Source organism: Polyodon spathula, chromosome 6 (assembly GCF_017654505.1).
Source record: "Polyodon spathula isolate WHYD16114869_AA chromosome 6, ASM1765450v1, whole genome shotgun sequence".
Lineage (NCBI taxonomy): Eukaryota > Metazoa > Chordata > Actinopteri > Acipenseriformes > Polyodontidae > Polyodon > Polyodon spathula.
Genome location: NC_054539.1, coordinates 21,105,120 through 21,246,933, shown reverse-complemented (window position 1 = coordinate 21,246,933; position 141,814 = coordinate 21,105,120). Strand labels below are relative to the sequence as shown.

General features: G+C 37.0%; 5 protein-coding genes across 6 annotated transcripts in view; 2 read left to right on the top strand and 3 right to left on the bottom strand.

The window, feature by feature from the left end:
- The window catches only part of fuca2 (alpha-L-fucosidase 2), a 5,619-nt gene extending 2,907 nt beyond the window's left edge, over window positions 1-2,712 (bottom strand). Inside the window, exons 1-3 of the mRNA XM_041252506.1 lie at window positions 2,444-2,712; window positions 590-777; window positions 33-372 (exon numbers count right to left, since the gene is read on the bottom strand). Of these exons, the coding sequence (XP_041108440.1) occupies window positions 33-372; window positions 590-777; window positions 2,444-2,655 (740 nt within the window). The 5' untranslated portion in view covers window positions 2,656-2,712. The remainder of the gene's footprint in view (window positions 1-32; window positions 373-589; window positions 778-2,443) is intronic.
- Window positions 2,713-5,073: 2,361 nt separating this feature from the next.
- Window positions 5,074-11,819, bottom strand: LOC121317007 (zinc finger protein OZF-like). Of its 2 annotated transcripts, none has more exons than XM_041252504.1 (2): window positions 11,582-11,819; window positions 5,074-7,538 (listed from the first exon to the last, which is right to left on the bottom strand). In XM_041252504.1, exon 2 carries the CDS (start codon window positions 7,488-7,490, stop codon window positions 6,294-6,296), a length of 1,197 nt encoding a protein of 398 aa, XP_041108438.1. In that variant the 5' UTR covers window positions 7,491-7,538; window positions 11,582-11,819; the 3' UTR covers window positions 5,074-6,293. The 2 variants fall into 2 exon arrangements, with proteins under 2 accessions (XP_041108438.1, XP_041108439.1); XM_041252505.1 differs by having other exon boundaries at window positions 11,733-11,819.
- A 10,106-nt stretch (window positions 11,820-21,925) lies between these two features.
- LOC121317006 (venom phosphodiesterase 2-like) lies at window positions 21,926-65,421 on the top strand. The gene is made up of 24 exons (XM_041252502.1): window positions 21,926-22,162; window positions 36,393-36,465; window positions 42,876-43,001; window positions 45,254-45,314; window positions 48,284-48,381; window positions 51,241-51,320; window positions 51,443-51,562; window positions 54,021-54,130; window positions 54,516-54,581; window positions 55,010-55,082; window positions 56,255-56,363; window positions 57,026-57,157; window positions 57,937-57,968; window positions 58,056-58,183; window positions 59,530-59,599; window positions 60,560-60,647; window positions 61,112-61,296; window positions 61,619-61,661; window positions 62,043-62,197; window positions 62,774-62,909; window positions 63,669-63,743; window positions 64,003-64,135; window positions 64,467-64,623; window positions 64,985-65,421. Exons 1-24 carry the CDS (start codon window positions 21,995-21,997, stop codon window positions 65,150-65,152), a joined length of 2,586 nt encoding a protein of 861 aa, XP_041108436.1. The 5' UTR covers window positions 21,926-21,994; the 3' UTR covers window positions 65,153-65,421.
- A 2,713-nt stretch (window positions 65,422-68,134) lies between these two features.
- On the top strand, window positions 68,135-93,049 carry LOC121317005 (synaptotagmin-like protein 3). The gene is made up of 16 exons (XM_041252501.1): window positions 68,135-68,220; window positions 71,360-71,891; window positions 74,093-74,308; window positions 76,251-76,309; window positions 78,430-78,481; window positions 81,002-81,068; window positions 81,545-81,617; window positions 81,996-82,117; window positions 83,110-83,241; window positions 85,051-85,229; window positions 85,442-85,544; window positions 86,390-86,560; window positions 87,446-87,563; window positions 88,131-88,239; window positions 91,608-91,813; window positions 92,212-93,049. The coding sequence occupies exons 2-16, from the start codon at window positions 71,782-71,784 to the stop codon at window positions 92,346-92,348; spliced, it is 1,854 nt and encodes a 617-aa protein (XP_041108435.1). The 5' UTR covers window positions 68,135-68,220; window positions 71,360-71,781; the 3' UTR covers window positions 92,349-93,049.
- Window positions 93,050-95,269: 2,220 nt separating this feature from the next.
- On the bottom strand, window positions 95,270-140,411 carry LOC121317004 (ezrin-like). Its single transcript, XM_041252500.1, has 14 exons — window positions 140,306-140,411; window positions 139,070-139,177; window positions 126,625-126,708; window positions 123,008-123,103; window positions 112,186-112,460; window positions 111,557-111,640; window positions 111,248-111,394; window positions 104,725-104,821; window positions 99,346-99,509; window positions 98,208-98,338; window positions 97,815-97,975; window positions 97,426-97,518; window positions 96,149-96,394; window positions 95,270-95,696 (listed from the first exon to the last, which is right to left on the bottom strand). Exons 2-14 carry the CDS (start codon window positions 139,079-139,081, stop codon window positions 95,532-95,534), a joined length of 1,755 nt encoding a protein of 584 aa, XP_041108434.1. The 5' UTR covers window positions 139,082-139,177; window positions 140,306-140,411; the 3' UTR covers window positions 95,270-95,531.
- Between the last annotated feature and the right edge of the window lie 1,403 nt (window positions 140,412-141,814).

Below are 141,814 nucleotides of genomic sequence, written 5' to 3'. Positions count from 1 at the left end.
TATTTATCTAAACATGCACAGAATAGAAGTACCTTTCATTGTAGAGCCAGGCTAGGAATCCTGTGCTGTTCCAATAGGTATCGGGTGCATCTCCATCCCCATCTGACCACAACACCTCTGGGTGATACCTGTTCACAATTTCATACAATTCAGGCAGTGACTTTGTGGTAGGGAACTTATTGGTTCTGAAGACATTGGCAGCGTCTTCCAGGAACAACGGGTTAAACCACTCGAAGAGCGAATGGTACAGCCCAAATCGCAAGTCTGTCTGATTCCTTATGGCATCCCCCAGCTCTGCCACTAGATCCCGCTTTGGCCCCAAATCCACAGCATTCCAGTTCCAAGAGTACTTCGAACCCCACAATGTGAAACCTAATGGAACACATTGTAAAACATGTCGATCTCAACTTGATTAGAACCATTGTTTCACAATAAATAAATTATCTGACTATATAGGACTATTTAAATGTTCTTTCCATTTAACCTGTACTGCAAGTACTACTTAAAAAGCAAGTTGTCTGTAAATGTTAATTCAAGCATTTGGTAATTATAGCCTTGTGGAAAAACAGAAAACATGTTCCTTATTTACCTTCATGGTGCTTCGTGGTTAGAACAACATATTTGGCTCCAGATGCAGAAAGAATCTCAGCCCATTGTTTTGCATTGAAGAACTCGGCTGTAAAATCTTGGGCAAAGTTCTCATACTTGAAACCAGGACGATAGTTCTTTTGCATAAAATCAACATAGGGCTTCAGTTTTTGCTTCTGCCAGTACCACCTAAAAAGTATAATTTATTTATTGGAGATGCCGCAAACAGATGGCCATTCTAAGTGTTGTTCTGACAGAAACGTCACACACTAAGAAACTTTAAATGCTGAAGTCTTGCAATCTAGCTGGTTTTCTAAATGGTTTGTGTATGGAAATCTGCAGTACAACTACAATAATACTGGACAGTGTCACGTGTGTTGTAACAACACAAGACATATCTCGGAATATTAGAAGCCTGTTTCAAAAAGAGCCTTAGTTTTCGAATTGATCACACCCAAATTATAGAAAAGATTTCTTAATTGTATCTGATACATGCTATGATGGGTGATGATTATTTTTAGCTTCGGTGTCGCTCTATATTCAATCGCCAAGTGTTCTTTTTCAGCAGGGAAACTTGAATATTTTTGTAAATCAGCTGCTGCAGCTGTTTCTTCAACAGATCATAAACAAAACAATGTGTGATAGTCTTTGTATTTTAACTGTCTGATACTCCCCTTGGAAAATCGAACTGTATCTTTCACTTCAACCTGTGACCTAACATGGCTTTAATATTTGGATCATGTGACTTTTTTATTACTGGATAATACAGACCAGAAGATTTCAGATATTAACTTAATATTCGATCAAATTCAACGATGGGTGTCATGCAAGAAAAAAAAAAGTGTGTTTGCTTTATACATTGGTAAAACAGTATAAGAGACAGTCAGAGGGATTTTTTTTTTTTTTTTAGCCCACCTTTATTTATTTATTTATTTATTTAAGAAATATGTAAATTAATGCAATTGACAATGGAAATGTCAAAGCTACTTAAATTGTGATTTGTTTAACATCATCAACAACAAATCCAAAAACTCAGTGAGCCAAATGCATGATTGCTTTTACCTGCAGCAATATCAGGTTATACATTGCATGTTATAATAAAAATTTAAATGGGGGGGGGGGGTTGTGATCAGAAAACGCCAATCAAGAGTCATACAAAATCCAATATTTATATTTTTATATCAAATCAGAATTGTGTTTTTTTTATAGAACAAAAAATGCGTTTGGGTTCCCCTCTAACAACAGATTTGTCTCATAGTAACCCCCAAAATAACAGGTGACATTAACCCACTGTAACCACTAGGTGGCAATCATTAGCAATTATTGGCCTATATTGTATTATTTATTTTTAAAACACTTTGTACCAAACAGTACTTTACAGTCAAGAGAATTTATCAATATCGAAAAGAGGTAACAACATGAAGAAACAATGTTTATTGCTAACCTTTTAATACAGTAAGCATGTGAACACTACAATACTGTTAAATTCAGGTTCTTCTTGTACAATTGTGAGTGAACTGCACTACAATTTTTTATCTAAAATACCAGCTCATTATTCAGGAAATAATGCGCAAATATGGCGGCATGCACAGAAAAAAAAAATGCATCCTATAATACAGGACGCAACATTTGTATTATAAACGCCATTATTAAATTGATACTTTGTGGATTTTTACCCTTTTAAATATATTTTATTATTTTATTATTTTTAGGTTGTCAAAGCAGGAGAACCATTTATATATTAAATCATTTTTTATTATTTGCTCTTGAGTTTCTCGATAAAATGTACCGATAAAAAAACAAGGTATTTAAATATGTGTTATTCATTTAGTGCATGCAGTCTTTCAGAACTTACCAGAACCATTCGCTGCCAAAGCTGGGGACAGAGAAGACTCCCCAGTGTATGAAGATGCCAAATTTTACTTGATCGTACCAGGCTGGCAAAGGTCTCGAATCAATCGACTCCCAGGTGGGTTCATACTTACACCTGCAATTCTTGACAAGACACAAAAGAACACACGCAAAAATAAGCAAATAAAAAGGAATACATTTTAAAAATACCGCCATCAGGTTGCATTACAGTGCACCATACCAATATGTAGTTATTATGAAGAGATTTTTTTTTTTTTGATCACATGACTGCTTCCTGTTTTGAGTCATGTGACCTGTCATTTGCTGCAGAAAGTACGGGGTGGGGGTTCCGGTTTGTTTTTAACAAAGCTACATTTGAAACAGTATTTTATTCCACAGGTTACTGTTATGAGACAAGTGTATTTCTATTAAGGGAGAAACCTCAGGTTGTATAACAATACCAACATGTCCATATATGGTGGATGTTGCCATTGGCCAGTTAACGTATCAGACTGTGGCTAACAAATTGAGTACCATATTTTCTGTTTTTAACAAACACGGATATTCGTGAGCCTTGAGGTACAGCCGATTGGAAACCACAACACTGACGTAGTATATGTTTTTGTATAAGGTCTGAGAGTAATGTTGTAGGGGACTAAGCAGGTCTTGAAAACACTACTTAAAAGGTTACTCCAATCTAAGTAATGACTCAGCCAGTATATCTGCCAGCAAAACGACTTGCAATATAATTTAGGTGATAATTAACAGAGTTCAAAAGACACAAAGATTACAAGGTTTCTTCAGTCTGAATTTGCTTGTGTGTTTAAAGTTGAACTAACTGAATGAAACTCTTCCCATAAACAAAATGATAGGGTATCACTCCTGCCTGAATGCAATGGTGTGTTTGAAGGTGAACTAATGGAATAGAAATATACACAACATCACCCGTCAATAAATATATAATTACATGTTAATAATCGCTCAATTGATATGCAGTAGGGAAATGTAACCGTAGAAAAAAAAGATACCATTATTTAAAAACTCAAAAAGTAATGTTTTACATAAGGTTAGTTGTTTTTGTCTCATATTTATTGGAGAACAAAACTAACAATATAAGTTTAAATAAACACACTCAACAAACTGGTGCAAACTAAGCACAAAAATTTTAATGGTACCCCCAGTCCCTACTGTATCTAAAATAAAGTGTTACAAAAGATGTTTGTAAACTGAAATATCGGGGTTCATTGTGTGAGTTACATTTAGTTTACATTTTTTAAGCATCTGTGTGACAATACACATTGCGAAATCTGACTTTCATTTTGATCATTAAATGAGTTATAACTTGATGTTGTAACAACAGGTTCTATGAACACTCTTTCAGATCAATACAAGAGCATATAATTATACATGCACTGCAGTATATGTGAGACTTTCAAAAATTGTGAAAATGTGAAACCAATAAACTGAACAAAAGTTTCTTTAATAAATAAACTGACTTGAAACTTATTTGATTAAAAAGCAAAAAAAAAAATACTTTTGCAAAATCAGGAAGAATGTGTTCCCTATTACACACAATAGGCAATATGCTTTCCATTTGCATACGTTATCAGGTCATTAACAAGAAACCTAGAATTACACAGTGGAACCACAAGATGGAGTAAACCTAGTTTAGTTTACTTGAAACCCTTTGCTATGTTAGTCAGAAATGCAATTTCTAGCCATGCACATTACTCTCCTTTCAGCACAACTCCTGTTCCATGTGAGTTTACTTAGAAGTTGGAATCTAACTGACAAAAACTCTTCCTGTGTTATATTGTAGATTGATATTGTGTCTTTACAAGTGTGTATCTTTTTAAGTTTCTAACTGATAAAACTCATCCCATGTTCAGTACAATGACATAGGGTTTCTCCTGCATGAATTTGCAGGTGCAATTTAAAGCTTCCAAACTGATGGAAACTCTTGCTATATTCATTACACTGATAAAGGGCTCTCTCATGTGTGCATCTTCTGGCCTTGAAGGTTGAAGGGGTCAGAATGGCTGGCAAAACTACCAGTTCATTACAGAGAAGACAGAGCACTTGCTTGATATTTCAAGCAAATACCATTCATTTCTGAAAGGCATGAAATTATTTTAATTAGCAACAAACAACTGAACACAGCTGCTCATACTTGATTTTTTCCCTAGAAGAAAAAGAATGGATTGAAAACAGGACCCTTTATGTAAGCTTCAATATACAGAATCAACTGCTGTATCAATTTTATTTTTTGTAACTGGATTGAGAGTGGGCAAATAAGATATAAACAACTCCTACTGAACATCAATGAGAAATGTTGGCCTCAATGGGAAATCTTATCTAAATAAATATAGCATTATTATCAAAATCCAAGAATGCAACTTGCAAGAGCGGTGCAGGGGGGTGGGGTTAGTCCACGTTGTCACCCCTGATCCCACAATTGCAATGAACAAACAAAGAATAAACCCTAAATAACAGACAATATGATTATATCAGAAAATCCTAAAAAAAAAATACAGTACAGGCAAGATGAAACTGGCCACTCTACCATTATATTTGAAAAGATGGAGCAAGTAAGTGGAGCCATCGGCAGGTTTTAAGCATCACAATACCCAGTTCTTCAATTTGGCCACAAAACCTGTTATTTTTATTGGACAAAATTAAAGACAGCTTGTTACATTTTCACAGCTCATTATTCAAGGTCGTTATTAACACAATATTTTCAGAAAGGAAAAGTGTTCATGAACCAGAAATAAACAAATCTAATATAATGAATATTTGCAAGAGACTGCATTGAGAAAACAAAAACAAAGCAAAAGTATACAGGCCTACAGCTATATTGATTAGGGCTGTAACAATACACTAATGTCACATGACCATGCACTCAGCAACATGCAGGTCGTGATACAATATTAGGGGTGTGCACGTAATTGCCTTTAAGAAGGAATTATTGGCAGCTATTAAATAAATCCATTCATTTTCAGTTTACAGCCTTGGTGCATCAGTAAAAATGTCAGATCACAATTCGCTTATATAAAATGAATTGTTACACCGCTAGTATTGATACCTAATTGCATTTATTTATATGTGTGTGGGCCAAATACATAAACACTACATGATAACAGTTTAGAGGGTTTCAAGCAAATAAACACAGCACTCCATGTAAGTTCATATAGTATTCTGGAAGTATACAACATATGGAAAATCAAAGTATTGTTAAACCTATATTAAAACAGCAGGGCTCTGGGAATTACTATCCTTATATCAAATGCATATATTTAACAACAATGCATAGTTTGCATCAACGTGATTTGCCCAATCAATCATTCATTCTATTGTTGGGTAAGTATCACTGGTGTAGTTCAATGTACGTCATTTTGTCCACATGCATTGAAAAAAATGTTGCATCGCTCATTCAACAGACTGATGTACTGTGGGCACAAAGTGAATAAAAAAATTCAAAAGCAGTAGTTTGTTTTTGGTTTTTTACTTAATTGACAGAGAATCATTATGATTAGAATGACTTGAAAATGTTGGTTGTCAAATTGAGGCATTGTCTATTCTCTCTACATACAGAGCATCAGTGGAGGGTGTTTTCAGTGTAAATACGCTGATATTATTTCAGAAGTGTATTGTTTTTTAAACTCTTCAAACATACAGTGCAGCTGTAAGGGAGTGCTCTTGTATGGATTTTATGGTGGGATTTAGGATTTCCTAAGTAACTGAAGCTTTTTCCACACACAGTACATTCATGTGCAGTCTGTCCTGTTGAGTTTTCAGGTGTGAGTTTACCGATATTATTTCGCTGCCATTTCTGAAATGGTCCCAATGCAGCACAGTCATAGGGAGTCCCTCGAGTGGATTCTCCTGTGCTTTTTCATACAGTCCAACCTTTTGAATCTCTTCCCACATTCAGTACAGGGATAGGGAGTTTCTCCTGTGTGAATCCGCCTGTGTATGGTTAGGGAGCTTTTGCTTTTGAACCTGTTCCCACATTCAGTGCACAAATAGGGGGCCTCGCCTGTGTGTATTCGCATGTGTTTGGTCAAAAAGTCAATTCTTCTGAAACGCCTCCCACATTCTGTGCAGCAATAGGGCATCTCTCCTGTGTGAATTCGCATGTGTTTTGTTTGGCAGTCTGCCCATTTAAACCTCTTCTCACATATTTTGCAGTAAAAAGTGGGTGTTTCTTTTGCTTCTTCAGCATGAATCCGCTGGTGTTTTCTCAGAGAACCCAAACTTTTGTAAATCCTTCCACATTCAGTGCAGCAAAATGGTCTCTCTTGGGAGTGAACTCGCTGATGATTTTTAAGTGTCCCTGCATGATTAAAATCCTTGCCACATACTTTGCAGTGATATGAGATTTCCTTAATGTGTTCAGGAATCTCCTCATTAATGTGAGAAGATTCAATTTCAGGGATCTCCTCTTTAATGTGATCAGGATTAAATTCATGGTCCTCCTGTTTAATGTGGTCAGAGTCCAGGTCATGAACCTCCTGTTTCGTTTGAGAATACTCCATATCAGGAACCTCCTGTTTAATGTGGGAATGTTCCAGGTCATGGTCCTCTCGTTTAAAGTGGGAATGTTCCAGGTCCTGGTCCTCCTGTTTAATGCGGGAATGTTCCAGGTCCTGGTCCTCCTGTTTAATGTGTGAATATTCCAGGTCCTGGTCCTCCTGTTTAATGTGGGAATTTTCCAGGTCCTGGTCCTCCTGTTTAATGTGGGAATTTTCCAGGTCCTGGTCCTCCTGTTTAATGTGGGAATTTTCCAGATCCTGGTCTGGGTCCTCCTGTTTAATGTGGGAATATTCCAGATCCTGGTCCTGGTCCTCCTGTTTAATGTGGGAATAGTCCAGATCATAGTCCTTTTGTTTAATGTGGGAATATTCCAGGTCCTGGTCCTCCTGTTTAATGTGGGAATAGTCCAATTCAGGAAACTCTTGTTTAATGTGGATGAAGCCAATTTCAGGGACCTCTTTTTTAATTTGGACACATTCTATGTCAGGAACCTCCTCTTTACTATAGACACATTCCATTATCCACACTTTCACTGGCTACACTTTGATCTGTTTTCTCATACACCCCTGTGTAAAGAAATAGATACAGAGTTTCATTAGATAAATCCATGACAATCCAATTTGCAAGGATTAAACGCTTTGCATGCTAGAGTTCTAAAATACATTTCGATTTTCATGATCTTTCCAATTAGAGTGTAGCTGAATGTTTTTTTGTTTTGTTTTGTTTTTAAATATGCATTTCAACTTTCTTGTTGTTTCTGGGTGAAAGAAATCCAGAGTAGATGTTGTAAATAGAAAACTAAGAAACAAAATTATTTTTATTTTAGTGATGTGCTCTTATACACAAACCTTTTTGTTTGGTTATCATCCCTAAGGATCAGTAGGTGGCAATAAAAGCAAGATTAAGCAGCAATACATCACAGGATACTGTGTGAACAATTTTAAATTCACTTCCCTTTCATGAGCCCACCAGTCCTTAAAATGTAATTATGACTATTTAATATGGAGTTTAGCAATTAATATTAATACAGTAGTCAACTATCCAATCTTTGATCAACCTTACTGTCTAATCAACCGAACGCAACTGTAATCACGAGATGAATTGCGTGTGGTGTATTACACATACAGCTTCTGCTGCTAAAACGGCTACGAGATTTAGCTGCCACAAAAAAGGACCAGCAGACTGAAGCAAATGAAAGTTACAGAATTATTCAGACCACCAAAACCTTACATGAACCTTACATGTGCTTTAAATTGTTGCAGTTAAGCAATTTAAAACAGTCACCTCGTTCTTGATTTTTCTTCTATTTCGTCAGTAAGGGCTGGGTAGCCTGTGTATGTTATTAAGCAGCTAAGAACTTGTATTTTGTTCATTTAAATTGCACTTTATTACAATGCCTTAACAGTGAGGATCGAAATATAGAAACATTTTAATGAATTTTTGGAGTTCTGTACTGAATTGCATTCTCTGATGACTTTCACAGTTTGGTATATGGTACCTTTAATTACAGTATTTCTTTACCTTAACTGTAGGCATTAAAGTTTTACTGAATTGCATTAATTTAATGATTTGTAAAGCTTTGTAATTGTGTATGCTTAATATGATAGAATCGGTTACTAGCTATATAGCATCAGTAGGTACTTGTCTACAAAGTACTTGTGTATGTTAACTTTATTCCCTACATTACTAAAGGTACAGTAAATTTTATTAATACATGTTCGATTATCCATACAAATTGATTAAATTGATGCAAACTAGTATCAGTCCCAATTACTTTGGATAATTGACTCTACTGTGTGTGTGTGTGTGTGTATATATATATATATACACATACACACACACACACACACACAGTGCTCGCCCTTTATAATGCTATAGTGGGCAGCCATAGTTACAAGACTATGCTATTTGTGTTCTGCCTTATAACGAGTATAAAAGGGCTACTGTAATGGCATTATGGAGCAAATGGGAGCCACAACCCTACCATGTTACAACTGATTCACTGGGTGCGCATATATATATATATATATATATATATATATATATATATATATATATATATATATATATATATATATATATATATATATATATATATACGCAACTGGAATGTTTATGTTTATGTATGTTGATTTAAACGATTGCCAAACATGTGTCTGCAAAGTTACTCTTGTGAGTACTTTTTTTTTAGATTCTATTTAAATTACACTGTAGATAGCTACAGTACAACGTTTTCAAATTGCTTGAATTTGTTTTATGTCCTGGATTGTCTAGTAACTGTGTTTTTGTATAGAACATTACATGTTCTTTTTAAAATTTAGAACATCTCTTCATATGATGCTGAAGTTGGCTTCTTATTCAGCCAGCTTCTTATTTGCATTCCAGCTTCTTATTCGCATTCTGCAAATGCAACACAAATTGAATAAGTAATTGGGGTATTCAAGGGTAAAATCACTTTTGGCTACTTACTTCAAAGTTACTTACTGTAATGTAAGTACTGTACTAACTTTGTAAGTTAGTTACAAAAACAGGGCAAACACGGCACAGATTGCAAGTTGGCATGTTATCCAATAACACATAATGAATAAGTAACCAGGGTTTCAAGGGTAAAATTGTTTTTGGCCACTTATTTCAAAGTTGACTCTCACAGAGGGGGTACCCCTCTATGTCACTCATATGTATTTTGGATTTTCATACAAAAACAAAAAAAAATCATTAACAAAATCTGGGATGTCGTAATTTGCAAAGACAGTAACTCAGCAAGAGTTTCATCCAGTCTTCGGTAACAAGGTGTAAACTCAAAACCTGTCACACAGTAAGAAAACAAATCAAAAACCTCAAGTGTACTTTTATTTAATATATACCACATTCTAAAAACAATGACCTTCCGAACACAAGTTCTTCTTCAGATTAAGTTGAAGTTAAAGAGTTTTGAGTTTTCTTTCAATTAAAATTTTCCTCACCTCAGTTTCATAATATTTTATGCACAGTGAGTGTCTGTACCCAGCTACCTCCAGACTCCCATCTCTCCCAACACCCCCACCTGACCTCTCCACTCCGCCTGCACTAGAAGACTGGCTGTACCTCCTCTACGCTCCCCTGCCTCCAGAGCCCGCTCCTTCTCCACCCTCGACCCGCAGTGGTGGAATGACCTTTATGGAAGTCAGGACTGCCAAGTCCCTGATCACCTTCCGGCGCCTCCTCATGACACACCTCTTCAGACAACACCTGTAAAACTCAGCTCTTCCCTTCTGGACAGTATAGCACTCTGCCTTTAATGCAATTGAACTTGCACTTATCTGCTCCCTATTTTCCTGTATTTAATCCTGCACTGAACCCAATCTGTAGTATTTTGTATTTCACCTGCACTCGTTTCTAACCCTGATGTAACTATCAACACTGTTACCTGCTCTTGAACTGCCCCAATATCAAATTGTACTGTGTTTTGTATTTGCTCTTATTAGTACTGAAGTCATTGTATTTGGTATCTTGCGCTTAATTGTACTGTAATTATTGGTATGTATTTTTTTTGTATACAACTGTAAGTCTCCCTGTGTAAGGGTGTCTTAAGAAATTATTTATTATTATTATTATTATTATCATTATTATTATTATTAATATTAATAATAATAATAATAATAATAATAATAATAATAATAATAATAGAAGAGCCACTGTGAGCTCTAGTTGTTCTGCATTTTATTCTATATGTCTGATCTCCCATATAAAATACCTAATGTAAATAAAAAGATTAAATGTGCATTGTACCATGTATCGTCACCCTGCCTCGTGGTAATTAAGCAACAATATCAATTTAGCAAAGGTTTAAAACTTCATTTACTGATTATTTTTTTAAATGTAGGGTCAATTTTACAAACTTGTCCCCTCAAACTGGATTATGGGGCAGGTTGGCTTTAGATTTACCTCAGTCCAGCAAACTGCTGTTTAATTACAGTTGAGCCTATGAAAGCGATTTAAGGCCCAAAGCGATTTAACCCCTGAAATACCCCAGTTACTTATTCAATGTGCGTTATTAGCCAACTTGCAATCTGTGCCATGTTTGCCTGCTGTTCTTGTACCAAAATCCGTTTTGGGCCTGGACAAATAGTGACATAGTGGTTCCCCCTGTGTGACAATCAAATGAAATAAGTTGCCCAAACCGATTTTACCCTTGAATATCCCAGTTACTTACTCAATGTGTGTTACATTTGCAAATACGAATAAAAATAAGAATTTTGGAATATCAAAGTTGACCATAACTTAAAAAAATTAATTATATATAATTTGTTCTTAGAAATGTGTGCACTGTATATGTCCGTGGAAGGCAGCATATCCAAGTACTGTATCATGTAAAACATACAAATAAAACCGCTGGGAGTCTGCAAAACACATAATTACTATCCCCAGCAATCGACCAAAACAAATAATGGAAATCGCATATGTAAACATTAAGGTCATATAAACATTATTAATAGCGAATGAACAAAAATCGCGCTACATGTTTATATCGACCACCAAAATATAAAGCTAAAATACACATTTCAACTTGATAAATAAAAAATAAAGTACTTAGTATTTTCTGTCATAAATCCTTGTCCGTATCTCTTACCTGTGTACCTGACAGTGTGTCGCTTTGTTTGTAGCCACACTGAGTCAGTTTGTAAATTTAAAAATATTTTGCTTTCGTATTCCTTCTTTAGAAATGTTCTTTAAAAAAACAACAACAACAACTACAGTACAACAAAATGTTTATACATTACCGAGCAAATAATCTAGGCAATATATATCACAATCTGTCCTGAATTCTAAGCACAACTGTGGAAGCAGCGTGTTGGTGATTATTTCCTCAAAACAAGAACAGTAAAAAGGACAAAGGTGTCATAGACGGGCGGAGCAAAACAGGGGCGAGTGTCTGGAGCCCAGAAATGATATTCTTGCTCAGATTGCATGTGAGAATACAATGAATACATTTTGCAGGTATTTTGCTATGACTACTCAAAGTTAGAAGAAAGCTGCTGTGACTCTCGAAATCAATGTCAAATACCTGCAAAATTAATTATTATACACTTTCAAAAAATGATTGTAATTGATTAAGCTAAATATGCAGGCAAGAAGTGGTTTAAAAAAAAAAAACGCAACTTCTTGCAGTAGTTTTATTAGTTTATTGCTGCTTCACTGGTCTTCTTCAGAGCATAGAAAAGAAACCCTTGAATAGTAATTATTCATGTAAGGGTTAGGTACTCACCTTTCTTTCCTATGCTCTGAAGAAGACTTATGGGTAGAAAATTTCAACTGTCACATAATCATACATTGGTTCTTACATTTTCTTACAAATTTAGAAATTGTAGAAAATTCAGTTTCTTCTGCCAATGCTTTGTATTACCCCCTCCACCTCTGAGTGGGCTCCAATAATGGCGCCTTTAGTGATTGACGCATTGAATCATGGGATTCATTGTCCTATCCTACTTTTTACCATCGTTGTTGTAAAACAGAAAGATTGTAAACTACGAATTTGCATACAATAGGCTCCCAGTGCTTCAGAATCTAGTATTTGCTTTAATGCATTCCAGACATCGTTCTCTTTCTTTAACCATCCTCTGAGGCTTGGGGAACCAACGAATGATATCCTTATTAATAACTAACATTTTAAGCCAATTAAACACTGGCAACTTTATGCTGAAAGCTTATTGGCTGGGTCATAAGACAATCAGGCTGCTAAAGCCCAACTAAGGAGTACTTCACATGTCACAAAAAGAAATGGAGGGCTTCTGTGGAATGCAGTTACTCATTGAGTTTAATGTAAAAACTCATAAGCTTTTCTTTGAGTATAGTGGTCCACAACTGAACATAACTGTAAATGTGTGTGAAACTAAGTGCTTTATTGATAAGATCAAATATTGATTACTACACATCCACATCATAATTTATGATAGTAACAACAGCAATATAACAAATTGAAATTAGGTTATGCATTTACATATTAGTTTTTATTTTTCAGTTTTATTATCTTAGTTTACTAGGTTGTGTATAATAATCGTCTTGAATTTTCCCTTATCATCAGCAAGGGGAGTATGTAGGCACATGGGTTTTATGAAACAAACCACACAAGCAATCATTAAGAGTTAAATATCTTCCACTTTTGGTTCAACATTTCCATTTCCATGTATAACTAATTGTAAAATATTTATCAGATAATTAGCAATAAGGCATCAAAATTAATGTTGATTTTTATTTTCATGTGCATAAAAAAAGAGATACTGTAGGGATAACAAAAGCTAGCACAGGACGAACACTTTTTGCTACTAATACTGATCAGAAGCAACCCTTTTGAGAAATCCTCAGACAGGGACAATTACAGTGTTAATGTGGCTCCTGGCTATAGATAAAACAGTACATTGTAAGTCGCTTGCTGGAGGTTGTATTTTTATGCATAAGCCAAACCTGTTCATGAAATACCCTATTTGTAAAATACGTTACCACATCAACTCTATTTTTGTGTTGGTATAGTTAAGTTATATATAATAATTGAATGCTGGTACTATGTGACAAAGATGGCTTGTGGTGATGTCAGACCAGGAGGAGAGACAATGTACTGCGACGTATGAAGCGCTGAGCGCATTTATTGCAAATAAAAGGTTTCAACAAACAGAAACACTTCATATACAAAAACATCACAATGGCCAAAACTGATAAAACACAAAACCCTGAACCAAACAATTATCGCCCTGACTTTAATGCCATCATGAGTAGCAATTGTTATTGTATGATTCTTTAGTTCAACTCTAAACACCCAATCCCTGTCAGCAAAAGCTGATGGTTTTATATTGTGGTCGAGAGGACAGCAAGATTATTTTTAACATTAACATTTTCAACCTTTGTCTTGCAATTAATTCACAAGGGTAAAGTCCAGGCCTTTCTTACTTTTGGGATACTTTCCAACTTTAATAGTGTTACATTCAATGACTCTAATAACGTTTTGCAAATTAACAAATATTAAAATACATGTCTGAATCCTGAACCGATATCTGAACATGAACATATCAAGTTTGTTCCAGCAGTAAAATAAATATGTTACATGGATAGAATCAGTGAGTACAGTAGCTAGCATGTCTTATGATATTACTATAATATATTTTATACATTTCATTTACCGGTCTGTCTGTCACACACTACATTGTGAACATGATGACTGCTTTGATTTTGTACCAGTCTTCACCAAGCTTTTATTTTATTATTCAATCCTAGCCTCCTTTGTACGTTTCAGATTGCATTTGCCTATAATCTTTCACTTACTGTCCTCTTGCTGCGTGATTATGAGGACCCTCTCTATATGCCTGCATTGGGTTTCATAACAGGCAATGGCGGCAGATACCAGAATACATGGTTCTAGTTGATCATTTTGGGCTCCTTATATCAATGGAAATATTACGCAAATGAAAGTACTTCTGTATTTATAGTGTTATTTTATATACTTATGTATTTTCTTCATTCAAATGTTTCAACTGAATAATTCAGGAAAGATTTTTTAAATGTGAAAGACAGGAAATAGGGGAGCTGCTTAAACCTCAACTCCGGCTCCATGTTCCAGAGCGCTCCAGTGACCCAGCTCCATCAGCTGGCAAGCTCTGTCCCGGCTCCAGGAGACTTAGCTGGCTCCAGGGCTCCAGAGCCGGACCATAGTAAACGCTACAATGAAGGTTAACAATTCTATCCTATGGTTTTTTGCTTATTAACAACTTTCAGATAATGGCAACTTTTTGATAGCTACCAAAACAGCATCTACTGTATGTAAATAAAAAGCTGGATTCAGAAGTTGTACAACTTCAAACAAACAAAACAAACCACGCCCCAGGCTTGACTGCTCATGAATTTGCATGTAAATGGCAATTTCTGACAGCACTTCGGGGATGAAGAGCTCTTGTCAGGCCAGTTGAAAACATCCACCATAGAAATAATAACATGTATGTGTTAAGGAGGGTTGACTTTAAATAAATCTAGGTGACTCGTGTTTAAAAATGCAACTGTCAATTTACAGTATGAAGCTGTTTGTATTATCTGCAAAATAAAAACCAAACACCCACGCACTATTTATTTATGTATTTATTAGAAGTCTAAAGTAGGAATGTATAAATTATTCTTCTGATGAATGAACATAAATTTCAGCATTCCTTTTTGTAGCCTTTTCCTCAAGCTCCTCTAGAAACACGTGTCTTAATGCAGACACCTCCAGTGTACTCCTGAAAACAAAAACAGTAGTTGTCATATGTATAGTGCAGTGATATGTCTTATTGTGTTGTAATAAATATCGCTTTGCTATACCCCAAAAATTGTTATTCTATCAATTACATTTATTACAAATTAATAGAGGCCCTGTATTTCAAACAGCATCAAAACTATCCTGTGTTGTCAGAAGAACCAGACGAGCCCTTTGTTATTAGTACAGCCCCCTGGGCCCTGTAGTAGTAATACAGCCCCCTGGGCCCTGTAATGGTAATACAGCCCCCGCGGGGCCCCGTAGTGGTAATACAGCCCCCAGGGTCCTATACTTTTTATAGCCTCTGGATCTTCATTACTAACTATTGTGCTACATTTAACATAAAGCTTTCAAAGCCTTGCAATTTATAATCTACACCCTCAGACTGAGTTTGGGCAAAATATATATATTTTTTGCATCTTTTCTTTTTCAGAAATGTACAAAGCATTTATTTATGGAAAAGAGTAAGATGGATTTTTAAATGATCTCTATTATATTATAAATTAAACCAGACTGGTATGGTTTATTTTTTCAAAGGTAAAGGTGAAAATACATTGCCTTAGAATAAACTATAACTACTTATTAAATACTAAATGTCAAAAATTACTTATCAAGGCATTGACATGGTGAATTATCTGTATTCAAATTCATTGTTTTTGAATGGGACTAAGGGTGGTACTTACACCAAGAGAGGCGGGGCCAGCGCCCCGGGGGATTATCTGAGAGTATTTTAGCATCCTGCCAACGCACGCAGCGCCTGCCTCTGCGTCCTCGCAACCTCACACTGTTATGAAACGGGCACCTGATCATGAGCTCTGAAAAATGTTGGTTCCCTGTCAGTGTAACGCTCATTGTGGCCCATAATGGCACAAGGAAGTACGGTTCCTTTCGATACTGGTTGATGACAGTAACACTATGTGTAGTCCGCACTGGACAAAAAGGAACGTACATTTTTCTGAGAATTAGCTGCGCTGAAGGATAGCCTATTGGTAAAAGTACATAAATAAATATTGAAATACATTAATACATAAATCAATACATAGACATTTCTTTATCTATCTTGATATTATATTTTTTCTCATTATTATATAAACACTGCCATTTAATACTGTATGAAACGAAAAAAAATACAGTTCTTGTTCAATTGTATATTAGTGATTAATTTTTGTACAGGTCGTCTTGCTTTCATATATTTTTACTTTCAAATAAAAAAAAATCTAGACTTGTCTGTTCAGTTTGTCTCATCTATATTTTATGTATTATAAGCTGAAAAGATCACGCCGTTGCTTAGCATGGGATGGGGGAGTGAGTGAATGAGTGGGGAGAATGTGTGTTCTTGTTTTCGGCGGTTGCAGAGCATGGGTGTGACTGCTTGATGAGCCGAACAGCGGCGGGAAATGATGGGAGGTTACAATAAGGGAGTGCATGAGCCTGGGAACTGGAGACAGTCCAGTGCTGAACTTGAATGAGAAACATTGGGTGCAACTGAGTATATATATATAAATATATATATATATATATATATATATATATATATATATAATATATATATATATAAATATATATATATGTGTAAAGAACATAAGAACATAATAAAGTTTACAAATGAGAGGAGTCCATTTGGCCCATCTTGCTCTTTTGGTTGTTAGTAGCTTATTGATCCCAGAATCTCATCAAGCAGCGTCTTGAAGGATCCCAGGGTGTCAGCTTCAACAACATTACTGGGGAGTTGGTTCCAGACCCTCACAATTCTCTGTGTAAAAAAGTGCCTCCTATTTTCTGCTCTGAATGCTCCTTTGTCTAATCTCCATTTATGACCCTGGTCCTTGTTTCTTTTACCAGGTTGAAAAAGTCCCTTGGGTTGACATTGACAATACCTTTTAGAATTTTGAATGCTTGAATCAGGTCGCCGCATAGTCTTCTTTGTTCAAGACTGAATAGATTCAATTCTTTTAGCCTGTCTGCATATGACATGCCTTTCAAACCTGGAATAATTCTGGTTGCTCTTCTCTGCACTCTTTCTAGAGCAGCAATATCCTTTTTGTAGCAAGGTGACCAGAATTGAACACAGTATTCTAGATGAGGTCTTACTAATGCCTTTTACAGTTTTAACATTACTTCCCTTGATTTAAATTCCACACCTTTCACAATATAACACCTTTCACAATATATCTGAGCATCTTGTTGGTCTTTTTTATAGCTTCCCCACATTGTCTAGATGAAGACATTTCTGAATCAACATAAACTCCTTGGTCTTTTTCATAGATTCCTTCTTTAATTTCAGTATCTCCCATATGATATTTATAATGCTTATTTTTTTATAATGCATATTTTTTTATTGCCAGTGTGCAGTACCTTACACTTTTTAAATGTCATTTGCCATGTGTCTGCCCAATTCTGAATCTTGTCTAGATTATTTTGAATGACCTTTGCTGCTGCAACAGTGTTTGCTGCCACTTCTATTTCTGTGCCAACTGTAAATTTAACAAGTTTGCTTACTATACCAAAATCTAAGTCATTAATGTAGATTAGGAATAGCAGAGGACCTAATACTGATCCGTGTGGTACACCACTGGTTACCTCACTCCATTTTGACGTTTCTCCCCTAATCATTACTTTCTGTTTTCTACATGTTAACCACTCTCTAATGCATGTGCAAGCATTTCCTTGAAACCCTACTGTGTTCAGTTTGAGAATTAATCTTTTATGCGGGACTTTGCCAAAAGCTTTTTGGAAATCTCAATAAACCATGTCATATGCTTTGCAATTATCCATTGTCGATGTTGCATCCTCAAAAAAATCAAGCAGGTTAGACACAATCTCCCTTTCCTACAACCATGCTGACTGTCTCCCAAGATACTGTTACCATATAGGTAATTTTCCATTTTAAATCTTATTATAGTTTCCATAAGTTTACATATAATAGAAGTCAGGCTTACTGGTCTGTAGTTACCTGGTTCAGTTTTGTTTCCCTTTTTGTGGATCAGTATTATGTTTGCAATTCTCCAGTCTGTCGGTACAACACTTGTATGATCTTAGTTAGTGCGGTTGGGGTCAGTTATTTAGCTCTATCTTCCCCTGTTGTATGGAAAAGCAGATGGTAAAAAAAACAGCTGCATTTTATTATAAATTACACTGACAGTGCTTCTTGTTTGTCGGATAATCATGTGGCTGGCACTGGAACATCAATACTGTATCATACAAGAAGAGTAGAGCGTTTGTATTTAGTTTTTTTTTTTCAGCAATCAGCACATTCTCAAACAACTATGTTATTTTGTTAGTAAAGGGGCAGCTGTTGCCAGTTTTTTTTGGCTGATTAAAAAATGATGAGGAAAGACCTTTACTTGATTCTGAATCATCTTCTAGCAGGAAAAATAAAACCCACAATCGTGAGCTATTTTTTAGTAATGTTTAGCATAAACTACAGCGTACATAAACAATCCGTTGCTTAATTTGTATATTCCAGATTTTTGTTCGCTATACTTTCCTTTTTATGTTTTTCTTCCAGCCTTCCATTAACATACATTAAAAGTCGACTTTGTTTAGACTACTGATATTGGACTGGGTGATTCACCACCATTATTTTTGTTTTAATGAGGTTATATCTCAGTTCTATAACATAGTTAAACTGTTACTTAAATCGTTTTCATCACAGTATATTACATTTTGAATGAACTTACAGTATTTATTGTTCATCCTTTGTCTGCAGGCATGGTTTAGCCCTTTATGAGCCCTTTATGAGGGGCTAAACAAGCAGGCATGGTTTAGCCCCTCATAAAATTGTATTCCTCAAATGAGGACTGATACTAGTCAGTCAAATTTATCCTGGGTAAAGAAAGGCATATAGGGAATTCTAACTTGGGAAATTATATTTTAACACAATGACAATGTTAGTTGAATCTTTAGAAATGTTGCTTTATTAAATCAATGCGTTATGTACTTACAGTAATAGGAATACTAATCTAAGTATAATTTTATGAAAATATAAATTTTCTGCATCAGGGACTTTTCTCGTGCTGTGGGGGCAGGAAAGTTAACGGGCAGAGAAATAATCATTTATACAATAAAACAGATGCTACAGGAGCTTCTCATCGAACAATGCAGGGGACAGCAGTCATTTATTCGTTGTACTGTTTTAATGTTAGTGTCAGTACCCTAGCGACAAAGCATTTTCTAAAACCTATTAATTTTACTCAAAATAAATATTACAAAATGACAATTATTTAAATCTCGAACCTTTAAAAATTGCTGTGCACATTTACCATGGTGAACTTTTAAAAGGAAACCACATATATACACTCACATACATATGGTATGAATACATGTTGCCAGTTGAAACCAATTATCCAATTCCAGATGACCACTTATTACAATCGCATGTAAAACTATTTTTCTCCATTACTAGTTGAGTGCTCCAGAACTAACTGACTTTGCAATAACCAAAGAGGAACACCAAACACCTGGAATAACTTGAGGCCAATGCACAATAAATTTTGAAGAATTAGTAGAGGGTAAATATGCAATCAAGTAAAGCAAAAATGTACAATCAAGTAAAGCAAATTACACATATAATCATATATATATATATATATATATATATATCATATATATATATATGCATTATATATATATATATATATATATATTACGTCTTAACCACATTTGTCATCCTGCAGTGAACCTTTCAAAGTGAACCTTGTAATACTTTAAATACTTGTGCAGTCAGCTTATTATGTTTCAACACATGGTCAAATTAAGTAGATGTTTACCAACAGGCTAATTACAACACCATTTCAGAAGCTATTGTACATCGGGCCCACAAAATATGGGTTAACATAGGGCCCCCTTGTCCTTTAATCTGGCCCTGCCCCAACGCTGGCAGCGGCACTGGGCTCTCCGGCAGTGTTGAAGCTGGCAGCAGAGTGGGACACTCTGACAGTGACGACTCTGAGCCGTTTACCAGTAAAACAAAAACACTTTTAACACACAGATTCACACAGTACTTCAGCGTCAGCCTGGCTGCACATGCCTGTCTCTCCATCAGCCCTGACTACAGGGTTACCCTTGCCTTTATGCAGGCTTTAATCAGTGCTTCCCATTTCCTGCGGTCCCATGGCATTCTGGGAAATGTAGACCATGTAATCCCTCCTGGACTACAAATTTCTTCCTCCTCCCCCTACTCTGCCACAAAACATACTCTACTACAGTCGTTTTATTCAACCTTTAAAAGCACAACTTGTTATGGCTATGAAATGTGTAAAAGAAACAAATATTGACAAGAGCATTCTCAAATATGATTTAAGCATGAGACACATACACTTGATTCAGTTCTTCTCTGTACAGCCTCCTTACATACATTGACACTTTCATCATTTTGGAACAATAAGGCAATTATTTATCCCTTCCCATTGTCACAGTGGCCATTTGTTATTCCCCTTACACCAATTTCGAGGACAGTTTTTTTAAGGAAGCTGACTTGTAATATTCATACTGATCAAGTTAACATGGAGCTGAAGAGATCGGATTGTTTTGTGATGTAATCACCATTTATTTGTTTTACATTGTTGACTTTGCAAGTCAATTGCATTACTTTTTTTCCCTTGTATGTTAACTGCAGCCACCATTCCTATTTGCTGGTGTCATACATTTCTTATATAGGTCACACAACTGTGCAACATTTCTGAGCTGTCATTTCAATTCTTTTGCAGTACTAGGAATACTCATGGTATGTTTGGTCCTCTTAATGAAGTGCAAGACTGATGTAGATACAGTGCACTCACACATTTTTCTAAGTATTTAGCATTATAACAATTAGTAGCTTTGTATGAAAATTAGTAGTAGCATGAAAATAGAGAAGCTCAGTATTATTGCCTAGCTATATTAGCTGATGACAGTGAAAGACAGAGAGCCAGCAGCTGTCATGTGTTGCCAGAAAAAATAAAAAATCTATTTGTACATACTTGGTAGCATCTTGATAAGGAAGGCGTAAGTATCAGTGGAAGCCTGTTTTGTAGAGTCAAATATGTGTCTGAACAATTAATCGTACTGGATTCAATGTCAATGTTATCTGCATTTCAAAGCATATATTTAAAAAAGGAAGCCAGTACAATTTGTGGCCCTCAAATTTGTTTCTACTGTGGAAGGCTGCTTAAAATGACAGACATGTTCTCTCTGTCAAAATTTGACCACAAAACTACACAGATCTGCTTTGTCTGAAGTAAAAATTTTTTTTTTTTTCATTAATAATTTATAACTTTTCAACTTTAGCCTACAACTTATCTTGTAATGTGAAAACATACAGGTGCCCACCCTCCTGATGTGTGTAAACAATGTCCAGGTGTAACTTGACCTGCTTCCACATTAATCTTATTTATATTTAGCATACTTTTTGATTGAAGATCACACCTATACAGTTTAAGCAATACACACATTCAATCAATTGCATATTGCAAGAGAGACCACGTGCAAAAATGTATGTAACATTTAGTATGTATTTATTGTTTTACAAATCAAGAAGAGACCTAAAGAACTAGTACAAATTAAAAATTAAACTGCCTGCTGTAATGGCACACATCCGTAATGCAGTGTCTCCAGTTTCGAATAAGTGCTCTTTAGGGTACTACTCGTTAAACGTACCCTTTCCTTCACTGCAGGAACGAGCAAAGCAGAATTACAACGAGTGGAGGCGGTTCCATAGCGTCCTATAAAAAGAGAAGACGGTAGTTCAAACGATTGCATAGCTCCAAAGAAGGGAAAAACTCGACAGACATGGAAAACAGAATGAAGGAAGTTGATAGAACGAAAAGCGATTTACAGACAGTTGAAGGTTCGGCTGCTACACCAATGCTGGATCCCGTGGAAATCGGAGACCAAGACAAAAGCACTGACAGCGGCAAAAAAAGAAAAAAGTCGAATACATGCAAAATACTCATCGGGGTAAGTAGAAAACAGAAAACACCGACGTAACATTGAGAGCTGACTATACTATTTCTGATGGATCTATTTTAGCAAAATCAAGAGCATGGTACAGAGAATAAGAACTGCAGTGAATATAACTTTTTGGAGAGCATTAAACGTATAATACAAGCAGTTTTGTGTTAACATTTACTTGTAATCCATCAATGGTGCAAATATAGGTATCTACTAATATTAAACGAATGCCAGTGTTGCTTATTTGTTGTAAAATACTAGTGTAGTTAAACATTCGTAATGTTTTGATACCTATTTGAGTGTAGGTAGTTAGACTCATAGGCGCCTATTTTGTGTGTGTTGGGATTACATTTTTTTTTTTTTTTTTTTGTTCCTGGGTAGTAAGTGTTATTTCCTAATTGCTTATGCTTCAAAACTATAGAACATGGCTATTATTCCCCACAAACTTTGCTTTTGTGACCAGGACAGGTCAATTTCAAAATATCACTAAATTTACAGTATAATCGTAAATCTCGAAAAACTACTCACTTCTAAATCTTTTGTAGTCATTTTTGTATTACTTTAGTATAAATACATGTTAATTTGGATTCATATGTTGTTTTTTCTGACTTTATGTGAACGAAAAGACACAAAAGCGCCCGTTTTCTCATTGGAAATAGTGATATTTTGAAATTTACCTGTCCTGGTCACAGAAGCAAAGTTTGTGGGGAATAATAGCCATTGTCTATACTTTTGAGGCATAAGCAATTAGGAAATAACACTTACTACCCAGGAACAAAAATTGTGTTACATAGTGTAATAAATGCACTCGCCTACAAACACTGTCTTCATTGATGTCCCACACAGTAAGTAAAATGTACCACTCATGAAACCGAAATATGTCCCAAATCATACCTTTTTTATTTCCTATACATTTCATATACCAGCGACTTTGAAATGTATTTGTATTTTATTCAGTGTCTTGGTGCCACAACAGGCTTAGGTTTGAGCACCAATATCATGCTGTCACATCTTACATTGTTCTGGTCACAACAATTAAAGAAGATAATACCGAAATAGGTACTCTTCAAACTATACCAATTAAACTCATTTGTGGATTATTCTTCAGTAGTGAGGCAGAATGCATCTTGACAACTAACCACTTCACTAAGAGCTGAATATATGTACAGTGAACTCCGCTTAATTCAAATCTCTGGGGGCAATACAAACAATTTGAGATGTGCAAAATTCAAATTAAACATATAAAGTGCAGCACTAATTATTCATAAATTATATGCCATTACATTGGCGCTTTTATGCAATTACATACGATTGCTACGTAACATCCTACTAGCTACTGTACTGTAGCATAACTGTAGTCTTATTCAGAAACACTGTACAAAAAAGAAATGTAACAGTAACAATTTTAAACTGTAGCCGGTACTGTTACTACAGTAGTACTTTCCCTAACAAAAGATCTAAGTTGAACACCAAAACTAATACTGTACAAAGAGCACTTTCCCGATATAGTTGAAGCTGAATACAGTTTTGCTCTTAAAATAATAAAATAAAATCTACAGCAGAAAAAGTGTCTGTAATACTGAACCGTAACGTTTCTTGCAGTCGCTCTGTTAACACTATATAAGCTAGCTAGCTACTCAGCTGCATAAAGTAATCTAACGTTATTTGGATGGTACCTTCAAGTCTTGATATCACAGTCTTTGAGCATCGTCCCCCGTGGAAAGCGATAGGAGACGACAAAATAATAAAGAGAAGTAGAAGCGTTTTTTTCTTTTCTTAGGAGGTTCCATGTTATTTTCCTTCGTTACGGCAAATCAACTGTGCGCTGTAGGCGCCATTTTTTTTTTTAAGGGACAGTGCACATATAATGACCGTAACAACTTAATTAATAAAATTAGCTTGCGAGGGTCCAGATTTGATCCAAAACATGTAAAAAAATGTATGTTAGGGATTTTTTTAATGAACTTTTGATTGCTGTGTATTATTAATTTACACCAAATTGTTTACACATCGATGATTGATTGATGTGATAACCGCTTCGTCGTTCGGCCTTCATCACCTACATCACTCGAAACTGTCCATCGTGATTCACGGTGTCCATGGAAACACATCAGTCCAATAACAAAACGGTTGCAGCGAAGACTTAAATACTTTTGAATTGTGGAAATTGCCGCTATTTTACTGGAAGAAAATTAACATTTTATTTCATTTTGGAATAACTATTTTAGGCGGCTCATTTGGAAAAGTAGACGGCAATTTCATGAGATCCGTTGTAAGATTTTCGCTGCAGCCATTTTTTCACACAGCACCTGAACTACATTTGAATTTTCACCAGTTGGCCCACCAAAGGGCATTCCCGGTGCAGCTAAAAATTGCCATGAAGTAATCATCCTCAATTAAATCTTTGCATGCTGGATATCACATTCTTTACTTGCTGACACACGATTACATACATGTTCACCATTTTCAGATGCAAATACACTGAGCAGCAGCACGGTGTACAGATGACTTTTGGTGGGATGAAAACCTTTCTAAAGCTTTGTTCCATGAGCAAAACAGTTATTCACAAAAGCCACTATCGATCCTTTGTCCCTAGTTGTAGATGAGAGGGGATGTCCGGAAGTAACAGCTTTTCAGCACACAGCACAATATACAATCCTTCACAATATCCTATTCAAACCATTTATACAGTCCCCCAGCTTTCTTGAAATTATCTTCCTTTTTCCCTCGTTTTTTTCTTGTGTTTTTGCTGCTCGTGTTCGTATCCAGCCTAGTAGATTCAGCAGTCGGCCCATCACTTCTGGCTGCAGATTCTACTGTACTTGATGAAGCGCTTTCAGTTTCTGTGATTCTCCCACTGTTGATTTTAAACAGAAATGTATTCATCTTGTTTCATAGATTACTGTACATCGCCTCCCCATGAATGGCGGTGTACTGGTCTAATTACACCTTCTGATTTTACACTGCGGTCACCGTACTACTGCCACCTAATGATACAATTTTAATAGCTTGATTTCAGGGCAACATGACGGGTCATTAACACATTTATCACGTAAAATAATTTTTTCCCCGTGGATGCTTGAGCCCTGGCGCAACCATGGAGTTGGTGCCTATGGCATTAGAATTAAATGCATGCTGAAACCAAACATTGACATTTAATGTAGCCTTAAGAAAACATCTTAATTACACATCATAAGATAAACTAACCATAATTATACTCTGCATGTTTCTATAAAAAGCTAGTATTCAGGTTTAGCTGAGTGAAAACTAGCATTTTGTAAAAGTGTTTGGGTTTCGAAATCAGTTTAAGGTGTGTTTGGTCATTGCACCACTACTATGCTCCCATGTTTATCATAAACAAACAAACAAAAAAAAGCTGTTTCTTTTAATATGCAGTTGTGTCAATTGGACTATGGCATGATAACAGACTCTCATTGACAACCTTTGAATGGCAGAGCCGTTCACATAGTAAAACGCTGTTTGAATATAAGACACTCTTCTCAGGAATTTAATACTCGAATGCTTTGCCAGGGTCTATCTGTTTTATGTTTGCTCCATTCAAAGTGACTTTGAGATGATTGTCACATAGGCACTGTGAAAATAGGAAAAGGAAAGCCAGGGTGGTGTTCACTGCTAGAATGGAAGGGAAATTAACATGTTTACTTTTTGTTTGTTTTAATAGTCTTCTAATGGGAATTAAATGAAGATTTTTGATGGATTCCAGCTAGGCTCATATTGCACACGTACTGTTCCTTTTACATTATCAGAAAGCAGATTTTTCTGACTGTCCAATCTGTTAAATACCACCAAAAAATGTACCTGACTGGGAGCCAACTTCCCCTCTTGTTTAACTTTCTGTGAACAAACTGCATTAGTGTTAAAACAGCTTATTTAAGCTCTGTTACAGCTTGGAAAGCAAAACAGAAATTTAAAAAGGCCTTAGCCTTGTTCCTGAATATTTTACACAAACCTACCCAGCTGATGGCTTTTAAATATGTACAAACTGCCATATATGGCACTACATCTTTACTTTCTGATTTATACTAATATTTATACTAATATAAGTATAGTACTGATATGTTTTACAAAGAATGTGTTTGTAACATTACCTTTAATTCAAAAGCAGAACGGGTAATCGTGCCTTAACATGCAAGGAAGAGAGAAACAATTTTATATATATAATTTGATTGTCACACCACATGATTTGCCATTATTATACTGTAAATGTACATTCAGATTTAATTTGGCAGTTGAAGTAATTACACTGAAAGCTCCCTATGCTTTCTATTGTCATTCCATAGCAAACTGTGCTTCATTTACACACTGTTTGAATAACTAGTTTGAACCCCTCCCCCCAGCTGTATTTACCAGATCTGTTTTGCACATTGCTGCTAGAATAGCCTTGAGCTATAACAGCATTACAGTGTCTTTGTTTGGTTGACATACATTATCAGATGTTCCACCACAACATTGGTTTGTTGTTGCACAATGTGTTTTAAACCGAAGTAAAGCAATCCGTCATGTATCCACCCATCGCATATCCGCCCTACCAATTTATCCACCAAGCTCTTCAGCACTGTGTGTGTATGTGTGTGTGTGTGTCTGTGTGTGTGTGTGTGTGTGTGTGTGTGTGTATGTGTGTGTGAGAGAACCAGAACCAAGGTTGGATACCAAAGAGTGAGTAAGCAAGTTCGCCTGCGGGGTGTATCAACCTTAACCTCTGTCTCGATCTCCTGACTGTCACTTGGCAGAGAATGCACTCAAGCACGTGGCAGACGGCTACCCTGTCACAAGCATTAACACCTTGATCTTTCTAAACGAAAGATTTAGGGGAGCTCCCTAATAAAAGCGAAATGTCAAAACAATAATTGAGTGAATATAGTAATTGTTACAGCTGTGTTTAGTGATATTTAAAACAGCATTCATTTTGCTTCAATTCAATTTTTGAAAGCTACAAGATCCAGAATTATTTATTTCAGCAATTAAAAAAAAAAAAAACTCCAATATATATAAAAACTCCAATATTTATATATAAAAGGCTTTCTAGTATCTGAGTTTTATTTTTTTGCCAAATCGACATCTAATATCGACCGTTTATTTTCTAAAGAATTTGCGATCTTTATTTTTCAATTCAATCAGAGAATGTGTGAAATCGACCTTTATGCTTTTTAAAAAAACAGACTTTATGCCATTGCGAAACCCCTTTATTATTAAACATGCAACAAAACCATAAAAAACAAATGTCCAAACTGCAGAAAACGCAGCATATAAATGTTTATTACTGACTTTTCTAGCATACATTTTCTAGCAAGTAAAAATATGCACAGAACAAAGCAGATAGTTCAACAGAACTAACTTGCACTTATTATTTCCGAGTCTGAGCTCCCCCTCCCATCCTGCTTCAGCACAGCTGGACTCAGGTACCATGTTTCCATGACACGTCCCTCAACTAGTAGCCTTCAGCAGAACAGCTTCAAAACACAGAGCATGCATTAAATCATGAGGAATTCGTACTATTTAAACAGTTTCTGAGCACTATCCTTCATATTTTTATGACCTTGTGATTGCATGTGTTATCATTCTGTTTGCCTTCGCGGTGACTTCTGTTTTTTACGGTTACATACCAGGATAGTTTCTTAATTTCCTGTGCCACGTTTCATTACAATTTTCACTTCAGTCAGGGTATTCTGCAGATCTGTCACAACAAGGTGACATGACAGTGAAACCACAGTGCTAACGGACAACTGAGATGATTGACAGCGACGGCCAGCCGTTCAGAGTGGAAAGGAGACGGGACAGAGAGGAAGTGTAAAAACTGCACGAACTAGAGAATTTCTAAATGATTATTTTTGTTAAGAAAATAAAAAATAGTGAGTGGTTTTACCAACGTTTATCACGTTAATCCTATATAAATGGATTTCAGTCGATCTCATATTTTTTAGGAGTTTGACGTTTAACAAGCTTTGTCTATTTAATATCGAAAAGTAGCAAGCATATATATCTCGGTGAAGTAACAAGATAGTCAATCAGTCTAAAGAATCACAGGATTAACAATACCGATCTCCAGGGGGTTAAAGACTGGTACGTAGTGTTTGTTGCAATTGATCATTCGTACTGGCCTACGTTCTAACCAGAGGATCATTCACAGTTAGTACGCTACTTTTAATTGACTTTTGACCATAGGTGTTTATTGTACAAACAGAAATCCGCACAGGACAAGCCTAAAAAGGGAGTAATGTTTAAAGTCAAATCATTTGTCATGACGTTTTTGTAAATATAGCCGTGACTGCTTAAGTGAAACAACTGGTATAAATAATCTTTCTCAGTTGAGGAATAAACAAGATTACATGTTTGAAACTACTTCAGATTCGTATTATTGATGGCTTTTAAATAAGCATTGATCGCTGGCTTATTTCAAATGGTAGTTTAATTTAGCAAGGCTGTTTTTATAGAAGAAAGTGCCAGGTGTTCTGGTTTAGAAAGAAGCAGGCCTACAATGCAGAAGTAAAAACTGTAACATTAAAGAAACTGTACAGTAATTCTTGACCAGCCCTGAAAAATGAACCTTGGTTGTAGTGGAAGTCATTTGACTTGATTGAAACTAGACTTTATGCTGGTGTTCTGGTTAAGGTTACACAGTTATGCAAGACCTTTTGACTTTGTCTCAGTCAATCCTTGACAAGAAGAACGTTGTCAAAAAATGAGTAAGCAGTAGACCACAAAACCAGATTTTTTTTTTTTTTTCTGGGTTTACAACACAGTAGCTATACTGATGCAGGTATTTTTTATTGACACTCAATATATGAGTGTAACCTATTAAAAAGTAGTTGCATAGCAAGTTAAGGTAGTCAAATTCAGGCAATTAAAGTATTAACTTTGCAGTCAATTTATTCAGTGCTTGTCGCACTATTTATTTTACACATGCTATTTTTTGTTTTTTTCAGGGTAAAACAGGTTTAAAAGGCACTGCATGGCAAAAGGACATCAGTACTGCTTCTCCAGCCAAGGCCCGTCCCTTTTTCGTTGTATTTTTCACATACCTCTTTATAGACGTGCATACCGATAACCCCCCCCCCCCGATCACTCGTTTTATCGCCAAACTCCTCAATAATGTGATCCAAGTCATTATTTTATTGCTGTAACATTTCAAAAAGCTCTGCTAATGTCTGATATTCTTCGAGTGCTGGATGCGGAAACAGCTGTCGCCTTTGTGTTCATGTTATATCTGGGGTTGCTCAGATACGTGTGTTTTTTTTTGTTTGTTTGTTTTTTTTCCCCCGCTTCAATCGGCTCCTATCGGTCTCACTTGGCCATGAAAAGGTTTTCTCAGCTTTTTCCAGAGAAGGAATGACTAGAGACCTGTGCTTTACGTCTTTTTGATGTCGGACAGAGTCCGACATTGGACTGGAAAGGGAAAATTTTAACATCGGACCTGGTCCGACATATGACCGCATACGGTAAAAAAGTAATATGAACAAAAATAAATGGACCTGGTTAGAAATGAAAACTGGAATTTTTATTTATTTAAATGAATGTATTAAAATAGTTACCATGTTTCAGTTACAGTAAGGTCCAGTCAATGCAGTTATAAAAACAAAAATCAAACAGCGCATAACCATTGTATGGAATGATTTACAAATAATTCTGCAAACACTTAAACAAACCTGTAGCCAATACTAACAACAAACAGCTGTATTTAATATGACTGCAAGTATTTTTCAGAACGGCTACACTGTGCTGTGCTTTTACTATACCATACAGCGATAAACATGTTTATGGCATTGGTTTCTGCCCAGCTGTTGTGCTTATTATTGTAGAGCAGGTCTTGGGGGTGATGCCAGAGGTTCCTTTAACTGCAGCCTGATTACAGTAAGCCCACCCACTGTATCTCATAACAGAGGTATACCAGACATGTGAGGCAATTGTTACATTTGTATCCATGTTTCAAATTAAGTAAATAATGAACCGAAGAAGTAAAATTGAACCTTTGCACCCACAATTATATTTAACTAAGATAAATTTATCATGACTGTGGAGCAAAACTACTCATTTACAATGCCATACATAACTTGTCAGAAGTTAATTTTTATGTTACTGAATATAAGGAATTGTAGATTAGTCAGTCGCAGACAGTAACACTATTTTAGGGTACAGTGATTATTGGTCATCTGCAAAAGCACAAACAAAGGAATTTTCAGATTTGGTTGTGATCAACTATAATAGTAAAGGAATGTTCAATTGATTTGTTTGTGCTTTTTCTTTTATTGTTCGGTCTTGTTTTACTGACTTTTATTATTGTGAAACGCTTTTGAGATGCCATTAAAGGCACAATAATGTCATTCCCTTCTGTTGAATTGTTCTGCTAGAGCAAATGCATGAGAAATTTATATCAAACATTTCAAGTTACATTACAAATTCCAAGTGTCTGAGCAAAACAGAAAACTGTATTTAAGCTGAAATCAAGCAAAGCAGATTTATACTTTTATAAAGAGAGGTTTTGAAAATGATGCCCTAAGTGAGTACTGTAGTTTTGGGAAACGAATCACAAATGATAAGCAATGCAAATAAAAATTGACAGGTCCTTTTAGAATCAATCACAGTATCCATCAATTACATTAAATTTTTTTTTTTTGGTAAATAAACAATTTAAGTGAACAGGCTGGAATATAACTGATGCTGACAATCTGATCTTCAGTTACAGTTAACAAACTTTTTTGTGTGCTGGATTAAATTCAAAGAACACATATACACTATAATCTCCACCATTCAAAGTGCACCTGTCAGGTAGATTTTGATCTGTGTAACAAGTGTTAGTAAAACTGCATTTGGTTGCTGTGGTAACACAGGAGGTGAGTGGTGTGGGTAAATTACAAACTGTCAGGACCAGGTGTCCCAGTTCAAAAACGATCCATATTTATTTAAACAAACAAAAATCTGCCCCTTTACCAGCAATGGTATCGGGGGTGGTGGCATATGGCGAGATTGCAGTCTCAAAATAATGACACACAGTCCCCCTCTTTCTCAATAACAGAGTAGTTTATCTCCCTCCTGAGCCATTTTCTTGCTCATATAAATAATAGGGTGTTCAACTTCTTGGAACAGGACTGCCCCCAAACCAATCTGGGAGGCATCAGTCTGGAGAATGGACTTTCTACTGAAATCTGGTGAGATTAGAGTGGGGGCCTGGCATAGTTTCATTTAATCATATCAAAGGCCACCTGACATTCCCCTGTCCACTTAACTAATTGTGTTGCAACCTTCCTTGTGAGCTCAACCAGGGGGTTAACTATAGTGGAGTACTTGGGAATAAAGCAGCTATAATATGCTAACCCCAGTAGTGATCTCACCTGCGACTTGGTTTTTCGGATAGGCTGTCTCCATCAAAGCCTGGGCTTTAGAGGCGACTGGCTTTACGCAGCCATTATCCATGATTTAGCCAAGATATTGGGTCTCGCATTTGCCAAATGCACACTTGCCCAGATTAGCTGTCAGCCCTGCCTCCCTTAGAGACTGTAGGACGGCCAAAAGGCGGAGATAAAAGTCACCACATCATTAATGTATGCAGCGGCATACTTCTGATGGGGTGCAAGGACCTAATCCATCAGTCTGAAAGGTGGCCAGGGCTCCGTGCAGTCCAAACGGCTTGGGCTGGAAATGGAACAAGCCACCTGGGGTAGTGAAAGCAGTTTTCTCTTGTGCGCTCTGAGTGAGTGGAATTTTCCAGTATCCCTTCATCAGATCCAAAGTCGACCTCACTTTTCCTAGTCGGTTGAGGAGCTCGTCTACCCGTGGCATAGGATATGCATCAAACTTGGAGATGACATTCACCTTGCGAAAGTCAGAACCGAGTGGAGCCATCCTTTTTAGGCACCATCACTATCAGACTGCACCAGTCACTCCGGGAGCTGAATGACTCCCAGTTCCAGCATATCCCCTACGTCCTTGCTGACCCCTGCTGCTTTCCGGGATCTTGATTAGGTCTCCTAAGGTCCTGCTGGTGTAGTAATAGCATGTTTAGTATTTGTTCTACTGACTATGTTAGAAAAAACATCACAAAACCTTTTCGCAACTCTTGGAGGTCACACTTCTGATCAGGAAGTAACTGTTTTCCCCCATTGGAATCTTAAATGTAGCTGGATAGACAATAGCTGTAAACAGGCCCTCCCTTTCTTTCCAGGGTTTTAGTAAATTAATATGACAAAGTGTACTTCATTTCGGCTATCGAGTTGTCTAATTTCATAATTTACTTTACCAATTCCCCATATCATCTCTTATGGTCCCTGCCACTTAGCATACAACTTAGATTACGAAGTGGGAAGTAGCAACATTACCTTGTCTCCTAGTCGAAAGGTCCGAATTCAGACTTTTGTTGTACTGTTGCTCCTGATGATGCTGAGTTTTAAGTTCTTGTGTGGCAAATGTCCAATCAATATCTAGGTGATCGCACAACTTTATGTACCAAACTTTGTTTGGTCTTCGCACCCTTCTCTCACAAGATCAAGGATCCCTCAGGGTTGCCTCCAATATGGCAGCTCAAAGGGAGAAAACCCCACCTCTCTCACTGAAAACATCAGGTAGGGAAGGTGTTTAGCTCAATGTTTCTGCTCTTGATTGATAAACCTCCTCAGCATCTGTTTCAGCGTCTGATTTAAGCATTCCACCAGTCTGTCCATCTGCTGGAGATAAATGGAAGTCTGAATGGACTGAATTTGCAGCAATTTATACAGTTCATTTAAACATTTGGACATGTTAGTTAGTTAATGATCAGTCAGTATTTCTTTGGGGATCCCTACTCTCGCTATGATCTGGACTAACTCTTTGGCAATTGCTAATGCCCTAGTGGATCTCAATGGCACTGCCCTTGGATATCTAGTCGTGTAGTCCACCACTACTAAAATATGCATATATCCAGTCAGATCTCAATGTGCCCACTGTCCATGGCAATTCTCTCAAATGGAACATTAATTAGGGGCAGTGGGACCAGCAGGGCCAGGCCAACACATCCCGGCGCTACTTGTTGACATTCCTGACACTTCGCCACATATTGCGTCACCTCACCATAAACTCCCATCCAATCAAATCGAGCCAATATTTGTTCCTGAGTCTTTTTGCTACCTTGATGTCCCGAACAAGGGACATCGTGAGCCAACTACATGATCTCAGTTCAAAAAGACTGTAGAATGAGTAATTGCCTTAGTCTGCCCTGTGCCCGAGGCTTGGGATACAATGTAGTAAATGCCTGACAATAATGTGGTGTGGATATGTGAGCAACTGTTTGCCTTCAATCTCCTTTCCCTCAATAGACCGAACCTGCCCCAAGAGTTAGCCAGGGTAGGGTAATTTTTTTTGATCCCATGCTAGGTCAACATCTCCCAGTCCCAGAATTTCAGGATATCAAGCGAGCCTATTGTAGCTTCAGCACTAGTTCACACTGGATCTCAATCCCCCTTTCTCTGCCGTTTGTTAGACATTGAGGATTCTCCCACCAAACCCAAACCTTTTCTCATTAACATTCCCTCCCTTTTTTTGTCCTTTTGCGCTCTTTTTTTTTTCTTTCTTTGAGAGGAACAAATCAGCTTGCAGCAGGAACATTTTCCTAATTGCTTCTTTCACTGCCCCAGTGGTGTTACTGGAGACTGGCCTTACAGTTTTTGTTATGGCTGTTTCAAAATGTGGCCAGTCTCGACCTAAAAGTCATGGATACAGGAGATGACCACTGACCCTCATGACCACCAAGGCACCACCACCAAGAGAGCTTCCTCAATTAACGTTTGCCAGCATCTCGAGTCCACTAATGCAGGGGTGCTCACATTACCAACCCATATATGAACAATACAAGGCCCCACCCAATCATAACCCCACCCTGGACTTACCTGTCTCCAGTGTTAAATAGTGTGATGAGGTGACGGCCTCGTGGCACCAGTAACACACCAGGGTAAAGGGCGCCAACACACCAAGGAGCCCATGATCTCACCCGTGTCGGGCCTTGTTGAGGATGGGCACTGTCCTCCTAGTTCAGCCGGACAGAGAGGCAAGTTGGGTTGCAGACGGGACAAGTACTCAGGGAGTCATCGAAGGCTTCAGCCAATCTGACCACTGCCTCCAGCGTAATGGGGTGATGTCGACTAGGCTTGGATTGCTGACCCCAGCACTTGCCCGAACTGCTTAATGGCGCTCAATTCGGGTGTTCTGGTGCTAGGGCAAAGCCATTGGGTAATGTGGTCTGCCAGGTGTTGCGCCACAACGCGGGGCCTGGCTCCTGGGGTCGCTGGTAGTCCTGGAACCGGCGATGATGGGTCTCCTCTGTTATATCCAGCCGCTGGAAGATTTCTTGCCTCACCAGGTTGTAATCCATAGCGACCTCGTGGGTCACGGACTGTTAGGCCACCTGGTGCTCTCAAATTGTGTCCCAGCTGGGTAGCTCACCAGTTCCGAGGCCATCTGGCTGCAGTTGCCAGCTGCTCAAAGGCCACCAAATAAGACTCAGGTCGTCCTCCAGCGTCATTTTAGTGGTGCAAGGTTTTGGAGGGACCACATGAGGGTTCTGCCGCCGGTTCCCTCTAGAATGGCCTCATACTCCGATCGATGCTCCACTGGCCTTTGCTCCTTTCTCCGCTCCTGCGCCACCAGCATCTCGGCCACAACTCCCAGGTCCATCCTGTGTGCTCATGCTTCAATCCCACAAAAACACCATGTGTCAGGAGGAGAGTGATGTGGGTAGATTACAAACTATCCTGACCAGGTGTCCCAGATCAAAAGTGATCAGTATTTGTTTAAACTATTCCTCTGTAAAACAAAACAAACAGTGCTCCGGCTTGGTTAGTCATTCAGCGTAAGGGACTGTACTCAAATAACTGTTCTCCATTTGTACTACCAAACTCCTCCCTTTAATCAGCACAGTGTCACGGTCTATCCAATTGCTTCAGGCCCCACAGCTGATCACAGCTGGAGTTGTTTAGCAGACTTGCCACCCACCATCGCGTCCGCCCATCTATGGGAAAGCTTACTATCGACCTTAAACGGTGCCCTATCTGGTCGGGAGGGAGATTTGCAGCTCAAACCCCCCCCCCCCCCCCCTCTCTGTCACATAACCAAACAAAATGTCTGGTCAAATTTTATGTTTCAGGGCAGTAACTTTTTAAAATATGAAACACTATTTTTAAAATCCTTAATTGTATAAAAAACAAAGTCCAATAGTCTTCTATCTATAGAGTAGGTTCAAATAGAAAGGTGCTTCACCTTGCGTCTATTCAGGCTCTGCCCATTTAGTACTGCTCTCCTATCTTTGTGGGTTGTATATTTAATATCTAATGTGCACAATTTTATTGAAAGCACACCCTAAATGACTTAGATTAAACCCGTTTAACCGATTTCCAGGTCTTTACCAGTTATTTAATGATACAGTACCTATACTGTAAAATCTGGAGGACACTGGTACTTTAAGACTAGATTTGTAGACCCCTGTTGTAGTACCCTGCCACGAAAACCGTACCCAAATGATGGAGAGAACACAAATCCCCAGTCCACACACATTCAAGTAAATGAATAAAGCAAATTAATAAACATGGCAAACGAGGATAAACTATGGTAAATACATAATATAACTATGGGAAAAGTATGGTAAATACTATGATAAACTTAACAGGGCTAATAATTCAGGTTTTTATAGTAACTAATCCTGTATAATTATACTATAAGTTGTGTAATTACAGGAATAAGGGATTAAAAGATAACTGCTAATTTATTATACAGTATTTCTCACACATTCCACTATCTTTACTACGGTTATCGTACTTTGAACCCAGACATGGAAACCATTATTCTGTATTACCATATTTGCTGTATATTCCCCAAGCAGTCAGCATTTTAGTTCCCGAGGGGACAGTGGAATGAAAGGGTTTGGTGGGTCCTTTGTTATGGGAGTGGCACTATTTTTAAATGTTTGCTTAAGTATGAGGCTGTTTAGCTTGGCCTGAAATATGTTGAAGATTAATCTGATAATAAATAACAAACTATACCCACTGTTCATTTATCATCTGACCAAAACAAACTGGCAATGTTTGAATATTTCTAAATTTAGTTTTGTTTCCATCACTTCTCTGTGACTTCACATTCAGTAAAGGTTGTATGATGAAAATGAATTGAATGTGTTTTTATAAGCTTTGTCCAGTTTAATGATGTACAACTGTCTGTTACAAAAGACGTACTCTGTTTAAATGTATTCATTTTCTGGCAGGTTCTGCTGCTGTGTTTGCTGATCATAATTCTAGCATTTGTGTTTGGACTGAGATCACGCTATTCGGAAGAAGGTAACGGATATTGGCTTTCGTATTTGTCCATTGAGCTCACATGTTTCACAATAACAGTTCCTAGAAATCAAGATGTTTCTGTACTTCTCAGCAGTATTTTTTAATGACTAAATTAGTACCATACATGCATTAGTCAGTAAATTGCAACAATTAAAGATTTGATTTTGTAAGTGTAAAAATGTTTATACTGACAAATGATGACATGTTACATTGTGAATACACCTTTAATAGTCTGGCCGGTCATTTTGTCTGTTGGCTGTCTCCCTGAGGCTGGGGGTGGATGCTTAGATACTTCTTCCAACAGTTAGGCAACACCTACTGTAGGAAAAGACTGCCTTCTGATAGTGGCAATGCATTTTTTTCAGAGTATGTTTGTATGAATAACATCTAGTTTGATATGTTAACCTTAAAGTGAGGTTCGGAGGTGGGAGTTAAGGCTCCTCCTCTCCTATTTTCTCCTGGCTGTCAAAGCGATCTGCCTATTTAAACCATGTCACAGTTCTTTCTCTTGCATTTGCTTTTGGTATAGAGAGGGGAAATTATATATATATATATATATATATATATATATATATATATATATATATATGCTTATACATGTGCTGTCAGCCAACTGTTTCTTTTCACACTGCAGACTGATCATGCAGCCATCTCGGATCTACAACGTCGGAGGAAAACGCAGCTCCATGCAGCGTGCAGGCAAGCCCGCAGGTGCCCGGCCAGACTACAGGGGTCACTGGTGCGCGGTGAGCCGAGGACACACTGGCCGACTTAAACCCTCCCCCGACCGAGTGGCGCATGGCCAATTGTGCGCCGCTCCCTGGGAACTCCCACCCAAGGTCGGCAATGGAATAGCCTGGACTCGAACCGGCGACGTCCAGGGTATAGGGCGCCCCCGGCTTTGAATATTTTTGAACAACTTTTTGATTTGGCTTTGACCGCCGCTTTGCACAACTACTCGAATTGGCTTTGATTTTGCAGTACAAATACCTGACCTGGCTTTGAAAATATGCAGTACGAGTTCCCGATTTTGAAAACCAAACCCAGCATTGTACCCAACATCTAGCTTGGATCATCTTACCTCCTTTTCATCTTCAGACCCAGGGAGTCCACCCCATTCGCTTCAGCTCCAGATTAGGCAGGTCCTTCCTCAGTTTCAGCTCCAAGTCCAGAGTTCCCCGAGCCACGTCGCTCACAAAGAAAACGACGACAGAATCCCAACCCCGAGCGACTTTTCTTTAAAGACTTGCCAATTTCCAAACTGCTGAAAGCCCTTTTCGAAAAAGGATTCCATATTCCACCCACATCTAGTAGAATTGATCTTTTTATTTGCTGTGTGAGTCTCTTTCAGCTGAGCCTGTTTTTCCACCCTGCTCTGCTCATTCTCGCTCCACAGCATCAGCCCCATCTCAAGCCACCAGCTCTGCTCACGTCAACACCCCAGCTCCACCTGAAGCCTCAGTCGGATCATTAGCTGAAGTAGCCATGTTTGAACTGCAGAGAAATTTTGAGGATGTCAAATAATTTATGCAACCTTTTGCAGATGCTTTTTCAGCCATTAACACCCGTCTGGACGTCATAGATGGCCGATTTGTTTCAGGAGAAACATCGGCTGCCGCTGCAGCTTTTTCTGCATCCGCCCTTCCGTTCGCTTTAATTATTACAATCTCCGCTCCCCCCTGCAATAGCAACCCAGCCAGCCCCTGCTTCAACCTCAATTCCAGTCATCAACATTCCAGAATTTAACCTTGCTTCAGCTTCTCATTCTGCAGCAGCTATTCGCCACCACGCTCTTTCGCCTCAATTACGGCGTCAAATGATTGAAGGTAAAGATGTCAATCTCTTTGCCATTCTTATTGCATCATCACAATTTATTGATCATAGAGTTGTTGATTGTGGAGATATTAGTCACATTGAAATCCTGTGACCCCCGCCTTTTTAAAAAAACAAAATTCTGTCAGTGAGTTCTCACCTTCTCTATCTTCTTTGTCAAGTTGTCTTGTCCTTAATCCAAGCCGAAGTGGACAAAGGTTTCATGGCCAGCCCCTTCTCTGCTCCACCCTTCCCTTCTTTTAGAATCAACCCCATTGGAATTGCCACCTGGAAAAAAGCGTTTAATTATCGACCTCGCAGCCTCAAGAGGTAGCTCTACAAGCAGTATCAACGCCTTAATTCTCCAGGAGAAATTATCCCTTCATTACATTAGTTTTAGATGCCATCAAATTCATTAAAATAGCAGGTCATGGCATCTGGCTTATAAAAGCAGACATATATCTAATGCATTCAAAGTTATACCTATTCACCCCTCTGTTCGGAATCTGCTGGCAGGACAAATTCGACTGCGCCACTGAACTCGCCTTCAGCTGACGCAGCAGCCTAGAAGTTTGATTCTCTCTCCGAAGAGCTCTGCTGGATTCTTCTTAACTCATATTGGGTGCTCTTCCTGCTCCATCTCCTTGAGGATTTTCTCCTCATATCCCCCCTCTCAGACCCTCCAGCTTAAGCAATTTCCAGTCTTCAAACCCCATTTTTTTCTCTAGGAGTCCTCCTTTTAGAAGATAAAACCATTGGTCTAGTTTCCTACTTGTGTTCCTTGGAGTCACTTTAGATACAGTTAAATTCGAAGCTAGCCTTCCTTCTAATAAAATAACCACCTCAGCCATCTCGTCAATAAATTCCAAGCATCAAAATCAATCTCTAAGCACAACCTACGATCTCTACTGGGCCATTTCAACTGTGCAATCCGTATTATTCCAAGGCAGGACTTTCATTTCTCGAATTCTCGCCCTTTCCTCTACAGCAAAAACCCCGGATTCCCATGTAAAAATCTCCCCAGAAGCCAAAAAAGACATCAAAATGTGGTCTACTCTTGTGCAACACTGGAACGGACTCTCGCTATTCTATGATGACTTAATCTCTGCCCCTCACGATTTATGTCTGTATACTGACACTTCTTCCCTTGGATTCGGAGGTGTCCAAGGCAATGAGTGGTTTTATGACAGCTGATCTGATGAAATTCAGAATCTCTCCCGGCATCTCAAATCATCAGCTCTCCTCGAAATCTACCCTATCGTCACAACAGCTCACCTCTGGGGGCACTGCTGGTCTAGGAAATAAATTTTATTTTTCCAAGAACATCAATCTACTGTGCATATCATCAATAAAGGCAGAACCTCCTCGACCCTCATAATGCAACTTCTCCACCGTCTCGTAGGGATTTCAGTTTCTTACAGCTTCATAATTCAAGCTCGTCATCTTCCAGGTATTTTCAGTAATGCAGCCAATGTTTTATCTTGTTTACAGATCAACAGGTTTCGCAGTCTGGTCCCTTCAGCAGCTTCAATCCCTCTGTCCCCCAGTTACATCATCTTATATTCAGCTAAACACATCGCTCTCATCAACTCATCTGCAAGACAATACATGTCATTAGCCCTCTCTCCATCTACTAGGTATTCCTGTGCTACAGGTTGGTCGTCATTCTCTTCATTCTGCTTCCAGAACCGAATATCCCCTAACCCATTTAATGAAAATTGGATTGAAGCATTCATCGTCCACGCACGAGACATTCTTCATCTTTCGTAGCATCCATAAAATCCTAGATCTCAGGTATTCAATTTCATTATCGTAGCTTATCCATCCTCTCGCCGTCACTTCTTATCTTCCCCGTGGTGCGCCTCAACCTCGGAGGAATTTCCAAGAGCCTCCCCCCTTAATCTCCATCCAGACTATCCTATCTACAGACATCCTTTCCCAATTCATTTAAATTTTGTGCTCCGGATATTTCAACCCATATGATGACCTGGTGATGGAAGCTATGTGCCTGTCAGCTTTCTTTGGATTTCTAAGAAGTGCAGAATTTACAGTACCATCACTATCCAGTTTCCCAGCCATATTATTTGTTCTTGTGATCTTTCAGTAATTCCCGATAATCATTTCATTCTGTTCCTTCACTCATCCAAGACTGCCCAGCTTCGTCAAGGACAATTTATTCAATTATCCAAGATAAACTCCCATCTCTGCCGTTACTCTTCCTTGTCCAGGTTCCTATCCGTCAAAAAACCCTTTAGCCCCCTAGCTCCACTGTTCATTGATTGTTCCCGTAATGTTCTTACAAGACACTGGTTCTCAACTCACCTTTCTTCTCTTATCTCCAAAGAAGGTCTCTTTCCCCAGTTCTATACCCTGCACTCATTCAGGATCGATGCAGCCTCACCAACAGCAAAAGCCAACATTAGTCATCACCTTATAAAAACTAATGGGTCATTGGTCATCAGCAGCAGTCCACTCCTACATTCGTTCTCTTCCTGCAGACATCTCAGCAGCTCACCAATCAATATCTAGTATGCCCGGAGTGAGGGCACCCTCTCCACCATGCAGAGGGTTTTACATAGCCAGTTTTACTAACCATCTCTCTTCGTCCTCGTTTGTGCCTCTTCTCTGATTTTTGTTGCGCATTGGCACGCAGTCTTTTGTTTCTCTTCACAGGTGTGGTTTTTGCGGGGAGCCAGTGGTCCATCCTTTTGGGGGGATAGTGCGTCTCACTTCCATGGCCTCGAGTCAGCCGCAGCTACTCATGCCTTCATTCAAAAAGGGGGGTCCTCGGCGCAGCGGGTTAGAGGGGACCATCTGCCACACATTTCTTTTGCAGCTCATACGCTATTTTCTTGTCTCACCCAGAGACTCTATTGTTTCTCTCTCACTGTACCAGTAAGAACTGTAGTCATCTACAATCCTTACATACCTTAAACTCCGTCCTCTGGGGGCATGGCCCAGTCCACGAGGCAGCGCCTTCAGGATTCTCCGTAGTGTCAGAAGATTTTTCTGTTTTTCAGGGGGTCCCGGGGGCCCATGGAGTCGCCCTCTACAGTACAAGGTTCTTGCATTATAAAGTCCAGACCCCGTCCTTTGCCGGCCCACAGGCCACTAATGGCTCAAACCTTCAGTTCAAAACAAGCACTCCTGGCCCACAGGCCATAATCATTCCCTTGAGGCTAAGCCTCTAAATACTAACTATATTATATATCTGTATTCTTCAAGCAGCCCTAGCTCCCGTCCATGAAATATTTAAGTTTTTTTGCTGTTTTTAATTTAGCCAATCCATAGACCAGTTTCATGAATATCAAACTTCCTTTTATTTATAAAAGCAGGCTTTGAAAAATCACGTTCTAAATTACTCATGAGTTACAGCTTTGTGAAGAGTCCAGAGGGTGTTTATGTTATAATTTCTATTGGAGATTTCTAGTTTTTTTTAACCGTTAAACTTTGTAAGAACAGGTGTAATTTGGAAGCCTGTGGTTCAGTATTCCGCTGTACCAGTTCCTGTTTGCAGCTGGGAAATCGCTGTCTAGACTTCCAGGAAGTGTGTCAGCAGCCAAGTAAATAGAATGTTAGGTTTTCCATTGAAATTGAGTTCCGTTTCAGTTCTTTATCCAGGGTCAGGCTCTTTGGTGTAATAAAAGTATTGCCATGTGTGAGTAATTGGTGCTTGTGGTATGGAAGTATAGTTTGAAGTCTGAGTGCAGTAAACATGTAATAGTGTGCTGTTATCGGTCATCTCCTTTGAAGAAATACTCCCTTTTCGCTCATTGTTTTTCTTTGAAAACAGAGTAAGAAGAATTATTTCCTTGCTAAATTTGGAGCATGATGCTAAATTACTTATGGAAAGCATTGCATTGTGGAAAGATTTAGAAAGATAAATCTTTCCAGAGCTAGAGCCCAATTTATCATATACTGTGTGAACTGCATGTTTTTTATTTGTCTAGAGCCAAATAATCCAGGAACATCTCCGCTTCTAGTAGCATCTACACATAAACCTAACCCTCCGACTACCCGTTTCACCCATGGATACCCACTCCCATTAGGGTATTTGATTACTGTGAGATTAATAAACTACCCTTGAGCTTGTTGTCTGTGCTGGTAGGATAATGTAGCCTGGATTGGATCACACTGCTGTTTCAAGTCTTGTTGCTGATGCACTGTCATCTCTCTGTATTCGAAGTGTTTGAAAAGTTGCAAGTAGATAAATAATAAATCAGACGTAGGAATTTGGTAATTGGTGGACAGCCAAAAAGCCTTTTCTATTGATGTATGTTTTGTTTCATAATGGCTAACTGGATATAACATCTCACTAAATAAATCAGACAAATAGTCAGGATTTGTTGTGAAAGCCAGCATTACCAAGCTGCAATGTAACATGTGGCTTACATTAAAGCTGTAAAAGATATTACTGCATCGAGTAAACAATACACGGCGCTAAATCCAGTGACCTATTTGAGTATTACAAACCCCTAATTAAGCTGCATAACAAGCGGAAATTTATGCTTAAGTGTTTTTTTGTTAGGATGTTTAGTATAGATAAGTGCACAGTACCCCCATGTGTGTTTCCGTTATCTTTTTAATATTGTTTGCAGCTCTGGACTGGGCCTGTACCAAACATCGGTGTGGTGAACAAAGGCTGCCTGGAAGTCATTGTTTCTGTTCGAATGACTGTTTAACTAAAGGAGACTGCTGTACCAACTATAACAGTGTTTGTCAAGGTAAGAATTAAATGAATATGGAAGCTAAATATGGTAGCACTATAGTGCTGTCTAGCAACCATTAGTGTGGAGCTGTTTGTAATACACTGGTGAGCTTGATATGAAAGCTAACCGCTGCATAACTAACGAGACAGTTCATTGTTGCCAGGTTACACTATGTTTTGTAACAGTTGAGAAAGTGTATTTCTCAAGCTTGCTTTAATTAGAGGTAGCCACCCAACACCCAAGTCTATGAAATCGAAAACCTGATATTAACAAACTTAATCTGTTTTTATGCAGTAGAGCCTGTTGTGGTTTAAAGATGTAAAATGCTTTGCCATTGTGAGATCTGTACTCTCTCAGAAATTAAAAGTATAGTTGCAGCCAATAAGGACATGCCTTAATAATGTACAATGATGCACTTGAGATCTTTTGAACGGTTTTGAGATAGCTAAAATTCTGCAGTTGGAAGCAAGTACATTAGATTGTTACTGAAATGAGTCCTGGTTGTAAAATTGCGAATTAGAAATATCAAACCTGTGTGTTTGTGTGTGTGTGTGTGTGTGTGTGTGTGTGTGTGTGTATATATATATATATATATATATATATATATATATATATATATATATACACACACACACACACACTGAACAAAAATATAAATGCAACATGCAACAATTTCAAAGATTTTACTGAGTTACAGTTCATATAAGGAAATCAGTCAGTTGAAATAAATTAATTAGGCCCTAATCTATTGATTTCACATGACTGGGAATACAGATATGCATCTGTTGGTCACAGATACCTTAAAAAAAAAAAAAAGGTAGGGGCGTGGATCAGAAAACCAGTCATTATCTGGTGTGACCACCATTTGCCTCATGCAGCGCGACACATCTCCTTCGCATAGAGTTGATCAGGCTGTTGATTGTGGCCTGTGGAATGTTGTCCCACTCCTCTTCAATGGCTGTGCGAAGTTGCTGGATATTGACGGTCGATCCAGAGCATCCCAAACATGCTCAATGGGTGACATGTCTGGTGAGTATGCAGGCCATGGAAGAACCAGGACATTCCAGGAATTGTGTAGAGATCCTTGCGACTTGGGGCCGTGCATTATTATGCTGAAGCATGAGGTGATGGCGACGGATGAATGGCACGACAGTGGGCCTCAGGATCTCGTCACGGTATCTCTGTGCATTCAGATTTTCATTGATAACATGCAGTTGTGTTCGTTGTCTGTACCTTATGCCTGCCCATACCATAACCCCACCGCCACCATGGGGCACTCTGTTCAGAACATTGACATCAGCAAACCGCTCACCCACGTGACGTCATACACGCTGTCTGCCATCTACCCGGTACAGTTGAAACAGGGATTCATCTGTGAAGAGCACACTTCTCCAGCGTGCCAGTGGCCATCGAAGGTGAGCATTTGCCCACTGAAGTCGGTTACGACGCCGAGCTGCAGTCGGGTCAAGACCCTGGTGAGGATGACGAGCATGCAGATGTGCTTCCCTGAGAAGGTTTCTGACAGTTTGTGCACAAATTCTTCGGTTGTCCAAACCCACAGTTAAATCAGCTGTCCGGGTGGCTTTTCTCAGACGATCCCGCAGGTGAAGTGAAGGTACTGGACTGTCGTGGTTACACGTGGTCTGTGGTTGTGAGGCCGGTTGGACGTACTGCCAAATTCTCTAAAATGACATTGGAGGCGGCTTATGGTAGAGAAATAAACATTCAATTCTATGGCAACAGCTCTGGTGGGCATTCCTGCAGTCAGCATGCCAATAGCACGCTCCCTCAAAACTTGAGACATTTGTGGCATTGTGTTGTGTGACAAAACTGCACATTTTAGAGTGGCCTTTTATTGTTCCCAGCACAAGGTGCACCTGTGTAATGATCATGCTGTTTAATCAGCTTCTTGATATGCCACACCTGTCAGGTGGATGGATTACCTTGGCAAAGGAGAAATGCTCACTAACAGGGATGTAAACAAATTTGTGCACAAAGTTTGAGAGAAATAAGCTTTTTGTGCGTATGGAAAATTTCTGGGATCTTTTTTCAGCTCATGAAACATGGGACCAACACTTTACATGTTGTATTTATATTTTCGTTCCGTGTATAAATGCTCAGCCTGCTCCTTCATCCTTCATTGCTTTTTTTTATGTGGATTGCCAGTCATTTTATGAATGTTGAAATTAAAAGTTTTTCGAAGTCTTACATTAACATGACTCCTTTTATGACGAGGTGATATGTCTTTTGTTTAATCTTTTTCAAAGGTGAGAAAAGCTGGGTGGAGGAAGACTGTGAGGATATTGATACACCCCAGTGTCCAGCAGGGTAATATATGCATACACAATACACAAGAACTGTGTGAATACAAAGTGTTTGTTCATGTTCAATTGATATTGTTTGTTTTTCATGTTGTAGTCAGCTTCTTATTACAGATACAAATGTGCAAAAGCTTTTTCATTGGGTTTCTGACTCGAGGGTTTTCCAAGTTAGCAAAAATGGTATTGGCAAAGGCTAATTTTCTGAAAGGAACCATTTTAACATTATAAAACCAGGAATACATACACTGGATCAGTACATTTCGCCACAATATTGTGTTGCTCTTAAAAAAACTTTTAAAAGAATCTTTGTAAACTATGAAATCTATAATTGCTAACAACTTTTGATTTAGATGAAAAATATAAATGTATAATTGCTAAAGTAATAATTTAGATGAAAAATACACAAAATAGGTGTAATTCTGCAAAACATTTTGGTAACTTTTGAAACAATAGATCCTGAAACCTATTTTAAGATCAGCGTATCAAAGCAATGTGTTCCATTAGTGATGCCAGACTAATTGCACCCGACAGTGTGGTGGCTCAGCTCAGTGCATCCTGTTATGGACTGCTGCTCCTCAAGCCTACAACTGTGACCAATAGTTTTGCATCACCCATACTTTTAGGATTGAGACAAACTATATGAACACAATTTGGATAGTTTATTTAACATCATGTAATCAAAGAAACTACAAAATGATGTCTCAAATCTACCAGAAGCCATGATAGTAGTACAACATTTCATGTTAGTTTTCAAAATGTTACATTTTTCAATGTCAGTTTTCATAAAGTATATGGAAAAATAAAAAAGCGGTATGTAAGTCAATGGTTAACGCAACATTAATCAGCAGGTTTCAATCAACCATTATGAAGCAAAATCTGTTAATTCTATAGGGTGATGCAAAACCTTTGACCATAGCTGTATATTGAAGATATGAATTACAGAGGCTCGCTAAATAAGAGGTGCAGCTTTGGTTTGTACTCCAACAGGTGTTCTAAAATTGGTAGCTTTATTATCGGTTTTAGTTTTTCAGTTTTTCCCTGGCTGAGAAAGTAAGCCTGACAGTCAGTGTAACAGTTTAGCAGCTCTCAAAGTACTTGTCCGTTCATGTGTTTTTTTGTTTTTGTTTTTGTTTTTTACATGACAAATTGGTGCACAGGCAGGACATACAAGCGTGCTGTAGGAGTAAATCATCTTAAATAGAGCAGATATATTTGTCATACTTTGTTTTGCTAACTCCAAGCCTTGGAAATTGCAAGTGGCAATTCACGTCACAGTTACTTTTGCCTTGAACTTGTGAAATGTTAAACCATAGACTGCAGTGCTTTCCCTAGAAATATATGATGCACTATTAGTAGAAATGAGAATACTACATCAAACATTGTAATTGGTTAACATATCCTATTAATTTGAATAATGTCTAAAAGAGACTTTTTGTCTTTCAGTGGAATAATAAAATAACTTGAAACCTTCACTCACTGTTTATAAATACAATTGGTATTTCATGATATAATTGCATCTCAACAGTACCGTGAATGCATCACACAAAGGTATTTTAACATTGTGATATTTAAACTGTCCTTGGGGGAATATATTTTCCAAATCATGGTATGGTGTGGTTCAGTGGTTAAAGAAAAGGGCTTGTAACCAGAAGATCCCCGGTTCAAATCCTGGCTCACTCAGTGTGTGACCCTGAGTAAGTCACTTAACCTCCTTATGCTTTGTCTTTCTGGTGAGATGTTGTTTTAAGTGACTCTGCAGCTGATGCATAGTTCACACTCTCTAGTCTCTGTTAGTCACCTTGGGTAAAGTCTTCTGCTAAATAAACAAATAATAATTAACTTGTGATATTGTTGAACGTTTAATAAGTCTTCTCAAATAAGTATTCTGTTTGACAGACTGTCTCTACACCAGTAAGTGATTAACTTTGAGACCCTAGTGTTTTGTGGACATTGTCAATACAAAACTCTATTCATAAAAAAAAAAAAAAAAAAAAAAAAAAACAGTGATTAGAGTATGTATACTCATGTGGCAAAGAATGCAGGAGGAGGGCATGGATTTTAATTTGGACAATATTTTTTTTTCTTTTTTTTAATTATCTTCTAGGGGTCCGATTTTCAACTTAATCACAGCCATACATTATGTTTTCACAACTGCCAACATACACAGTCACACATTGTTTCTTTTTTGTGAAATATGCGATACATTACCTCCATGTTAGACTACACATGGCCAGATTTTCAGAGCCATTTAATCCAAATGTGTTTTTTTTTTTTTTTTTTTTCAGATAGCAGAAGTGCACCTGATAGAGTTAACAAACCAAAAATAAACATCTCAAACATTTAATTTTGTGGGTTTGTGAGTAGTTTTAAGCGGATTATTAGTAGTAGTAGTTTTAGAAATGTAAATAGTGTTATTCCTTTCAGACAAAAGTTGCGCTAATGATACTTTGGAGTAGATAGCTTTGAGAATCCAGCCCATAATGTATACAGCTAGTGGGCTATTAAAAAGCAGGCATAAAGTGTGCCTCCCAATGTTGTCATGGAAACCACATGTCTACATTTAACATGTTTGCTGAGTTGGGACATGGAATGTTTGCCTAATTGTGGAGACTTTGTTTTCCAAAAAATAGAACCGACGATTTAAGGAAATGGCAGCCACCAACGCTGCCCACAAAGCCACAGACTACATCTTGCATATATTTTGAGCCAGCATGTGGGCTGACACACCCACCACTTGTCTGGTTCAGTCTGGTGTCTGGACAATCTGGGTTTGATGGTATTCCACTGGGGTTTAGCCTGCTTTGTTTATTTGTTACCTGTTTTGATTTGGAATTTTTATATATATATATTTTTGGCAGTCCAAAGTAACCAAAGCATTTATAGGAATGTGATCCATTGTAAGCCCCAATGGCTGGAGCTTTGATGAAAATGCTAGGTGTCAAAGTGAATCTAACAAATTCTCACATTTGTGTACAGATTTTCACGGCAACCTGTCATTCTGTTTTCCTTGGATGGGTTCCGAGCTGAATACTTGCAAACCTGGGGTAATTTAATGCCAGCAATAAGTAAATTAAGTAAGTACTTTATACAAGTAATTTTGCATGTTACAAAATCTCGTTTGCATTAAAGGAGGTTATATTTTAACAAGCTATTGCTTACATCATTAGAGATGTTTTTTATAAACTTTCTACTCACTACTGTATTTCTGCTTTACTTGGTATGTTTTTATGATTTCCATTACATGAGAGTAGATGTTGAACTTCATGCTGATTTGAACTTGAATCTTGCCAAGATAAGCACCAACTAAGATGTAGCTTTGCAGTAAACTAATGTGATCCATCTGTATCTCCATCCATTTGCGCTGTTTTCCATTTGATGATGTAGATATTATTCTGTCTGGTGTTGATTGCTGAAGTGTAATGCTGGCTCCAGGGATCAGCTCATTTTGCCTCCCCAGCGCATCAGCACACACAACGGCTGTGATGCTGGCTCCGGGGATCAACCCAGTGCAGTCTCCCCAGCGCATCAGCATGACAACCGTCTGGATTGATCTAAGTAGGGTACATTCTCTGGGGTCTTCAAGTGGGCAGCTTCCATCCTCTAAGTTTCGTTGACTAGCCCACGGCACCTCAAGAGGGCTCAACAGTGATTCTGGCGTCCCAGCATCACCCCCCTCCATCTCCCACTCAGCTCAGCCCAGCTTACTTACCTGTACATCAGCGTTGCTTTCTTTCTATTGTGCTTGAGATCCTCACCCAGAATCTTTCTGTCATAACCACAGCCAGTTGCTGCTTCTCTCTGCTGCCTCAGATAAGTTCTTCATTGTGCGACGCAACTCTTGGCCACTGAACCCGACGTCTCTGAGAAACTGGGTTGTAGAGTGTGCCACAAATCCACGACAACCTACCTCCACTGGGTAAACTCGGACTCTCCATCCTCGCTCTTCTGCTGCCCAAAGAAGTTCATGTGGCACTGACCCATATACATTAGCCAAATCCAGAAATGTCACATGGAGCGCCTTCCTCTCCTTTTAAGCTGGTTGAATTTGTTGCCAGATTATGCTGATGTGTTCTAAGCATCCTGGGAAACCTGGAATGCCTGCTTTTTGTACTGAAGTCTCAATGAAGCAGTTCTTTAATAGGTAGGTTGACAATCTCTGAGCAATAATGCTGAAGAAAATCTTCCCTTCTATCTTTAATAGGGAAATAGGACAAAACTGACGATGCTTGTAGAATCCTTTTCTTTTGGTATAAAGACTCCACCTGCTCGGCGCCATGCTCTTAGTACAACCTGCTTTTCCCATATCACTTTCATCAATTTCCACAGGATTCGTAGAACTCCAGAGCACTCTTGTACACTGTTTATGGAACTCCATTAGGCCCTGGAGATGATGATGATGCCCTTGCTTTTTTCACAGCGTGCTCTACTTCTTTCCACATAGGTGCACAGGCCTCTATTTCGTATTCGGGTGGATTGATAGGTGGGATATCTGAAGGAGTTGACATAGGCTCCTGCCTTTGTATGTGTTTCCTCCAATATATCTCCAGCTCAAACTTGGATGATTTTAGTGTGCCATTTTTCTCACTGGAGAATATCTTTACAAATTTGAGTGGATCTTTATAAAAGTTAGTTCTCAGACGCTCTTTCTTTTTGTAGCGTTTCTGTAGTTGCTCAGCTCTGCACAATGTTGCAAGCTTATCTTTTATGACCCTTTGTAACAGATTTAGTCCATCCTTCTGACTTTGTTCTGCTTTTCTCCATTGCTTCCTCAACTGCCTCCTTTCTCTAAGCGGTCAATCTCCTGCTGCCGTCTAGACTTTCCAGGAATAGTTTGTACTTTTTCCTTCCTTTTTTAATTCCAAACCCAAGCACTTGGCCATTTAACTCCAGGCTTGTGCCCGTTGAGGTTCTTTTCTCTCTTACGCTGGTTCATCTGACCGGGTTCGGAAGGATCATTAGGTTCATTACTAGTTGTTTCCATGCAAGTTCTCCTCATGTCTATGACAGGGGTGCTGATATCCTGCAAACTGTGGTTTGCTTCCTGTAGCTGGATTTCATTCGACTGACTTGACTGACTTCTTAGGAAATACTGATCAATGGAAGGCCCTTGTCCCTTCTCCCTCAAGCATTTCATTCTCCCCTGATGAATCTTCAAACCCCTGACTGTTGTTGCCTTGCTGCAGCCGCAGACAGAAACCTGGAGTTCCATGTCTTTGCTAACTGCAGATCTTAAACTAGTCTTTTCTGAAGTACTCTCCATTCTCATATCGGTTTCCGTTCCTAAGTCGTTAACAGTGTTATCCAAAGTTGAGTCATCTTCCACCCCCGCTCTCGCAGACTCTAGGGGTATTTTTCTCTTAATTTCTTAGAAGCCTTGGGCGGGTGTGTCCACCATCCTGTTTACCTTTTGAAAACAAAGAGATGGATACAGGGTAGCTAACCCTTGCCAGCCCAAATGGGGTCTCTTTCCTCCTGTCAGCTGTCTCTCCATGCTGTCACAAGGTATTTCCCTTGTTATAATGTAAATTAACTCCGTACTTAAGAGGGGTTAAATGGACAAAAGTTTAGCATCTAGACTCTGCCAATTTTAAGTTAAGGTAAGTAAACAAAACTGGAAAAATTTAAACTAAATTCCTCCTTTGCTACCATATAATCCAATACATCCTGTTTTCATTTGTAAAGGGAAAACACTTTGCTAATTTCACAGTAATTAAGCAATTTAAAAGTAAACTTTAAGCTAGATTTCTCGGACACAGACATTCAGTTTAAGTGATAAGAAATAAATATTTCATTTGACTAACAAATAGTTTTAAATATTTAGTCCACAGTCTACTTGCAGACATTTTAAATACAATCTACCGTGATTATGACTAATTGACTATTACAAGACAATAAAAAAATCATATATATATATATATATATATTTTTTACAGAACAATGTGGAACCTCAGCCCCTTACATGCGACCTGTTTACCCTACCAAAACATTTCCCAACCACTACAGCATTGTTACAGTGAGTATTACATTCTACAATCAATTCTCCATAGGTTTTAGCTATAGATTCTGAGGTAAAAATGAGAGGCATCAGTGACTGTAAGTCTGGCATTTTTACTTGGTTCCCTTAATGTTTTACAGGGACTCTATCCAGAATCACATGGTATAGTGGATAACCACATGTATGATGTGACTCGAAATTCCACTTTCAGCCTCAAAGTGAAGGAGAAGTTCAATCCCAGCTGGTACCAAGGCCAACCTGTAAGTAAACAGACCGATTTACTGTTTTAGGCATTTCTGTGACGTTACCCTTTTGATTTAATTCTACAAATCTTCTAACTAAAAGTGGCTTTGTAGGTTTGGCAAAACAATCAGTCATTTTCCTCTCCATTTCTGGTTCACGTTTTGTTTTTTGCATTTTTATTTAGCTAATGTCACTTTTTATGTTCTACATCTACAACATAGTTCTCACTACTCTACAAGATGCTGTGTGATCCAATGGTTAAAGAAACAGGCTTGTAACCAGAAGGTCCCTAGTTGAAATCCCAGCTCAGCCACCGACTCACTGTGTGACCCTGAGCAAATCACTTAACCTCCCTGTGCTCTGTCTTTGGATGAGACGTTGTAAGTGACTCTGCAGCTGATGCATAGTTCACACACCCTAGTCTTGTATCTTGTAAAGCGCTTTTTGATGGTAGTTCACTATGAAAGGTGCTATATAAACTGAATATAAAATGTACTCTTGTGTCTGTGTAAAGCGCTTGCTTCCCAAGAGACCACCCCCAGTGCGCAAACCAACAGCAAACTGGCACCCTTGGCCGCAGGCAGCCTCCAAGATCGGCACAGCCGGCTGCTCCTACTGCCAGAGGTGGTGTTCAGAACAGGCAGCTTGTTGTGGAGGCTACAAACCCTAGGGGTTTGCTTTGCTGCCACAGTCCTGTGCCCCTTTTTAGTTGCCATCAGTGCACCAAGGACATCTGGGTGCTTACTACCGTTCAGACCAACTACTCACTGCAGTTCAACATGGTCCCCCTCCCTTTCGGAGCATGACTGTAACTTCAGTCACGGAACCACAGGATGCCACGGTGGTGTCTCTGGAGGTAGCAGTTCTGCTGCAAAAAACAGGCTGTTTGCATGCTAAACCCCCTTAGACCGATCCTCGACCTCAGACAGGTCAACCTGTATCTGAACCGAAGGAGGTTCAAAATTGACACTCAGGCCAGACTATAGAGGTCCATCGTGATTTCCACATCCCCATTAAACCAACGCACAGGAAGTACCTGCAGTTTGCCTTTCAGGGAACAGCGTACAAGGTCCGGGTCTTACCATTTGGCCTCTCTAGGTCCCCATGCCTTTTCAAAGTGCATGGAAGCTATCCTGGCCCCATTGAGACTCAAAGGCATCAGAGTACTCTATTATTTGGATGACTGGCTCATTTGTGCCTAGTCTCAAGCACCTCAGAATGGAGGCTCACCCATTATTTGGGAGAGGTTTGGGAGAGCAGAGATAGTTCTCTTTGCCTCCCAGGAATCAACCCACTGTCCCTTCTTGTTCTCCATAATAGGAGGCAGAGACTTGCTGGCTGTAGATACCCGCCCTGCTCCTGCTGTGTCTCTAGAAAATCAGGCAGGGCCAGGCCAAGGTGCTCCTAGCAGCCCCTTATTGGCCAAGGTGACTGGTTTTAAACACTCAGATCCAGAGCAGCCAGCCATAGACTGCCCAAAAGCCATGACCTGCTCAGTCAGGCACAAGAGACCTTCTGGCATACCGACCCGTCGAGCTTGTAGCTCTGGGTCTGACCCCTGAACGGCGGCATTTGAGCTGTTTGTCTGTAAAATAGGGTTATTGACATCTGACCCCTTACATGGGATAACAACTTGTCCCATGGTAGTATTACTGACATTTTTGCAGGACCAATTTTTGAAAGGCGTTTAGTGGCTTCTGCCACTTATGAAAGACATTGTACCTCTCTGGAGGTTAAACGTGGTGCTCAATACACACTTGAAGCCTCCGTTTTGAGTCCATGCATTCATCTGAGCTGACATATTTACTGCTCAAGCGACTGTGCTTGCTATCACCTCTGAGGGTAGGTGCAGGCATTCTCCACAGTGAGAGGCCAGGAGACGGGTTACAATCTCAGTATTCCACTAGTTAGTTTATACTTAGTTTATGCAGGCTGTTATATACTGTATATTTTACTTTTCATATTGCCACAGAATAGTGTTTGTATTGGGTGCATAACTGATTTCAAGTTGGTTTATTTTTCTGAACTTGTACAGTATTATGGGTTACTTGTAATACAATATATATAAAAATAACTTTTTCCCACGCAAACAAAATAAATAGTTGCTAGAGTGCATTTTGAGAAGTGAAAGCATGTTTAGCAACACATGGGGGGTACAGCAGTAGATACAAGTAACCCTCTTTCTATCCAATGAACCATCAGTTTATTCACAAGTCCTTCAGTTTGAGTGCATTGCTATACAATGCAGTTCTGTGACTAATTTTATATGAATCTGCCTACTTCTCCAGAGAAGCCTTCCACCACATTGGTATAAATGGGTGGACGTCCATTTTGTGAATGTAAAATTGACCTAAAATAATACATTTAAAATATAATTAGTGGTTTCTCAATCTGTTGCGCTGGTCGATTTCCACAAGAGAATGATGGGACTAATGTAGTTTAGCTCCAGGAGATTCATGTTTGTGTTTTTTCTAGATCTGGTTGACTGCTAAGTATCACAATCTAAAATCAGCAACATTTTTCTGGCCTGGATCAGATGTTGCAATCAATGAGACTTACCCAGATATCTACCAGATGTATAACAGGTGGGTAAAAGATTTTTCTTAAACTTTACGTTGACTAACATGTGTAGTTAATTTAATTTGTTGAATTTCAGTTACCCTAAAAACATGAGGACACCAGATACAGTGCCCTCCCTTTATAACAGTGTAGTCAGGAGCCATAGTTAAGAGACTGTGTTGTGTTATAACAAGAATACTAGTGTTAGTGTAATGGCATTATGGGGCAAATGGGAGCCGTAGTAAAGGGCTGCCTGAAGGGGTGCACTGTATCATTACACATATATGCAATTGTAAGTTGCACTTTTATTTATACTGTAACCCTATTGTAATAATGAACAGGTGGTTCTTTAAAATACTGTTTAGGAAAGCTGGGGAAAAAGCTGCATTTGTTAAACTCTTCTTTTTGCAGGAGCATACCATTTGAAGAAAGGATTTCCACTGTCCTTAAGTGGTTGAGTTTACCTTCTGAAAAAAGGTAAAATGCTGTGCAATATTTGTTTAGGCATATCAGAACACTTGTTGGCACAGAAACTTTATCCCTCAGGAGAACGTCTCAGGGAGTTTAAAGAACACACCCAATCAGTGAAGTTTCACATGGTGACGAGGAAGGAAATTAACCTCTGTCATAATTTTCAAGGGGTGAGGTTTGCAAATGAGACATTTACCTTTTTATCTCGAAAGCAAGCACCAGCAAAACTAAAAAGAAAACTACCACAAATCAACTAGAACAAGATTTACGATGCAAAACAGTTCAAGTGAATGTTTGTTATAACAATTAAAAAAAAAAAAAAGTGCTTCTTGTGTTCAGTGCATAATTGTAAAGGTTTATTTTTTGTTTTTGTTTTCTGCACTACAAGTACATTTTTTTCTAAGTAGATTCTTTTTCATGTTGTTTCTTTTAAGACCTGACATGAACACATTGTACCTTGAAGAACCAGACAGCTCTGGGCATCGCTTTGGACCTGTGAGCAGTGAAGTGAGTTAGTTTACGGTCTGGCTGTTTTTTTCAGGTTTAAAGAATATCAAACCGGTTTATTCCTAACAGCAATTTGGTTTAAAGTTGGATTCCCCTATAATTCCTTTAGATACGATGGTGGGAAGCGATTACTAATTCACAAAGTGATAAAAACTATCTTTGTAAACATCTGAATTTCAAGAACATAAGAACATAAGAACATAAGAAAGTTTACAAACGAGAGGAGGCCATTCGGCCCATCTTGCTCGTTTGGTTGTTAGTAGCTTATTGATCCCAAAATCTCATCAAGCAGCTTCTTGAAGGATCCCAGGGTGTCAGCTTCAACAACATTACTGGGGAGTTGATTTTTATAGCGAGGTGACCAGAACTGCACACAATATTCAAGATGAGGTCTTACTAGTGCATTGTACAGTTTTAACATTACTTCCCTTGATTTAAATTCAACACTTTTCACAATGTATCCGAGCATCTTGTTGGCCTTTTTTATAGCTTCCCCACATTGCCTAGATGAAGACATTTCTGAGTCAACAAAAACTCCTAGGTCTTTTTCATAGATTCCTTCTCCAATTTCAATATCTCCCATATGATATTTATAATGTACATTTTTATTTCCTGCGTGCAGTACCTTAAAAACATGGGCCAAAATAAAAACATGGGCCAAACGTGTATATATAAAAAAAAATCATTGTGAAAATGCAGTAGCAGTAGGTACGTACATTGCTGAAAAAACAAAGCATGTTTATAAAATTACTGATTTTGTTAAAATAATTGGTGTTAATATGTCTATTAGTAATGAGTGAAAGAGTGAAGACAAAAAAGGAGCAAACCATTATTGTGTCTCCAAGCAATTTCTCGCTAAGGGCTTGTTATATAGAAAAGAAGTAGAAAAGTAGTTTGTCTTGAAAAGGGGACGGCGTGGCACAGTGGGCAGCCTAGATAGTTAGCCATTGTTTTATGACGCTTTGAAGCTTTGGAGACGCTAGCTATGTTTTAATGGTAACATTTGCAGCTTTGAGCAGGAAAATAATTATTGTTCCAAGCAATTTCTCGCTAGTTTTATATAGAAAAAATAAAGTATTTGTTTGAAAAGGGACCGTTGCACATGGCCCTAATCTGTCTAGCATGTTTATACTTTGACCTACTATGTTTTTTTTGTTTTTTTTTATTCCCAGGTAAAGCAGGCCTTGGTTAGAGTAGACAAGATGGTAGCAATGCTAATGGATGGTTTGAAACAGAGGCACTTGCATAACTGTGTAAACCTTGTCCTCTTGTCTGATCATGGTAACTGCTTTTTAAAATTTTAGATAATAATATTAATACAAACCTTGTGGAAATATTGGTATATAGTTTAATAGTTACAATGAAAGAACACAGTTCATATTAGTCATGCTAGTGCGTGATCAGGTACAACCTATAAGAATGAATACTTGCAAATACAGTACTATTTTCATATATACCAATTCTTCTTGTTACTGCATTGCCTGTTTCAGGGTGCATCCGTTCTCCTGTTTGAGCTGGAGTACTATGTATAGCTGAATCTAAATCAGGAGCAGTAATCACTGGTTAGATGTGCTGATCCTGTTGGGGATCTTGTATAATGTATATTCTTGGATACATCAGGATAGCCCATCATTACATCATTGCAAGAAAATTGCTGCTACAGTTCTGAAACTGATGATTGACACGGACCGTTTACAGTAATCCGGTTTATGTAACATTGGCTTAAAAGATCAGAACCTTCTAAAAATATGTAAAAACTAGTTTTAAAACTGAATGCCACATATAAGCATTTTAAATGATTGTAATTAATTGTCATATCCACTTTTCATATAGCTGTAATGTCACTGCTAGAGGGTGTTATAGTTCATATTGAAGTGTTTTAGTTATATACTTCATGGACGCACAGACAGTACAGTAAATGAATGATGCTTTTCTTGATACAGGAATGGAACAAGCTAGCTGTAATAAGGCAGAATATATATCTGAGTATATGGATGATGTGGACAACTTCATAATTGTACCTGGTCCTGCCGCTCGGTTACGACCAAAGAATCTACCAGAGGACTTTTTTACCTGTATGTGTTTATTTATTCCATATGTTTTGTACAGCATTTGATTTCTGACCAAATTATATCTTATTGTTAGAAGTGTATATTAAGGGGCTCCCAAGTGGTGCATCAGGTAATGGCGCACCACGTGGAGTGCAGGATGCGCCCTATAGCCTGGAGGTCACCAGTTCAACTCCAGGCTATTCCACTGCCGACCATGCAAGGGAGTTCCCAGGAGGTGGCGCACAATTGGCCATGCACCACCCAGGGGGGGCCTAGGTCAGCCAGGGTGTCCTCAGCTCAGTGACCCCTGTAAACGGGCCAGGCGTCCTGCAAGCTGGCCAGAGCTGCATTGTCCTTGGATGCTGTAGCTCTGGTTTGGCTGCATGGCAGGCCTGCAGAGTGAAAAGAAGCAGTTGGCGCTTCAGAGGACAGCACGTGTTCATCTTCACCACTCCTGAGTCAGCACAGGAGAGGTAGCGGTGAGCTGAGCCCAAAAATACAATTGGACATTTCAAGTGTATATTATAACTGTTCATTGTGACCTTAAACATATAACACAGTATAATGTTTCATTCAAAGGTGGGGGTGGGTGGTTTAGTGGAGAAAGTAAACAAATAATATGGAACTAACTAAGATTATAGTCACTCCAATACCGGTCCAGTATTTTCTTCTTTTTTATTAAGCTATGTGGCTGTTAAGCAAAACAAGTGTTGCAATCAATTCTAGTATAAGAAAAACCATGTCACTGACAAAGTGTTTGTCATTTTCAATACATTAATAATTGCAGCTTTTGACTTTTTCAGTTGACTATGAAGGCATTGTGAAAAATCTTTCAGTAAGTTTATTTATTAAATTAATTATTTTCTTCATTTGTTATTGGGCTGTGGGTGATTTATTTATATTGTTTTGATTGTTGTTTCAGTGCAAAGTGCCCGGTCAGCACTTTAAACCTTATATGAAACAACACCTACCAAAGCGTTTTCACTTCGCCCGCAACATCAGAATTGAACCAGTTCATTTCTATATGAAGCCTCAGTGGCAGGCAGCACAGTAAGTTAAACCGAAGTTATAATACCTATAACTATGCAAATCTGATAGTCCGAATTGATTGGGAATAAAAAACAAAAAACTTTATGGACTGGTTTCACAGAACATTTATTCACACTAATCTTGGATTCCCTTATCTGTGGTAACTTACTAATGTGTGTGAATCCATCCATATAAGCTTTCTCTTTTTGCTTTCATTCATTCATTTAGTTTTTTACCTTTAACATTATGTTTAAAATAGTCAACTCTCATTTATACGAATTTCAAGGTGTCAGCAAAAACTGATCAGGAGTTTAAGCCGAATTCTTACTGTTAGTTTGTATTGAAGTTACCGAAGCACTAAAATCAAATTTAAGTTGCAGTACAATGAAAAATGCAAAGTACGGTGCATTTTCTTCAATGCAGTTGTAAGTGAACTCTTCAAGTATACGTGGCAAATGAACTGCACTTGAAATCTGCAAGCCACATTCTGATCACTGGGCTTTTCAAACCACAAAAGCAACCTCAACATCAGCGTATTGGGGAAACATTGATAATGTGCATCCGGTTTGCTGTTCATATTCCCTGTATTGTATCTTGCATTTTCAGAGTGTTGGCAGGAATGTTGAATTCTGCAGCAGCATCTTTCTATTTCTTGTATGGAAATGCATGCTTTTTTTGCACTGCTTTATAGAAATGGGATTGATGCATGAGCACTAACTCAAACTGTGTCTATGCCAACTGCATCCTAGGATCTGTAGCACTAAAATACAGCACTAATCTGGATGCAAGTTAATACATTTCCCAATACCCTTTACACTCAGCTCTTCGAACTGGGTCAATTCCTTTTATTCACATTTTTTCTTTCCTGGCGGGGCTCCAAATCTGCACAAACAGGAAATTTGTGAATTTGTATTAATTTACAGTAATTTGGGTGGGAATTCTTCACAGTTCAGTAGCTGGTAATGCATCATACCATATCTGATGAAATCTGCACAAAGCCTTCACATGGCTTATAATGGCTCTGTTGGTATGCAAGTTTTATCTAATGTATGTGTTCCACTTCATTGCAATATATTTAATAGGTAAATGGCTTTGGCTCTGAGTATTACCCAATAGACCGGTTTAGACCTTTTAAACTGCAGAAAAAAACATGCTGACAGAACAAAGGTCTTCACTAGATTGGAGATTTAGTTTTAGACGATTTAGTTTCATGGTGCAAATCGGAACATGGAAAAAGCAGAGATCTGGGTCCTGTTTGTGATGTTTTCAAAAATGACTAGATTAGGTTAATCAAGTCAGTATTTCACCTACATTAAAGAAACGCATATATACACAATGTTAGATACAGTTCTGCTTTCTTCTTTCAGGAAGCCAGGAGGCCTGAAATATTGTACAGGCGGGTTTCATGGCTCCGACAACCTCTTCAAAAACATGGAGGCAAGTATTTAGTGCTTGACTAGATTGCAGACTGCATTTACATACAGCGATAAGTGTTTCAGGGATATTCGACTGATAGTCAGACTTCATTATGTTTGTAGTTTCTGAATAAATGTGTCTTTGTCCTCCAATCTATGTTGATTTGAGGCCCTGTACAATGAAAAGGCATTAGCTGGAGTGATTGTCTGCTTCTGCTTGGCTAGTTTCTTATAGTTTAAGCCTTGAATGCCACTGCAAAAGCAAATGTAGATAGGACAGGAAAGGATTAGTTTGTCAAAGCCACTGCCGGTCATAAGAAGTATATAACAGTTAGAACAAAGAAGCCTGGATATATTAGTAGAAAAATAGAGAGGTAGAAGAAAGTATGACAGTTTGGGTGAAAAGGGAATTCTTCAGAATATTATCACAGCAGTTTCTGTGTCTGAATGGCAGACATAGGGCTGCAGACAAAGTGCATCTACTACTATTCTATTTTTGGGTATTTTAGCTACGGAGCATATAAAAAGTATTCCAATGTCCAGATTTGTTTTTGTCTTGTGTTACTTGAGTGAGGCATAAACAATACAGGACAAGGAATTTGTTATAATGAAGTTTGTGAAGATGTGTGTTTACTTTGTGGTGTGAAAATATGCAGTAAAAGTAAGGCATTGCAGTGTAAATAAAACCAATTAAAATGCAAAACAAGTATGTTTTAATGTATTACGATGTCAAAATGTTACATGCTTGTTGTATTTAAAGGACACGTTTTGTCAATAGACATAAATTTGGGCCTTGAGAAACAGTTTATATAGAGTTTGATGAAAAAGAGAAGTAACTGGGTTGAAGGTAAAATTTCTAGAACATGTTACTCTTAATAGACCAACATGACAAAAAAAGCGTAGATGGTTGGATATTCAAAAAAACAAAAATAATCACGTACAGAGAGGTTTTCAACTATTGTAACAGACTGTTTTCCCTTAGACAATTTTTATAGGACATGGACCAGGAATAACATCCAAGAATAAAGTGGAACCGTTTGAAAATATTGAAGTCTACAACCTACTGTGTGGTAAGATGAACAGGTTTTCTGTTTTATTGTAGCACTTCCATTCATATACTGCTGATCTACCTGCAATGCATTTTTCAGCCTGTGGTTGGTCCTGCTGAAGATATTCAAAACCATTATATGGCATCCAGAATCTCACTGCCTTTCCCTGTTCATTAGGACTCCTGTGATAACTCAACCTGGAACGCATAAACAAACATCACAAAGGGACCGTAGCAACAGCAGCCTGTGGCTGACCCGAATGACAGAAGCAGTACATTACTGATCTTTTTTTAAAATTCAGATTCAGGACCTTAAAATAGGAAAGCCCACAACAGTTTCCTGTGCTAGTATAAAATCCTTGAAACCATATTTGATGCGCTCAGAAGACTGTTACCCTGTCTGGCACTTGATTCTAGATATCGCACGGTAAACATGTAAAGCAACGTTTACAGTTCGATCTTAACACTGTTATTTAACTGTTATAGATCTGCTGAATATTACACCTGCCCCAAACAATGGAACACATGGAAGTCTGAATCATATTTTGAAGAGACCTGTCTATAATCCAGTCCATCCTACAGAGGTGTCATCGCCTGACGTCTGTTCTGTAACTACTCTGCTGCCGTCAGATACACTCGGGTGCCAATGCAGCTCTCATAGTAACCCAGAGGTACTATCTCATCTCCTTGATACCCTTTCTTGAATTTTATTTATTTATTTATTTTTTGATGTATAGATATTTTTAGTTTATCAAATAGCAGGGCCATCACCCCTTATTAGTGTTAGTCAAATAAGAACTCTGTTAACAGTTTTTAATTTCATATCTTGAAATAAACAGCAAATTGAATTCCCTGCTTCACACAGATTTTGAAACACAATTGGATGTACACACCGTGGTTTGTTTTTTAGGTAAATTCTTTTTCTGTGTTTTTTTGTTTTGTTTAATACTCTTAGCATATTTTCATATCATTATCTATTAATTAACATTTTAGGTAGAAAACCTGAACAAACAACTGGAACTTAATGCAGATCAAGGTAAGACATCTCCTAAAAGTATGCATTTATCTTCAAATCATCAAATATAGGGTAGTATTTGGGGCTTCTAAACAACTATTTTAATTAATCATGACACACCTGGTTTGACAAGTCATTTCTTATCTTTTAAAGTAACCAATTGCTAAACAGATTTGATTTAAAGAATACTTAATTATAGAATAATATAAGTAATGGTTTGATCATTTTAAAAAGGTTAATTATTGGGTAAGCTGTGTTTTTAATTGTATTTTTATATTTGTTTATTAATTTTTTATTGTGTAACTAATATAGTGAGGACCATATAAATAGGCCATGTGATTTTTGTTTTAATAACATTTTATTATGTAAATGTCTAAAATATTATGTATTGTTCTTTTAAAGTGAACAAAGGAAATGAACTTCACATGCCATTTGGAAGACCACGAGTTTTGCAACCAAATGCTAAATACTGCCTTTTATACCATACTCAATATATAAATGGATACAGCCAGGATTTTCTGATGCCATTGTGGAGTGCTTACACTGTGCACAAATTTGTAAGCTACTATAGTTTTACTATCAATTTTATTAAAATGGTAATAATATATGCACCTTAAATTCAGCTGGTGTCTTGTTTTTGAAGTGCACAGTTATTATTCCTGATAGTCATGGCACTGTAATATTATGGATAACCACCATTAAAGGTGTTCATGTTTGTATTTTGGCATACTGCTTGGGCACTAAATTTTGCCATATTTACTGTGGCAACAGGATATAGAGGGTATTTTTTAGTTTCTAATTAGAGTGGAGTAAACGGGTAATTTTAAGTAAGTGAGACGCTCAGGGCAGCTCTGAATAACCCACTCAACAGCATGGTCAGTCCCGCTCCTCATGAGCAGCTCAGAGCACTACATTGCAGATTTCATCGACAATCCAAAAATGTTTCGCTCCTTCACGCATCCATTGTTTTTGAAAGTATACCCCTGTGTTGTGTTTTCCGTTGCACTGAAAAAAACTTAGTCCCCTTTTTTGTTTTATATGATTTTGAATGGAATGCAGTAGTATAATTTGTTCAAAAAAGGATAACAAATAATATAGGACCTTACTACTTCTGTCTCCTTTTTTTTTAAAAGGAAAGTGTTAGTTCTTTACAGCCAGAAAGTGACAACTGTTTGCGAGCTGATGTTCGTATCCCTGCCAGTCAGAGTCAAAGCTGTCGGACCTACAAGAAAGATCCTAATCTTACCTTTGGATTCTTGCACCCCCCTAGTAAGTACTATATTAAATATGGGTCATACTAGCTTGAGAGGCTACAAATGTCACTACTTTAACAATGTGCATTTTCCAAGTTGCTCTCGCATATCTGTACTTTTCAGTGAGGAAAATCCCTTAGAGATATTTAAGACTCCAGAAAGCATTGGAGAGTGCTGTGTCTCACAGTGATGAACGGCTGTTAGGTCTCTTGAAAGCGGTTTATTTTAAAGCAACACCAGTGTATATATATATATATATATATATATATATATATATATATATATATATATATATATATATATATATATATTTTTTTTTATATGCAAAAGTGCCTTTTTTGTCATCCCCCCTCCAAAAAAAATGTTGGAATGCCCCCCTTTGGCTGCAGTATAAGGGAGAAATCCCCCAGCACACAAACATTATATTCAAGACTGCCCTTCCACAACACTATAAGGTCACTTCCTATACAGCAGCACAGACCCTCTGGATTGCATGAACCATGTATTCATGCTTCTCCTGGGATTGCTTGATGCTGTCTAGTGCAATAACCTAGTGCTGTAAAAGGCGCTCAATGTATCCAGCTGTCTTCTCCCGTTGGAGTAAAGAATGATCAAATCCATTCCTAAGTGCACTAAAATGTGGTGACTTAATTGTGATATTTATTAGTATTATATAACAGATATACATATTAACGGCTTTCAAGAAACATACAATATATTTTGTATATCTTCAAACTGCTTTAAATGTACATGTAAAATACATTTCTTTCTCTAGATCTAGGGCCACCCAGCAGAAAGGCTGACTCGCTGATTACTAGCAACATAGTGCCAATGTATACTGCTTTCAAAGGTAACCGTTGTCAATTAAACTAAACTACACATTACTTTTGACCTAATACATTAACTTACACTTTGCCCAATTTGAAAAGCATGCTGACTGTGCAAACTCTCCTGCTTTTCTTAATGCAACAGTGCCTCTTAGTGGATGAAAGGCAAATTACTCTAAGCATTTAAGGATAAGAGTTTTATTATGGGAGGCAGACAGATCTGACAGATTGTATTTGTTCCTGAGCTGTAAATCACATATATTATTTCCTTTTCTGTTGTAGATAGCTGGATACATTTTCACAGTGTGCTGCTATTAAAATACGCCAAGGAAAGAAATGGACTCAATGTAATTAGTGGACCTGTGTTTGATTACAACTATGATGGACACTTTGATACATCAGAACAACTTAAACAGTAAGCAGTGTCTTTAAAAAAAAAAAAAAAAAAAAAAAAAATCAAACAAATGCATACACTGCATGAGAAGCACTGGTTTAGAATGAACTCTTACAACAGCGTGTCAATGGGGTACCATCACATTTATTGTTAATCAATGGGTGTAACAAATATTTAGAATGATTTAAAGTTTCTATGTACATTTTTGCTTATTAATAGTAAAATTTCTCTTCAGATATACATCAGTAAACATATTAATTATAATGCCTCTAACCGAACAGTCTGTTCGTTATGAGGAAATTCATGATATTGAAAATCGTTTGATTTAACACATTTCACTTAATTTTTTTAGAAATGTCACAGACACAAAAATTCTCATTCCAACTCATTATTTTGTGGTGTTGACGAGCTGTAAGAATTCTTCCTACCCTCCTGAGGCTTGCAATGGCAGTTTGGATGTTTCCTCGTTCATTATACCTCACAGACCTGATAACACAGAGAGCTGTACAGTAAGTATTTTCTTATGTAGTGGGTGGCTGTATTTTGTAAAGATATACGTAGCAGTAAAACTTGGAGAGCTGTCATGGAATGAAAATGCATTAAAGTGCTACGTTTGGACACAGGTTTTCATGAGTACAGTCGTGGATTATATAAGTGCAAGACTCCAAAAGACATTGCAGGCTTTTAAACAATAATGGTAACTTTTTTTTATTTTTTTAAAACCACTTGTAGTTTCTCCGGTTTGTGCCAAGTTGTCTGTCTTGTCTAACTACCTTCCTCATTCGAGCATTTCAAATTGGGTTAAAAAAAACGCGGGGGGGGGTAAAATTGTCCAATTAACTGATTTTGCCTCTTGTATTTCCTTCTCAGACTGGTGCAGACCTGCAGTGGGTGGAAGAGTGGCTGAAGTTCCATGCGGCCCGTGCACAAGATATAGAGCTGCTAACAGGACTCAGCTTTTACCAGGACAGAAAACAGCCGGTCACAGAGATTTTACACTTAAAAACATTTTTACAGACTTTTCAGAATGAAGATTGATTTCCAGTAGGACATTTTTATACATGGTTTTTAAATGCATTTTTTTTATTATTGTGCTGCCTGTAATCAGGCCATGATGTACTGTAGCAGATTCATTTTTCTATTTCAGTAACCAAAAAACAATGGAGCTGTGTGGTACTTTTACATTGGACACCACGAATGTTCTGAAAATGGCGACAGCTCATTCTTGTGTAGCTTTATTTTAGTTTTGTCTTTTTTTGCTGTAATTTGTCAAATAAATATTTTCTGTGACAGGCATTTGTGCAAAAAAATAAGTAAAATCTTTATATTTTAAAGTTGTTTTCATTTCATTTGTATTTATCTGAAATTGTGAATTTCATTTCAATATTAACGAAAGTAAAGTAAAGTCCTTTTTAGGCTGCTCCTTATTTTTATTACATTAGAAATAAATATAAATTTGTGTTCCGGCCACTTAACTAAAATCCAATTAATGTGGCAACATGATACCATTATTATATATTCAATAGAATATAGATTTCATTGGATAAAAATTGGTTTTAAGTCATGGTTTGATCAACTCTGAGATTATCATTTATTAATATAATTAGAAAATGATTTCCGTACCACCAGTAATTCAATGTCAATTTAAAGTCAATTTGCATACAGAAGGCTCCAAGATTATGGAATGCCTTGTCATGGGGTATCAGGGAGGCTGAGTTTGTCCTTTTGTTTTCACCTTTTTCTGGAACAGCCTCAAGATAGTTGGGTCAAACTGTTGATGAACCAGATGTTATTCCTTTGAAACATGACTTAAATGAAACGAGGAACCATGCAGTTATCAAAACAAAATGTATAGAAATGTACATAATCAATTAAAATGATATTTTCAGAAAAATATTGATTTTATGGTATTATCAAGAACTTCTGTCATACCACACCAGATCATATGGTCACCCGTACAGTTTTGGTGTTGCTGTATAAGATAGTTTGACTGATCTTATACGAGATGCCAAATCAATGGACATTTTTAAAAAGTAAATGCTTTAGGAAAAAATTTCTAACCTGGTGCTTCAAAGGACAACATGGGTCAGAACAGGCCCACATGTATCTGTAGAAAAGCTGTCTGACAAATCTCTTTACTTTTGTATGTTCTAAATGTTTTAACTTTGTACTTTTTTATCTGATGTTTTATTGATCGTTATTGTGTGTACGTCACTTTGGAATGCTTCACAGAAAATACTACATTGTTTACTGCAGTGTGTATGAGTGTGTATCTCTATATAGATATTTAATGAAGATGTGTTTTTTTTTGTTTTGTTTTGTTTTACTGCCCTTATTATACAATATCACATGTAATTGTTTGACGAAAAGGGTCAATATAAGGAGATGTGTGTTCATTATTGAAATACCACATCGGTGCAAATGAAGTTAATAAGAGTGGATTAATGATTATGTCTGTTGTGTATAAATTTTTTTACAATAATTTTCATGTGGTTGAATGAAGTCCTATTTTTTTAAGTTCTAAGTTGGATCATTACAGATCCTGCTGTAGAAACTTCTCATGCAGTACATGTATTTACATGAGGACTATCTTCATTCCTTCACTAGAGGGCAGTATTGCTTGAGTGGTTTGCATTGTTTTTAAAAGTAACTGCTGCACTGTTGTTGGTTTACGCACAGTATTATAAAAACTTGATTTCTTGTTTAATAACTGAAAAAGATGAATTTGTGAAATATAAATGATGACTAGGGATTTTAAGGGATTTTCCTTTTGCTAAATGAAGTTCATAAGTAAAGTTTGGGAGGAAGGTCAGACACCAATCTCTGCGTCACCAAATTCAATCATTCAATTTACCCATTAGCTAAGATTGTTAGCACCACCCCCCAATCTCCTCCTTCTAAGGTTTTGCCATTGGGGGTCTCTGCCTCATCCAGTCGGCCACGCAGTGAGCCCTCAAACAAAGTTAGGTTTGATGCCAAATTAATGTGTATATGCAACATACTTCTCTGTAAAATCGCATACTTTGCATTCTCCACAATAAATAGTTGTACTAAAACATTTTGTGATTGGTGTTTGACCCGAACTGCTGAACTCCTATTTGATACGGTTTGAAATGATTAAAGGAGGTATTCATTAATACAACTGGAAAATAACCTGCTGAGTAGAAACAACCATTGGTAATGACAGAAAACTCACAAACTGATATTAAACCATTAAGAATTTGAATATTAAGGAAATATAGATAGTACATGGTATTCATTTTAAATCCTAGCCACAAGAGTCATATGGAACATATAATATTAAATATCAGTGTATTATGATTTACTTTTCTAATAAAAGTTGAATGGATCATTTTAAATGAGTTCTGATGATACATTTTTGTTTATTGCTGATTTAATAAAAATGTCAAAAATAGAAGTTTACTTTAGTTGAATTCTTTGGTGGAACTGTGAAAGGTGTTATTGCTAAACCTAGATTTTTATAGATTATTTAATGTTTTGTGGTCAAATATTGCAAGTGCACTATTTTAAAACAGACTATAAATGACATATCTACACATCCCTATTAATTTTGATTTTGTGTACCTTGATTTAACTTTATAATATTCATTTTGGCAGAATTAATAAAAGTACATTTGTATTGATTTAAAGTTAACATTTAATAAAACATTAAAGATTACAGTGGTGTAGAAATAGCTTTTACATTCCAACATAATAACTAGATTGCTCTTTTCATTTTTGCAAAAATTTAAATATATATATTATATATAATATATATAATATATATAATAGATATATATATATATATATATATAATATATATATATATGACATAAAGTTACAACTGTTGGGAGGATTTCTCAGCAAGATTTTTTTTTATTTATAATAAATAATGATAATAATAATAATATTAATAGTAACCACATCATACACGAGGCTACAGAGAAAATCATTTATAAGGTATACCTTTCAACACTTACAGGCTCTCTGGTACACCAAAGCAGGAAGGAAAGATGACGTGCATTTCTCAGCTCGGTATTGTCAAAGCCAAAAGCTCTGCATTTGTAGGGTGAACTTGAACAACTGCACAGTCTGACAAAATACAGGTACGATCTTCTTTCTTTCTAAGGATTTACATACTATATTAAGTAACACAGTGAGATTTGTTTTAATAACCCTCATTTCTACATTTGGTTTGTGGTAAATTATGTCGAGAGTTTGTTTGGTTGTTCTAGGTAGTACCTGTACTTTTTTTGTTAGTTAGAACAAACTAATATTTCAAAAGAACTGTACATTATAACTCAGCTAAAATGTTTTCCATGCCTTTAACATTCTCCTTTTCTGTACTGGATCTAATGTAAACCTCATCAGTCCTGTATAAATACAGTTAACTCATGCTCAAATAGCTTTATGGGTGATTTTGTGTTTGGTATATTATAGCAATTGTCCTCCCTTGATTAGCACCAAGACACTTGGTTGACGTTCTTCTTTTATTCGGTATCACAGCAGCTTTAATATATAGCATCCCCTGATGGTCTTGCAACAAAGTTTTCAAAGAAAGCCAAAGTTCGATGGTTGCCTTCTATTTCTACTGACAGTCATATTAGAATTGAATTCTGCTACTCCCTTGGTTGCTGCTCTGCTTGACTATTCAGTTGAATAAGCTGCCTGTGCACTATGCCCTGGAAAACCATTCACAAGGAACTCAACTGTATCTTACTGTAATATTTACTATGCCAGTTCATTAATGTTTTTACAGTATGCTTTGTTTTTTTTTGGCAATATCATTTACAAATGCTCATTTTATGTTGTCTTGAATGTCATTATTGTGACTGTGCTTTGAGCAGGTTGAGTCCAGTTCCCTTTAACTAAGGGTAGTTGTTTAGCTGAAGGAACACAAGCTTTGCCACCTGTTGAAACCTGCTTGCTACTGCCATTCTGTGTGCCGAATAGGCAAGCTCCTGCTACTGATTTTCATAGTTGGAGGTAGTATCACATGTATTCTCCATCATTCCATATTTTCTTAATTTCAGCTAAAACTATTGATACATTTTTCCAGCTTAAGTGGTGTTTTTCTTGATTTGTGGTTGATGATACATAAACCACATGTGAAGCAGAACAGGTTTCAAGGGTGGGTTTCCTGTGCATTCACAAGAATCTGTATAACTCCTGCCCCACATAGTAAGAACGTGTGAAGGTAATGCCCACTACAATATTTGTTTCTAGTGTTTTAGATGCTAGTACAATATGTCACCTGGTAGGCTAGTCCATGCACTCTCAGAGGCTCAGACACCTTTCTCAAGTGAGCATATTTTGTATGATCCTGATGATTTCATCACAAGTGCTGGTCTTTCTCTCCTACATGTGTTACTTCTTTATCTTTTGGCATAGATTAAATTACTGCTCTTTAGATTACATGACATATTCTTGAATACTGAATATTTTCACTCTGATTGTAAATTTACTTGTGCGCCTACAGTTATGCATACTTAAATTTCAACTGAGCCATTCCCTTTAGTTTTATATGTGGTCTGAGACACAAAACCTCCCCACATTATAAAGGCCTACTTTGATTCTATTTTTCAACCTTCCTGGAAATAGTTGAGGACTGGAGGTGTAATTTTAATAGCTGCTATACCTTAGCTTATGAATTTGATACATGAATGATCTCAGATGGAGTTCATAATCGACTTCAAAGCAACATGAATGTGGAAGTACAACACTCTTGGGTTTATAACATGCTCTTTATTTAGAAGGCACTCAAAAGCGTCATGTGAGTATTATTTTTATTATGAATTAGTCATTTAGCAGATGCTTTTATCCGAAGCGAATTACAGATACTAGGGGGTGATGCATTAACAACTACTGCAGAGTCACTTACTTACAACAGGACCTCGGTTTTACGTCTGTTTTCTCATAACATCTAATGTGCTATGGAAACCTTCTGAAGGGGTGCTAACTAATGTTGTAAAATCTATTTTAAACATCCATCTTATTCGTATTGTTAACTGTGAGGTCTCTCTGTTTTGTGCTGACAAGTTAAATCAGAATATGCACATGCTGCAGGCCATACAACATCATGATCCTAGAACTACATGATACTAGTTTTGTTTTGCATAAACCCCAGACAAGCTGTGTGTTGACAAGGACAAATACCAGATCAAGCAGAGCCCGTTTGGTCCACCAAGGCTCATCATTTTGTTGGACGTCATTGCCCCTACCATATGGAACTAATTTAACAGAAATAATCTCAGTCGTTGTTTAATGTATTTTAGATGCTAGTACTTTACTTGGTAGGCCATTTACAGCATTTGTAACTATCTGTAAAAAAAGCGCTTCCTGCCTCCCGTTTTAAATGTACTTTTACTCATGAAAAGCTCTTTTTACGCACGGAAAGCTCTTTTGCTGGCTCAGCTAATATGAGTTCTAATTGTGGTAGACGTGCTAGTGGGATGTGGTTCAATTCCCAGCTTGCAATAAAGTCATCAATACATAACTAGTTTGACCCTCTGTTTTGAATCTAGTACTAGTCTCATTTTAAATAGCAATGAAAAGGGAGTATTTATGATAACAAGAGGAAAAGACACATTTCTATAATGTTTCAGAGCCACCATTTAATCAGGTCCTGTCTCCATTAAGGCAAACAAGAGCTGGAGCCAGTGTGGGTTAAAAAGCCTTTGATTTTATTGCTACCCCTCAATTCTTGTGGAGTAATGGCTGACAAAGATAAGTGGAAGGACCTTACCAGACGGAATTGCAGAGAGGGTTAAAACCTTTTCTCTCTCAAAAACAATTTACACGTTTTACAGACAGTTTTCTAATGTCCCCATTTTGAGATGTTTAGAAATTATTTGTCGGAAGGGAAAAAACAAAACAAAAACAAGAAACTACCATTCATTATTTACAATCGTGTTTTTTTTTTTTTTCAAACTGAGATTGTAGCTTGCTCTTCCATCACGAGCAGAGTCTGTGGGCCATTTTTCTGCTTATTTGATTTGCAATTTTGAAGAGAATGTGGGCATTACAAAGCCATTAAGGGTGAGAGTGAGTGCTAATGGAATCTATGGTAAGGCTCTAGAGGAGGGGATCCCTGCTTAATGAGCCCTAGGAACACATCCTAACAATCAATACATGAACAATAAGGCTGCCTCTGCTTCCACTCAGACAACTTTTACAGTACATCTTTGTTATGAGGGCTGCAAACAGCCATCTGAATCCTGGATTTCTTTTTTTTCATTACTCTAGGAGAGGCTCCTTGAAGCAAGTACAGCACTGTGTGAAAGTACTGAACGACACCTGTGGTGTGAGCTGATTAAGTTTGCTTGTTTATTAACAGCTGTGTGTATCTGCTAACAAAAGGACCAACATTCAAGAATATGCAGGCTAACCATTCATCTCAAAAAACAATACGAAATTAAGAAGCAGCTGTTTATCCAGCCTGTTGCTGCTGACCTGAATAACGCCAGCGCTGGAGGTCAGTAAAAGCAACAGTTACACAGCTCAACATCTTTTGAAAATTGCTCGTTAGTAAAATGAAGCTAACTGTGTACAGAAGCTGTTTCTCTGGACAATGCATTTAATGTCCCAGACTTTTTTTGGATAGTTCAAATCCTATTTTGTTAAATATTATGTAGACATGGTTAACAATAACAAAAACAGTATAACCAATGGCTGAAAAAATGGACTTAAATTTCCTCAAAGAACTTGAAAGAGAGAAGGTTCTGGAAGTCCTGTACAGGGATAAGATACTGAGGGCAGCTGAAGAAGAACGGATAAGGTAATTATTCTTTTTTTTACTTAACATAGTGCAGGAAACCTGGATACACAACTTGGTGTATATTCATGAAATTACTCTTTACTTTTTTATCACTGATGTATTTGAATACTGTTGAAAATGTAAAACATCTTTGAAAAATACAAAGGTTTGACAAACCTCTTTAATATTTAGTTTATTCACTATTAGTTACTGTAGGTATGATGTGCAGTTTAGTTTGGAATATTTGCTCATTTTAATGAACCTTTTGAGGCGTTGCTTTTATGAAGGAAACCTAGTTTAGGACAAAGATTAGACACCTATGCAGCACACAGTCATTCACACATAATCATATTTTCCACCAACAGTGACCCTGCCTGAAAACAAGAAAGCTAGCAGCGGACACAAAATGAAACCACTTCCTTGCAACCCTGTTGCCTAATTTGAAAGGGAAATGTAGTGTGTGTTTAGATTGCCTTTTAAAACAAATTTCTCTGAGCAGGCATGTGTTTATTAGTTTCTATCTGTTTACATCCTGTTCAAAGAAAACCGCTATTTGTTAACTGTATGCAATAATGATATTTTACCACAAAGGGATTTTAAATATGGGGATTGAAATCACCTTATCAATTCTGTAAAGTTATTTTAGCAGTTTCTTACTTGTGAAAATACAGTGAGTCTAGCATGCCCAGAGTCTAGTTTATGCTGTGGGACAATACAGTAGATTTTCATTTCAGTAGGTCATGGTTTGAAATCCAGCTTGCTTTGCAAGATAAAAGAATAAATGGGAATTTAATTTCAGTATTTAGTTCACAAAGCTAGAATAGCTAGAATACTATGGCTTGAATTATTTGAGTCAAATATATTTCTCCTTCAGTATATAGTTTTTTCTTTTGTTTTTTTTTTTTTTTTTACTAGGGGTCCTTAAGGGCTATTCCACATCAGTAAAATGATGAACACATTAATACCTGAACAGATGTGTAGTTTGACTGTAACAAATATCTGGGATAGAATGGTCCACCACTGTTTTTGACCATTATTGCTGTTCTAGACTCCATGCAATATAGGATGTTATTTCTCCTCGCTGGGCATTCAGCATCATTTTCACAGTATACATTTTGCTTAGCAGAGGCCCAAGCAAGTGAATAGCAAAGGTACATACCTGACAGACCTGTCCCATCTACATCAAAGAAAAATAAAACAAAACAAGCTGCATGCTGTTTAGTCTTTAACCTTGAAAACTGTTTGCACTTCAATTAAACCACTGACCAGGTAAAGTGGTTGTAGCTAAAAAAATAATTCTATAATTGTAATCTGTTTTGAAAGGAGCAAATGTTGTTGCAAACATGTTTTAAAAAAATAAATAAATAAAATATTTTAAAACACATCTGGTAACACATTAGGTTAAGAAAGTTTTCAGTCTCCATGCCTTTAGGAAATCTGTTACATTTGCACCAGAAAGGCTGCCCCTCCCTCGCCTTTACAACTATTAATTAATCAATGACAATTAACATCTGCATTGAGTGTTTTAAAAGCTGATTGGAAGTGAATTTTCCTGTCATCCGGGGCAATGACAGTATTTTACTGCCATATCAAGGCCGTAAACTGACAATGAAAATATTAAAATTAAAACTAACAAATATTAAAATTAAAACTAACAAATGCATCTGATTTGTCACGTAAACATGACCTTGCCTAAACTTAGCTGCTGCTATGGAAACTGGTATAGGTGTTTCTTTGTCATGTTTAATCGGAGATAACACCTTGCCCAGGACTACAATCCCACTGTTCACTGCAGCGATGATGCATTTCTAAGGAAAGTGAGGAAACAAAAAAAGATTTCATATCAAAAGGATAAAAGAAAGGTAAGGCTAATAATCGCTTTCTAAAATATAAATGTGTTTTAGTTAGTTGATCACGGCAGGTTCTATATTAAATAACACTGTTAGATTGTAATTGATCATTACTCAATAATTGTGCAATCAAAGGACCACATTGTTTGGTGTTGAACACATTTTATTCCATTTAATTAATACCTAACAACTTCAAATTTCTTATAGGCAATTACTCTGAAAGTACTGGCACACCCCTAGTAACCACATGAATCATCTGATTGTATCTATTAAACCTGTAATGGACCAGCAGATGTCTGCCACTGTTCTAAAATGCCTCATGGTATGCTGTGATATGTTATGAGAATATGTTCTCACTTTTCTATTCTACAGAAAACTGAAGGTTGAGCTCAAAGCAATCTGCCGCAAGGGTACCAAGAGTTTCAGCCAGCAGTATACAGATAAGACCTGTGCCCGATGTCAGAAATCCCTTGGGAAGATATTGAACAGCGGAGCTGTGTGCAAAGGATGCAGCCACCGAATCTGTGCCAAGTGCCGTATCGTCATGTCTGACAGGGTGTGGAAATGCACTGTATGTTACGCTTATGGGTAAGCCATAACTGCATCGCCTTCTCAGAAACTCAAATGTGTGCAATAGGAATGGGTGCAGTCTACTGGAAAACTAGAGATTAAGTATTGGATATTGCCGTTTTATAAGACGTAGAATACTTGCAAATCATATATTTTACAGTTATCAGAAATCAAGTAAATGTATATATATTTTTAATTTGATGAACCTCTAATTTGAAGCCTAGCACATCAGTTCTATTCTATAGGGCCATATCTATTTTTCATGAGAACTAACCAGTAACACCAGTTGAGACAATTAGACTGGTGGGTGGTGTGAATGGAAGGTGAAAGTATTGTCCAATTATGTGTGTGTGTGTATGTGTACATACATACATATATGCACGCACATACATACATACATTTCTGACTATTGTTTAATACCAGTGCAAAAAAAAAGTGTTGTCAATGCAGACCTACTTCGTAGACCAAAAACCACAGCCATTTCTTTTTGCAAAGATATCCTGCATTGCGTATCTGCAAGGAGCAGCCGTCACACACTTTTCTTATTGAGCATGAGCTGTTTTTTCTAAAGATTGTACAAAATTGTACTTTCTGTAGCTGGGAAGCTTACTGTAGAGTGACAGGGCATGGTTGATTTTAAAGAAAACTGATTAGGGACTCAAAGAATGCAGTTTAAAGTAATTTGCATATATATATATATATCAGTAATATCTGAAATCTTATGGAAATAAACACATTGCAGAATGCAGAGGAAGATTAAACACAGCAGGGGTCTAGTGTATGTGACATCTGAAATCTAGCATTTGGGACTTAATATGCAGGTAGTAGACTGCTTTACTTCTGGGCTCATTAATTGGTGAGGAAATAAGGAACAATATTGTCATAGAAAGTTTCTCCCATTTGGTCGCACTTCTGTGTGTTTATGTATTGTTAAGCTTTCAATGCAAAAGTCAGACATTAGCAAAGCTGACAGTTTAATTTCCCTGTCTCATCGGGCTTCCATGCAACTCAGAATCCACACTTTCTACATTACACATTGAGATGTTAATGACAGTGATATGTGCTATATTTTCATTTTTGGTATATTGATTGCTAAAAAACTAATGCAATTCTAGATGCAGAATATGTAAAGCTAATTAAGAGCTGTCCACAGCTTGGTTGTAGCGATTTGTATAATGTGCTAAAACGAATTACAAATGCATTGGTTTCTGTTCTTTTATCTTAGCTTGCGGGATGTAATTTCCTGTATTGCACAACAGAAAATCTTCTAAGAAATCAAATACAAGATTAAACATATTAACTCAACTCCAGTACTTAACTCGTCCTAATGAACACTGTTTATGCTGTGCATAGTGACACATCGCAAGATTTCTAGACCTACCTACTAAAAATGAGGAAATTTACAACAGTATCATTTTTATTGTTTTTTTTTCATACCTTCATACAAACCTAATTTCCATGGAACTCATACAGGCCCTCGCTAAGGTCACTGGACAGATCTGCCGAACCCAAGGAATGATTCTTTCTGCCAAATGCATATCTTCAAATCCAGTGCATTCAATATCATTCTGCATTCCGTAGCTGCCTTACACATTCTACATAAGCAGAGGATTTTCAGTCACTACCAGCCTGCAAATTGCTTTATTTCCATGTCCAGTTTACTCCATCTGGTACTACATTTAGCATGAATTTATCCAGCACCTTCAGATGAATGAATTAGTATCTGGGATATCTGTAAACTCTCTTAAGAGGCATACTGTCTCTATTCTATCTTGAAAAGCAACCAAAACAAACTCACTAAAGCTACCACAGTACAAAGAAAACTAGTAAGATTTATTTGTAGAGTCTGGTATTGTGTTGTGCGTCAACTCGCCATCCATCCACTCACTATCTTTGTGTAGCTTGTAGGCTATATGCTACAATTAAACCAAAACTGTTTACATCTTTTTTTTTTATACAGGGATGTGAAAATAAAATCTGGAGACTGGTTCTTTGAAGAAAGAGCAAAAAAATTCCCAAGTTTGTCTTTTAATATATATATATTTTGGTTATTTTGATTTAATCAAGCTTGCATTTACATTGTGCTCCGTCTTTACATTTTCATATAGGCTATACTTCTTAATATGTGTAATCCAAAATCTTAAAGTGTACAAAAGATACAGTATGGATATTTTAAAAAAGAGCACTGTCAAAAATGACTAAGACTGGCTGATAGATACTGTGTGTGTCAAATGAGGCAACCCAATTCACACCTAATGCACATTTGCAAAGATATATTGTAAGTGACTCTGCATATAATGCACAGCTCACAGCCTAGGTTTGTAAACAGCTTTGTGATGGTGGTCCACCATGAAAGGCGCTATATAAAAAATAGATATTATTACATTATTATTGTATGTTTCTCAGAGCCAGCTATATAGATGCAGCAGACAAAGTAACTACAGTACATTGGGTAAGGAGTCAGGCATCCCAGAAAGTGCTGGCCCAATTGTTTCAGCAGCACCCCAAGAATACCACAGCATCATCTAATCCACAAGGGCATCATCTAATCCACAAGGCCGATTTCTAGAGTAATAAATTCAATTTCACATTTCCAAACAACCAGAAGCACCTTAGACAACCATAATGGTTATCAGTAAGCAAAAACAACCCAACACATTAAGTATCTATGTTCTTGTTGGACGCCTCAGATGAAGGCGCCACATACAGAAAATGGAAAAACCTCTGTGAGATGTATCCCAAATATACAACATATGCAATCCCTTGTAAGTCATTTTCAGTCACAATGGGCTAGATAGCAGGTCTGACAGATTTCTAGAGTTGCTCATCTTCAGCTAGTTCTTAATCCAAAGCTACACAAATGACTTGTGTTTCACTTTACACAATATTCTTATCTTGCACAATCAGTCCATGTTGAGTTCTAAATAATGACGGTTGGGGCCTTTGTTTTTAAACAGAATCTCTATGTTAAATATGTACAACACTTTGAGGTGTTGTTGTTCAAACAAACATCATTTTGATTAAAACAAGACCAGGATATCATAATGAAGATTTTTTGTTGTCTTGAAAGACACAATATAAAAGACAATAGAAGACTTCTACTTTAATCAGGGAATCAGAACTTTCCTCAAGGGACAGTGGCAGTGCCAAATAGTTTGTGTTTCCAAGACATGGGTGATCTTAATACTGCCAATTTGTTTGTCCCACTGGCGTTATCCTCAAGGGATCCGTAAATAAAATACAATCATGGTGAAAGAGTGCCTTCTGTAGATCAGCAGCGTTACACATTACACAGCATTCTCACAGGCTATTGAAAATACATCTAGAAATGATTGCTCGTTGCTTATTGTACACATCACCTTGGGGACGCTGTCATGTAAATGTGCATCTGGTGCTATGGGATGGCCTTATTTGACAGTATTACTTTCAAGTTCATGACAGGATATGTTTCAGTGCCTCATTTTAGAAATAGCTACGGTGAACCAGTATATTTCTGTTTGCTGCTTTTTCTAAAAAAAGAAACCATGCTGGATATAAATATATTCCTAACTGTAGTGCTGTTTCAGCCACTTGTGCTTCAGCTTATCTGAGACATTTTGTGTTTGCATGAAAGTGATACTTTATTCAAGGATTTACCAACAAAAACGCCAGTAAAATACACACATCTTAAAAACAGGAGGATAATATTTATTATAAATATGAACTGGGTAAGTGTATCATAAGATAATGTATCACACTAGGAGGCAAATTTTCAAAGAATTTCCAGTATTTAGTTATCTATGACTTTGTTCATTTCTTTGTTGTTTGGTTAATGATTTTATAAAACTTAACAGCTGTTTTTCTCAAAAAGGAGTTAAAGACTTCAGTTACAACTTTGCAAATAAACCACAGTTGTGACTTACTTAGGACAATACGTCATAAGTTAAAAATAATAGTAGTAGTGTTACATAGAGTAGTTCAAGACTCAAATCAATTGTTACAAAGCTGCAAAAGATTTGAGTTAAAGGTTTTAGTTAAGCATGTGTTCAAAATGACCTTATGACAAATATATCTGATTTTTGTTGTAAAAGCTAGGTTTTTAAACTAAAGGATGAACTTTTTATGCTTTACAAATTAACAGTATTTATTTGCTCTTACAGGTAAACAGGATTCTGTTGGAGAAACATTATTAAAATCCTATCAAAGACTGAGGTAAGCCCACTACTCTATTGTGTTATATAGAATGTATTATGGATGAATTTTATTAGAAATTGACAGCTGTTAGAGGAGAATTGATACTATCAGTTACATAAGTGCATAATTCACTTGTGTGTGGCTGAAAGTTGCTAAAGAGCAGTTGAAAACTGGAGGAATCCTGGAGGCAGATTGTTAACAAAGCCACAGAAAGTCAATATGTATCAAACTGGGTAATTTATTTAAATGATCTAAATGTGGCAGATATAAATATGACTGCCCTTTAAAAAATTCTGTTTTAAATCTAAAGGGTGATTTATTGACGCCTTTATTAACATCCCTAAATGCAAATTAAAAAGATAATAAAGGGTGCAAATTTTTATTAACAACCTAAAATACTGCATTAATTATAAATATAATATTGTATTTATATTATATAATATATTATATATATGTATATATATATATATATATATATATATATATATATATATATATACTATACATACATGTGTTTATCTGGTATGAGGTTTTTATATTTCCATCCAATGGTGGTAGAATAATGAAGACTGCACAGTGGGCAGCAAAAACACCAATATGTTTAACCTAAGGGTGATTTTTAAGTGAATACAGTATTTATGAAAGCTTGACATTGAGTCTATATAGAATGAACAAGTTGCTGATTTACACATCCACCTGCGATAAATGTGTTACAATGACATTTTTTTAACTTTTTTTTTAAATGTAGACCTTCATGATATTTTATTTATACATTAATATTCACATACAATAAATACATCTCAGAGTTGGGTTCCCTTTCTATTCACACGACAACCCCATCAGAAGGTGTCCATGCCACGTACGCTGTGTGCAAACCCAGCACTGATGGAAATTCACCAATATTATAACGCATTTTTCTTTTGACACTGGTGTCAGTGCAGAGAATATTTATAGAATTTACTGCCTTATGAATTAACACAACTGGCTATTTGAAAATACCCTGCTGTTGCATAAAATCCCCAAAAATCATTAATATTTTCATACATCAGTAATGCTTGGCATTGCGAGTCATTCAAACAAGTAAATGCAGTAAATATCCATTTGTATTGTACACAACAACTGGGCAAATAATAACCATCCGTTATTATTGTACTACACACACAAACACACCCATAAAATGTACTTTCAAAAAGTAATATGATACAATATGTGCACATGTATCATTCATAAATAAATAAATAGAACCTTATTGTTTTGTGAAATGGAATACTTTCTGGGAAAACCAAATTGCTCTACCAGAGGTTCTTATTAAAGTAAAGAGTACACACCACAAGATTAACAAGAGCTTCTATTCAAAACGACTAAAGATGCTTGTAATGAAGGTACATACCAGCCGCAGTGTGGTTTTTCGAAAGTAAAACCGTTTTAAATACAGTCTGCATCATTAATTAGTTTATATACACATGTAGATCATATTTAGCAAGGACCTACTGCAGATAAGCATTCATTCAACTAATAAAAAGGTCCACGCGTAAAAAAAGGAGACACTGGGTCTGCCTATCGATGTACAAATTAAGCAAAAGGTATTCTATTGCCAGACTCGGATGGCAATCTACAATCTACAAACTACTATGGGGCGCCAGGCTTGGTGACCAGACACATAAGCCACCCCTGGCATGGCTTTTTCGAAATAGTAACTAGAATTAATAATTTAAGCACTGTGTTACTACCTCATATGCCACGGTACAACAGTAAGCAATAGCGATCGAAAACAACGATTGAACGATTGTAAGTTTGCTAAAAATAGGTCCATAGATCCCCGGTGTATAGTAAGTAGCTCGACAGTACTTGCACACTCCAATTGCACCTTCTTTCCTTAGCTGTCTTCCACAAATAAATCCTTATGGTCACGAGCACTTTGTTCTGGTTTTTTTTTGTGTGTTTAGGTATTTTTTTTTTACATTTCGCCACAATTTGCAATTCTATCTTAAATTCTACGAGCATGTAAATACTACCTATAATACTGTAATATAGCTTTTAATTTCACGAGCAAGAACATCTCCTTTTAAATCACGCAAGCGTGTTACAATCCTCCAATAAAAATGTAGGAATTTGCTGCCACTCAGTAGTTGGGGTGGATTTAAGTACTCATAACGAATCAATGCGAGAAGGACGGATATTTGTTGTCACAGGAAAGAGGTCAAGTCAGTGGGAATTGAGCAACCATTGCCAGTGTTTTTTCCAGTTTTTATTGGATATACACAGATTTAATCTGTCGAGTGTTTTAGTGTTTTGTTTTTTTTTGTCGGTGAAAACCGAAAATCAGAAGCCCTATCATGTCCATTATATTTCATACCTAAATAAAATAAAATCTGGTAATAAAATAAATTTGCAGAATACAATACACACACACACACACACACACACACACACACACACATATACATATATATATATATATATATATATATATATATATATATATATATATATATATATATATTTTGTGTTTAATTAGTTGTTTTGTTTCATTTCCAGTAATATTGCCATTGTCCCTCCCACTCCACCTCCTTTTTTTGAGAATGTGTCCATAAACAATGTTGGGGTAAAGTAATCCAATTTCAATGCATTTCTTTGCTAGTTTATCAGATCTGAATACACAAATGGGTTATTTTGTGTCATTATTAATGCAAGTTAAAATTACAAATAAAATACAAGTACATGAATGTTCTATTTTAAAGACCTTAAGAGCAGAATAATTAAATATCACTGCCCTTTATAAACCACAATATTTGTATTATCCTTTTTATAAGAGTCTCCCTTGGCAATGAAACACCATCTGGAATAATAAACATTTCAAGGGTGGTGGGATTTAGATGTCACTGTTTAGATAATTAAAATAGACCTGGTCCCAGAAATCCTTATTATTTAACATGTTCATATATTTCACACAGTGAATACAGTACAAACATAACACCAGAAATATTTATTCTGGTTATAATGGAATGTACCGTTTATTACTGAAATTGAATGTTAGTAACAAATACATTGGAAATCATTTTCATTGCTTTATGATTTTAGGAGCTGAAACATTCAAAAGGATTCACTAAGTCAGTAGAAAACCTGTTCTTTTCACTCACAACCCACATGAAAAGTAAGTTTTTTTATTTCAACTTTTTATGAGATTTATGCATACAATATACTTATATACTGTGTGTAGTTTATGAATGGGTGACATGCAATATACATTCTGAAACTGCAAGTATTTTGTTAGCTGTATAAATCATTATCTAAATGTACCAAAAATAAATAAAAATAATAATGAATACATTATACATAGCCCCATTAAAAAAGAATATTTAACTAATGAGAAATTATGTTGAAAACCTAGGCCACAATTGCACAGCATTTATTTTTTTATTATTTATTTTTTTGGTTGTTTGAATCCTTGATAAGTACTGCTGTTATTATCAATGCAAAGACTCAGTCGCTGTATTAAAAATACACTTTAATGATTTTCATTGTATTCCAGAAATCTCCAAGTCCCATAACGACGTGACGGTAAACCAAACTTTCCTGACCACAGATTACGGACAGGGCACCAAAAAGGAGAGAAGGAGTCAGTCAGACACGGCCATAAACAAACAAGCCATGGTATGAGATGAGTAGTAAAAACATGACATAAGGGGCTAGGTAGCTTTTACGAGGTGGTAACCATCTGACCCAAATTCTCCACTCAGCCACACAGTACATTTGGAGGAAGCAGACGCGCGCTTGTCTCCTCTGTGGTTGTGTTTAGCATGTCTATTAGCCAATCATATTCTTTCATTTCTTCAGCCAGCTTTGCATGGAATGTTGGGTAAAGCCATCTAAAAAATAACCAAGGGTGGTATGCCTCCTGCCGTTTTCCCTGTTTAAGCCAATTGCTGAAAGTGTACCCTCCCATATTGATGACCTTGGATGCTAATAGAAGCGCAGAATGACAATAGATTGATTAATTTAAATCAATTCATTTTTTGAAATTAAAATTAAGCATATGTTTCTGTTTATTTCTTTGAATTGTAATGTACCTTGCTCCGGAATTGATGTTTGTCTAAATTGTTTCCTTTTTGTGAAATTCATACATTCATGTGTACAGAACGCTGTGTAAACATTTTGTTGGTCATTTATTTAAGTTTAGCAAATTAAGTCAATAGGATGTGCTTGATTTTTGTCTGCCTTTCTCCTGCCTTAAAATTTAAAACAAAGAGTTTTATACCATTAAAATAAATGTACTCCTCACTTCCCAAAAAGGAATCGCTAATTTTTCATTCCTAGTCAGTTTTTCTACATATTCCTTCAAAGTGATCAATCCAGGCAACAAAGAGATTAAAAAGAAGAATGTATATGTGTGTGTGTGTGTATATACACACATATATACACAATATATAAAAATAATTAAAAAAAAAAAAATGTATGTGTCTTTTTTATTGCAATGCATTCAGGGTAATAATTACTGGAATTAACTCATAGTTTGTTAAAAGAAAAAAAGTTTTTTGCTGCGAAATTAATTGCATTTTATAGAATTGTTTGCTACAATCTAAATTGTGTATGTATGCATGTCTGTATAGTGTGTAAGAGCCATCTATTCATTTCTCCCTTTACAGCTAACAAAGGCACCCAGTCTTCCCATCCTGTTCAAAAAAGCTACAGCTAATGAAGATGAAGACAGAATAGATTTTGGCCGTGTTGAGAAAGCCAGCTCTACAGATACACTGTACACCGGAGCAGCGAAAAGGGTTAGTGGAGGCAGTTTCCACTCATGTTAAAAAGTGTTCTAGAGTCATCAGGCCAGTTTGGTAAAACACCTTCCTAATTAAATTGAAGGATGCCTTTAATCAAGGATAGGGAACCCATTCCCAAAACTTTATGGTAACCATAGTATCCTTTGGATTAGATGTAAAACAGAGGTTATATTAAGTGACTACATAGTTCACCCTCTTGTCTCTAAGTTGCTTAGGATAAAAGCGTCTGCTAAATGACTAATAATAATAATAATAATAATAATAATAATAATAATAATAATAACAACAATAATGATATCATCTACACCAGCCTCTTTGACTTGTGGCAAAGTACTAGAATCTAGTGATCCATCATTTTGGGTCTCCACCTGTGGACTTTCAGTACAGTGCTGTGTATAGTTTTTCCACAACATCAAAGCTACAGGTAGGTGCCTAGCTAAAGGTGGAATGAAAAGTGTAGGTACATGACCCAACAACATTGATAACTGTTGTCATGTGTGGATATACATTGCCAGGAAATTCTAACAAGAAAATCACTAACCTCATGTGCTTGGTTCTACTGTAACTATTCAGTCAGGTAGCTGGTATTCATTTAAAGAGACCTGACTCAATTTATTTTTCTTTTTGTTAAAATTAAAGTTTAAAGTTAACCTTCCAAGTCGATCACATATATTTTAAACATTTTAATTTATTGATTGTCCAGTGCTACTGTTTACCATGACTATAATGATCAGGATAAAACATGTTCATTTAGTTAGTACACCCCCTGGCCTCTATTTTAATGGTTTAAACAGCAGCTGAGACCCAATGAACTACCAGCTTTGACCAGGATAGACCATTTTCCAATAGGGATCTACTGCTGTTAGGTTCATTGCAATGAACTAAACACCCATAAATCTGTTCTTATCAATTGACAGATGTAAGTAGGATGTCACTTACTTAAATAGGTTAGTGTCAGTGCCAATGAGAAACTTGTTTGTCTTTATCAGAGCCAATTAGTAACAAACAGATAATAGTCAATGAACAATAGAATATTCTTTTTGGTATTGTGTTAAATGGGGGTGGGAGGGAAACTCAACTCAAGTAGCCATCATATCATTACCATTGCCTGTGGAATGCACCTTGTTTTGCTTCTCCTTTGGTTCTGGGGTTTTGAAGTGGGACTAAACCTGCTCAGTACATCTAGTCTTGCTCCAATACATTTTCAGGAAGAATGACTGGCTCACTAAATCAAGAAAGTAGAGGTACACATCAAGATGGATCTGTGTCATTTTTATAAGGCAGGTCATCTTTAAAGCATATTACATTAACAGGGGCCACAAAATGACTGTTGCTGGATGATTCATTTGAATACCAGCTTCTCTTTATTACCACCATTTCTGAGAAATGACTAATACATAAGGGACCTCTCATATTACTTCAGAGACTGTTTTGACTGTTTTTTCCATTACAGTGCCTGTGTTATATGACAATAGCCTCTATGTTAAAAAGCTCTACATTCTGTTAAGAACTGTGCACAGCTGTGGCCAAAAGTTAGGATTGGGACATAATGAAAATAAAAATAAACTATACAACATAATTTAGATATTTTATGTTGATGTAACATTATTCAGCAGCATTCGACTTTATGAAGCAAAATTAGTTCATTCTATAGGGTGATGCAAAACTTTTGGTCAGTGCTGTACATTTAGATGCTACACTTTCTCATTTGGTTACCTAGCCACTTTGGTCTTCTTGGGTCAATATTGCATGATTGTTTGATGTATTCAGGATTGTATCTGATTTTTGCTGCATTCCATACAGCACAGTACTTGCAGTATCAGCAGTACATGTACTGAAGCTGGCAATTTTGAGAATGCCAGAGTCAGTGGAGAAATTGAATTCTGCATCGCGTACAACTACAAGACCTCCTGCTTAGAAGTCCGTATCAAAGCTTGTAAAAACCTGGCCTACGGGGATGAAAAGAAGATGAAGTGCAACCCGTAAGTTTGTTGTGTGTATTGAAAACAATCCATTGCGCTTAAACTGTAAAATCCACAGTCATTTTGTATATTGTATATTGCATAAAGGCCTGGGCAATTATAGTACATTCTGTTTTATTATTTTTGGATGTTATCTGCTCCTATTTGTCATACCATGGTGTTCCACAAAACCCAAATGCACCAAATGATGACGTATGTGTTTTATTCTACAGATACGTCAAAACCTACCTGCTCCCTGACAAGTCCCCTCAGAGTAAACTGAAAACAGCAGTTAAAAAGAATACAACAGACCCCACTTTCAGTGAAACATTAAAGGTAAGAAAGCATGCAGATTTAAAACCATGGAAACAACCGAGGTTTGGATATGGGCTGCCAGAGCAGGTTTTAGTCAGGAATTAAAAACTTGTGTACACCAATCAGGAAGCTCTTAAAAGATACATAAGGACCTTTTTATTATTGTGTTACACGTTCCTATATGTTGCTATGTAAGGTGTGTATATTTCATTTTTTAAATTTTTTTTTCCATCATCCTCCTGCTCACATATGTAACTGAGAAGGATTCACCAGTGAGCAAGAGGATGATGGGAAATGTAGTTCTGAGTGGTCCCTGCAGATACATGGGAAGCCATCTTGAGGCAGGGAATGCAATTTAAAAGTTTAAAAAAGTGGTCAAAATGTTTTTTAAAAAATTAAATAAAACTATACACACACATTACGTAAACAGTTGTAGCAACACATTGGAACATGTAACACAATAAAATAAAAAGCCGTATGTACCCTTTTAACATCAGCTGGCTATTGGAACATTCCGGTATACTGTATTTTGTTGCTTAAAAGGGGAATAACCAATTCTTTCCTTGCATTAGCCTAATAACTTTCTTTCAAGTGTGTAACAGAATTTTCCTGTGGCAGGACAGTTGGGTACCCAAGTCAAAGTAATAAATGAAGGCAGGCAGCAAAACAAACATGAATGAATTTTAAACCCTTTAAGTTAAAATGATATACAAAACAAAGCATTCACTTGGTAAATAAAACCTTCTGTTTTTGTAGACAGTTACACAAAAATGATTGCTTGTTTGAAAATAAACAGAAATTAGGATATCATATAATATTGCAAAAGTCTTGTTTAAAATCAATGCATTGCCCCCCTCCCCCAACAGTACAACATAGACCGGTCTCAGCTGGAAACACGGTCCATTCAGGTGTCTGTGTGGCACACTGGAATTCTCAAACGCAAGGTATTCCTGGGGGAGGTCATCATTCCTCTGGATTCATGGAAGTTTGAGGAGGACTCCACACAGTCATATAACTGGTACCAACTGAACTCCAAGGTAAGCAGACTGCTTTCTTTCACATTATGCTGTAAATCATAAATTGCGTATATTGACATTGGGGTTACTGTCCAGTGGTATTTGCACCTCAACTGTCTGATTCAGAGTAGCACTTTTTAAAGGGAAGTAGTTTGTTAGAATCAGACATTGCTGTATGGATTTGATAATGCTGGTATTATCAAGTGCTATCAAATGCTGAAGCGTTAGTGAGAGCTTCCAGCTATTGTGTTGCTTAATGTTTGACACACATGCCCATTGTACAAAACAGTATATAGAGTCTGCAGTCCTGGGGTCTCTAAGCAGTTGTCTTGCTTGCTTGTGAGTGATGCTTATTTTATAAATAATTTGATACTCAGCCAAGATGTGTTATGTGTATTATTGATAACCTTGGGCATGCTGGCTGTGTGTAACTAAACATCTTTATGAGGGAAACAATGTACAGTAATTGAGACAATTCAAACTGGAGGGGCTCAATTCAATATAGTATGAGAACGTGTAACTAAGTCAGGTATTCTCATTGTTGCAAATATCTAAAGATTTAAGAAGAATGAAGTTAGGATTGTAGACATTTCTTAATAAAACCCTATCCTCAGCCCAGACATAACGGACCATTTCCTGTACTAAAATGTTCACTTAGTGCAGGGGTCTCCAACCCTGGTCCTGGTCCTCTCAGCAGGTTTTATAGGTGTCTTTACAGCATCAGTGGCTAAAGATCTGGAAAACCTGTTAATCTTGACTAATTAAGCCAATAATTGCCTCAATTAAGTAACAGAGATTGGTTGAAACAAAAACCAGCAGCCGCCATAGCTCTCCAGGACCAGGGTTGGAGACCCTTGACTTACTGCATTGTCATACTTAAAACAGCTGTTTTTGTGTTGTATTCAGCCTGACAGGCTTGATGATTGTGTACCAGTACAGTACAATGGGGAGCTCCATGTAAAGGTGAAATTTGTTTTACCATTGCAAAGCTCCAAAATCCAGTCTCAACAGCTCTCAGTGGAAGGTAAGATATTTAAAAAAAAGATTAACAACTAATCCATAAAGTGTATCAAAGCACCAAAATCCAATAGTATTAAGGAGATAGAAAGACATATTTTATTTAACAGTTTGTGCATTTGGGTGTTCAAGGGCAATACATTTGTACGACCAAACTAAATTAATTCATGCTGAACTTAGCTCAGCAGTGGTGCATTCTCCTAATACATTGGGTGGGTTGAATCTGATATAATAAAGCACACCCAACCCTATGAATGATGAGGTCCAATTTGAAAACTGGATTTTTTTACTTTACTGGATGTACAGTATCTGGTTAAGTATCTTCAGGTACTGTAGAGATATTGAACCACATGGTTTATAGCTGTACAATCTGTAGGAAGCAGGGACTCAGTCATGCAAGATAACTAATATTTTCTGGCTACTGAGATTATGGTACAAAAAACAACTTCAGTTAGTTCAGTTCCACTGGAATCAAATTATTAATAGTGTTAAAACCATCCTGTTTTGTAAACCAATATCTTCCTAATCATTTCTTGAATCAGCATCTTACCAGAAACAACATATTTTTTTGCAGCTCTGCAGAACAAGATGACTGTTATCGGTCAACTCAACGTTATGATCATTGGAGCCAAAAACCTGCCATCTTTAAGGCCTGATGGTACTTTAAACTCATTTGTCAAAGGGTAAGTAAAGGAAATACTTCAGTCGTTTGTTTGTGTTAGTGTATGCATACTGTGGACCTACAGTGTATTCTAAAAGCTTTTAATTCCAAAATGCTTTTAGCACATTTATTTCTAAAAGGAAAAAAAAACACATTAATGGCAGTTCTAAAACAAAAAAGTAACAGCTTAGAAAAACGTACAAGCCTGAAAATGAGGAGGAGTATTTTTTCTTGTTTGATAACTTATTGGGTGTGTTTTTCTTGTCAGAAATTCATTTTAATGAGGATTTAGAGTTAAAAAGCTTTGAGAATGTCAATTAGCGTCCCTTAAAAAGCTAAAGCAGTGTGGGCAAGGCAGTGAAAAATCACAAAATAAATACATGAAGCTTCAAATGCAGCTGTGACTGGGTGAGCAGTCCCCTGTCATTCATTATGGTAGCATTTTTTGTGTTAGGGTGATGGTTACCCAGCATGTAAACAGATTGGCATGGCTGAGGGAAAGCCTTTGGCAGCTACCAACTCCTCTGTAAAATAAAAAGCCTGTAATTGTACCGTTGACAATATTATTGAGTGTATTACATTTCTCCACATTCTGAATGCGTTATGCACAGCAAGTATTTAACTGGTGTGCACACTGGCAACCGTATCCTAGCAACCTGAGCAGCTACTACGTAGTGTTCTTGAGCAAACTCTTGTAAGAATAATAGGTGCATCTTATGACTTTTATTGGGGTGCACAAAGACGCTATAATGTAAACAAGTTTCAGGGGTAGATCAGAGTTGCCTAACGCAGTTCATAATACCAAAAACTGACAGTAATATCAAGTGATGTAGGAAGATAGGAAACAGCACAGCAAGGTCCAATGCTTCTTACAGATATTGGCATAGCTTATATGGACGTGATACCGGCTCTTTACAGTGACATTTTATGAACAGTGCCCATACCTCTCATTTCTACAAAAACATTCACAATGAGGTATTGCTGAGTTGCCAATTGATCCACCTCTGCATCATTTCCCTGTCACTATACATATCTATGGAATCATGTTACACATTTTTTTCTGAATGTATTTCTAATGGATTTGGAATGACATTACCAAGACACCTCAAGGGTTGAATTTGGTAGAATTTAAGATCTCAAGCAGTTAAAATTAATGACTGACAGTGGGTTTACAAGTGTTTTTTTAGTTGTATGTTTAAATTTTGTGAACGAGAGGTCACTTAGCTGAATTTATAATTTAGAAATTTCTCAAACAGATATTTATAGGAACATTTGCTATTTTGTAGCAAAAGTTTTGCTTTTGTGGATGAGGAAAAAAAGTTACAAGAAATATCTCTACAATTATTTATAGCAGCAATTTTTTTGCAAATCTCCAAAAATGGTAATTCAAAATTATTCATACCCAGACAGGAAAATTTTAATTAATAGCTAGTTAAGGCACTTTTAGCAATAACAACCTCTTTTAAACAATTAGGATATTTGTCAGTGAGCTTTTGGCATGATTCTTTAGTGATTTTTGACCATTCTTCAAAGCAAAATTGTTCCAGTTCATTTAGATTCTGGAGGACTTCTCTTGTGTACAGCTTTCTTCAACTCATACCAAAGATTCTCAATCGGATTTAGATCAGGACTTTGACTAGGCCATTCCAGAACCTTGATTGTATTATTCTTAAGTAGATTTTGATTTGTGCTTTGGATTGTTGTCATGTTGGAACGTCCAGTTGCACTTTAAACCAAGTTTTGTAATGGAGGGTTTCAGATGATTGGCCAATATCTTTTGGTATGCTGTGGAATCCATTTTACCATGTATTGGAACTAAATTTCCTGTGCCATTAGAGGAAAAACAGCTCCATAGAAGGATATTACCACCTCCATGCTTGACAGTAGATATGTTGTTCTTTTCTTTGTACGCATTACCAGACTTTCTCCAAATGTAACGACTACCAGCGTGACCAAATAGCTCGATTTTTGTTTCATCGCGCCACAAAACCTTTGACTAGAACTCATACCTATCATTCAAATGCCATTTTGCAAAGTTTAAGCAATTGTCCTTGTGACATTTTCCTAAGAGTGGCTTTTTCCTTGGCCTGCAACCATTGAGACCTTCACCCTGCAATACTCAACCTATGGTTGAAATTGAAACTCCAGTCCCACATTCAGTCAGTTCACTTTGAATATCTTTGGCAGTCAATCTCAGATTGTTATTACCCTCCCTTACAATTCCTCTACTTATTCTTGGTGAAAGAACTTCTTTACTAGAAACAATAGTTGAAATTGGGATACTCAAATGCTTGGAAAACTTTTGTATAATTCTTCAGCTTTATAACAATAAATAATTTTCTGCCTAAGCTCTGCAGATAAGCCCCCCCCCCCCCACACACACTTATAGTGCCTTATTAATAATGATAGCAATCATCCTATGCCTAATCCTTTTATTCTCTCTAAGAATGTTCACCTACAATTCAGCATTTTCTATACTTTTTCTAGAATTAGGTTCTGCATTATCATATTGAAATTTCTAGCTCCTTGTAGACAATACTGAATACTTTTGAATTAGCATTTTTGGAGATTTGCAAAAAAAAAAAAAAAAAAAAAAAACGAAATAATTGTACACATTTCTTGTAATCTTTTTTTCTCATCCACAAAAGCAAAACTTTTGCTACAAAAGATGTTTCCTAGAATTCTTTTTTTGAGAAATTTCTAGAAATTATACATTTCCATTGGCGGTATGTAAACTTTGGATTAGAACTATTAAGAAGGATGGGTTTCGGCAGAGTACCCTTTTTCCAAGCTACGTGCATACAGTAAAAAGTTAACGTTTCTGTTTCACACCCACACGCACATTATATATCACAATTAACATTAAACAATCAGGAATTTTAATACAGTACAATATGTAACTGACAAGTCTGTGTACGACCATCATCTTCTATCTTAAATCAAACTGTACTCACCTACTCACGGCTATTTTACCCGTGAAACACTGTTTGGGCGACAGATGACACTCCTGATAGAGCTCTGAACACATACAGGCATTGCCATTCAAAGCAAAGCTCAGGAATCATGTGATATAGGGCCAGCAGGGAAACAACAAATGTCCTTACTGGGCATGCTCATTTGCAGTGGTAGCAGTAGGCAATGCAATTACCGTTGTGATCTCCATAATGACGTTACTATTGGCTAGCGACAAAAAAGCGAATTATTGAATACAAACTGGTAGGGCAGTGCCCCAACGTCCCATATATATGAGCCCTGTGTAAAAAAGTGTCTTGCACCTGCTGTTTGGGATGTATGCGAATAAAAGCCAATACTTTTAATACTGTATTAAAACAAGGACCAATATGAAAACATATTCAAAATGTCTCCAATGCCGACGTCCCTTGTTTTTAGATGCCTAATCCTTCCAGACAACAGGCAGTTGAAACAGAAGACTCCAGTGCTTAAGAAGAAATCTTGCCAACTGTGGAACCACCAGCTTGTATTCAGCGGTGTGTTTCTGTGTGAGCTGCTGGACTCCTGTCTTGATATCACGGTCTGGGACCATGCTGCCTTTGGCTTCACCGACCGTTTCCTGGGGGGAGTCCGACTAGAGAGGGGTAAGTGTGACTACCCTGGTGGCAATAGAGTGACCATCTTGTGACCTGGTTTTTGTTTAGGTATATGTTATATTAGCATAAAGCTATGTACACATTCCATTATGCCATCATCCAATTCAGTACGGTCAATGGGTTTTCCACCTAATTTCCTGTTACATTTTTAAACTGTAAGTAATGCGTTTTGGGCTGACAAAGTTAAATTTTCGTATCAAAGATAATAAATCAAACTGCTATAACCCCCTGATTATAACAGCATCTATAAAATGTCATTTTATACAAACCAAAAAATACTAAACAATGTTACACAAATATCAGTATGAGCCGTCTATGAAGTGATAGACACAGAACATTCTTGAAAGGTGATAATACAAAAGTATTGTTGTCTACACATCAAACAGGGATACTGTCTACAGACTCCTGGGACATGGACGCAGCTTCTGGACAACCTTGGCAAAACATTTTGAGGAGACCAAACACTTGGAATGACATCACACTTGTACTTCATCCAAATATGGAGTTTATGATGAAAACCTAACATTGCCAGTTACAAATTGATCTTTTTGGATCCTTTCACTTAAGTGTAATAGTAAGAGAAAGCTTGTAGAATAGTAATATTGTTTGTCCTTAAAACGTAGGAGCCAGATAAGATTATACTGTTGACCAAGATATGCTGTAATGTTGTGTATCCAAAGCCCCTGTATGGAGCTACCACAGCGCTGAAATAGAACATGCTATTGAACAGCATACAAAAACATACATGTGATGAATGTATTTACACTGCAAGGTCAGTTGGGAAGTTCAAATAAATGCACACATCTGCATTTTAAAAAAAAGTTAAGATTTCAGCACGTTGGACTTTTTAAAATGTGCTCTTCAGAAAGGGTACTTGGAAACAGAAGTTACTGTAAGAGGGTTTGCATTCATCTTTATTAATCACAATCTAACTAATCTGAACAAGAACACAATTGGATTGTACAGTAGAGCTAGAATTGGATACCCCACATGCCAAAGTGATGAGGGTGGATTCATTTTGACATCCAATACTTATTCATTCTACTGAGTCTTTGTATATTATGTAAGAGTAAGGGGAGACCAGTAGTATACCTTATTAATGAGACTGCATAATCTTTAAGTTTAATATTTTCAATTGCACCACACAGCAGCGCAGAAATATGTTATATATTGGATCACTGGTAAATCCATTGTTTTTTTTTTTTTTTTTTTTTTTTTTTTAAACATTAATATTTTTTTTTTTTTTTTTTTTTTTTTTTTTTTTTTTTTTTTTTTTTTTTTAAACATTAATATTGTACCACCTCCATAATAAACTGCTTTCACAAGATTCAACTAAAATGTGTCCTAGTTTGGTACAAGCAATTCCCCTGGAATTAACTCACTGTCCCATTAGGTGCACATGCAAGGCTAAATAAAATGTTAGTCAATGTCTAATCAGGTAGTGGTAGAAGATTCACATAATAAATACATTACACAATAGAGCAGTGGGTACCCTAAAAAAGCATGACCTATAAATGCTTTTATACAATGATAGGTGTGTCAATAAAGCCTGGATTTTGCCCCGGTATATGGATTGAAAAATAGTCTTATTTCCATTTATTGTATTTTCTGTTTGTTTATAAAACTGTTTGAAAGGGTTAGAACTGTTACACAGTACTAGCAAATTGTCAACTGCACAGTCATCCTTTTTATGAAATTCCACTACATACCATGAACATAACAAAAGTTTCTCTTTTGTATTACTGTCAATACTAAAGTCACAAACTATCTCAAGTACAGTAAAGCTGTAAAAAACCAAACAATACCATGTAAGTACTGTATGTGAACTTAAACACTAACCTACAACCTGATCAACGCAGCACGGTTAATTTCCTTTCCACATCTCAAAGAAATAGAGAATAAATATGTCCAGATGTTCAGTTCTATTTATATAAAGCCATTGGCTATTGTTTTAAAAGAAAAAAAAAAAAAAAAAAGAAAAAAAAAATCGAAAATAAAACTAGAACATGTTTTTTTGCAGATCTTTATTGCCAATAATGTTTTAGGTAACACCTTAGTAGAAAGTGTATTCAGTTTAAATACAAACCAGCAACTATGTAGTGGAAGAGCATTGCTGCCCGTTTGCTTACACTAAAAAAAACAACTACACATGTTGAATAACAATAAAGACGACAACTGTGGTTATCTGAAATGTGTTTTTTTCTTTACTGTTTTAACACAAAACCCAGAAACCTGAACACTACCAAAAGAGGAACGCCCATCAGTAATTTCAACCCATTATTAACCTTAACCTTATTAAAAAGAAAATAAGATAGTCAGTGATATATATCTCCTTTGCATTGCTCATCATTGGGTAGTAATTAGAAAAGGTGCAAAGACTTGTGAAAAAGTTCATATATATATATATATATATTATATATTAATATATATATATATATATATATATATATATATATATATATATATATATAAAAATAAATATACCCTTCAGTTGCGGAGTCCTTTACAAAATGCTGATACCATAAGCTTTAAAACTATATATAAAATCTACAAATGTTATTTTGGTATAGATGAATTTATAAAGAATTTCATGCAGGTTGAATTTTAAAGTAAAAAAAAAAGAAGAAATTTACAAATAGATCTTTCAACTAAGTCATTTTTAGAAACTCTAGACTGAACACAAAACTACATTATGTTGGTTGATATATAGTCATAAGAACTTTATTATACAACTTTAATTGTTTCAATAATATACTACAATAGCAAAAATATACAAAGAAAGATTAACTACCCTTTTTTAAATTTATTAGAATTACCCATGTATAAATAACCTATTCAATATTATTGATTATCCATGAATATTAAAACGTGTAGTGTGCTCTCAAATGTATCAAAAACACAAAATAAATCCACTTGTGCTGTTCTGCAAGTAATCAGCAAATGTTTTTATACTGTTCTCATTTTCATTTCTGAGTGGCCCCTGCTAAAACATCTTAATATCTAAATTCATCATTCAGTTCTTGAAGTCAAAGGTCATAGCATTTAGATGTGGACAAATTGTATATAGTATTCTAGCGTATATGGTATAAAACATAGGTTTGCAACCCTATACAAAGCAATTGGTTTAGTTTTGGCTTCAAAGCTCTCTATATGTATATGGCACACTATTTGGCTACACATTTTCCATTCTAAACCAAAGCACAAATCAAACTACAACTATCTTTGTGCGTCTGTATTTATTAATTCCTCTGCAAGGGATAACTGAAGTATAGTTTTAAATTCAGAGAAATGGCATTGACATGGCGAAAAAGAGGTGCAGGTAATAGCTCCAAAAAAAAAAAAAAAAAAAAAAAAAAATCAGACACACACACATATATATATATATATATATATATATATATATATATATATATATATATATATATATAAAATTCTGAAACAAATAAATCTGTTTTGGCACTGGAATGTTGTAATTAAAAACACATTGTGCCAATCAATCAACTTCACACCTGTTATTACCAAACTTAAACTGTGCTCTGTATGAATCAGCACTCCTCTGGAATACAGTGATTTTTGCTTAGTTTTTTTTTTACAAGAATACTAGAAGCTCCTACAGCGACCACTCAGAAAGTCAAAAGGTGGGAGATCTGCATTTGAGAGAATCTAATGCAATATGTACCTATAAGCCCACAGTGCAGCAAGGGATTTACAGAGCCTCAAACTCGTCGATCCTCTGCTTGGTGTTGCCTTGCCGGATCTGCCTCAGTGTTTTGTATTTGTCACGACCAACCCTCACATTCTCAGTGTGGATCAGGTCATTGTGGGTCTTCTTACTATCATCTCTGGCCTGGGCCAGCTCTGAACTCAAAGCCTGGGGAAGACAATGGGGCAGAAATCCATCAAGAACTGAAACACTGCAGTCAAGGAGTGATTTATTAGTGCTGGAACAAATATTCAAACAAAACACTGCTTGAAATGCATTCAGGAGGCAAAGTAATAATAATTTGTATTTAAAATTACAATTTATAATACATGTAACCAAAAACATATCAAGGATAGAAAACAAATTCATAAAACACGTTATACTGTATGCAAGTGGTTCTCTTATTTAAAAGGACAGATTGGACCAGTAACAAAAAAGGATTAAACATTCTCTTTGTAAACAGCTATTCCTCATTGCAATAAAACAATTTACAAAATTGCAGTTTCAATGTATATTTACTCTTTTTAGTACATAGGTTGGGGGGGGGGGGGGGGGGGGGGGGTGTGTGACTGAAAAGCTGTAGACTTGATCTGATCAGGCAATGGCATTATTGCTCTTACCAGGAGCTGCTTCTGGACACGCTCGTTCTTCTCTGCTTCGGTGATGCGGTCCTCCTCCTTGCGATGGTCATTGATGTTCTCATACTGCAGCTCGGCGCTGTAGGTGCTGTTAGTCTCCTCAACATCCTCCAGTTCGTTCTCTTCCATGTTCTCATACAGTGGGGGAGGGGGTGGTGGTGGAGGGGCTGTCATCACCATGTGCAGCTCCTCTCTGGTCCTTACCAAGTCCTCCTGGGCTTCCCTGGCCTGAGAAAGGATGAGGATAAAGGCTTGCATATTAGTAATAAGGGAAACAAGGGTCTTTGGTCAATAACACTAATGCAAGAACAAGTCCACCAGCTGGCAAAAATGACCAGCTTACTTCCCATGACTCACTGAAGCATTTTTTCTTTTAGATAAAGCAAAAGTTGTATGTTTTAACACTATAACCACCACAGCAGTCATGTTAACGGTTTGAGGTTTTCAAATTGAAATTACTCTGCATGTCTGAAAAAGTTACGCTGTTGTCCGTTTGACTTTTCCTAAATACCCTGACGGCGTTTGAAATGCAGGATCAAAAATAAGGAAGTTATAAATAACTTATATTATATAATAAGTTATATTGATTTAAAGTGAGCAACACACACACACACACACACACACCACACAACACACACAGAGAGTGCCAAAGAGTCGGAGCCATGAAACTAAATGAGCATATACCTGTTTACAGTAAAAAAAAAAAAAAAAAAAAAAGCATAATACATTAAATAGTGAAAAATGCATAATACATGAAATAGTAGAAATGTTTATTTCATTACAGTTTTTCATTTTTTGAAGTAGTGCTTTATATGTGGCAAGTTAGAAAATAAACCCTTTATGTTTAATTGTTCATTTAAATACAGCATTTTGGCAGTGCAGATGTTTTATATGACGTGTTTGAATAAAACTTGTTGTATTCGATATTTTGTCTTTCATTTTAATATTATTGTTTAATATGTAACCGTCATAATGACTGCCTGCAGTGTTTTTAGGTATGAGCATAACCATGGCAGTTTTAGTGTTAAATCATCTTTCTGAAGTTTATTATTTACACAGTACTGTTAAGTAACATGTGATTGAATTGCAAGTTACTGTATATGAACTATAATGAGGTTTAAGAAAAATCTATTCAAAACAGAAGACTTAGTGCAGCCTAGGTCAAAGAACTCTGATACTATTTAATGGTCTTTCTATTAAAATGCACTTGGTGCTGAAAGATGCTCAATTCACAAGACCCTCAGAAGCAGAAAACTCACTCTGTGCTGCCACTGGTCAGCTTCCTCCTCCTTGCGCTTCTTGGACTCCTCCAGAAGTGCGATCTTGGCTGTATATTCTGCCAGCTCTGCAGCCTGTCACAAAACATTTCCAATGCAATACATTATGCACCACTGTACTGCAGCTGCACCAAGTTACTTTTCTAACATAGAACTGAGAACATTCAGTATGAACAAGGTGGTAATAAAGTAAAGTGTAAAGTAAAAAAAAAAAATTAAAAAATGAATATATATGAATTTAACAGAAACCCCTTAAATCCTTGTGTATCCTGTTCCACAAACTACAATTTGTTAGGATAAAATGCAACACAACAGGTCTTTAAAGGAGAAACAAGTCTTGGAAGCAGATGTATCGCTGTATAGACACTCACCAGCTGTTCCTGGCTCTTAATTTGGTCCTCAGCCTGCCTAGCCAGTTCCTCCTTGGCAAGCAGAGCAGCCTGGCGATCAGCCTCCAGGCGTGCTGCCTCTTGTTCTGCCTTTCTTCTCTCATCCTCCAGCTGAATGGCTCTCCTCATCTGCTCTTGCAAATCTGCAAGACCAAGAGTTAATCAGAGGGGTCTGCAAAGTCTAGGCTAACTATGATGAATATCTTTTCAGAGAAATGCAGCATGCAACCCTTTGAATATTATGACATGTTAACTATGACATTTTGTCCACAGCAGTTTTTCATATTGCTAAGATTTTTTTCCAGCCAGCCCACATATGGTTTCCCCTCTCTTTAGAATCCACTTCTCTGTAAAAGTATGAATATAGAGGCTTACCTCTCTCTGCTTTCATGGTCTTCTCTTCAAACTGGTGCAGCCTCACCTGAAGCTCCCTTTTCTCTCGCTCCATCTGCTCCTTCTCCTTCTCAATGGTCTCCCTTTTCTTCTTCTCATTCACCAGCTGTGCTCTGTAGATAAGAGCAGACCAGTGGTAACAAAGGCAGAGGAGGACAATAAAAGTGACACAGACAAATATGCACTCGGCAGATACTGTACTTCTTGGGAGACTGATGATTTTGGGGGTGGGGAGTGCAAGGGTACCTGCCTGATACAGGATTACTGTGGCAAGACACTGACAGACATGTGGAAAATGGGAAAATATATCCCTGATTCTGATAAATAGAAGTTTAAAATGAAATTTCACGTATAAAAAAATGCAGCTCTTTTAGATAAATCACTCAAATCATTCTAGTACAGTCTGTGCCGCTTTAAATCAGGACGGCTCGGGTGAAGTAAAAAAAAATATCCCGAATAAGAGGCATTTGAGATGACCTTAGGTCAAATTTTTTTTTTTGTTTCTAAATGAAAAGAAAAGGAATACATGTTAAATACATAATTCAAAATGTCAATTTTGTTTATTCCTAAAATAAATAAATTGATTTTTTAAAATTTTACATGAAACGAAAAACTATGAAAATCACATCTTATCACAAGGCGAGATATCTGGGATGTTGACACGACAACTTTCTTTGCAACAGCAGCCTGAAAAACCACAGGAGACTCCAGCTCCAAGATTGCAACGTGGTTTAAACAAGTCACAGCGTAATCACACACTCCCTGGACTGTGCTACTCGAGCCTGTCCTCCTCTGAAAAGCGATCGCCGTTTGTCATTTGAAAATACTGTATCCCATTTAAATGACAAACAGCACTGGGAAGAACACAGTCTACCAGAATTGTATGCCATTTAAAGCAGAAATCCTGATTATCAGCATCCTGATTCATGCTTTCTCTACATAGTTCTTTTTTCACTGAAAACATCCTAAAAAGCAGATTTGCCCTATTATCACAAAGGGGACAAGGCAGGCCAGTGAGCAAGTATGGGAAAACCTGGTTATTGTAATGCACACAGTTTACAGATCAATGACAGTAGTACAAATGAATTACTATATAACCTCAGGCGTGGAGGAGACCTACCTCTCCATCTGTCTCTGGTGCTTCTCCTCACGGGCTTGTGCCTTCATCTGCTGCACCTCGATGGTGTCAGGCTTCCTGCGCCGCATGTACAGCTCGTGGTTCCCCATGCACAGCTGCAGGATGCGCTTGTTGATCCTCAGGCGTGGAGCATAGAACACAAAGTCCTGAAAATGCACAAGTCAGATAGGTTTTACGGTTGTCTGCCTCAAACTTTCACCAATTGTCAACCCTTTCATAACCAGGCCTGTCAGATAGAAAACAAAAATACATTTGGCAAGCCCAGTTTATATGATGAGAGGTCACAAGCTCAAATGTGGTAAGGGGTGCAACAATTAGGGCTGTATTAGAAGGTTCGTCAGTTTTTTGTTTTTATTTCTGTTAACAAAAATCGTTTGACAGTGTGTAAATGACATAAAAACATATTAAAATGTCACACATGCAAAATCTGATCTTTTGATTTGTATAATGCATATTAAAATAAAAGTTGTAAAAAATCCACTACCAAATTGTTTTATGTAGCAACTGTGTATGGCGCCACTGTCATGTATGATGCAGAGTATATTATGCCAAAGCACTGAAGGTGTAGCTATCGGCTGTTGTGCTTCAGTGAAATATGTACTGAATACCTAGCGTACAAGTGATATGGCAGAAATATGTTTGAAATATTTCTGCCATAAAGAAAAAAAAAAAACATACGCCAACACAGATAATTTTAAATTTAGATAAAACTAATCACTATCCGTCCCTCCTCCTCCAGCAAAAAGAGGCAAATTTCTTCATTCACCATTTTGCAAAGCGTTGTATAGCTGTATTGAAAGAAATGTCTCGAAAACCCTCAGCTGTTAGGGATCTTTTTTTGTTAAATGCTGAGAAGACCAGAAATAAAAAAAAAAGTTGAATGCAAACTGTGCAAGTGTTTGTTGATGTATCATGGAGGCACATCAATCTCTGGGGTCACTTTACAATCGTAAGTTCATATTATTTTTAGTAATTGTAGTAAAACATGACGGTGACTGATAACCTGCTTGGAACAGTGACTGTTAAATTAAGTTTGTTTTTCCTAAGTCCGCTGCAGTTAGTGCTGCTGCAATGCAAGCTTACTCGCAAGCAGCATCAATTAGGTGTACATAAACAATGTGTATTTTTATTTCAATTATAAACAATGCTTACTGTTATACATAGCATTTTTAAACTACATATGAATGTTTTATTCCATTTATATGGCTTACCTGTAAAATAGCATTTTCAATCAAATCTAAAGTAGCTATGGTGACGTCACCAGTAAATTAGTACCATCGAAGGTCCGAACCTTCAAAGGTCAAAACGTACCCTTCGTTGCAGCCCTAGCAACAACTAAATCGATGCAAATTAGAACCCAGTTTGAAGTCTCCTGTTGCCAGTTTGCATTAAGACCTTGAGTGTGTGAGAGAGCGCTTCTTTTAGTGCTAGTACGGTAGATTAGCACGTTGCTAGGATACTCACTTTAAGGTAAAACTTGTTTACCGTTTTTTTCTTTTTAAAATCTAATCTAATTAACTCTACCGATGTAGCATTTGTTTCAAGGGGTGCTGTTGGATTATATGGCAATAGTATATAAAAAGAAGCTAAATTTAGTCCGGTAGTTAAATTAGTCAGGATTTGTGAGATTAATTCAAATGTTTTGCTTTGCTTTTGGACATAAAATGTTAACAGTAATGAACAACGATAGTTCAGATAGAAATTACTTCTGTTAAAATACAGTATTTTCTTTTATTATGTTAACACTAGAACCGCCGCGGTTATACTCATACCTAAAACCACCGCAGGCAGTCATTATGACGGTTACATTTTAAACAGTTTCAAGACGAAAGACAAACTACTGGCTACAACTGAAAAGTTTTATTCAAGCACATCACTTCAAACATCTGCACAGCCGAAACACCACATTAAAATGAACAATTAAACAAAAAAGGGTTTGTTTAATAACTTACCACGATAAAGCACTTCTTTAAAAAATGGAAACTTATAATAAAATAAACATTTCAAAAGAAACTAGCGTGTAAACAGGTATATGTACATACAAAACTGTAACAAATGTATTTCATTTAAAACAAAAGTAACACATGTTTTCTCTGTGTGTGTCGCTCTGATGCGGCACAACATCCACGTTGAGCTGCTGCAAAGATGACATCTCCTGATATTTTCCCTGGTGCACTCCTTGTATAAAAACGAAGGAATTGGTGGCTGCCAGGTCCAGTAGAGATAACAAGCTTATATATTTTTAAATATATATATATAAATAAATATTGTAAGTTATATTCAAAATAAAAATACATGTATTTTAAAAGGCTGTGATAGCTGACAGCTTTTGCTGTTCTAGGTAGAGGGGATTATTCTAACATTTTTATTTTTACGATCCTGCCTTTCAAAATGCCATCAGGGTATTTAATACATTATTCAGGAAAAGTCAAGGACAGACAACCGCATGTGTTTCACACAAGCCGAGTAATTAAAATTTCCTGTGGCAGGAACTTTGACTGCCCTGTACAATACATGTTTTTATTTTGAATATAACCTACAATATTAATTTTTTTCAATTTTTTCATTTTTTCATTTTTTTTTTTTTTGAAATACACAAGCCTCTTATCTCTACTGGGACCTCGCAGCCACCAATTCCTTCGTATTGTACAAGGAATAAACATCATAGAAGAGATTTCACCTTGAAGCTAGCCACAGCGCTTCGGCAGAAACATTTCAACTTGGATTCTGTGCTAGAGTGACGCACGCAGAGGAAACATGTTACTTTCGTTTTAAATTACAAAATAAATTTGTTTGTTAGTTTTAAATTACAAAATAAATTTACAGTTTTGAATGTACATATACACTAGTTTCTTTTGAAATGTTTATTTTATTAGTTTTCCATTTTTTTGAAGTAGTGCTTTATAGTGGAAAGTTAAAATATAAATCCTTATGTTTAACTGTTCATTTAAATAGTGTTTCAGCTGTGCAGGTGTTTGATAATGACGTGCTTGAATAAACTTGGATTTTAATATTGATGTTGTTTAAAATGTAACCGTCACAATGACTGCCTGCGGTGGTTAGAAGCGAGTAGTTTTTCGAGATTTACAATTATACTGTATTTCTCGAAAAACTACTCACTTCTAAATCTTTTGTAGTCATCTTTGTATTACTTTAGTATAAATACATGTTAATTTGGATTCATATGTTTTTTTCTGACTTTATGTGAACGAAAAGACACACATTTGCCCATTTTCCCATTGGAAATAGTGATATTTTGAAATATCACTGTCCTGGTCACAAAAGCAAAGTTTGTGAGGAATAGTAGCCATTTTCTATACTTTTGAGGCATAAGTAAGTAGGAAGTAACACTTACTACCCAGGAACAAAAATTGTGTTACATAGTGTTATCATTGATAAATGCCTATACAATAAATCCAATACGAAATTAGGGTGGCGATTGCACCATTAGTTATTTCCAAAAAGTACTGTATTGAAAAGATGACAATTCAAAAGTGTATCTGCAAACAGATTCTTTTTGTAAATCAGAAATAACAAAATAACACAATTTATTGTGCTTTTTATTTGCACATTGTACATCAGTAACAAACATCCCCCACCACCTATATCCATTAACTATGCTTATAAAATTGTAACATACATATGTAGAGAAGCAGGTTGCATTACACATCTCTGTAACTTGTGCTAAGAATATCCCAACCAAGGGGACAAATAAAAATGGTTTTGAAGACTACAGCACATCAAATCAACACTGCCATCCTCTTTAGTTCTTAAACAAATCCTTAGACTGCTTACATGTAGATCTGACTGCCTTAAGGTGGCGCTGCTACACTTGCTTATCTTGCTTTGTTTTGCATTGGCTAGAAGACTGGATTATATACTTCTGTAAATGTTCAGCCAAATTTTCAATTACCTACTGTAGTTTACCATATTGAGGATTTAAAAATGGGTCACAAAAGTAATATATCCAACCTAATTATCCACCAGCCAAATGCTTTTGCAGTCTTAGGTGAACCCCTGGCTCTACATTTTCCACGTTTTAAATTTATTACTACCGTTTGCTCAATCTATCACCAACCCTCTTGGTGTCAAAATACATATCCAGAGTTAGCAGTAATAATCACAAGGAATGAAAACAAAACACCCATTGTACTGCCATTTGAGCCTGGTTTTATTGAAACCTTAGAAAAACAGGAGAGAAGAAAAGCATATTTTTACTGTATAAGGGCCCTTCACTAATTCACTGTTTTCAATACTGATGTGGAGGTCAGATAGCGAAATAAAGAGCGAATATTGGCTTGAACCTGCTATTCAAGTATTATTTCCACTTCTGCTATAGGACCATGTACCTACTCAAAGCAAGACAACACCAGGTAAAGAATTACAAGGGTTTCGAGTCACGAGGAAACAAGGCCTATGCAACATTACACATTAAGAATAATGAAACCATAATATATTATTGTTATGAAGGTTTATAATCTCTCTTTAGGTACAGTACGAAACTCCAGAAGCAATCTACACAAACAGCTGGTTCCAAATCTATCCTACAAGTAATTTTCAATGACTACTTACTATCCCTTCACTATCAGTTAAACACACCATGAATTACTGCAGAGTTTGCTTACTTTTGAAGGTGCTGTTGTGAGAAGTCAGTTATATTTATTGATTTAAAGGAAAATAAAAAAGGGCACCCTATGTTCAGAAATACAATCTATACAGCACATATGCTAATGCAGTAGTTCAGTATCTTTGCACTCAGACTTGATAGCACTTTTTTTCTTCAGTGGCTGGTAAGATGTTTATAGGGAAAACATACATGGAAAAAAAAAACCTTAGATCAACACCTGCAACCCTAATGAGAGTGAGCAAGCAAGGGAATATTGGACCTTGCTGCAATGCAAGGCATGTTCACAGGCACAACACAGGATTTCCATGGCAACCTCAAAACACTACACAGAGATTTCCAAGCTCTAGCAGTAATCTGACTAATTGAAAGCATGATTTACATAAAAAAAGAGAACTCCAAGAAATTAAACAGTGTATAAATACAAATCATTAAAAGCAGGGAAACAGTACGATGACAATCAAATCATTTTTGTTGGACAGTTACCTTTTCATTTCTAAGAGGAATTAATTGTTGGTGGTTTCCACTAGACTTTCCAACATACACCATTCAATAGTCATGGCTCACCATAACACTAAGGTTGGTAATGTTTTAAAAGCAGACTGCAATAATGAAGTCTATTTTATAGACAAAGACATTTTAGATAAACCACTAAACTAGTACATATATACATATTATTGTAGCTTATTAAAATGACCTGCATTCTGGGCACTAGACTTGCTTTATGTTGTACTTACTGGAGCCTTCTTGTCAATAGGTTTTATAATGAATTTCTTGTCATTGAAGGAGATGTTCCTAATTTCACTCCAGGGGAAACCAATCTTTGGAGTTAATCTGAAATGAAAAGAGAAATGTTACACCTTTCATATCTTTAATGCCGAATCATAAAATAGACTAACTACATAGCTCAGATGATTCAAACATTGAAGGCATTTCAAAGGCAACTGGCACAGTGAGGCACTTTGGATGAAACTACAAAATAATGCCAACATTTTTGATGTAATATACTAGAAAAAGTTCTCTATACTGGTATATGTCATATTTTGACACCTGTGTACTTTGCTGTTACCAATATTGCCGACAAGCTTGATCTGGGAGGTTCCCAAAAGGATTAGTTGATTCTCAAGTCTGTTGCAAGCTTTTTCTGTGCAGTATGTTTACTCTAATGCAATCAGCGTGTTAGATAGGCTACACAAGCATGGTGTCCTGTGTCTAGAGATGCTTAAGTATAGTTTTCTGGTTTTCAAGAACATAAGAAAGGTTACAAACTAGAGGCCATTAATTTGGGAGAGTCTAGTTTCATCCAAAGCTTTAACATCATTGCTAGGCCAATGTAGTTTTGCCTATGCCAATTATTTGCATTTCTACACTCTCCACTGCCAGCTTCTAAATGCATGCCAGGGTACCTGCCTCACCTCCACTTCTGACAACAGCTACCAGCACAACACAACAAAGCGAGAAAGTTCTTCCAGCGACAGCGTAGGAGCGACATGGTGTGAGAAGTGCACCGTTTAAAAGTGCAGAGCAGTTAGAAGCAGTTTGAAAGTAGACTGACAGCTGCAGAAACTAAAAAAGAACATGACCTTCAAGCCAATAGTCTGTGACACTTGCATGATGTTCATTTTGATAATCTAAATTTTGAAGTGGCTGAAATTTGTTTGATGTTTTGATTTCTGGTGGTTGTGTTTGATGAAGTTTCTTTTTTTCCCTGCCTCTGCCTACCTGAACCCAGCTATTTTGACTAAAGTTTACAATTTTAGAAAGGCAAACTATAAAGGTATAAAACAGACTAACAGAAGTAGATTGGAGTAAAATAGAGAAAACATCCACAGAAAAAAAGATGGCTGTTTTTTAAAAATGTAGTACTAGAGGCGCAAAACAATTACATCCCAAAAAGCAGACACATCTAAATCTAAAACAAATTGCCAAAATGGTTTAATTGGATCAATTAAAAAAAGATATTCAGCACTTCACAGCGCATTTAAAAAGGGACCAAGACGACAGAGTACTTGGATCTACAAACAAGTCAAAAAAGAAGAGAGAGAGAGAGACAGAAATGAGCATTGCTAAAGGGGCTAAAACCAATTCCAAAAAGTTTTTCCAATATTGCAACAGCAAGTCAACATTAAAAAAGATGAGGTTAAATGTATAAGGAGATACAAATGGCAAAATCATAGATGAAGAGAAAAAAATTGCAAATATATTAAACTATTACTTTTCACAAGTTTTTACAAAGGAGGATACAGACAACATGCCCCGCATGTCGACCTATTTCTATCCAGTTGTAAATAACTTTAGCAAAACAGAGGCAGAAGTGTTAAAAGGACTAGGAGCTCTTAAAATAAACAAATCCCCTGGGCCAGGTGAGATCCTCCCAATAGTACTCAAAGAAATGAAAGTAGTTATTCACAAACCGCTAACCAAGATCATGCAACAGTCTCTTGTCACAGGGGTTGTACCGACAGACTGGAGAATTGCAAACTTAATACCGATCCACAAAAAGTTGGACAAAACCGAACCAGGTAACTACAGGCCAATAAGTCTGACTTCTATTATATGTAAACTATAATACGATCCAAAATGGAAAATTACCTATATGGTTTTAGGAAAGGGAGATCATGTCTAACTAATCTGCTTGACTTTTTTGAGGATGCAACATCGACAATGGAAAAAGTCAAAGCATACGACTTGGGGTTTATTTAGATTTCCAGAAAGCTTTTGACAAAGTCCTGCTTAAAAGATTAATTCTCAAACTGAACGCAGTAGGGATTCAAGGAAATGCATGCACATGGATTAAGGAGTGGTTACCATGTACAAAACAGAAAGTACTGATTACAGGAGAAACCACAAAATGGAGCAAGGTTAATAGTGGATTACCACAGGGACCAGTATTAGGTCCTCTGCTATTCCTAATCTACATCAATCCTTTGTGATCTTACGCCGGACCAGGTCCAACATTACAATTTTTCCTTTCCAGTCCGATGTTGGACCCAGTCCGACATCCACAAAAAGGTGTCACACAGGTCCCTAGTCGTTTTTTCTCCGGAAAAAACGAGAAAAGCTGCTTCCAGATCTAGCGATCAAAGAAAATTGCAGACATTTGCCAAGCTTTTTGAGATGTTATAGTAATAAAATAATGACTTGGATAGCATTATTGAGGAGTTTGGTGATAAAACGAGTGATCAGGAGATGATTTATCAGTATGCACTACTATGAAGAGATATGTGATGAATACAGCGAACAAGGAGTGGGGCAGGGCTGGAGATGTAGTACTGTGTCCTTTTGATATGCGGTGGCTGTTAAACCCGTTTTACTGTGAATAAAATTACTTTTAAAATGGCACATGTAAAATAAACCGCTTGTGTGAAAATTAATTAGACCTTGACGCGTGTTGAATAAATGGACCGCAAAAGGGTAATGACTTGGATTCTGGTACCGTAAGCAAACTTATTACATTTACAGAGACACAAAAATAGGAGTGGCAAACACCGTTACAGAAGCAAAGGTCATTCAAAATGATCTAGATAGCATTCAGAACTGGGCAGACACATGGCAAATGACATTTAATAGAGAAAAGTGTAAGGTACTGCACGCAGGCAATAAAAATGTGCATTATAAAATATCATATGAGAGATCCTGAAATTGAAGAAGGAATCTGAAAAAGACCTAGGAGTTTGTTAACTCAGAAATGTCTTCATCTAGATAATGTGGGGAAGCTATAAAAAATACCAACATGCTCAGATATATAGTGAAAAGTGTTGAATTTAAATCAAGGGAAGTAATGTTAAAACTTTACAATGTATTAGTAAGACCTCATCTAGAATATTGTGTTCAGTTCTGGTCACCTCACTACAAAAAAGATATTGCTGCTCTAGAAAGAGTGCAAAGAAGAGCGACCAGAATTATTCCGGGTTTAAAAGGCATGTCATATGAAGACAGGCTTAAAGAATTTAATCTATTTCAGTCTTGAACAAAGATGACTATGTGGCAATTTCACTTAAGTTTTGAAAATTTTAAAACATACTGACAATGTCGACCCAGGGGACTTTTTCTACCTGAAAAAAGAAACAAGGACCAGGGGTCGCATATGGAGATTAGATAAAGGGGCATTCAGAACAGAAAATAGGAGGCATTTTTTTAAATTTTATTTATTTATTTATTTATTTTTACAAAGAATTGAGGGTCTGAAACCAACTCCCCAGTAATGTTGTTGAAGTTGACACCCCTTCAAGAAGCTGCTTGATGAGATTCTGGGATCAATAAAACTACTAACAACCAAAACGAGCAAGATCTTGTCAACTATGTTCCTATGTTCTAACAATGTAGCGACTGTGTAGGTGTTTCCAGCGTCAGTGCAGAAAAGGCAGGACACCAGGGCTGGTTTTAATAGCGGTTATATAGCGGTCTTTATTATTAGCTCTCTCCCCGAAAAAGTTAAGTAAAAATGTCTCGCTCCTCCATACATGCAGGCAAACTCGCCACACACACAAAAGAGAGAGAAAGAAACAGTAAAGCGCAGGCAAACTCGCCACACATACAAGAAATATGTTAACTGTTTCTGTTAAAATCTTTTGTTTTATCTTCCTTAAAAGATATTTAAGATTGCAACAGGGTCAATAATGCCCCTGTTATATATATATATATATATATATATATTATATATATATATATCTGTTATAATTGTACATTTTTATTTGATTAGTGCATGTTTTTTTTTTTTTTATATATGATCGACTAGCACATTATAATTGATTTATCACTTCCTATAGCTTCTCCACTCAGTCCCCTTGTAATGCCTTATTGAGTACAGAGTTCTTGTAGTTTTACCCACATGTGCGTGGCGAGTTTTATGGAGGAGAGAGAGACAATAAAGAGAGTGGTTTAAATCGCTATTAAAAACAGCCCTAGTGTCTTGCCTTTTCTGTACTGCCGCTGGAAACCCAGCACACAGTCGCTACACTGGTGAAACTTGATTGGCCTGGGCAAAACTAGACTCGCCAGACCACCGGGTTTTGCCCTTAACATACATACTATGTCACAACCAAAAATGTGTCACATACTGGAGTGCTCAGAGAAATGTTTCACCCACATGGATTTGCTTACACTTATACACTACATTTCACGGCCGTGAAATGTAAGTTATGTCTAACCGGTCCAGGTTCCTGATGTGATTATAAGCTTGTTTCAATTTCAAAAATAAAACTGGACAGGATTTATTGATTGACACTTAATAGCAGCTAATAACCACTCTGGGCTCTCATCACTGATTGGTAGATATGGAGTGGATTTAGTATCCTAGGAGATCAATGATATTGTTAAGTGAGTGGACATTTTTTTTTGTGAGTGTCCAAAATGAATAATAAAAAATAAAAAAAAAATCTACAATTACTGCAGTGCATAGTGTACAATAATTTTGCATTCTACTGGTGGCAAACTTATGTAAAATGTTTAATCGGATCACATACGTCAAGCTACAATCCAGCGGCATTTAGACAGCAATCAAAAACGAAAAAGGTTGTGGATGTGCAGTGCATTCTGAAACAGCGGCATATTTCATGGAATATTCAATTTCATTAAAACATTAATCGATTTGTTATCATTGCAAGCCTAGTATGTATACAGACTGCACATTTTGAATCAAAAAAGCAAGAAGCGGTGAAATGATATTGGAATTAGCAACCTTGCAAATTGGTAAGAAAGACAATAACCAAGACAATGCAACATACTGTATCTTAAAAAAAAAATCATCTGATTTCAGACTCAGACTAGCACTAACCTTGGACTACAGAAACAGCTGTTTTGATTTGTAATGATTGCTGCTTTATTTACTCTGGAGAACAGCAATCCACACAAATCTAAGCAGCTGTTTCCTGTTTTACCCAATCAGCACCAAAGACCCTCACCTGATTTCTGTGGAAAGCTCAATCTGAATAATCTGTTTGCGCAGCACAAATTAAGAAATTTTCCACAAAGTAGGTTTTGTTAATTCTGCCCTAATTGTGTCCTGTAATCTGATAATGTCTGTCACGTTTTGTTTTGCCTATTGTGTTTAGTTTATCAAAGCATCCTGCATACATGAGAAACATGTATCTGTAATGCCTGCAAAGGGTTAAGTATATTGTCCACAAGTTTGTTTCTCAGTGGAGGAAGCATTGTATGCAGACAGATTTCTGGCACAAACAGGGCCCAGTGTTCAGTTAGCCACACAATCTACAATCTAGTGCTGTGCAGCTTGAAAAACCAGTCTGTGCGTATCCATGGTTACAGCACATGTCACTGTGAGAGAGAAACAGAGAACACGCTGTGCTTGCCACTCCCTTTGCTGATGAACCTACCTCAGTAGAAACTACAAGGAAAAGTGTATACCAGCACTACCTGCACTGATTTGTTGAAGATTTCTTTACTCTACCTGCCAATTACTGAAACGAATGGATTGCAAAAAATACCCTAAAAATACATAGGATAGGCTTTTTCTAGCAATGCACATTGAATCTCTTGGATTTCTTGAAGAGCTGGTGCACAGGTATTTACAGCCAAGCTGAGCTCTTCAATGTAGACCATTTTCATTACATATTTTACATTTAATTATTTAGTCTTTTGGTAAGGAAATAGGCAGACAATTTTCTAAAACAAGATTTGAGGTATAGCTTAGAGCTTCTAAGAGCAACAAATTACTGTGAACAAAATCCCTAGCGATTTAATCGTCAGTTTTCTTAATGTGGAGTGGTGAATACTATAAAGCAATGGTATTACTCCCAATGGCAATGACTCCCAATTTTACATATGTTTTAAGAACTGAATGTCTATCCTGTATTTTTCTCCGAGGTAGGGGTCACCTTCCCCTCTGAACTGACTCAAAGTACACATCACAGTTGAAAGTATAGACCTCACTAAGCACATACTTGTCCCCAAAAGACTCTTGTGAAAAGCCTGGCTGCTGTTTACAGTATATACAGGTGTAAAATGTGGTAAGTCATGAAAAACCGCCTCAGGACACCTGCTGCTAACTGTACACCGAGTCACATCAACCTCAAGCCAACTGGTCATGTTACCTCTTAGTGTTACCATATTATATGACAATTGCTTACAGGTGCCTGCACTATATCCTGGTCACTAAGCTATGCATCCTGTTGAGGATAATTATATAGACTTGGCTCCACGTACAAAATTTTAAAATAATGGAAATAAGGTACTCTTCATTCTATGGTACTAACATATATCTATCTATATATAACACACACACACACACGGATCACTTACTTGTCTTCCTTTTCATAGATATTCACTCCGAGGGCATCTTCACCCAGCCAGAGGTCTGTTCCCTTCTTGTTTTTTATTTCAAAATAGTTCACACCATACATCTCCAAGTCTTGGGCAATCTTCAGGTATTCCAGCATGGCATCTTCCCTGTTAGAAGAGCACACTCATGAAGAAAGTAACTGAAACATACATCTACTTCATAGTAGAACAATTATTTAACTTGAAGTCAGAAAAATTTGAACACCCGCAACATGTCTATGTGGCAGTGACTTTAAAATCAGGTTAAACTGGGCCTCTAACACAACTTACTTGAGCATCCCACGGTGTTCCTCGTGCCAGACCTGTATGCGCTCCTCCCACTGTTCCCGGGAGAGTTTGTGCTGTTCCAGAACACTAAATGCAATAAAGAATAGTGAGGGTTAAAAGGCCGTCCAAGTGTGATACAATTCAGATGAGGTCCTAGATCTCATGCAGACACTGATCCAGTCTAACAAAAACTTAGTGGCTGATTTTCGACACAACCAAGTGGCAACCTACAATAAATGACCTCCCCAAGGTGGCAGTAGTTGCACTGACATTGTATGGGGTTTCAACTGTACAGCTGACATCATCCCCCTGGATTTGCTTTCATAACTATCGCATATATCCTGACATGATATAATCAACCCCATACCCATAAACTAACAAGGTGTCATACATTTCTATGAAACAAAAGATTCATGGGAAGTTTCACTGAATTTTGGTTGAGCAATTCTGCGCTGGTTGTCTCATTAGATCAACCACTTGGCGGCATGTCAGAACTCATTCAAAAAGTAGGTCACCATGACCGAGTACACCCAAGGAAAGTTGTGCTACTGAAGGTTTAACAGAATTGAATGATCAGGTCTCAAGAGAAGGCTCAAAGGGACACAGACACACACAGTAACAACATGACTTACCGCTGAGGGAGGAGACGGTCTGATGTCAGATATCCAGATTTATGACTTTCCTTTGAGAAGTCTCCAAACTTGGCCTGGACTGCATAGGAACCCAGGAGAACAGCAGTTTCTGGTGGGCAGTAGACTTCATCACTGAGGATACTCTCCTTCACCTGCAGGAAAAACAGCTTCTGTGTGATGTCCTGGATCAATTCCTCAGACACGTCTTCAGGGAAGAATTTGGCACGGAACTTGAACTGCAGAGGGTTTTCCTTCTTCACGTCCTGGGAAGAAACCTTTTAGAAATACAAAAAGATAAAAACGACAGGTATTAAAGAAGAGACATATTTTAAAGAAATATCCAGCCACATGTGAATATCAGCAGACTTAGTGGAAACTGTACATCTTTTATATTTTTTTACATATCTGGATAACCTTTTAGAAAACATTATTGGATAAAACACAAATACATGGTGAAAACCTCAACTACACAACTTAAGTTGCACGGAAGGAAAGAAAGACTCATATTGTCCAAAACAAACTTCATTACCGTAAAAACCATTGTAGAAGTCAATTTTCTATGCCTTTTTGCGGGGCCCTTAAAAAGGGGGGAGCGACTCATAGGCCAGTATGACATATGTGTCTGTGTGTAATATTAAACTACTGTAACAGTAGTTTGGTCCCAAATCTTAGAGGTCTGGAAAATGGGTTATAAGGCATTTTGTGTTAAAATGTGGTATACAATGGATTCCTAACGACTGACCTACTGAACCCAAAAATACTGGATAGCAAGCTGAAATTTGTGTTCTTGACTCTCAATTAGGAAAAAAAAAATGGCCACCAACTGTACTGTACACCTCTATAACTTCTGAACTAACTTGGATAGAATAATAATCTAAGTGTCTTTTCCTACATTTTAGATAGCCACAAATCCATTAAAACAAACTGTATGAACATGTCTTAAAAAGGGGTTTCTAGGTATGGTCAAAGTTATTTTCAAAATGGCAGCCATACAAATATTGATTGTCTAGGTATTTCATTATGACACTTTGTAGGTGTCAGTCACACACACGTTACACTTGTTTGCTTCAAAATTAAAACACTTTGTACTGTGCATTTAGGCTAGGCACCATAAAAATACTTTAATGAAGTTTTTCTTCAAGCTATTTTAGATAATTATTTAATATTAAACACTGTAGTAAAGGAAATGTTTTATTTAACAAAAAAACAAGTGAAATAATTTTAAAAGCATGTACACATAGTCGAACTGTGTTGCACACATGTATTTTTTCAAAATTAAAAAACTAAAATCAGATAAACAGGAAATTATGTTATTAAATAATGCTTACGTTAAATAATTCTGCAGCTAGAACCATGTAACTTAAGAGTCAATATAATCTGAGGTACATGTGACAATGTAATATATAGTAGTGTTTTTTTATTATTATTATTAAACACAGAACTGATTGTTAACCAACAATGTATAATTTATTTAATCTCTAAATAACTTCCTAATCACTTAAATATATATGCAATTAATTTAGATATATCTCTAAATGTCTTCCTGTTCCTTTAACTTGGTTAATTGGCTATGCATTTAGTGAGGGGCTTTCTGATTGGTGGAGATGATGGCGCAGATAAACCCTTAAAATTCCAACTCATAGGAGGATAGTTTGATCTTTCACAACCATTTAAGTATCTGCCATGTACTGAACATGTTGTGCAGCAAATCATTTTAACATTTGAACCTTCCTACATCATAAATATCTCCTTTTTTTACAAAATTGTCAGTTAGAACCCTATAATTACAAGCTTACAAATATTATAAACAAACATAGATCAACTATTTTTTACGGATTTGTTCAAAATAGAAAACAATGAATATTAATTGAATGGTGCATACTTTCAATTAAATGAGATCAAAACTAAATCAAACTAAAAGAAATTTTGCGTAGCACTGTCAAAATAAGTTGGAGTTATTTTAACCCCCCACCAATTGAAAATACCTTCTGTCTAAACCAATGTGTTAGACAAATTTGTGGCACAACAAATCCTAGTAGTAGATTAATTTGTTATTCAGAATTAATTATTCAGAATCTCTCTTTGATTTAATTAAGGTTAGTTTTAGTAGATTTGCAGCATTAGTTTTTAGAGCAGTAATCCCTCTTAGCACTGATCTGAAGACTTACATAGGTTGCCTAGTATATGTAGTACACACTTAAATTCAATCTAATCGTTAATCAAAAGATCCACTGTCCATGTGCATCATACGTCAAGAGCAAAAGAAGGACAAGCTCATCAATGGTGGGACACAAGGAATCCAAAAAAATACAGGAATGTGCCACTAAAAAACAAGCTGAAAGATATAAAAAACAGAGCTGTCATAGAGAGATTTCTAAATGCAGCAGCATCATAGGAATTGCTTATGTGGCACAAATCATGCTACTCATGGTTTACAGGAAAAGGCAAAATTGGAAGACTGGAGTCAACTGCTTTCAAACAACAAGTTGTTGTTCCAGCAGTGGTCCTTCTAAGCTCTGGAGTTCTGCAAAGCCTCTAGAATGGGAACTATGTATGTTTTGCCAGGCTTCCGTGCAAGAAAAACTTCATTTGGTGTCCTGTTTTAATAGGAGTAAAAAGATCACTGAGGCAGCTAAATTTAAATCAGGTACACAGTATCCCATTATCAGACTGCAGTGATTTGGTTGCTGCAGAGGGCAAGTACCATTTGAAGCTTTACACACTGTTCATGAGAACATCTAAAAGCACAAGCCACTGCAAAGGATAATGACGTTGCAATGGTATGGCTGTAAAGGGAAATTCATCAGAGAGGGGCCATATTTTGGAGTTGACAAAGGTTTGGAGTAGGTACTGTGAATTCTGTGGGGAAACAGGTGAAGAAATCCCTCCATTATTCATAAGTCGCAGAACATCCTTCAAAGATACGTTAAACCATCTTGTTGGAGATATTTATGAGTTCCATGTTTTGGACAAAGATGCTGAATTTAAAAAACAAACAGTTACGGTTCCAAAGCAGTTTGCCCATATACCAACTGCCCAGATAGTAGACTCATCAGAAGACAGTGAATGCAAGATACTCACATATAAGCCACAAGATGAGGTTTTCTTGTCGGTAGTACATGTTGCCCTGTAGCCGAGATCAGACATCTTGGACCAGGCACCATACGCAGGTGCCAGTGTAACAAAAGAAGATGCACGCTCGTGTTCCAGAGACTTTGTATATGTTTCTGAAGGTCCTTTATGGTGGCAATGGTGTTTTTGATGATGATGGGAAGGATCCCAATGGCAGTATGACAGACAAAGTATTGAGAGTGCCACAAGATCTTGTCTATGGTGTTAGTGGTGGGAAGCTATGGACACCAAATGATATAGGCCCTTTTGACTTGCATTTGCAGTTCCAAGTATTCTTTCTGTGCATTTTGTTTTTGGTTCCTTTTAAGTGCTCTGTAAAGTGCCTTAAATCTTTTTTTTTTTTTTTTTAAATCGATCTATTAAACCATTTTGTTTCAGATTTAGATTTGTCTACTTTTGGGATGCAACTGTTTTGTGCCTCTAGTACTACATTTTTAAAAAACAACCATCCTTTTATGTTTTCTCTATTTTACTCCAAGCCTTGTTCTACAAGTTAATGCAATATCAAGAGTTTCTGATCCCTAGACTTGGTGGTCTTCACACTGCAATGAACTTTATGAAGGCAATAGGCCAGCATTGCAGTCTACAGGGCTTTTGGAGGATTGGACTGACAGTGGCAGGTAGGACAGAAAACAGCAAAAAATGCAATGGCTGGCAAAACAATAAGAGCACACAAAATCACAGTCCAAGCTATGTGGCAGATATTCAAGAAACTGTGGTAGAAGTATCTGCAGAATGAAGACTATGAATTCAGACAAAGTATTGAGAAAGCAGATATTGAAGAAGATGAGGAACATTTCAATTACAATACTGTCAACACAGAGGTTCAGAGATGTGCTATCCCGGTTTGGTAAAAGCCATGCTGCAGATCAAAACTTCAAGTTGTGGTGGGACTACCTACACATGGTAAAAGTATTACTTGCAGAGATGAACCAACTTCCTGATGAGGTCCTTGAACAATTCAAAAAGGGGAAATTTTGTAGTAAAAAGGAGGAAAAGACCAAATTCAACCAAATAGATCCTGATCAAGGACAGGAATGGTTAAATGGAATGGGCAAAAAAGGGGAATAGTAGAAATAACAAGGACTGTATCTGCAAGCACAAATTGTGGCAGACACATGTCAACTTCACAGTCTCACTTGATGACTCCCTGACTCACAAGGAAGCAAGCATGAGCCATAGAAACAAAGACTCTGAAGCTGAAGAACAAGTTGTTCAACTCTAAGATATTTGGCATGTTCACATAACACAAAATCCAGGGTGAGACACTGGAAAACATTGCGACAAAAGATCAAGCAACAATGGACATAACAAATGTGCTTCTTAAAGCAAAAGTCTTTGGTCAGAGGCAGGTTGATCCCTTGCCAAAGAACAAGTCACTCACTTTTTCAAATGTCTATGATGTTCCCAAAGCAAAATCAAAAAAGGAAAAATATTAAAAGCAGACAGGTCCATCCTACAAAGACTTGTCACTGCATATGAAGCAGACAGAAGTGTTGATTTAGATGAAATACTAAAGCATGAGCTTTTTCCAGTCCTTAGCAGAGAAGAATGGAAGGCTGCACACTGGGCAGAAATCACAGCTTGTTGTTGAGCTGACCAAGAGCATCAATTGTCCAGCAACAATTGAAATCCCCAATGGTGCCACACTCCTAATAGATGGGCAAGCACTGGTCATTGCCCTGGGGAGGCCAATGACAATGCAAAAACATATGGTGACGTTGTAGATGCTTTTGCGCGATCGGTCTACCGTTCCAGTTCAGGATATGCTTGCATTGACTTTTTTATTAACAAGTATTAAATCAAAGCAGGATTAAATCAAAGCAGGAACCAGGGCCAAAAGGAGGAGAGGAGCATCTATTCGAAGACATAGAACATCAGAAGATGTACCGTTACCACAGGACTGGCGTAGTTTCCCATCACACCCTGACAACAAAGCGGACCTGGTACGATTTTTATATGAGGAGTTAGTTAGCAGTTCACATTCAGACAAGACAATTTTAGTTGTTGGGGGATTCCTGGAAGGAAACATGGGTTACATGCAATGACCCTAACATTAATGCCACATATCTTGAAGGCTTCCATGAGGAGGCAGACCTAGGATTGTGCTTCACTGTGTGAATGCAAGTTCTGATACCATTGTGGTGGCATGTAACACAGATGCATTGCTACTCATAGCACATTATGAACGTATGAGGTGCACACACATGTGGATAAAGGGAGGAACACAGGCCAAAGTTCATTCCTGTGAGGGAGGCGATTAAATCATGTGGCTTAGACCATTCAACTGCTTCTACCTTTCCATGCCATAACTGGTAGTGATACAACCTCATTCCTGTCTGGACACACCAAGAAAACAGCTTTCAATGTTTTTTTTTTTTTTTTTTTTCCCAGCACAAAGAACCTTGGACAAGAACCTCTTGCTGAGGAAACAATGGTGAATGTAGAGTCATTCATATGTAGAATTTACAAAAGTTCCCAATGTGGCCACAACAGACAAAGCACGAGTTACGCTTTTCAATAAAGCACTGCGCCCTGAACTTCTACCCCCAACAACCAATGCTGTGAGGCACCACAGCAGAAGGGCACATTTTCAAGCATTAATCTGGTTTGAAGCCACTCGCTTGAAACCTAACCTTCCACAACAATAGGATGGGAACTCAAAGATGATCAGATGACACCAGTTCTCCTATCCCTTCCACCTGTACCTGAAACTCAAAACATGTGGCTGCACCACTAGATGCTCTTCTCTCAGGTGCAAATGTCGAAAATACAGACTGCCTTGTACTGGAACTTGTGTAGAAAACTGTATGAACAAAGACAACAATTAACACTTATGCTGACATAATTTGCAACAGAAAATGTACTAATACTTTATTTTATATTCTTTGTATGGTGCATAAACTTATGCATAATTATCATGTATGGGCACCATTTTGAAAATAACTTTGACCATATCTAGAAACCCCTTTAACTCTTTACAGTCCACTTATTCACCGCTCATCAGGCACGTCAGGTCCAATTTATTTTCACATACGCTGTTTAATCCCCCCCCCCCCAGAGTAAAATAGGTTTAAAAGGCATTGAATCGCAAAAAGACATTAGGTACTGTATCTACAGCCAAGCCCCCACCCCATGTTAGCTGTATTTTTCACATACCTCTTAAGACTCTTACAGACTGATACATCCTCTCCTGATCACTCATTTTTATCACCAAAATCCTCAATAATGTGATCCAAGTCATTACTTTATTACTATAACATCTCAAAACACTCTGCAATTGTCCGTGATATTCTTTGAGCTCTGGATGCAGAAGCAGCCATCTCCTTTGTTTGTGTCCGTGTTTTCTCTGTGGTGCAAAAAACATGTATTGCTCAGATAGGCCCCATTTTTTCTCTTATTTTTCTCAGTTCATTCGGCTCCTATCAGTCTCACTCGGCCATTTGTAAGGCTTTCTCTGCTTTTTCCGGAGAAAAAACAACTAGAGACTTGTGCTTTACGTCTTTTTGATGATGTCGGACAGGTTCCGACATCGGACTGGAAAGGGAAAATTGTAATGTCGGACCTGGTCTGACACAGGACCACAAAGGGTTAAGACATGTTTATACAGTTTTAATTCTAGTTTTAATGGATTTGTGGATGCCTAACATGTAGGAAAAGACACATCATTATATCTCAGTTAGTTAGTTACGAGTATACAGTACAGTTAGTGGCCATTTTGTTTGTCCCAATTTTTGGGTCAAGAACACAAATTTCAGCTTGGTACAGCATTTTTGGATTCAGCAGGTCAAAATCATTAGGAATCCACTGTATACCACATTAACACAAATGCCTTATGAAGTCTCTTTTTCTGATAATGGAACCAGACTACAGTGCCACAAAGGAATTACTACAGTCAAGGTTATGGCTCACACAAACTTAACTGTCAACAAACTGATTATTTTTTCAGGATCTGTGGCATTCAGGTTTTAATTTGTTACTCTCAATACCCTTAGTCATTATGAATTTTAAAAGCAATATTTCAGACTCTTGACTAACCTCCTTTCGACCCAGGTGCGTGTACATGGATGAAAAAAAACAGTTATTAAAGTTATCAATCTTTGGAATATGAAAACGTCACTGCTACACTGCTTTACTGTTAACACAATAGTTCTATAAAATGGCCTTATTCCCACCCTCCAGAGCCACTGATTTCTCAACATTCACTCTGACCCTGGAATCCATAGCAAACAGCTATTGGTTAGAAAGCCAAGTATACTTATCAAGTCTTCCGTTTGTTGCAACTAAAATGCTATAATTATGCAGGTGTCTGAGACTGGATAAAGTCGGACAGTCAGACAAAAAACTAAAATGCCACACAACAGGTTTGAAATTGCACGTTCTTTAATTTGCCGAAATGCATGGCAATCACAATGCTGAAAAAATACTAAGTGACTGGAGACGAAACAAAGACAAACTTAAAATGGCAAAAGAAAAACAAGCCGAAGGAGAAAGTGTTTATGAGCCGATGTAGAAAACATTTCATTTGAATAGCGTACTTTGAACTAATACATACTGTAACTTATTCTATATGTCAGTGCAATGCAGTGGTACGATTGTAAAGTATGTATATGGCTATGGTTCTCATTAACAAAACTAAATTAATGTACAGCTGGAAATTGAATGCAATTGTACTGCACCGTGTGCAACACTATGATGTTTGGCTTACTGGTTATTAGATGGTGCACGCTATAGTTTTTTCTATTGATGCAAGCAGCACTGTTTTATACTTTTCTTTTAAATTTGAATTACAGATGCGTACGCTTTATATCATGATTGCCATGCAGGCAAAATTCGTGATATAAAATCGGGCCATGATACAAACCAGGTTTCACGTTTGCCTATGTGCGCACATTATGAGTGCAAGAAAGAAAGAAAGAAAACTAAGGGTGAATGAAAGAGCAGTGTTTTAATACTGTACATTTTGTCGTTCTTTACATTTAAATAAATGCATAGTAGTTTACTACAGGACAAATACATTTTGTATCGTTAACCGGAAGGAAACATTTTGTTACCTTAAAGGCATGAACTGTCAACTGATGACAGCTATCAATCAAGCGTTGCACCTGGTGTTTTTTTGTGTGAATAAAACTTAAAGAAATTTGGTGACGTTCCTGTTTTGTAATTGAACTGTATCCCGTTAAGCCCACCAATGCAGCATTTGACAGGCTGCATAAGATGTCAGTTTATCAGCCAAGATGATTATTGGTTGTTAGCTGTGTTGGAAATGTATTCTATCCTGTGGTTACTAAAGTCCGGCCACACGTTGTGGTTAAAGAAAAGGGCTTGTAACCAGGAGGTCCCCAGTTCAAATCCCAGCTCACTCACTGACTCGCTGTGTGACCCTGAGCAAGTCACTTAACCTTGTGCTCCGTCTTTCGGGTGAGACGTCGTAAGTGACTCTGCACCAGATACATAGTTCACACAGCCTAGTCTCTGTAAGTCACCTTGGATAAAGGCGTCTGCTAAATAAAACAAATAAAAATATAAAAGGTAATTTCTCAAAATAACCCATGGTGCAGTCGTTTTTGAAAACTCGTGACAATAAAACAGGGCATGATATTAAGTGTTGTGATATAAAACGGGTTAATCTGTAATACAACAAATTTGTGAAAGCCAATGCAGCTGGAACTGTTGTCCAAGTATGGTTTTGGAAAGAAATGTTCAGTAAAGCAAAGATATGTTCTTGAACTTGTTTGGGTACTTGATAAGCCAAGAAAAAAATAGGTACAGATGTGATGTGGGATGTCGAACATGGTTTTACGCTCTGTTAATTACTAGTTTTCAAAATTTTTGAAAAATTGAATAGTTTCTAGCAGTTCAAATACAAAAGAAAAAAAAAAAATTATTAAATGGAATAAAAATGTTGCAAAGTTTATTTTGAAACTAAACCAGTGTATCTTTATTTATCAATGTTGAGAACGTTGGAAAAAATAAACCAACTGTAAACAAGTATTTTAAACAATTTTTTTTTTTCCTAAATTTGAAGTCTCAAAAAGGGTGGAGCGACTTTTATGCCAGTGCGACCTTGTCACAAAGACGGCTGCAGTGGATGACGTCAGACCAGCAACAGGAAATAAACAGAGGTGTGGAGTTTGGTGGAGCTGAGCGAATGGTTTCACTCAGCATTTAATAAATAAACAGAACAGAAAATAAAAAAAAGTTGTAACAAACAAAAATACAGGACATGGCACATTCGCCAAAACAAAAGGCAAACAAAATGGACTATACAGACAAACATGATGAGCTGATTTAATGATTATTATTATTATTATTATTATTATTATTACCTCTGTCTCCAATCTCGTTTTCCACTCACCGAACACACAACCAATCAATTGGAGTCGCGGTACAACTGCATCTGAATTAATAAAGTGCAATTCCCCGTGCTCACATATTATTACTTTTTACTTGCACGTGAAGTGCTGTGCAATCCTCGTGCCTAAATACAAATATAACTTTTAAACACTCATGTTACACAGACCCGTTTATATCCCATGTACCAATGACTATACACCAACATTAACACACAACATATAATACACACAGGGGCGGGCACTTTGCCACAGACCTATACAAAGCTTTTTATGGTAGAACATTGCTCTTGGCACCAAAATGTGTATTACATGGCGTTACAGCATTTAACCCAATTTAATTACAAACAATTTAGGGTGAGGAGTGGACTTTTTTTTTTTTTTTTTTTAAATAACCGTTTTTAAAACATTAACTTTAAACATTTTCTATTGCTTTCTTATAATTATATCCATTGCACCCTCCGGATAATTGCATCTTGTGCTATGCCTACATGCATCAAGCTGTAGCAATGCAGATAAGTATACAACTTTAATGTGTGGTTTATCCATTTTATACCACAAGTACTATATAACCAAAGACATCTTGCAATACTTCACATTCTAAAGTGTACTGCAAGAATAATAATGTAGGATGTGGCAAGTGGAAGAATACAAACTTATTTTTTCTTACGAGAGCTAGACCTGTATAGAGCCTAGTGTGGAATACTAGCCATGTGAACATCCCATAGCAAGAACGTCTAAATGCAGAGGCCCTGCATAATAGATAAGGGCAGAAATAAAATACTACCACATTCTATGGTAATTCTGCAGTGTTGGTAAAATACTACAGTTACGCCAGTTACCATTACTTCTTCAAATGGAAAACACTTGCAGTCATTTAAAATACTAACTTGTGTACATTGTAATAGTCTCCCTGTGATCCTCTTTTTAGAGCACATTTTACATCACTCACATCCCACACACACACACATTCATTATATTGTGATCAAAAAAGCTCTGATAGACCAAGGGCTTTCAAAAGGGCCAGAAAGTTCCAGACAACCAGCTAAACAGGTCTGCTGCCTCAGCACAAAACACCTGCAGTAAAACATTGTCAGGGTTTGGTCAAAGGTCAGAACTGCAATTTCACATGACAAAGTAAACCTCTATTGTTTATTTATATATCTAAAAAACAAACCAAAAAAACAAACACTTAGGTCAGTCATTTGAATTACCAAGTCTTTCCTACTTAGGGACCTCAAACAAATGAATCAGTTAAACACAGTAGTCTCACCTTCGTAAGCAAGACATACACTGCTATCCACTATATAGCCTAATGGTAGGGTGTGAACCTTTACCTTTTTATCCAGCTTCAGCCATGTCATGTACCCTTTGCTGTCCATATACTGAAGTCCAAAGTACCACACTTCACGTAATCCAATGGTTTTAACCACCTGTAAAATAAAATGAAGGAACGCTGAAAAATTTGTATGCTGTTTTTTTTTTTTTTAATTATCAGAATGATCAAGATCATAGAGTTCTTTATTTATATCCACCTAAAAGCCTGAAGCAACTGGTAATGAAGGGGAACATAAAAAGCAGTGTACTCAAACTGTTACAATTTGCTAACATTATAGAAACTTAAAAATAAATAAAATAAATAAATGGATAAAGGCATCTGCCAAATAAATGGTGCCACAGCATAACTAATCCACCCAGATAATAATTGACAGCAGAGATCCAGCAGTTAAAGGCTTATTTAGACATAGCTGTTTAAACTGCAAACCATTTAAACCAGTAACAAAAAGCATGCAACAGACTTTCCCAGACTTTGAATAAGCTTTGTTGTTTGCTCAACATGTCATGAGAAGATCAGGTGTATTACTATACAATGATCGTTTGTAATGGAATTTCTGTAACATCACACAATATATCTGATTGAAAGCAGAAACAACAATACTCCATGATGCAGAATTGAGTGGTGCAGTACTTTTGTGTGTGTGTGTGTGTGTGTGTTTGGGGGGGGGGGGGGGGGGGGGGGGGGCGATGGTCACAGATCCCAGGTGGATAGCAGTACTGTGCTGGATTAGAGAGGAGCTCAGTTAATAATATGATAGCAAGAAACAAACTTCACTACCTTATCAAAGCAGAACAGCCTATTTTTTTCATTCGACACCTGGATAAGTAAACATTGTAATCCAGCCCTGGTCATCAGTTTGAGTTCTTACATTTATTAATATGCATATGAGAACTTACCAATGTATATGTCTCAACTTAATTGTATAAGGTAAAACAATTAAAATAAATAAAAAAAGTCCATGAGGTACATTTAACACTATCTGATTTGTTCTCATGCTTTAATTGAAAGCAGAGCCACGCAGGATTAGATCACTGAATTTCAAGATCACACCACATCTATGAACACCAAGTGGTTTGAGTCAAACTAATCCATAACTTTAAATACTCAATTATGGAGGTACAGCATAACAAAATACAATCACAGATATATAGAAATACTGTATAAAATATAAAACAAATAGTTGAAAAGGTTGTTTAAATAGTTTCTAGTTTTTATGCTCTAGTTTGGGATCTGGGCACTACTAAAAAGTATCTGTATTTAATGGGATTATTCTCCTTGGTGATGCGATACGGCCAGGCAGCTTAAACAACATTACTGGGGAGATGGTTCCAGACCCTCACAATTCTCTGTGTAAAAAAGTGCCTCCTATTTTCTGTTTTGAATGCCCCTTTGTCTACTCTCCATTTGTGACCCCTTGTCCTTGTTTCTTTTTTCAGGGGCGAAAAAGTCCCTTGGGTCAACATTGTCAATACCTTTTAGAATTCTGAATGCTTGAATCAGATCACTGTGTAGTCTTCTCTGTTCAAGACTGATTAGATTCAATTCTTTTAGCCTGTCTGCATATGACATGCCTTTTAAACCTGGAATAATTCTGGTCGCTCTTCTTTGCACTCTTTCTAGAGCAGCAATAGCCTTTTTGTAGTGAGGTGACCAGACCTGAACATTACACAACAATCTGAGTTTAGCAAGACCATCTCTTTATTAAATGGCAAATGCAATACATACATGTGCCCACACACACACTTGTATTGTTCTTTTAAAATCATAAAACAGATTATCTTAAACCTGTCGACTCTTATCCTAAGGAAATCGAGCAGTCACAAAATGTCATTGTGTGGGCTAAAAAACTGATTAATGAATCCCTTGTATTTAACAAAAGCTTAATATGATGGAGACACATGGAATATCACACCTTAAAATCACATTAATGGAGGAAAGCACAGCTATGGTTGGTGCAAACTAAGAAGGATGACGTAGATCCAGTAGAATGAACTGAAAGTCGACAGAAGACTCAAAAGCATACATGCTCAGATTTCTAAAATACCAAGGAATAAACAGGAATGCCCCTACCCTATTTTACTTATTGTACACTCTTACTAAAGGAGGCTTCAAGGGCTAGGGTTGTTCAGGACACACCCAGTAACATTCTCAAACGTTGGAGGTGTGATGGTGAGTGCGTGAGTGAACTATTTCTTTCACACCTCTTTGTATGACTGCCTTTTAGTGCAAAACTACAGTTTGTGAAATGCAGTTACCCATAACTCAAATAAATAAATAAATAAAATAGAGACACTTGCTTGTCTCGCACCTAATTGTCACATTAGTGGCCTTAAACCATTTCTTTTTTAAAAAACAAATCAAAGGATCAAATAAATCTTCTCTCAATGGTAACCTTACACCAACTGCAAATATTTGGACAGCATTAACAAGACATACAATCAATTGGTTTTAGGTTCAACTCTATTTTCTTTGAGGATATCTCCTGTTTTATCTCAAGGATTGAACATGCAGGAAATCATGTGCCTATGGACTGATGGGTCACATATGAAAACATTATACCTTCAAAGCAGAAAAAGGATGGGTTCTTAAACTTCAAAGTGCAGACAACCAGGAATCAGAACTCAGTACAGTTGGACACAATGACCTACATACTTACACTAATGAACAGATGCCATGTTTTTAAATTAATCAGAATGGGATGGCCACTTCTCTCTATAAAACAGATTGAGATATTTTACAGAAAGACATTCACCCTCACCAGGAATAGTAATGTTTTTTTTTTATTATTATTATTTATTTTTAAATCTAGAACACTTGACAGTAATTTTATAAATTCATGTATCAGGCGGCATTTGGAGACAAGTAGTATAGTTTAAAAAACAACTAGGTTCACTTAAGCCACAAAAATGTACAATAATTAACTTCGCGCCCTGCTTTCTCAGGTTACGTGTTTCAGGTTACCTTGAATCTACTGATCTTGTGATACACGCTGTAAACATCAACTAGTACTGGCGTGTAAAGCAAGGGACAATTTCAACTCCATAATACTGTGGTTAAATTAAAACACTGGGCTCCAAACTGGCAGGTCACAGCTGTTTTAATCCTTCACTGCGAATCAATGTGTTCTATATTTCTCTGCACAGCACTCTTACAATTGATCTGAATTAGTACCTGACCCCTAAGACTCTCAATCAAAATTCATATTCTACCCTTTGCTTCTGGGTCATCGTCTTTAATTTGTTTCTATGTCTGTTTCCATGACCACAGTAGTTACTGTATTAGAGGGTATTGCTTTGTGTGTATTTTTCATAAATGATCCATAACCAGGACTACAGCTTTCCTAAATGTGAACTACATGATTTTTCTACAGCACAATAAAAAATGGGGATCTTTCAATTATTTACTTTTTCTTGGGTACCTGTAACATTTTTATCTAAATTGCATTCTTGCAAAAGGCTTTTTACAGCATCTCAATCCAAGAAAACAGTAGACAACTGACATTAAAAGTAAAGCCGATGAGAACAGTCACTGCTATATAGAGCACACATTTACATTTCTGATAACACATTCGTGAGCACATGCCAGAACAAAGCCAAGGAATTCAAAGAAACCAACCTGGTCGAAGAGCTGTTTGCCGGTTGTGTTGGGCTGGATGGCAAACTCCAGCTCTGCATCCATGGTGGTAACTCGAACATTGACCTGGCAAAAACAAATGCAAAAATAATAGAACAAATATCTACTTAAAAACATTACATTTCAGGTGATATTTACCAGTCCTATAACTCTATAATGGAGTACAGCTATGGCCAAATGTTTTGCATCACCATATAGAATTAACAAATTAACAAAGTCGAACAAAACCTGCTGAATAGTGTTATGTTGACATATTGAATCACCTACCAATTTGTAGTTTTCCAATATACTTAATGAAAAACTGACAAATTGAAAAATGTTTCATAAGCCATCATTTGAACTTTGGAACAATATAGCAGTTCTGTTTTGTAATCTGTGTGTTGGCTTAAATGAGGGACAGCCCTGTTGTAATAAAGACATATATAATGTTTTACATAGAAGGCCACTTCACACCTAGACTTTGGCCCAATTCAATTAACTAAGCCAAGAAACAGTGTTTTAGGAAAATGCAAACACAAGCGACATTTCTTTGCTCTACAATCAGTTTAAGTGAATTTATATTTTGCTTAAGAAGCCCCACATATCACCCCCCCAAGACCACAGTTAATTTGAAGAAACTGGGACCATCTTAAAGGATAGCAATGTACAGAATATGTATCAAAACATCTTAATTGAGAAAAAAAATCTCGAGTGCATTATTGTGAACTAACAGCTGTTTTTTAAATGACAGGGTTATTTGATGTGCTACCTCCCCCATCAGATGAGATTCAAGAATGTCAATGACAAATACTGCACTGTATGCAAAACAATCTAGAGGACAAACCCAGCTTATATAGGAAAACATATTTCCAAAGCTGATTTACAGTAAATGTTCAAGCAATGTGGCCATTCCTGCTATACGGGTAGAAAATAATAACATTACTGAAAATGTGTACATTATGATAACATGACTCATTTTTGCAGCTTATTAGTTTCAATTTTAAGAGCCATCAGATTCAGTGGAAGGCCTTTCTATGCCTTCTGCCATAAACCCAACTGTAAATTTGAGAAGAGATACTTTAAGGCCTTAGTCATTACATCTTTAAGTATTAACTATTCCACATGTAGAGTTAACCAATTGGCAGGGTCATTCTATGTCAAATCAACCAAAATCCAGGAAATCTGCTTAGATACACATCTCATTTCGTAGTGGTGGTGGTTGTGGTGGGGTAGGTGGGATAGCCCTATGAATGCTTCTGTACAGATAGCCAGCTAGATAGAATCCATGCAAAATAAGTTCCACAACTTTGTGGTGATATAATTGACTTGGTAATCAGACTCCATCTGTTGTTTTCCAGTGGACAGAAAAAGGTATTTCATGCAATTTTCAGATATTTAATTACAGGTACAACTGTGTGCGACACAATGTTCTTGATATCTTGGGCAGAACAGATATTGGCTTTATGACATGTTTTTGAATCTTGTGATGGATCGTGACTTGCTGTCGACTGATTAAAGTCTTTACATAGTGGTGGTGCCCCACCTGGACAGAAAATTATTAAACTGTGAAAGAGACAGACAAATCAATTATTTCACCACAAGTCCTTCAAAACGCTCAGCTATAACCCATGGACTTTGCAAGAATCGTTTTTTAAAGATGGCAACAAAGAAGAAATAAGAGGTCAACAGTATGTCTGTAGCCCTATGATAAAACACTTGCATATAAAGATTCTACACATTTTATGGTTTTAGTTTTATGGATTTACTTATTTATAAACTGTTTATGGTTCCTCTTGGTTTAAACTCAAACTATTTGGTGATACTGTACAATATAACCCAAAACATAAATGTGTGTTGTTCATGTTTGTACATTTATTAAACTATGAAGGCAACAGATTACCAAGTCAATTATTTTACCACAAGGTCTCAAATCCTCAACTATAAAAGCCCACCAAAGCTCAGTTTGGTAGCTCATGACCCTTCAAAAATGGGGCCATTTTTGATACTTTCATCCTGAAGTTTTTTGTGTGGTCATTAAATCAGACAGTAAAGTAGCTAGACTGTAGCAGAGCTGCACACGAAGTCAGTTGAATTATGAGCACACCTAAGCAATTTGAAAGTGATCTCTCCTATTTTAGAAGGAACATGCACTTAAAAAAAATCACTCTGGAATTTGACAATTTCTTATTTTGAAACATTAACTTCTACCAAAAAGAGCACAAGATTACAATGGGGATTGTAACCTTGCACTGATATATACTTATTTTGGACGTATAGCAACTTAGAGACAAGCGGAAGAAAAAAAAAAAAACACAACACAACATCTCCAGGTATCACATTTCAGTAGTGAATAGGTTAGTTTTGTTGCTTAAACTATAATCTCCCTGTCCCTATTATAGCACTCCCCACATGACTCACCCATTTTCAGAATATACTAAAACAGGACTGCATTGAGATCTGAATGCATTTCACAGTGTTGTGCATCACTGAACTATTGGGGGGGGGGGGGGGGGGGGGGAGTGAAAACATACGTAATTGTTTATAATGTAAATGAACACCAGGATTCTACATTATATATAATACTGCTCCTAGACAGCTTGTTCAAGTTTAACAAACAAACAAATACAGAATTACAAAAAATGCAAGTGTTATCAATTTCCAGTAACAGGAGGTATAACACACAGGGTGTCAAAATTTGTCAATCAGTGGTAAATGAACAGGAGACTAATGTCCATTTGTTGTTGTATTACATTTTCTTTCCCCACCTTCATACAATTTACAATAGTCAAAAATAACCTAGATGCAAGCAGAAAGTTCGAAAGCAGAAACATTAAATTTTAAAATCGGTAAAGCTCGTTAAACATCGAATTCCCCAAAAATGTGACAAATACTTTTACATAGGATATAACGTCAGAAAAACAACTCGCTATTTTTTTATTGAAAAAAATAACATAATGGTTTTTTTTTTATAAATAATATATATATATATATATATAATATATATATATATATATATATATATATATATATATATATATAGGAGCATGTCTAGCTTGTATGGAGTTTTTTATACTTGCTGTCTGTCCCGTCTCTGTTCCGCACTGAATGGCTAGCGGTCATTGTCAGTCACCTCAGTGGTCCCTTGGTAGGCTACTGTAGTTTCACTGTCTGTCATTTCATCCTGTGCCGACAGATCTCTGACTGAAGCAGTGCTAAAATGCTCTCATTCGTTTAAATGACTGTCAATCCTCAAGACCTGCACCGACTGTGCACTTTCATTTGCCAGCTACAGCGTCTGTCATTCAAAGCGCCTATGTTGAAATTAGCAATTATGGTGTATGTAAGCTTTTGCTATAGGTATACAGTGACAGTTACTAGTTCAATTTGGAAATGGGGTGCAAGAGGAAAACACTTAAGTATTGTGCACAATCTCCTGACAGACAGCTGAAGTCTCCATGGCAGGACGAAGTGGACCCGTCTGCTTTCCCTAACAGCGAGTCCAGCAGTACTGAAGCAGGAGAGGGGCGGTGCTCAGACTCTGAAGAACTCGGGAGCGGCGAAGATGAGCACACGCTGTCCTCCGAAGCAAGTGCAGTCAGCAGACTTACTTTTTCACAATGCAGGCCCACCATGCAGCCACTTCAGAGCTACAGAGTTGGAGGACAACGCTTTGGGCAGCTTATAGGCAAGCCCACAGGCACCCGGCTAGACTACAGGGGTTGCTGGTGCGCGGTGAGCCAAGCAAAGCCTGGCCTATCTAAGTCCCCCACCCCCCGCATTCCTGTCCACGGTCAGCAGTGGAACAGCCTGGACTCGAACTGGTGACGTCCAGGGTGCTGTGTTTCAAACCCTTGTTTCCACACTTTCGTTTTGGTTTTGCATGCACACTAGACCGGTCAGAAGTGGCCATTTTGGAATCCATTCCAATCCATGGGAAATTTAACAGAAACATAGTTGCACAGTATTTCCTTTCACATTTTTATCACATTTTAGGAAAAGGACGTACATGCATAATAAAATGCATTTAGTGGCTATTTCTCCACTGGTAGGGAAAGCATGAAAGTACTGCAATCATTATCAATGTAAAGCCATTATACAACCCAGATTCAGGTTTTCAAACAACATCCTTAGCACAAGTTCTTGCCTTGAATAGGTACCACAAATACTGATCTGAGCAGTTTACCACAATACTTTGACACATGAAACTGTTCTATGTCTGCAGTGTAAGCATTTGATAACTCAATGACATGTACTTGCATTTACTTGCTTTAATTAAGTTTAAAAAACAGATGGAAGCTAATCTGCAGACACGTCATCCTATTCAATCACACTCCCTTTATGCCACTGTCAGCACAGACTCATAAGCTAGAGAACTTACAATAAAGCCAAAGTGTTCCCGTGAGAACCACCCGACTCTTATGAAGACAATTAGCAGGAGGTAAGGCTTTTTTTTTTTTTTTTTTTTTTTTTTTTTTTTTTAAATGAGAGGATTTACATTTAACAAAAACCTCCATGACCAGATAAGACAAACCATGTATTTATTTTTTACATTCTACAGTACATAACTTAGGCAGGGTCCCAGGGCTATGCATTCACTCTAAAATACGATTGCATTCACAAATCAGTTGCAAAGCAGAAGTCTGCATCTCAATGCAAAATTATTAAAATAAAAACAAATTAGATGCATTGCTATGTCTGAACAAGCTTTCCAACTTGTGGCAATAAAAAAAAAAAAAAAAAAGAAAACAAGGAGATTCATTAAATATAAATTGAATAACAACTGCCTTCATGTGCTGTGGTGGTCTTACTGGCCATTTCAAACCTCAAGTGTTTGTCTTAACATGTTTAGGAAATGACCTGGAACAATGCTTCGATTTGGTGCAAAATACGGAAGTATTCACTATAAAACCAGTTACACAAATCCCATCTCACGCCCGAGACAAGACAGAAATTTAGAATGATTTATTTATGTATTGCTTAATTATTCAGACGATATCAGCATTTATATAGTTTAGTAAAAGGTCAGTGGGAGTCTTTAAAATTAAATTTCATGGCAAGAGAAGTCAGGAACTAGTCCTCAAACTGCTCTCATTTCAAATGTTACAATGTTACATTAAAAAAAAAAAAAAGTGAAAAAGTAGTATGTTGTGTGTTAAGTGGGCCCATATGCACATGTTGTACACCAGGAGTTCTCAACCGGGGGTCCGCAGCCCCCTAGGGCACCTTGAGGAGGTTTCAAGGGGTCCAACCAAAAAAGGGTGGTGTTATTTTTCCTGCATTCTTATGACACGTGAAACCTATTAGCTTCAGCATGTCATGAGCATGCGCAGAAATTAATGTGTTCTCAGGTTACGTATGGTGTATTAGGGCTATTTCAGCGGGAGCATGACAGATTACAAAGCAGAGGAAAAATCACTGGAAACATCCACAATAAATACCAGATATGGATACACTTAATTCGGCCATCAGCATCAAAACAACAAAACCCACAGAATGATGACACAGAACTTCCTTCAACAAGTTCAACTGTAAAGGCCGCAATGCACTGCAATTTTGGTGCAATCAGTGTGTGCTTGCATGCAAATGCGGCTGATCACAGGAGGATGTAATCGAGTGCAACGCAACTGCATCCACGTCATGACTGGTGTTTGGAAGCTGGGCTGGGGATTGGGAAGGGTGTTTTGAGTAGAAAGTAAAAAAGCAAAAGACACGATTAATTTTATAAGTGCAGTGTTAAATAGATAGATTTACCCTGAAATCCTGCATGAGTTTGTCATTTTACATACCCTAATTTACCAAGCCTTACCTGTTGTTCTGAGTTTCTGATCTAAACTGCAGAGCTTGTATTGTCCACTTGTGCGTTGTGCTGGCAGACTCAGGAACACGTATCATTACACAATCTTGTATTAGGCTACATATTATATTGTACAAGTACTTTTGAGTTTATAAAGCATCAATTAAAACACGTCTGAATGTGTTTATTTTACAGAATTAAGGATTTTTTAAAAATACATTGTTTTTGCATGCCATCGTTTAGACTATGTTTAGGTAATTTTCATAAAAACAAACATTAGGTTACTGTATTTGTAATCCGTAAAAAAGAAGAAATAGTCCCACTGTTATTTTGCATTGTAATTTAAAAAATGAACTTACGAAAGGTGAAATATTTGTGGGGTTTAATAAAGTAGCGTTTATAGCCAAATGTTTTGAGTGTTTAAATCCTAAGATAGTTATCACTAAAAACTGTAGGATTAATTTGCCAATATATTTTTTAAATTAAGTGATAATAGCCTACTTTGTAGTTCTATTCCCCTTCCGTATAAATTCTAAATAATATATATATATATAGATATATATATATAATATATATATATATATATATATATATATATATATATATATATATATTTACCAGGTTCTTGTAAATGTGTACATTGACAAAATACTTCCAAATGTAGCCTATATAGGTTTTTACTAATTTACCAGTTTCATGTGTTGAGTACAGATGCAGCGGGAACAAACTTTTTTTTTCTCTCCTGCACTTGTCAAGTTCCTTCCTGATGTCACCGTCAATGCTGTCATGTGACTCCTCCTTGCTCACTGACTGGACACTTGACTAGGGCGATTACATCTGACTGCATGAAAATAGAGCCTGTATCGATAGCTTGTGATCGGATACAATCCGATCACACGGTGCAATTTCAGAGTGATCCGATTGCATTCAGATTGCACCGAATTGCACAGTGTATCATGGCCTTTAGGGATGAAGAACAGCGAGGAGGTGGTTTTGTGAGTAAAAAACATAAAGCCCTTATTAACACTGAAAAATTAAGGAAATCTGAAGACAGCTACTTGAATTCTGGTATATGTACTGGAAGTGGAGTATACCTTAATCACAGTGTGTCCAATATACTGTCCAACTTTCCAAATTATTTGGGGTCCAGAGCGAGGTTCATTATAGCCGAAGGTTCGTTATAATGAAGGGCGTTACAGCGATGGTGTACTGTATGTGTTTATATACAGGGTGGGCCATGGAATTTTTATAGCAGGGGAGGGGGGCGCTCAAAAGCAAAAAGGTTGAGAACCCCTGCTGTGCACTGCTGGCAATTACAACCACAGTAAATAGAAATCTTAACATGAATTAGTTAAGCTAATTCGGTTTGATCAAAACCACACAAGTGATTCCCAAGATATTGCTTTCAATAGCTCTGTCAGTTTTTCTGAAACATTACAGTAGTTCTCAACCAGTAACTTCCCTGGTGTATGTATGAATTTGATGCAAAAGTCTCTTCACAGAGGTTTTCAATAATTGCAATCCATTATATATCTGCATAACTTCTATAGGTGTCGTTCATCTATGCAGTTACAAACTGCAAGAGGTAAATCGTTTGTTTAGCAAATGCGTTTTGTTAAACAGTTTGAGTCCTAATGCCTAAATTTCAAGCAACACCAGGTTCTACCGGAAATAGTTGATGAATAAAAGGTTGATTACAGGTGGGGGGTTCACCTCCTGTTCTGGACAATTCCTTGCAAAGCAAATCCCTGCTGCCATTTCACACCTGACAGCTTCCTTTAAAAGATTAACTGGCTCAACAAGTTTACTTAAGAACAAGTACAATGCATAACAGGCCTCATACTGTTATCCAAGGGAGAAGTACAATAACACAAAAGGTACGGAACATCAGAATGATACAAGACACAGACACATTTTTAAAGTTAATGTTATGTTGGATTTAAGAAAACATATTTCTGCATTGTGGTCTAAAACACAACTCACAGATTAAGATTATACAACTGGAGTGCTTAAAGGCAATTTTAGTAAGGAAATTGCCCAAAAATGCAGGCATCCATATTTTTTGTGCTAAAATGATACCTAAAGTATTTGCTACAATGTATTTCTACTTGCCATACTGATGAGGGAATATCATAACAACAAGCCTAGTTAACCTGTACCATAGAGATTGAGTAGCAGATTTAAGAGTGTATTTTAGAATAAAAATGCATTCTGTAAAACCTATCCAAGTTTGTACACATTTGTGTGTAATATTGTGTGTTAATGACAACACACAGTAAAAGGGTACATTATGTTAGAATTTCCCTTTTGTGCCTGTGATGGGGTACACCCCATCCCTGTGTGTATTTTATATTATTATTTAAAATGTATGGTTTAGTGTGTAAAAACACTGAATTTTGTTATTATTGTTTACAGTCTGGATGGGGTTAAACTGCCCCATCCAGATAAAATTGTGAGAATGCGTGATCAACAGCGAGTGACTACTGACAAACTGGCTGTTGGCCACACATATCAGAAAACCTGTGTCGAATGTGGTCGAGGGATAATCTAGGTAATTAATATCCAGTTAATCCCTCGGCCACAATACAAAAACAAGTAGCTGTGGCTGAGCAAGGGTGGAGTGTTCAGGAGAGAGAGAGGTAAAATAACACATTTAAAAAAGAAACAATTCTTGCCTTGCTAGTTTAGACTAGAACTATACTTTTTTGGTTCCGTGTTCTGTCCGTTTTGGCCACTGTGCTATTTTATTTGTTCAATGTTTTGTTAAAAGTATTTATTTGTTTAATAAACCGTGCAGCAGCGCTCTTTACACTGTAGTATGTGTTTCTTCCAGGTCTGACGACATCACCACCAAGCCATCGTGTCACATGACCTTAAGTGTAGGGCTGCAACGAGGGGTACATTTAAACCTTTGAAGGTTCGGAACACATTACTGAAGAAAGGTTCTAACCGTCAATGGTGCTCATTTGCATAATTTATTGGTGACATCAGCATAGCTATTTGCTTATATTGGATTGAAAATCCTATTATTTTACAGGTAATCCATATAAATGGAATGAAACATTTACATGTAGTTTAGAAATATGTTATAGAATGGTAATTGTGTTTTTCTAATTTAAATACAAATAAAAATACAAGTTTATTTACATGTAACTGTGTCTGCTTGAGATATACAGTAATCTTGCATTGCAGCAGCACCAACTGCAGCGGACAAAGCTTTATTTGACAGTCACCATTCCAAGCAGGTTATCGGTTATATTTTACTACTACTATGAATATTAACAATACTACTAATATCAACTTACGCTTGTCAAGTGACCCCAGAGATTGGCTATGCCGCCATGATAAGAGTCAGTTGCACAGTTTGCATTCAACTTTTTTTTTTGTCATCTGGGCATTTATAAAAAAAATCCCAAACAGCAGAGGGGTTTCGAGACATTTCTTTCAATACAGTTTACAGAAGAAATTAAAGGTTTGCCTCTGGATAACACAAGCTGGAGCGGGGAGGGGAGGACGGTGCTCAGTTTTCAAAATTTAAATTATTAGTGTACATTATGTTTCAAACATATTCTACCATACACTAGGCATTCAGTACATATTTTACTGAAGCAATACAGCCACCCAAATTCAAATCCCAACTCAGCCACTGACTCACTGTGTGACCCCGAGCAAGTCACTTAACCTCCTTGTGCTCCATCTTTTGGGTGAGACGTTGTTGTAAGTGACTCTGCAGCTAATGTATAGTTCACACACCCTAGTCTCGCATCTTGTAAAGCGCTTTGTGATGGTGGTCCACTGCTTTGGATACTATACCCTGCTCTATACACGGCAGCGGTGCTAAAGTTGCAGAAACGAACCTTTGGACACAGCCCTAATTAAGTGCAATTAACACCGGAAAACTATTTGCAATTCTTTCCCAATTTATTATTTTTCCCTCAGCTGTGGAACTGTAGGAGTTCATTGTCTTTTCAGTTGCAGTTGTGAATTAAGGGATAATTACCCTTTGGACTTTTTGCAATTTAGTTTGAATAGAATGCCATTACTTTCTTTGGGCATCCCAGAAAACCAACTGATGCTTTTGGGTATCCATGGAAATGTAAAATATTACTATATTCGCAGAACTACAACTGTGTACTAAGAAGGGACTTTTTGTTAATAATTAGCTTAGAAAGTTTGAACCTTGCTTGATTTTTGAGCAATGACATGAAGTGTCACATTTTTAGCCTACTCAAAATACATTCAGTAAATCTGCTAGATTTTGGCACAAACATTTATGTTGACACACACTAGTTATTAAATGCACTTGGTTTGATAAACCCCCCTTCCCTACCAGTACATGCAGAAATACAGTGCAGCACTGACAACCTTATCTATAAAATAGGATATTTTGTTGGATTTCCTATTCATTTAATTAAAATTGTAAAATCAAAATGCAATTCAATCGAGGTACATTCCTATGTATGTTAAATCATTTTAGACAGAGTAATATGTGAATCAACTTCTACCAAGACCCTGTTCACACCAATGGTTTAGGCCAGCCCAGGGCTGCCTTATCTCATGTGTGAACGCTCGAAAAATGAAAAGGTGGCCCTGGGCCGGGTGAAATTTAGACCAGCTTTTTAACGCGGCCTAAAGTACGCAATGCTGCCTCAGGGTCGGTATATCTGTATGTGTGAACCCAACGCAGGCCCTGGGCCGGCTGTATCCCATCAATGCGGCGACTTGCTCAAACCACTCCCCTACTAGGGCGTAGTAGATCAAACAATGTCGGTTTTAAGAGGTAGCAACCGGGACAATGCAGAAATTAACCCTTAGCAGTCCATTTATTCAGCACTTGTCAGGCACATCAGGTCCCACACACGCCGTTTATTTTACATGCGCTGTTTTAATCCCCCCCCCCCCCCCCCCCCCCCCAACAGTAAAACAGGTTTAAAAGTCACTGAATCACAAAAGTACACAGCACTGTATCTCCAGCCAAGCCCCACCCCTTGTTCGCTGTATTTTTAACATACCTCTTTATAGACGTGCACACTGATAAATCCTCTCCTGATCACTCGTTTTATCACCAAACTCTTCAATAATGCGATCCAAATCATTACTTTATTACTACAACATCTCAAAAAGCTCTGCAAATGTCTGAGATATTCTTTGAGCACTGGATGCAGAAGCAGCTATCTCCTTTATGTCCATGTTATCTCTGTGGTGCAAGGGACTATCTGATACCCCCTTTTGAGTGGAGTTCAGAGGAAAACTTGCAAGTTTTTCCGAGAACTCTCGGAATTACAGAGCAGCAGGCCAGAGATAAACCCACCACGGACCTTGGATCCTATGGGACCTACGGCGATTTCCAGCCCGAAAAATAGCAATGGGGAATGAACTGAATGCACAGACACTTTTGACAGTGATGATGGGTCAGTCTTGAATGGTAAGTATTTCTTCATCATACAGCTTTCATTAAAACGATAAAACGTACTCATAGACACATGTATGTATGTATGTATGTATGTATGTATGTGTATGTATGTGTGTATGTATGTATATATATATATATATATATATATATATATATATATATATATATATATATATATACACACACACACACACTTACTGGAAATCTCAATATTGATAAATAATGCATACGACGTTGCATATGCAGTCACCATTAACATAATCTGTATTGTGATTAATATAACTGTACACGTCCTTGTTTGCTGCATTTACACATGATCCAACACGATCGTTGTGTTTCGAACAGTGTTTGCGTCACTGTTTACATTCCCGACAAGCACTTCGCCGCAATTTATGCTTCCTTTTCAGCCACATATGTGAACGCACTTAGGCCCCCTAAAACCTCAACTGTGAACGGGAAATTTGAGGTGGCCCAGAGACAGCCCAAGGCCGGCTCAGTAAGTGTGAACGGGGTCTAATTTCAACAACTGCTACAAAACCATCAAGTCAGATCAGTTCCATTGAAATAATGCAAGATAAGATCGTTAAACTGTTTTGTTTTTTCATTTTGAGAATAAAAATAGAAACCAAACAAAGATATTTCTTTGTTCTTGGCATGCATGCCGATACAACATTTATCATTTCGCATCATTGCATTAATTTATTTAAAACTATGAGCGGGTAGACACTGTTCTGATTTTCATACTTACTGTGCACATACTCAAATTACTTCAGCAATACAGTACCTTGAACGATAGGTAAAGATAACTTATTTTTATCAAGAACTACAGAATTCTATAGCTACGCCACATCTCAGATTCAACATGGTTCTCAATTCTGGACAAAATGTTAACGAACGGCCCATTTATCAGTCACTGGCCAGACGTTAACCTAAAATAAAAAGCCAGCATGACCAATACAGACTTACTCTAGTTTGTGGTGACTAGCGTAAAACAGCAATACAGTTATGAGAACGTTCTTTATGAATTTTGGCTGAAAAGACTCACAAAACATCACCTCTAGTATCTGTTGTTGAACTAAGAGACCAATTCTTCCAAGACACTTACCCCACAGCTTTGTTATTTGTCTGTTGAATACAGAGGGAACTGCATGACCTGCTTTCTCTTTACACAGTTATATTTAAAATTACACATATATATATAGACACCATCAAGCGATGGCCGAAGAAATTCATGTACTTACTGGCTTTGGCATTTTCAGTTATTTTCTAGGTTTCCTTTAGAAGCACTGCAATTTCTCCTTCCAATCCTTTTGATGGACCACTGTTGGTTTCTTTCACCAAATCTTCTCCTAAATTAAAAGAACAAGTTGAGAGACTTCAGAAAACTACTGTCAGAAGACTGTTGCTCCTTCAAACCAACTTCTGCTTGTATACTGAAATAAATATTTGTGAATCACTGTTGTAGGTAACTCCTGATTAGAAATGAGCCTCACCCTTCATGCAAAGGAGTCCAATTGCACGTGTAATACATTCCTTAAAGGTCATCCAGTCCCCCTCTGCTTAGGTAAATACTTACCTCAGCACCTTTATTAAAGGTGTGACCCTTGAACAGACAAAAGTTTAGGTTCTCCTAACTGTATATAGTCACTGATTAATACATTGCAACTTTCTGTTTTCAATAACACAAGAACAACAATTAACAAAGTAGCAGTTAGTGCTCGGACATTCCTTCACAACTGGTTATAGTATTGTGTAATAAAAAGAAAAACTGTAACATAGCGAGTTAGAAACTTGGTTATGAAATGATTGGTTATTTTTGTTTCAATGTAGCAAACAGGGCATATAAAACAATAATTCATTTAGAACGTTATGTTTCAATTATATAAGTGAAAGTAATACAAGGTATGGCAAACATTAACATCGCAAACATTATTTGTCGCATTAAAAATTAGACAAATAAATAGATAGACAGATAGATAGACAGACAGACAGACAGACACACGTAGTTTTTGATGCGATGGTAATGTTTGCCATACCTTGTTCACATGACTAACCAATGGAAAATCTGGTTTGCGACAATGGTAAAGTTGTAAATCAAGTATTTGAATGCTTTTATTATTTGATTTTGTTATTTTATCCAACCCACCAACTGAAACGCCACTCTGGTCTCAAACAAATGCCTATCTACCAAATCGTATCTACCTTATTTAATTTTTTTTTTAAACTTATACGTTTAAAATACATTTATGTACATTTTGGTAGAAAGCGAAATGACAACAAATAAAATCGGTTTACCTAACAACACTACTAGCCACAGCCCACAGTAATCCCTGTAACACCTGTTGTGCGATTCCCTTTAATTCTTATAACAACCGCAAAACAAAAACAAACTAGAACCTCGTCTGTTTGCTTGGTCGGTCGATTGAATTCTACTTCGTGCTCAAATATATCTTTAAATGTAACTTTTCTTTTCTTACCAGTACAGGTGGGATTTAGCAAAGTCAGGCAGTTCTCGCAGCGTTCGTCTGTCCCCTCCCTCAACTGAGCAATGCTGCAAATGGCTGACGCTCTAACTCGTCCCTACACTGCTCTATTCTTTTCACCATCCGCCTATTCCTGTTTGTCGCCGCTGCCAATGGGACTCGGGGACTCCCACAGCGACTCCTACCACCCTAAAGTAAGACAGCAACAAGCACCTGCTGTCTCTACACAGACATTATTATACAACTAAAACAGTAGGACCTAAGTGAATATAGTACATTGAGAAAAGAAAAACAATGCACGCGGGCACACCTGTTTAAGAATATCTGTTTACTGTAAGTTTAGACCGGAAACAAATTTAGGGTATCTGTATTGATTTCACATTTACACCTATAAAGACATTACCATGTATACAGACCTCAAACTTACTTAAAAAAACAAACTAAAAAAGTACCTATGACACATAATGACATATTCTACATGTAGTTTCCCCTGGCCGCCTTTATTTAAGATGGTTATTTTAATTACTATGTGAAAAGTGTTTATGTGCTATAAAGATGTCTTATTTTATGATATCAATATTTACATGTAAGAAAGGATGTGTCAGAGTTGTATATCATCATAATGATGCATGTTTAAAGAGTCCCTGCTGACATGAGCTACATACAGGTCCTGCTCTTACTTAACTTAGTTCATAGCCGTGTGGGCTGACCACCTCACAAAACAACCACACACTTGGCATTCTCTGTTAGGGAGCCCGTATCATGTCGTGTCCCTCGTCTTTCACACTAATTTGAAAGCACAAACCTACAGTACATCACTCTGTTCTTTGTCAACGTTCTACTCAAATTCCATTCTCAAGGAGTGCGACTGAACAGTGTCATAGGTGAGAGTTGAAATGGAAAAGCTCTTTTGTTAGACTGTCTGCACAAAAAGCTTCAAATCTACAGTAACTCCTACATACATTAAATTATGATAATACATCAGACAAGAAAAGTGAGACCCACACAAAACATAAGCAACTGCAGGTAAGCCACAACCAGAGAAAAATGTAACATGGGGTTCAATACTCTAACAAGCCAAAAATGAGTTACCAGTATCACTTGAACATTGGATAATCCTTTACTGCAGATTAGCAGGTTATCTGAAAACAGCACTGGTTTAAAGAAACAGAATCATTAATAGTAAAGTTAAAGCATTTTTAAAGGTTAACAAATGTTTCAAAATCTATTTCTTACCCGTTAGCACTGTCGCTGGCCAGCCTCTTCTTGTGTTGAGGTTCTTTCTTATTTTCTTTTTCAGAATATAAAGATTTGTCAAGTACAATGCAGTCAGTATTGTGCTGTTTTTGTTTACTGGTAGCTAATCACTTCCTATGCACTGCCCTGACTGCAACTCAGTCATTTTAGTGAAACTGAGCTACAGCACAGGAAGCAAGTAGCCTTTAAATATATATCTGCATATTCTAAAGGTCTAAAAATAAAACCTGAAGATCTTCAACAAAT

What these genes read in the sequence shown, in the direction of transcription:
- LOC121317007 (XM_041252504.1), bottom strand. Translation starts at nt 7,490, where the DNA reads ATGGAATGTGTCTATAGTAAAGAGGAGGTTCCTGACATAGAATGTGTC.
- LOC121317006 (XM_041252502.1), top strand. Translation starts at nt 21,995, where the DNA reads ATGGAAAACAGAATGAAGGAAGTTGATAGAACGAAAAGCGATTTACAG. An exon ending in GCTGGTACCAAGGCCAACCT is followed by an intron (nt 51,563 to 54,020) that starts GTAAGTAAACAG and finishes TGTTTTTTCTAG; the next exon opens with ATCTGGTTGACTGCTAAGTA. An exon ending in TGTCCTCTTGTCTGATCATG is followed by an intron (nt 56,364 to 57,025) that starts GTAACTGCTTTT and finishes TTCTTGATACAG; the next exon opens with GAATGGAACAAGCTAGCTGT.
- LOC121317005 (XM_041252501.1), top strand. Translation starts at nt 71,782, where the DNA reads ATGGCTGAAAAAATGGACTTAAATTTCCTCAAAGAACTTGAAAGAGAG. An exon ending in ACTGTATGTTACGCTTATGG is followed by an intron (nt 74,309 to 76,250) that starts GTAAGCCATAAC and finishes TTTTTTATACAG; the next exon opens with GGATGTGAAAATAAAATCTG. An exon ending in ACACCGGAGCAGCGAAAAGG is followed by an intron (nt 83,242 to 85,050) that starts GTTAGTGGAGGC and finishes CATTCCATACAG; the next exon opens with CACAGTACTTGCAGTATCAG.
- LOC121317004 (XM_041252500.1), bottom strand. An exon ending in CACCAGAGACAGATGGAGAG is followed by an intron (nt 98,339 to 99,345) that starts GTAGGTCTCCTC and finishes TCTTATCTACAG; the next exon opens with AGCACAGCTGGTGAATGAGA. An exon ending in TTAAGAGCCAGGAACAGCTG is followed by an intron (nt 97,519 to 97,814) that starts GTGAGTGTCTAT and finishes GTTTTGTGACAG; the next exon opens with GCTGCAGAGCTGGCAGAATA.